The sequence below is a fragment of the Ranitomeya imitator genome, chromosome 3 (genome assembly GCF_032444005.1).
Source record: "Ranitomeya imitator isolate aRanImi1 chromosome 3, aRanImi1.pri, whole genome shotgun sequence".
NCBI lineage: Eukaryota > Metazoa > Chordata > Amphibia > Anura > Dendrobatidae > Ranitomeya > Ranitomeya imitator.
The window spans coordinates 643900191-644044369 of record NC_091284.1 but is presented as its reverse complement, the minus strand read 5'-3'; positions in this window follow the sequence as shown (position 1 = coordinate 644044369).

Sequence of the window (144179 nt, the reverse complement as noted above, 5' to 3'; positions counted from 1 at the left end):
AATCTTCACTAAACTGGATCTCAGAGGAGCTTACAACTTGATCCGAATTCGTTCGGGTGACGAATGGAAGACTGCGTTTAACACCAGAGACGGTCATTATGAGTATTTGGTGATGCCTTTCGGCTTATGTAATGCTCCTGCAGTTTTTCAAGAGTTTGTGAATGATGTTTTTCGGGACCTACTTTACACCTGTGTAGTGGTGTACTTGGATGACATCCTTGTGTTTTCACCGGATCTGCTTTCTCATAGGAGACATGTGCGGCAAGTTCTTCTCCGTCTGAGGGAGAATCGTCTATATGCTAAACTTGAGAAGTGTGCCTTCGAACAGTCATCCCTGCCATTCCTGGGCTTCATCATCTCTGATTCTGGTCTGTGTATGGATCCGGCTAAAGTTCTGCCATACTCAACTGGCCATGTCCACTTGGGGTTAAGGCGATTCAGCGCTTTCTAGGATTCGCAAATTACTATTGGCAATTTATTCCGCATTTCTCCTCCTTGTCGGCTTCCATCTCCTCTTTGATAAAGAAGGGTGCCAATCCTCGTCTTTGGCCAGCAGAGGCTGAAAAGGCTTTCCACTCTCTCAAAGAAGCATTCGACTCCGCTCCTTTACTCCATTGCCCTGAAGCTAATAAACCCTTCTTCCTAGAGGTTGACGCCTCTGCTGTCGGTGCCGGAGCTGTGCTTTCTCATAAGTCTTCTACTGGTCGTCTTGTGCCCTGTGGTTTCTTCTCCAAGAGTTTCTCTTCTTCTGAAAGAAATTATTCCACTGGCGACCGAGAACTTTTGGCCATCAAATTGGCCTTAGAGGAGTGGAGATATCTGTTGGAGGGAGCCTTACATCCCTTTGTCATCTTTACGGATCATAAGAATTTGGCATACATCCGTTCAGCGCACCGACTGAATCCATGACAGGCCAGGTGGGCCTTGTTCTTTGCCCGATTTGACTTTGAACTTCGCTTCCTGCCTGGAGAAAAGAACTTCAAAGCTGACGCTCTATCCAGGTCCTTCTTGTCAGTGGACACTGAAGAGGAATCCTCGCACATCATTGACCCCGCTGGAATCATCACACTTGCTCCAGTATTTATGACCTCTTTGCCTCCAGGTAAGTCTTTCATTTCTGAGAGGAACAGGAGACGTGTGTTACTCTGGGGACATGCTTCCAAGCTAGCGGGACATGTCAGTTTCAAAAAAACTCTTGACCTAATATCTCGTTACTACTGGTGGCCGACTCTTTCGAAGGATGTCCAAGCTTTTGTGGTCTCTTGCCCTTCCTGTGCCAAGAACAAAGTACCCAGGCGTCTTCCTTCCGGACTTCTTCTTCCTCTTCCAGTGCCTACTGCTCCGTGGCAACATATTGTGATAGATTTCTTAACTGATCTGCCTCGCTCCTGTGGTTGTACCGTCATCCTCGTGGTTGTGGACCGTTTCTCTAAAATGGCACATTTCATTGCTCTTCCTGGTCTGCCTTCGGCTCCTGAACTGGCGAAGATTTTTGTTCAACATATTTTTCGCATTCATGGTCTTCCACAGCACATTGTTTCTGACTGGGGAGCTCAGTTCACCACTCGTTTCTGGAGATCTCTCTGTAAGTCACTGAACATTTCGCTTGATTTTTCTTCGGCCTATCATCCACAGTCCAACGGCCAAGTGAAGCGTACCAATCAGATACTGGTTACTTATCTCCGGCATTTCTCCAACGCTCATCAAAATGATTGGTCTGACTTACTACCATGGGCTGAGTTTTCTTATAATAACCACACCAGCGAAGCTTCTACCAAATCTCCATTTTTTTGTTGTCTACGGACAACACCCTGGTCTTTCTCTACCAGTTCCTCCTGTCTCTACTGTGTCAGTGGCAGATCTTCTGTCTAGAGAATTCTCCAGGGTTTGGCAGGAGACCAAGTCTGCTCTCGAACTAGCTCAGCATAGGATGAAGAGGCATGCTGATAAAAGGCGTCTCGATTCTCCTGTATTCCATCGTGGGGATAAGGTCTGGCTTTCTTCTAGATTTATTCACCTGAAAATCCCTTCACATAAACTGGGTCCCCGTTGTATTGGTCCTTTCGAGGTTTTGGCACGTATCAACGTCTCTTACAAACTTAAGTTACCTGCCTCTCTTCGTATCCCTAATTCCTTTCATGTATCTCTCCTTAAGCCTGAAGTTTTCAATCGGTTTCACACCTCGACTCTTTCATCACCTTCGCCTGTTTCCGCAGACAATGTTTTTGAGGTTAAGGATATTTTGGCCATGAAAGAAATTAGAGGTAGAACTTTGTTTTTGGTCGACTGGAAGGGTTTCGGTCCTGAGGAGAGATCCTGGGAGCCTCGGGAGAATATTCAGGCTCCTCGAATTTTAGCTAAGTTTCTTTCTGGCCTAAAGAGGAAGGAGGGATGTAAAGACGGGGGTACTATCATACCGTTGCTGCCGCCTCCCCAGTCAGCGTCTCTTTCTCCGCGCTCGCTCCCGGCCTCTGCTTCTCGTTGCATGCGCGCATACCAGGTTCAGTGCTGCGCATGTGCACTTCTGATCTTCTGTCTCCTCTATGGTCCTGGAGGACTAATACCCTGAGGTCAGTTCTCCTTATTGTCCTCTCTATGGTACTGGAGGTCTGCTACCTGGAAGTGCTATCCTGCCTGTAGGTATTTAAACTGCTTCCTGCCGTCCCTCTGTGCCTGGTTATCATTTGTTCCTTCAGGTGTTCCTGGCCGCTCTTAGTCTCTGTGAAGTTCATTTTCCCTCTGACTTTGGGTTTATCCTGTCTTACTGCTGCAGTTTACTCATCAGTCCTGTGTCTCTGCAGTTCCTGTCTTTCCTGGATCCTGCTAGCCTCTGTGTTTCCTCAGTTCCTTCGCCAGTCCCTGTACTGGAGCAGTTTACCCATCAGTCCTGTGTCTCTGCAGTACTCTCTATAGGACTGCACTCGGGTGTCATCTGAGTGCAGCCTGATTCTATAGCATTACTCTGTGTTCCTACTATCCCCGCCTCATCTTGGTCTTCTCCCGTCCTGGTCCTCCAGCTTCCGTGGCGATAGTCCCTCACGGGCCTGCCCCTAACTCTCCCTGTATAGGGGGTGGTCTATCTGGTCAGCTCGTCCGTGAGGGGTTCGACGTCGCGGTCTAGAGGGTCCACTTCCCGTTTTACTCCTGTGAATCGTCACACTCACTATAGGACTGCACTCGGGTGACATCTGAGTGCAGACTGATTCTTACAGCATAATAATTGTCTAAGGGTCACTTCCGTCTTTCTGTCCTTCTGTCTGTCTGTCACGGATATTCATTGGTCGCGGCCTCTGTCTGTCAAGGAAATCCAAGTCGCTGATTGGTCGCGGAAAAAAGCCATGACCAATCAGCGACGGGCACAGTCTGAAAGAAAATGGCCGCTACTTACTACCCGCAGTCACTGCCCTGCACCCGCATACTCCCCTCCAGCCACCGCTAACACAGGGTTAATGCCAGTGGTAACGGACCGCGTTATGCCGCGGGTAATGCACTCCGTTACCGCCGCTATTAACCCTGTGTGTCCCCAACTTTTTACTATTGATGCTGCCTATGCGGCATCATTAGTAAAAAATCTAATGTTAAAAATAATAAAAAAACAAAAAACCTGCTATACTCACCCTCCGTTGTCCGCAGAGCCGGCCGCCATCTTCCGTTCCCGGCGATGCATTGCAAAATTACCCAGAAGACTTAGCGGCCTCGCGAGACCGCTAAGTCATCTGGGTAATTTCCCAATGCATCCTGGGAACGGAAGATGGCGGCGAAGGTGAGTATGTTTATTTTTTAACCTGTGACATGCATGGCTGGGCAATATACTGCGTGGCTGGGCAATATACTACGTGGCTCTGTGCTGTATACTACGTCGCTGTGCAATATACTACGTGACTGGGCAATATACTACGTGGCTGGGCAATATACTACATGGCTGAACAATATACTACGTGGCTGGGCAATATACTACGTGGCTCTGTGCTGTATACTACGTCGCTGTGCAATATACTACGTGACTGGGCAATATACTACGTGGCTGGACAATATACTACATGGCTGGACAATATACTACGTGGCTGGGCAATATACTACGTGGCTCTGTGCTGTATACTACGTCGCTGTGCAATATACTACGTCACTGGGCAATATACTACGTGGCTGGGCAATATACTACATGGCTGGACAATATACTACGTCGCTGGGCAATATACTACGTGACTGGGCAATATACTACGTGGCTGGGCAATATACTACGTGGCTGGGCAATATACTACATGGCTGGACAATATACTACGTCGCTGTGCAATATACTACGTGACTGGGCAATATACTACGTGGCTGGGCAATATACTACGTGGACATGCATATTTTAGAATACCCGATGCGCTAGAATCGGGCCACCATCTAGTCAACTGATAAACACAAAATCATATTTACCATGCAGTTAGCAGTTAATATTTCTCGATTACATGAAGCCTTAGCTATTTTGACTTCTTTTATTGGTTTGTGTTGTATTTTTATAAAATTGTCTGATTTTCTGCTAATTTGTTCTGTGCTCCTTTTTGATACACATGTTAGTCCTGACATGGCTAGATATCCATGAGGCTTCTGTTATAACCAGCAACCTCTTGTTTTTTTTACATTTTTCTGGCCGTGTTTTCACTACCGGTATTCCAATACATTTTAAAGCTGCAATTTTGTTTAGTTTTTAGTTCTTAATCTAGATATGATGAGCTAGCAAGATTTATTTGAGTTCTTATAATTTTTTTTTGTGATATTCTTAAAGGGAACCTGACAGCAGCACTGTGCTGAGCAACCTACAGATCCCATGTTGGATGAGGCAATCTTTTTTTTCTCTAGCAATATGGCACCGCCAGCATCTATGCAGTAGCATTTAAATGATCGCCAATAGCTGCTACTGCACAAGTGCGGCCGTCACCATTTTGAGACAGATTTTTTTTCAATGAATTCATTTTTATAAGCAAATTAAAGAATTAAATGCACATTATACATGCAATCATGCTGCAGCGCAGTGTTGTGAATTCCGCTCTTGGGCTCCCTCCGGTGGTTGTAAATGGCACTTTTGTGAGTTCTGCTCTTGGGCTCCCTCCGGTGGTTTTAAGTGGAATGGCTGCTCCTTGGATTTAGCAGTCAGCAGCTGCTTCCACTAATTGTCTATTCTGCTCGGCTATTTAGCCTGGCTCTTTCCTTCAGCTTGTGCCACTTGTCAATGGTTCCTGGTTGGATTCACATCTCTCTTGGATTTCCCTGATATCCTGACCAGTTCAGCAAAGATAAGTCCTTTCTTTGCTCTTTTCTGTCCACATGTTGTGGACTTATTTGTTCTGTGCATTCTATGTTTTGTCCAGCTTTTCAGTATGGATTAATTCAATTAAGCTGGAAGCTCTGGGAAGCAGATTTACCCTCCACACCTTTAAGGTACCTTCACACATAACGATATTGTTAACGATATCGTTGCTTTTTGTGACGTAGCAACGATATCGTTAATAAAATCGCTATGTGTGACAGCGACCAACGATCAGGCCCCTGCTGGGAGATCGTTGGTCGCTGAACAAAGTCCAGAACTTTATTTCGTCGCTGGATCTCCCGTGGACATCGCTGGATCAGCGTGTGTGACACCGATCCAGCGATGTCTTCACTGGTAACCAGGGTAAACATCGGGTAACTAAGCGCAGGGCCGCGCTTAGTAACCCGATGTTTACCCTGGTTACCATGCTAAAAGTAAAAAAAAACAAACACTACATACTTACCTACCGCTGTCTGTCCCCGGCGCTGTGCTCTGCACTCCTCCTGTACTGGCTGTGAGCCGGAAAGCAGAGCGGTGACGTCACCGCTCTGCTTTCCGGCTCCCAGACAGTACAGGAGGAGAGCAGAGAAGCAGAGCACAGCGCTGGAGGACAGACAGCGGTAGGTAAGTATGTAGTGTTTGTTTTTTTTTACTTTTAGCATGGTAACCAGGGTAAACATCGGGTTACTAAGCGCGGCCCTGCGCTTAGTTACCCGATGTTTACCCTGGTTACCGGCATCGTTGGTCGCTGGAGAGCGGTCTGTGTGACAGCTCTCCAGCGACCAAACAGCGACGCTGCAGCGATCCGGATCGTTGTCGGTATCGCTGCAGCGTCGCTAAATGTGAAGGGGCCTTTAGTCAGGTGTGGAGATTTTTGTAAACTCTGTGTGGATTTTTGTAGTTTTTAATACTGACCGCACAGTATTCTATCCTGTCCTATCTATCTAGCTAGACTGGCCTCCTGTGCTACATCCTGGTTTCATTCTACGTATGTCTTTGCCCTCTCCACTCACAGTCATTACTTGTGGGGGGCTATCTATCCTTTGGGGATTTTCTCTGAGGCAAGATAGTTTTCCTGTTTCTATCTTTAGGGGTAGTTAGTTCTCAGGCTGTGACGAGGTGCCTAGGGAGTGACAGGAGCATCCCACGGCTACTTCTAGTGTTGTGTTGAGCTTAGGGACTGCGGTCAGTACAGGTACCACCTCCTTCAGAGCTTGTCCCATATTGCTCCTAAACCACCAGTTCATAACAGCGCAGGTGCCTGTGGAGGTGATTTTTTTTTTCTCACTATATATAATATTCACTGTGCAATATAGGGGGCAGGTCACTGAGGGATCAGTGACCTGTCAGAAGCCATATAGATGAATAGCTAAGCAGAGCACCACATGAAGACCCCTCTACAGGCCCACCCTGAAGCACAAGATGGATTTAATCAACAAATGTATAATTTTAATCAGTATAAGGCTGCCGTCACACTAGCAGTATTTGGTCAGTATTTTACATCAGTATTTGTAAGCCAAAACCAGGAGAGGGTGATAAATGCAGAAGTTGTGCATATGTTTCTATTATACATTTCCTCTAATTGTTCCACTCCTGGTTTTGGCTTACAAATACTGATGTAAAATACTGACCAAATACTGCTAGTGTGACGGTAGCCTAACTGCACCAACCTGACACATTCTGTAGGTTACTCAGCTCAATAATGCTGACAGGATCATTTTAAACATTTATTCAATACTAGATGGCAGCCCGATTCTAAAGAATCGGGAGTCTAGAATCCATATATACTTGAAATTCGGCAGGAGCTTGAAGAGCAACGTCACTGGGCCCGCCTCCACGCAGTAGAAACTTGCTGTGAGGTAAAAATTCAAAAATCACACCAAAATAGCGGGCGGAGTGTGTCACAGTACGGCACGTTTCTGATTGGTCGCTCGCAGCAGGCGGCAACCAATCAGACACTGGACACTGTTGACGTCACTTATCTCCGGACATTAGCTCCGGACATTAGCTCCGGACATTAGCTCCGGACAAAGCCACGGAAGTTGGCACAAATTGCAGGAAGTAGTATTCTAGGCAATTATATATTAGATATTGATGACCAACAAGCTATCACTACATTATAAAAGTTTGAGAAGAGGTTAAAAATGTTATACAGTCATCTCTTCTTTATCCTCCCTGCACTGTCCCACTTCCACCTATTGTCCATTTGACTCCGCTGTCTACTGACTTTTATTGTTTCGTGACCACTTCCAGATGTCTTCCAATCACTATGTCCCTTGCAATGAACATCATTAATGTCAATGACGCTTCGCAATGCTGTGGGGCTTAGTGGACAGCAGACCCTGCCAGAAGTGGCCATTGTCCCAGAATGAAGATAGAGGACAAAGAAGAAGAGTTGTTTGGAATACTGCTCCTGGCATTGAATTGTGCATGCATTATTTGTTTCAACTAATTTTCAGCTGGCCCTTGATTATGTAATGTTAGCATATGATGAGATCAGGAACTGATTATAAATGACCTTGAAATCCACTTTACAATATAGTTAGACAATGATCATTAATCATAGCTGTACACCAATGAATCAAATCTAGGAGTAACCATTAAAAGCACAGTTTAAATAAGGTACTTAATTCTTAGGTTTCACTACTGCAATATTATTATTTTAAAATTAACTGCAAAGTTTGGTGAATTAAAAAAAACAAAACTACGAGCTGATTGATAACTCCAACCTTAAAAATTTGTTTGCATACATATCAGTGAAATTATTGAAAGTTTAGGGTCTGACTGCACCCTGCAAGATAAAGTGCAAAAAAAACACATATCAATGTATCAAGGGTCCTTACATTTTGCCAGTCCTAACGCTAAACATAGAATAAAAGCTCACCGACCCAAAACATTTGGTTGGAGGCTTCAGCAGATAAACATCTCTGCATTTTTCTCTGTGACTTTTTTCAATTTCTTGGAGGAATTTTAAGTCCTCTTTTTGTATCGGTGAGCCTTTATTCTATGTTTAGCATTAGGACTGGCAAAATGTAAGGACCCTTGATGCGGGTTGCCAGCTTACGTATTGAGGCCCCAATATAAACTAATACCTTACATACATTGATATGTGGGTTTTTTTGCACTTTGTCTTGCAGGGTGCAGTCGGACCAAGATGGCTCTGTAAACTGTTGGCCTCTGTTCACACAGCATGCATTTTGTAGCACTGGGCAGCCCGCCTGTATGTGCGTTACTAATAGGCTGCAAACCAGATGCTCTGCATTGCCTGTGTGAACAATGCCACTTACAGACTAGTATCTCTTATCTTTTTGTGCACTAATGCCAAACAGCCAACACTGGATTGAAAATGGTTGTTTCATCGGTATTTTTTGCACCTGTGTGTTTGCCATCATTAATCGGGTTCGCCGTACCCTGCCAGTGCATTTGGTTGGAGGCTTCAGCATGTAAACATCTCTGCATTTTTCTCTGCGACTTTTTTCAATTTTTTGGAGGATATTTAAGTCCTCTTTTTGTGTCATCGTGCTTTTAATCTCAGAGGGGCATATAACCTTATACATGTTCGCAATGGAGATTAGTGGAAAACTGCTTCAATACACCTGAGGGTCACTTTGAAATTTGGTGATGACATTCTGCTTGACAAATGCTCCAGCAGTGTTTCAGAAATGTATAAATCAGATTTTTTCTTCCTTAGTGGGTAGATTTGTAGTGATATGCTTAGATGACATGTTGATTTACTCAGCTTCTCATGAGGAGCAACAGTAGCATGTTCAACAGGTGCTTTAAGTTCTTCGTGGCAATCATTTATTTGCCAAGATAGAGAAGTGTCATTTTTTGCATCATTTCATTTCTGCTAAAGGTTGTCAGAGAGATACTAGTGATGGGCGAGCACTAAAATGTTTGGGTGCTCGTTGCTCGGGTCAAGCAAATTGGAATATTCGAGTACTCGACCCGAGCAACGAGCCCAATGTAAGTCTATGGGAAACTCGAGTATTTCTACTGCGATCCTTCCCGGGGGTCCTTTTAAGGTCTAAAAACAACTGAAAATGAGGGAAACACTGCTCAAATGACACAGGGAAATCATGGGGATTGCCACTGGAAGCCTTTCTGACTCATCGGTCATATCTGTAAGCAATATTGTCAGAGTTTCATGCCATTTTTACAGGTGCACCAAAAAACATACAAAAAAGAAACCAAAATGGATTTTGCTGGGAAATATTTTAAGATACATCTTTTCCAGGGTAATGACTTGTATATAAGGCAAAATAATCCCAGACCAAAATGTTCCTCCACCACTTGGGCTATGTTCACAAGCAGCATTTTTTATGTGTTTTTTCAAATTTAACATTGCTTTCAACTAATACAAATGCATTCACTGTGACATGTCATTGTAAGATTTACCAACCCTAGCTGACCATGTGGTGTGTAAAACGTAAGGAGAAACATCTTGTTTCATTTATGAAGGAGGGACTCTTAACCCCTTCCCGACCCATGACGCCACGTAGGCGTCATGAAAGTCGGTGCCATTCCGACCCATGACGCCTATGTGGCGTCATGGAAAGATCGCGTCCCTGCAGATCGGGTGAAAGGGTTAACTCCCATTTCACCCGATCTGCAGGGACAGGGGGAGTGGTAGTTTAGCCCAGGGGGGGTGGCTTCACCCCTTCGTGGCTACGATCGCTCTGATTGGCTGTTGAAAGTGAAACTGCCAATCAGAGCGATTTGTAATATTTCACCTATTATAACGGGTGAAATATTACAATCCAGCCATGGCCGATGCTGCAATATCATCGGCCATGGCTGGAAATACTAATGTGCCCCCACCTAACCCCACCCATCGCCCCCCCAGCCCCCTGATCTGGCCGGTACACTGCTCCGGCTCCCCTCCATCCAGTGCTCCGCTCCCCCCCGTGCTCTTGTCCGCTCCCCCCGTGCTCCAATCACCCCCCCGTGCTCCAATCACCCCCCCTGCACTCCGATCCACCCCCCCGTGCTCCGTTCCAGCCCCCCGTGCTCCGTTCCAGCCCCCCCGTGCTCCGTTACACGCCCCCCCGTGCTCCATTCCACGCCTGCCACACTCCGATTCCCCCCCGTGCTCCGATCCCCCCCCGTGGTCCCCCCCACCCTATCATACTTACCGATCCTGCCGGGGTCCCGTCCGTCTTCTCCCTGGGCGCCGCCATCTTCCAAAATGCCGGCCGGCAGATTCGTTCCAAAGTGCATTTTGATCACTGAGATTATATCTCAGTGATCAAAATAAAAAAAATAATATATGACCCCCCCCCCCTTTGTCACCCCCATAGGTAGGGACAATAAAAAAAATAAAGAAATTTTTTTTTTCCACTAATGTTAGAATAGGGTTAGGGGTAGGGTTAGGGGTAGGGTTAGGGTTAGGGGTAGGGTTAGGGGTAGGGGTAGGGTTAGGGTTAGGGCTAGGGTTAGGGTTTCGGTATGTGCACACGTATTCTGGTCCTCTGCGGATTTTTCCGCTGCGGATTTGATAAATCCGCAGTGCTAAACCGCTGCGGATTTATGGCGGATTTACCGCGTTTTTTTTCTGCGCATTTCACTGCGGTTTTACAATTGCGATTTTCTATTGGAGCAGTTGTAAAACCGCTGCGGAATCCGCAGAAAGAAGTGACATGCTGCGGAATGTAAACCGCTGCGTTTCCGTGCAGTTTTTCCGCAGCATGTGTACAGCGATTTTGTTTTCCCGTAGGTTTACATTGAACTGTAAACTCATGGGAAACGGCTGCGGATCCGCAGCGTGTGCACATTCCTTTAGAATTAGGCTATGTGCACACGGTGCAGATTTGGCTGCGGATTGGCCGCTGCGGATTCGCAGCAGTGTTCCATCAGGTTTACAGTACCATGTAAACATATGAAAAACCAAATCCGCTGTGCCCATGGTGCGGAAAATACCGCGCGGAAACGCTGCGTTGTATTTTCCGCAGCATGTCAATTCTTTGTGCGGATTCCGCAGCGTTTTACACCTGTTCCTCAATAGGAATCCGCAGGTGAAATCCGCACAAAAAACACTGGAAATCCGCGGAAAATCCGCAGGTAAAACACAGTGCCTTTTACCCGCGGATTTTTCAAAAATGGTGCGGAAATATCTCACACGAATCCGCAACGTGGGCACATAGCCTTAGGGCTAGGGTTGGAATTAGGGTTGTGGTTAGGGTTGTGATTAGGGCTAGGGTTGTGTTGTGATTAGGGTTATGGCTACAGTTGGGATTAGGGTTGGGGTGTGGGGGGGTTAGTGTTGGAGGTAGAATTGAGGGGTTACCACTTTTTAGGCACATCAGGGGTCTCCAAACGCAACATGGCACCACCATTGATTCCAGCCAATCTCGTATTCAAAAAGTCAAATGGTGCTCCCTCACTTCCGAGCCCCGACGTGTGCCCAAACAGTGGTTTACCCCCACATATGGGGTACCAGCATACTCAGGACAAACTGCACAACAATTTCTGGGGTCCAATTTCTCCTGTTACCCTTGTGAATCTAAAAAAATGCTTGCTAAAACATCATTTTTGAGGAAAGAAAAATGATTTTTTATTTTCATGGCTCTGCGTTGTAAACGTCTGTGAAGCACTTGGGGGTTCAAAGTGCTCACCACATATCTAGATAAGTTCCTTGTGGGGTCTAGTTTCTAAAATGGGGTTACTTGTGGGGAGTTTCTACTGTTTAGGCACACCAGGGGCTCTGCAAACGCAATGTGACGCCCGCAGACCATTCCATCAAAGTCTGCATTTCAAAAGTCACTACTTCCCTTCTGAGCCCCGACGTGTGCCCAAACAGTAGTTTACCCCAACACATGGGGTATCAGCGTACTCAGGAGAAACTGGACAACAACTTTTGGGGTCCAATTTCTCCTGTAACCCTTGGGAAAATAAAAAATTCTGGGCTAAATAATTATTTTTGTGGAAAGAAAACGTATTCATTATATTCACGGCTCTGCTTTATAAACTTCTGTGAAGCACTTGGGGGTTCAAAGTGCTCACCACACATCTAGATAAGTTCCTTTTGGGGTCTAGTTTCCAAAATGGTGTCACTTGTGGGGGGTTTCTACTGTTTAGGCACATCAGGGGCTCTGCAAACGCAACGTGACGCCCGCAGAGCATTCCATCAAAGTCTGCATTTCAAAACGTCACTACTTCAATTCCGAGCCCCGGCATGTGCCCAAACAGTAGTTTACCCCCACATATGGGGTATCACCGTACTCAGGAGAAACTGGACAACAAATATTGGGGTCAAATTTCTCCTGTTGCCCTTGGGAAAATAAAAAAATTCTGGGCTAAATAATTATTTTTGAGGAAAGAAAACGTATTCATTATATTCACGGCTCTGCTTTATAAACTTCTGTGAAGCACTTGGGGGTTCAAAGTGCTCACCACACATCTAGATAAGTTCCTTTTGGGGTCTAGTTTCCAAAATGGTGTCACTTGTGGGGGGTTTCTACTGTTTAGGCACATCAGGGGCTCTGCAAACGCAACGTGACGCCCGCAGAGCATTCCATCAAAGTCTGCATTTCAAAACGTCACTACTTCAATTCCGAGCCCCGGCATGTGCCCAAACAGTAGTTTACCCCCACATATGGGGTATCACCGTACTCAGGAGAAACTGGACAACAAATATTGGGGTCAAATTTCTCCTGTTGCCCTTGGGAAAATAAAAAAATTCTGGGCTAAATAATTATTTTTGAGGAAAGAAAACGTATTTATTATTTTCACGGCTCTGCATTATAAACTTCTATGAAGCACTTGGGGGTTCAAAGTGCTCACCACACATCTAGATGAGTTCCTTTGGGGGTCTAGTTTCCAAAATGGGGTCACTTGTGGGGGGTTTCTACTGTTAAGCCACATCAGGGGCTCTGCAAACGCAACGTGACGCCCACAGAGCATTCCATCAAAGTCTGCATTTCAAAACGTCACTACTTCACTTCCGAGCCCCGGCATGTGCCCAAACAGTGATTTATCCCCACATATGGGGTATCAGCGTACTCAGGAGAAACTGGACAACAACTTTTGGGGTCAAATTTCTCCTGTTACCCTTGGGAAAATTAAAAAATTCTGGGCTAAATAATTATTTTTGAGGAAAGAAAACGTATTTATTATTTTCACGGCTCTGCGTTATAAACTTCTGTGAAGCACTTGGGGGTTCAAAGTCCTTACCACACATCTAGATTAGTTCCTTTGGGGGTCTAGTTTCCAAAATGGGGTCATTTCTGTGGGATCTCCAATGTTTAGGCACACATGGGCTCTCCAAACGTGACATGGTGTCCGCTAATGATTGGAGCTAATTTTCCATTTAAAAAGCCAAATGGCGTGCCATCCCTTCCGAGCCCTGCCGTGCGCCCAAAGAGTGGTTTACCCCCACATATGGGGTATCAGCGTACTCAGGACAAACTGGACAACAATATTTGGGGTCCAATTTCTCCTATTATCCTTGGCAAAATAGGAAATTCCAGGCTAAAAAATCATTTTTGAGGAAAGAAAAATTATTTTTTATTTTAATGGCTCTGCGTTATAAACTTCTGTGAAGCACCTGGGGGTTTAAAGTGCTCAATATGCATCTAGATAAGTTCCTTGGGGGGTCTAGTTTCCAAAATGGGGTCACTTGTGGGGGAGCTCCAATGTTTAGGCACACAGGGGCTCTCCAAACGCGACATGGTGTCCGCTAACAATTGGAGCTAATTTTCCATTCAAAAAGTCAAATGGCGCGCCTTCCTGTTAGGGGTCGAGTTCCCGCTTCTGCACAGGGGGAATCTCGAGCCACTTCCGCTGCGGTCTCCCATTCTTGTCCAGCCGCAGTGGAGCCTGCTCAGCAAGGACGTCGGTCCCAGCGTCTTGCTCATTCTCACTCTGTTCTGAGAGTTAGTGCTGCTTCTCCAGTCTCTGCCTTTAAAGTCAGTGCTGGTCAGCAGCGAGCGGACTTCTCTGGGACTAAGTCCTTGTCTGCATGTACTGAGCATGCCCAGCGTAAGGTCTCCCGTTGGAGATCGAGGGTCATGTGCTTGGGCTCTGCAGCACATTCCATTGGTCCTCTTGGCAGGTCCTAGAAGGGCAAAAGTGCTGTGGCCACTTCCTGTGCTGCTGTTATATAAACTGCGCATGACCGCACGGCCATGCGCTAGTATTGTTTTACAATTGCTTATGTGTGTATGTTGTGAGTGCAAGTCGTCCTTGGAAACCCCTACCCTATTGAATGTCTGTTCGCGGAAGGTGTATGGCTGCTACCTAGCGCCCGACTTAGCCTACAGCACTAACACACATCACAGCGTCCTGTAGCTGTGCCTGCCAGTACGGCGCCGTGCGCCTGCCTTGCGCTTTCCATACCCGAGTCTGGGTGGTTAGTGGCGTCCGTTAGTGCGGCATCGCTCGCACTCTTGTGCACAGATTGCTTAAGGTTCTCTACACACCCAGTTGCGGTGTTACGCCAGCAAGGGTCTAATCGGGCTCCAATCCCTTCTGGGGTTAAGTCCGCTGACCACTTGCTCGCGCACTAGTGCGGTACTGCGGTCCTGTGAATTAACAGGATCGCTTTCTTCACGCTGGGTGAGGTTTAACCCACGCGTGTATACTTTAGTGTACCGCCATATTGTCTGCTAATTGCTAGCAGCAGGTTCTCACCTGCACGGTGGACCCCGGACTGCGAACGCACCTTTATCATCTGTCTTGGTGCGTTCCGCCAGTCCTAACAGAATACTAGCGCCAGGGTCTGGCTAGTAAAATGGCGGACGATCAGCGTTTACAGCGGTACATCCAGCAGCTGGAGGGAAGGTTGGCGGCTTTTGAGCGTTCAACCTCAGCTGTGGATGTTACTGCTGTCGCTGTTCAGGCTGCAAGTGTGGCTGCAGCTACCTTGTCCACTGCCGCTCCTGTACCGACGCTATCTCGCCTCCCGCTACCAGAGAAATTTTCTGGTGACAGTAAGTCCTGTAGGGGTTTCGTGAGTCAGTGCTCAATACATCTCGAGCTTCTGGCCTCTCGTTTCCCTACAGAGCGGGCTAAGGTGGGCTTTATAATTTCCTTATTGTCGGACAGGGCGTTGCAGTGGGCTACGCCGCTGTGGGAGCGTGGCGATCATGTGGTGCAGAGTGCTCCGTTATTCCTGAGCACTCTGAAACAGGTCTTTCTTGGACCTCGTGTCACCCATGACACGGCGCTCCAACTGTTGGCACTGACTCAGGGCTCGTCCTTGGTCAGCCTTTTTGCCGTCCATTTCCGCACTCTGGCATCTGAGCTGGAGTGGTCGGATAAAGCCCTTATCCCTATATTTTGGAGGGGGCTGGCTGACCACGTTAAGGACGCTCTGGCCACTAGGGAGATTCCCGCCACACTGGAGGAGTTAATAGCAGTATCTACTCGCATTGACCGCCGTTTTCACGAGCGGAGGTTAGAGCGAGCCCAGTGTAGGCAGAGGTTTCGGCTGGCTCCCACCTTCGCCAAACCTTTGGAATCTCCAGTTCAGGCTCCTGAGGTTCAGGAACCTAAGGTGGTGTCACGAGCGGGATCTAAGTCCCAGACTGCTCGTGCACTCCAGGGTTGCCAGGTTTGCCAACAGTCAGGACATCTTGCCACCAGATGTCATCAGCGGTCGAGGAAACGTCAGCGTCTAGTGGTAGTAGGTGGAGGTGCACTAGACACTGCGACGTTTGCCTCCAAATTGTCCTTTAAGGGGACAATTACCTTTGGCTCATCCTCCCACTCGGTAGACCTCTGCGTGGATTCTGGGGCGGAGGGCAATTTTATGTCTTCTGCCTTCGCCCAACGTCACGCAATACCCCTGGTTATGCTATCCCAACCAGTAACGGTACGAGTGGTGAATGGGTCGACACTCCCCGCACAGATAACACATCAGACCATCCCTGTTACTCTGTCCCTGTCGCCATCCCATCAGGAGATTATTTCTCTACTCGTCATTCCTGAGGGTATTGATGAGGTCCTGTTGGGGATACCTTGGCTACGGTACCACTCTCCTCACATCGAGTGGTCCTCAGGCAGAATTCTGGGATGGGGTGAATCATGTGGGGGTAGGTGTCACCGAGAGTGCGTTCAGGTTGCTACTACTGAGGTACCCGCAGATCTATCCTCTCTCCCCAAGCAATATTGGTCTTATGCAGACGTGTTCTCCAAGAAGGCGGCGGAGACCCTTCCGCCCCATCGCCCCTATGACTGTCCTATCGATCTCTTGCCTGGTGCTGAGCCTCCCCGGGGTCGAGTCTACCCATTATCTCTCCCGGAAACGGAGGCAATGTCTCAGTACATACAAGAGAATCTGGCAAGAGGGTTCATTAGGAAGTCAGTGTCACCTGCTGGGGCAGGGTTCTTCTTCGTGCAGAAGAAGAATGGAGAACTACGTCCATGCATAGACTACAGGGGTCTTAATGCTATCACAATTAAGAACAAGTACCCTTTGCCGTTGATATCTGAGCTTTTCGATAGGCTTCGGGGAGCTAGAGTGTTTACGAAACTAGATCTGCGGGGTGCTTACAACCTGATTCGCATCCGTGAGGGGGACGAGTGGAAAACGGCATTTAACACCAGAGATGGGCACTATGAGTATCTGGTGATGCCCTTCGGGCTCTGTAATGCACCTGCCGTTTTTCAAGACTTTGTCAACGACATCTTCCGGGATATGCTTTCCACCTCGGTTGTAGTCTATCTGGATGATATTCTCATCTTTTCTCCAGATATTGACTCCCACCGGAGAGATGTTGGCAGAGTCTTCGACCTCCTACGGGCAAACTCTCTTTACGCAAAGTTGGAGAAGTGTGTGTTTGAGCAGGAGTCCTTACCTTTCCTGGGCTATATCATCTCCGCCCAGGGATTGGCTATGGATCCTGCCAAACTACAGGCTGTGATGGACTGGCAAGAGCCCCATTCTCTTAAAGCGGTGCAGCGCTTTATGGGGTTCATAAACTATTACCGCCAGTTCATTCCCCACTTCTCAACTCTGGTGGCTCCCTTGGTAGCCCTCACCAAGAAGGGAGCGAATCCCAAATTGTGGTCGGAAGAGGTCTCCAAGGCCTTCACTTCTATTAAGTCCCACTTTGCTAGCGCTCCCATCTTACATCGTCCCGATGTGGATAAGCCATTCCTACTGGAGGTGGATGCCTCGTCCGTTGGTGCTGGAGCAGTCCTCTACCAAAAGGATGCTCAAGGTCGGAAGCATCCATGCTTCTTCTTCTCCAAGACCTTCACGCCAGCGGAGAGGAACTACTCCATCGGGGACAGGGAGTTGCTAGCAATGAAGTTGGCCTTTTCGGAGTGGAGACACCTTCTGGAAGGTGCGCGGTTTCCCTTCCAAGTTTACACGGACCACAAAAATTTGGTCTATTTGCAGACAGCCCAGCGGCTAAATTCTCGCCAGGCCAGATGGTCCCTGTTCTTCTCCCGGTTCCACTTTTCCCTGCATTATCTCGCCGGGGAGAAGAATATCCGTGCTGACGCTCTCTCTCGCTCCCTTATGTCAACTGAGGAGGAGGAAGAGGAGCCTCGGCTTATTGTCCCTTCCGAGAGCCTGAGAACCGTGGCGCCGGTATCGCTAGAGTCTGTGCCTCCGGGCAAGACTTTTGTGCCCATTAATTTGCGACCGGAGGTTCTCTCTTGGGCTCATTCGTCCAGGGTGGGTGGACACTTTGGGACAAAGAGGACATCTGAGCTACTGGCGAGGACGTACTGGTGGCCGCATATGGTCCGGGATGTCAGGGATTACGTTCTGGCGTGTGTCTCCTGCGCCAAAAATAAATCTCCGCGTCAAAGGCCAGCTGGTTTGCTCTATCCCTTGCCGGTGGCAGATAGGCCCTGGGAGATGGTCGGGATGGACTTTGTTGTGGGTTTGCCCAAGTCTCGCGGCTGTACCATCATTTGGGTCATCACCGATCATTTCTCAAAAATGGTGCATTTGGTGCCGCTGCCGCGGTTACCTTCTGCACGGGCCTTGGCAGCGTTGTTCATCAGACATATCTTCCGCCTACATGGTATGCCAGACAAAATTGTCAGTGACCGGGGTCCCCAGTTTGCGTCTCGGTTCTGGAGAGAGCTCTGTCGTCTTCTCAGTATTGAGTTGAATCTCTCTTCCGCTTATCATCCCGAGACGAATGGGTTGGTAGAGAGGGCCAACCAGACCTTGGTCACATACCTGCGACATTTTGTTTCAGCCAGGCAGGATGACTGGGCATCCTTGCTATCATGGGCAGAGTTTGCACTGAACAACGCCGTTGCCGACTCCACTGGACAAACCCCATTCCTCCTCAACTATGGTCAGCATCCACGGGTACCTGTGCCTATGCCCGTGTCTTCCGCCGACTCCAGGGTGGCAGACTGGGCTGTGGAGGCACGGGATATTTGGGACCGCACTCAGGATGCCATTCGGGCCTCTAAGGAGAGAATGAGGTCCTCCGCTGATGCTCATCGGCGCCCCGCCCCGACCTTTGCTCCTGGCGACTTGGTGTGGCTCTCCGCCCGTAACATCAGGCTGCGAGTTGAGTCCACTAAATTTGCTCCTCGCTACTTGGGTCCATTCAAGGTCCTCGAGCAGGTTAATCCTGTGGTCTATCGTTTGGCCCTTCCGCCACGCCTGGGTATCACCGACACCTTTCATGTGTCCCTCTTGAAACCCGTGTATATGTCCCGCTTTTCCGAGTCATCTGCTGGGACATCGGGTTCGTCTACGGACGATTATGAGGTGAACGCTATTTTGGGGTGCAAGGTGGTGCGTGGTAAAAAATTTTATTTGGTGGACTGGAAGGGTTATGGCCCCGAGGACAGGTCCTGGGAACCTGTTGAGCACATTCGGGCCCCGCAGCTCATTGCTGCCTTCGAACGTAGCGAGGCCCAAGGAGGGGGGGCCCTAGGAGGGGGGGTAATGTTAGGGGTCGAGTTCCCGCTTCTGCACAGGGGGAATCTCGAGCCACTTCTGCTGCGGTCTCCCATTCTTGTCCAGCCGCAGTGGAGCCTGCTCAGCAAGGACGTCGGTCCCAGCGTCTTGCTCATTCTCACTCTGTTCTGAGAGTTAGTGCTGCTTCTCCAGTCTCTGCCTTTAAAGTCAGTGCTGGTCAGCAGCGAGCGGACTTCTCTGGGACTAAGTCCTTGTCTGCATGTACTGAGCATGCCCAGCGTAAGGTCTCCCGTTGGAGATCGAGGGTCATGTGCTCGGGCTCTGCAGCACATTCCATTGGTCCTCTTGGCAGGTCCTAGAAGGGCAAAAGTGCTGTGGCCACTTCCTGTGCTGCTGTTATATAAACTGCGCATGACCGCACGGCCATGCGCTAGTATTGTTTTACAATTGCTTATGTGTGTATGTTGTGAGTGCAAGTCGTCCTTGGAAACCCCTACCCTATTGAATGTCTGTTCGCGGAAGGTGTATGGCTGCTACCTAGCGCCCGACTTAGCCTACAGCACTAACACACATCACAGCGTCCTGTAGCTGTGCCTGCCAGTACGGCGCCGTGCGCCTGCCTTGCGCTTTCCATACCCGAGTCTGGGTGGTTAGTGGCGTCCGTTAGTGCGGCATCGCTCGCACTCTTGTGCACAGATTGCTTAAGGTTCTCTACACACCCAGTTGCGGTGTTACGCCAGCAAGGGTCTAATCGGGCTCCAATCCCTTCTGGGGTTAAGTCCGCTGACCACTTGCTCGCGCACTAGTGCGGTACTGCGGTCCTGTGAATTAACAGGATCGCTTTCTTCACGCTGGGTGAGGTTTAACCCACGCGTGTATACTTTAGTGTACCGCCATATTGTCTGCTAATTGCTAGCAGCAGGTTCTCACCTGCACGGTGGACCCCGGACTGCGAACGCACCTTTATCATCTGTCTTGGTGCGTTCCGCCAGTCCTAACACTTCCCTTCCGAACCCTGCCGAGTGCCCAAACAGTGGTTGACCCCCACATATGAGGTATAGGCGTACTCGGGAGAAATTGCCCAACAAATTTTATGATCCATTTTATCCTACTGCCCATGTGAAAATGAAAAAATTGAGGCGAAAAGAATTTTTTGGTGAAAAAAAAGTACTTTTTCATTTTTACAGATCAATTTGTGAAGCACCTGAGGGTTTAAAGTGCTCACTAGGCATCTAAATAAGTTCCTTGGGGGGTCTAGTTTCCAAAATGGGGTCACTTGTGGGGGAGCGCCAATGTTTAGGCACACAGGAGCTATCCAAACGCGACATGGTGTCCGCTAACGATGGAAATAATTTTTCATTCAAAAAGTCAAATGGCGCTCCTTCCCTTCCGAGCCTTACCATGTGCCCAAACAGTGGTTTACCCCCACATGTGAGGTATTGGTGTACTCAGGAGAAATTGCCCAACACATTTTAGGATCCATTTTATCCTGTTGCCCATGTGAAAATGAAAAAATTGAGGCTAAAATAATTTTTTTGTGAAAAAAAAGTACTTTTTCATTTTTACGGATCAATTTGTGGAGCACCTGGGGGTTCAAAGTGCTCACTATGCATCTAGATAAGTTCCTTGGGGCGTCTAGTTTCCAAAATGGGGTCACTTGTGGGGGAGCTCCAATTTTTAGGCACACGGGGGCTCTCCAAACGTGACATGGTGTCCGCTAAAGCGTGGAGCCAATTTTTTATTCAAAAAGTCAAATGGCGCTCCTTCCCTTCCAAGCCCTGCCGTGCGCCCAAACAGTGGTTTACCCCCACATATGAGGTATCAGCGTACTCAGGACAAATTGGACAACAACTATCGTGGTTCAGTTTCTCCTTTTACCATTGGGAAAATAAAAAAATTGTTTCTAAAAGATAATTTTTGTGACTAAAAAGTTAAATGTTCATTTTTTCCTTCCATGTTGCTTCTGCTGCTGTGAAGCACCTGAAGGGTTAATATACTTCTTGAATGTGGTTTTGAGTACCTTGAGGGGTGCAGTTTTTAGAATGGTGTCACTTTTGGGTATTTTAAGCCATATAGACCCCTCAAACTGACTTCAAATGTGAGGTGGTCCCTAAAAAAAATGGTTTTGTAAATTTCGTTGTAAAAATGACAAATCGCTGGTCAAATTTTAACCCTTATAACTTCCTAACAAAAAAAAATTTTGTTTCCAAAATTGTGCTGATGTAAAGTAAACATGTGGGAAATGTTATTTATTAACTATTTTGTGTCACATATCTCTCTGGTTTAACAGAATAAAAATTCAAAATGTGAAAATTGCGAAATTTTCAAAATTTTCGCCAAATTTCCGTTTTTATCACAAATAAACGCAGAATTTATTGACCTAAATTTACCACTAACATGAAGCCCAATATGTCACGAAAAAACAATCTCAGAACCGCTAGGATCCGTTGAAGCGTTCCTGAGTTATTACCTCATAAAGGGACACTGGTCAGAATTGCAAAAAACGGCAAGGTCTTTAAGGTCAAAATAGGCTGGGTCATGAAGGGGTTAAAGTCACAAAGCCTATTTTTAGAGGGGCATCAGGCGGCATTAATTTTCTTAAAAGGCCGTTATTAAACAGTGGGTCTCCTATGCTGTTATTGCCTATGCAGTGAGTGGCTGGGCTGCCAAGAATTACAACGCACACAAATACCCCTTTTATGAGATTTACAGGAGGGCTTCCTGAAAAAATGTTGCATTGAAATCAAGGCCTGCCCTGCTATCAATTCATATGCACTCTAAGAATCCTTTGAACCCAGGTACTGGATGGCCACAGGAAAATACACTTCACATTAGCCATTTTGTAATCCCATACTGTTTTCTTATGTATTGACTGCAAGGCCTGCCATGCTACCAAGTCATATAGACCCCAATAAGATTTTGAACCCAGCGACTGGATGTCCATAGGAAAACCCACTTCACATTATTCAGTTGATCCTGCCATACTGTTTCCTTATGCACTGAATGCAAGGGCTGCCTTGACCCAAATTTGCACGCAGCATCATCCCCCCCCCTTGGAAGAAACATGGAGAAGGGCCTCATAAAAAAAACTGTCTCATTACAAAGGAGTGGCTCCTAAGAGCATGGGCTGAAAAACATTTCCCCATGGGGTACATTTTTAAAAAATATTTTATGGGGATCATAGACACCTTTGCCAAAAATTGAACTGGCTGTAGCAGCACGGAACACGTTAAGCCTGGTGATCTTGTGGGGGTGGATTATGAGACGTTGAGGAAGGCCTCAATAAAAATTAGGTCAAGTTTAAAGGAGCGGGTCTCGTAGACTTGTAATGCATGTAATACATTTCCCACTGTGGGAGTATGCCCAATTTAAAGGAGCGAGTCTTCTAGACTCGTAATGACCATACACTAAGTGCATGGGCTAACAAACATTTCCCCATGAGGGGTACATTTTAAAAAAAAATATTTTATGGGCATCATAGACATCCTTGCCCAAAAATTGACTGGCTGTAACAGCATGGAACATGTTAAACCTGGTGATATAGTGGTGGAGAATGATGAGAAGCTGATGAAGGCCTCAATAAAAATTAGGTCAAGTTTAAAGGAGCGGGTCTCGTAGACTTGTAATGCATGTAATACATTTCCCACTGTGGGAGTAAAATTTTTTTCGGTGTCAAATTAATACCGGGCATCATAAAAACACCCTTGCACAAAAATTGAGTGACTTTAGTATCACAAAAAATGTTCACCCTGATGTTCGTATGGTTGTGGATGATGAGGATGAGGATAAGGAGGAGGATATCATCAAACAGATCAAATCAGGAAGCATATACCCATGTGTGGTTGTGAAGAGGTGCATGAGAATACACCTCCACAAAAAAGACAATGTATTTGAGGTTATGTTTCGCTGTTTTCATTCGGTGGTGTACAGAAGTCTTGCCCAATCCAGGTCTTGTCTATTTTTACAAGAGTCAGCCTGTCAGCATTTTCAGTTGACCGGCGGATGCACTTATCTGTTATAATTCCACCAGCGGCACTAAAAACACACTCTGACAGAACGCTAGCAGCAGGGCAGGCCAGAAGCACCAAGGCATACAGATCCAGTTCATGCCTGGTGTCCAGCTTGGATACCCAATAATTAAAAGGCACAGAGGAATCACAGAGGACATTTGTATGACCAGCAAGGTACTCCCTCAGCATTTTCCCAAACATTGCACTTCTTGTGACAGCACCCCTTTCCTCTGTGCTGACACGATGGGAGGGTCTGAGAAAACTGTCCCAGAACTTTGGAATACTCTACCAGCTCATACCGTAACCCCAAATAAGAGTTATTTGGGGTTAAAGTATGAGCTGGTAGAGTATTATGGTGGGGTGTTTGTGTGGATGAAAATATGCCTCATCCCCAGACACAGTACCAGTGTTTAATGGTTCTAGTCTCACCTGAGGAAGCAGCATTACGGTGAGATTGTTCCTTTTTTTATACAATACAGTTCACTTGATTCTGGATACCGATGATGTTCGGAATGTGGACTCTGGATAACTTATGAAATCTTAAGTGTGGAGTATATTGAACTCTGGCTTGTAGGTGAAGCGAATTGATTCTTGAAGGGACATAGAAGCTATTTTCCATCCCTCCGATCTTTCTGTATATTTTAACATTCATTGGAATGTGACTTTTTGTGGGTCAAATGTCTATTTATTATTTTTTGAGCACTTTTTTAATATAATACATTAAATGTTATTTTTTAACTAAATAGTCACACCTTGCTTAATGCAATACCTCTATAATTGTGAGCAGAGAGGTTTCCAGAATGCAGAGAAGCAGGATGTTGACAATAATTATGGCATCATTGCCGCTCACTATCTTGGTGCAGTCCTCAAAGTTTTTAAGGATGCTACATATGTCTGACATCCATGTCCACTCTTGAGGTCTTTTGTGTGAAGTCAGACCTGAATATCGACATCCTTGTTGATGCTGGTAGTCAACAACTACCCTCTTTCGCTCACAAATCTTTCCAACATACAGTTAAGTCCATATACATTTGGACAGATACAACATTTTTCTAATTTTGGTTATAGACATTACCACAATGAATTTTAAACAAAACAGTTCAGATGCAGTTGAAGTTCAGACTTTCAGCTTTCATTTGAGGGTATCCACACTAAAATTGGATGAAGGATTTAGGAGTTTCAGCTCCTTAACATTTGCCACCCTGTTTTTAAAGGGACTTAACTGAATGCAGTGTTGAGTTCCAACGCGTGGGGACATCAGACACCGGTTGGTGAGCCGGAAGCTGCAAACGCTGCTGTAGCACTGAAGGGCGGCTGAAGCTGTAGCTGAATTTCTAAAATGGGCACACAGGCGAGGTACTTTGACTAGCAGATCTGGCAGCTCCAGGTAGCTTTTGAGAACACGTTTAATGACGAGGTTAAGCACATGTGCCAGGCTAGGTACGTGTGTGAGCTCACCTTGACTCAGAGCCGCCACCAGGTTCCGGCCATTGTCACACATGACAAGGCCTGGCTGTGGGTTCAGCGGTGTCATCCAAATATCTGACTGCTTTTTCAGCGCTGTCCACAACTCTTCAACATTGTTCGGTTTGTCATCTAAGCAGATTAGCTTCAGCACAGCCTGTTGCCACTTGGCTGAGGCAGTGCTGCAGTGCTTCCAGCTTCTGACTGATGTATTCATTTCAGAGATGGAGGCTGAAGAGGAGGAGGAGGTGCAGGAGCTGTAGACTGCGAGGGCAACACTTATTGATGTAGGGCCCGCAATCCTCGGCATGGAGAGCATGTCTTCCATCCCAAGGTTCATCTGGGTCCTGGCTTCCACTATGTTAACCCAGTGTACTGTCCCTGCCCACAAGCACTTGTCCACGTGTCCATGGCTAGGTGGACATTCTCAGCAACAGCATTGTTGAGTGCATGGGTAATGTCGTGGGACACGTGCTGGTGTAATGCCGGTACGGCACACAGGGAGAAATAGTGGTGACTGTTTCAATATGTGGCCTGTTTTTTTGTTTTAAATTTTTTTTACCACAAAATACTGGATAGACCAAGGCTAGCAGACAAAAAAGGCAATGTATGCCTGCAAAGCGAGGATTTTGACACCACAGATACAGCGGGCGTCTGATGGAGATAACAGACTGTTTCAATATGTGGCCTGTTTTTTGGTATTAAAATTATTTTAACAGAAAAAATCTGTATAGGCCAAGGCTAGCAGACAAAAAAATGCAATATATGCCTGAAAAGCAAGAATTTGGAGACCACAGACCAGGTGTCAGATGGAGATAACAAACTGCTCAAAATGTGGCAATGATTTTTTTTGGCCCACCAAAATTGTGTCAATAAGTAGACTATGACACTTAAAAAAATGGAGTACTAAAATTGTTAAATACTTAGCGCAATGATATGTGATGCGTGAGGCGTAAAATACACAGTGATAAGTATACGAACTGTAGCTAAATATTTTTGGGCCAGCTAAAGATTTTTTGGGGCAGCAAAATGGTGTCAAAAATTTTTGTAAAACACTCCAAAAAGTAATATAGTATCTCCCCAAAAAAGGCCAGATTTTTCTGCACACTCACATCTGATGCCTGGGACAAAAAAAGTGTTTAAATTGTTAGATTTTCACGCTCTTGTATTGCAATGACCTGGCTGTAGTCTGCAGTGTGGCCAAGCAAATAAATGTGGAAAAAAGGGGGCTATGTATTGCTTTCTAATAAAATTTGCAGGTATAAGGTGCAAAAAAAAAGTTGCCACGGATACCTGCAGCTACATATATATATATATATATATATATATATATATATATATATATATATATAAAATATGCAGCAGCAGACATGAATGCAGCTTTTGGAGGCATGAAATGAGATCTATACACTCACATACTGTGCCTGCATGCCTTGCACTGATGTGGATATGTGAACACACACTCCCCTGCCTACCTAACGCTGAAATCTATGTACCCCCGAATTAGCTTTAAAAAGGACTTTTGGTTTATCAGGATTTGTGGATTGAACACTAGTAGACCCACACTAACTAATAAATGTAAGAATCTGACCCTATCTGAGCTTTTACTGCTCTCAAGACAGCCTTTTCTAAAGCTTCTGTCATCTGTCATCCTGATGTTGATCAGCCTTCTGTTGTTGAGGTAGACGTCTCTTCTGGGTGCTGTATTTTTACACAAGAAGGACAGTTACTTTTGTGCTTGTGCTTTTTTGTCACAAAAATTCTCACTAGCAGATTCCAACTATGATATAGGAGATCAGGAAATCTAGGCTGTTAAAAGAGCTTTTGTGGAATTGAGGCATTGGTTGGAGGGGGCTAGACATAGAGTAACAGTCTTTTCTGGTCTAAGTGCGATTTGTTTTCTCTGCGACATACGTTTCTTGTGCTAAGACTGCCAAGACTTGATACATTATCACATCGTTTTGTTTATGAGTTGAGGGGTGAAAATCCAGTCAAAATTCTTAGAGAAGGGGTGGTGGTTAATGCTGGAGGGCTTTCCACCTCGCAAGTTTTTTGTGCCATTGTCGCTTTGCACTGATCTTCTTAATGAAGTGCATGCCTCTATGCTGGCCAGACATCCTTTTTCCTCTGACTTCGGGAAAGTAGAGATGGGCGAACTCTAATAAGTAAAATTCAGCATCTGTACCAAACACCTACAGTTCGGACATGGACATCAGACACAAATTCACCAGGTAATACGTGTTACTCTTTGGGAACAAACTTCTGAACACCGGGTGTTTCTTCTATTTCATGCGCTGTAATGCATATGAAAGAGTGGCAAACACTGCTTTTAATCTACGTAAAATTATTACCACCTGTCAGACAGCCGTGGTTCTTGCGCTGTCAATTTACAGTATGAGCTTGCAGCAATGATGAGATGTAAAAAGATTAACTCTGGTAACTGGCATCGGCTGATGGGACTACTACACCCATCAGCCTATGCCTGCTGCCGCTAACAATAGTGACTGCAGCCGAGGACTGATGGAAGCATTCATACGCCAGCGCTTGCGCTCTAAATAAATAATTAAGAAAAAAACTAAGTGGTTTACCCGGTATTTTTGATAGTTAGCCAGGCAAAGCTGATGGCTATGGGCTGCAACATTCAGCTGTCAGCTTCAGCAAAGCTGGTTATCTATAGCAGAGGGGTCCCCACCCAGTATTTTTTAAAATTTTTGAGCATTTGCATTAACAAAGTTGGTTATTAAGAATAGATATGGACAAACCTGAACAGTAAAATTCCATGTCTGCACCGAACAACTACTGTTCGGGTACGGACACCAAACACTGACTTCACCAGGACATCCTTGTTACTATTTGGGTTCTACCTCCTGAACCCAGGGTGTTTGTCATGCTGTTATGAGCATGACAGCACAGCAAACTCTGCTTCTGATCGGCAGTAAAGTTATCACTGCCAGTCCAACAGCCGTGGTTCCCACGCTGTCAAAAGACAGTGTGAGCCCAAAGCTATTATTGAAGGTATAAAATTTACCTCCTGTCATTGGTGACAGCTGATGGGGCTATTGCTCCCATCATCCCGATGCCTGCTGCCTCTAATACCAGCGAGAGCAGGAGCGACTACTGGGAGTATTCATCAACCCGCACCTGCTCTGTAAAAAAATAATTTAAGACAAATACCCGGTATTTTTGATAACCAGCAAGTCAAAACTCATAGCTCATGGAAAAGAAAGCGGATTGGCACATACCATCCTGTGCAACAAAATCCTTTATTGTGGCATCATCATGTCAAATCTGCCTGCTGGTGATATGATGATGCCACAATAAAGGATTTGGTTGCAAGGGATGTTATGTGCCAATCCACTTTTGTTTCTATGGACATGCAGATTCATTTTCTTTGGAAGTGGCACCCGTAATCCCTGGTGTGTGTGCAGCTTCATCAACCCGAGGTCATAGAGCTGTGCATTTGTCCTGCTTCTCTTCTATGGTATGTCAAAACTCTTAGCTGATGACTGCAATACTCAGCTGTCAGCTTCAGCAAGGCTGGTTATCAAGAATAGAGGGGTCCCCACGCTGTATTTTCTAATAATTTAAATAAATAATAAAAAATACATGGGGTCCCCTCATTTTTGAGATCCAGCCTTGCTAAAGCAGACAGACAGCAGACATCTGAGGAGAGTTCACTGCAGTTCAAATTCACCACAGTGAAATTTTCCCTGTGAACTGTGGTGAACTCACCTCCTCATTGTAACACTTTCTCATGGTGCTAGCATGGATCTCACTGAGGTCACCGCAGTTCAGCCTGGCTGAGAATGCAGCTCTCACACAACATGTTTGAAAGGCTAAGTGCAACACGAAAGGATAAGGGAAAGGAGTAGAGACCCCTAGTCAGATCTAACGTTACCCTGTCTGCCCTATCGTCTCTATATAGGTTCCACACCTATAGCCGAGGAGGATGCCTAATACCTGCCTTACCCTGGTGATAAGCCCTGCTCTGGGAAGGACAGGATAGGTGCTAGTCAATCCCCACTACCGCTAAAGACAGCTGGGATAGACAATCAATGGAAACACTTAGCTTGAATAGATTCAGAGAGAAACACAGACATCCTCCAAACACCAGAAAGGAAGATAAACGACTGCTATAGCTCCAAGCCACATCATGGAACTGGAAATAGAAATATTAACTGCAATTTACAGCAGCTAGCTCAGAGTTATATACATCCCGGTCCTAATGTGTCAACTAGAGCGGGGGAGGTTGCCACTTTGTCCTAAAGTCAGAAGGCCCAGGAAGAAGACTGCAATGCAAACTGCTGAGACATTCTGCAGTCAGATGCAGAGCGATTATTATTATCATATTTTCATTATCATTATTGCAAAAGAGCTTGGCTGAGTAGATTACACAAGAAGGATAACACACAGCACTTCAGCAGGATCTAGGAGCAACATGGCAGATGTGGCAACCTACATGGTGAGCTGCAGCATGTGCTACATGTTCACAGATCGACCAGAAGAAGAATCAAATTTCATCTGTCAGAAGTGTAGACTAGTGGCCCTTTTAGAAGAAAAGGTGCGGGGTCTGGAAGAAAGAATAGCAACTTTGAAACTCATCAAAGAGAATGAAGACTTTCTAGACAGAACAGAAGCATCTCTACTGATCACAGAAGGTGAAAAAAGTGTCAGAGAACCTCCAAAAGCAGATGAGTGGAAGCATGTGACCAAAAGAAGCAAGAAGACCATGGAGAAATCAACAACCACACAACTGAAGAACCAATATCAAATCTTCGTAGAGGATGAAGATGGCACACCTAAGGATGAAGCAATACCAGCAAGCAAAAAAGAAAAGGGCACACAGCAACAAGTGACAGCTAAAAGTACAGCCAAGAAGCAACGAAGAGTGGTGGTGGTGGGAGACTCACTACTGAGAGGCACAGAAGCAGCCATCTGCAGACCGGACATAACTGCAAGAGAAGTATGCTGCCTTCCAGGTGCGATGATCAAGGATGTGACCGATAGGATACCAAAGCTCTTTAGCTCCAATGACGTCCACCCATTTCTTCTGATACATGTTGGCACCAATGACACGGCAAGGAAGGACCTACCGACAATCTGCAAAGACTTTGAAGAGTTGGGGAAGAAAGTAAAGGAACTGGATGCACAGGTAGTTTTTTCTTCTATCCTTCCAGTAGACGGGCATGGCACCAGGAGATGGAACAGGATCCTTGATGCAAACAACTGGCTAAGACGATGGTGCAGACAACAAGGATTCGGATTCCTGGACCACGGTGTGAATTACTTGTACGATGGACTCCTCGCCAGAGACGGACTACACCTCAACAAACCTGGGAAACACACATTCGCCAGAAGACTCGCTACACTCATCAGGAGGGCGTTAAACTAGAAGAAGAGGGGACGGGAAGAAAAACATTAGACTTGAACAAAGAAGATCCAGGAAAACATACTCAGAAGGGAGGTAAGAACATTTCTAAAACAATCCACAGTGAGGAGATTGGAACAAAACAAAATCCTCTAAACTGCATGCTCGCAAACGCCAGAAGCCTGACAAACAAAATGGAAGAACTAGAAGCAGAAATATCTACAGGTAACTTTGACATAGTGGGAATAACCGAGACATGGTTAGATGAAAGCTATGACTGGGCAGTTAACTTACAGGGTTACAGTCTGTTTAGAAAGGATCGTAAAAATCGGAGAGGAGGAGGGGTTTGTCTCTATGTAAAGTCTTGTCTAAAGTCCACTTTAAGGGAGGATATTAGCGAAGGAAATGAGGATGTCGAGTCCATATGGGTCGAAATTCATGGAGGGAAAAATGGTAACAAAATTCTCATTGGGGTATGTTACAAACCCCCAAATATAACAGAAACCATGGAAAGTCTACTTCTAAAGCAGATAGATGAAGCTGCAACCCATAATGAGGTCCTGGTTATGGGGGACTTTAACTACCCGGATATTAACTGGGAAACAGAAACCTGTGAAACCCATAAAGGCAACAGGTTTCTGCTAATAACCAAGAAAAATTATCTTTCACAATTGGTGCAGAATCCAACCAGAGGAGCAGCACTTTTAGACCTAATACTATCTAATAGACCTGACAGAATAACAAATCTGCAGGTGGTCGGGCATCTAGGAAATAGCGACCACAATATTGTACAGTTTCACCTGTCTTTCACTAGGGGGACTTGTCAGGGAGTCACAAAAACACTGAACTTTAGGAAGGCAAAGTTTGACCAGCTTAGAGATGCCCTTAATCTGGTAGACTGGGACAATATCCTCAGAAATAAGAATACAGATAATAAATGGGAAATGTTTAAGAACATCCTAAATAGGCAGTGTAAGCGGTTTATACCTTGTGGGAATAAAAGGACTAGAAATAGAAAAAACCCAATGTGGCTAAACAAAGAAGTAAGACAGGCAATTAACAGTAAAAAGAAAGCATTTGCACTACTAAAGCAGGATGGCACCATTGAAGCTCTAAAAAGCTATAGGGAGAAAAATAATTTATCTAAAAAACTAATTAAAGCTGCCAAAAAGGAAACAGAGAAGCACATTGCTAAGGAGAGTAAAACTAATCCCAAACTGTTCTTCAACTATATCAATAGTAAAAGAATAAAAACTGAAAATGTAGGCCCCTTAAAAAATAGTGAGGAAAGAATGGTTGTAGATGACGAGGAAAAAGCTAACATATTAAACACCTTCTTCTCCACGGTATTCACGGTGGAAAATGAAATGCTAGGTGAAATCCCAAGAAACAATGAAAACCCTATATTAAGGGTCACCAATCTAACTCAAGAAGAGGTGCGAAACCGGCTAAATAAGATTAAAATAGATAAATCTCCGGGTCCGGATGGCATACACCCACGAGTACTAAGAGAACTAAGTAATGTAATAGATAAACCATTATTTCTTATTTTTAGGGACTCTACAGCGACAGGGTCTGTTCCGCAGGATTGGCGCATAGCAAATGTGGTGCCAATATTCAAAAAGGGCTCTAAAAGTGAACCTGGAAATTATAGGCCAGTAAGTCTCACCTTTATTGTTGGTAAAATATTTGAAGGGTTTCTGAGGGATGTTATTCTGGATTATCTCAATGAGAATAACTGTTTAACTCCATATCAGCATGGGTTTATGAGAAATCGCTCCTGTCAAACCAATCTAATCAGTTTTTATGAAGAGGTAAGCTATAGGCATTAAAAGAGGTCTGGATACACATGATGAGAGCATTATACTGCCAAGGCGAGTAAAGGAGAGCATTATACTGCCTCTGTACAAATCCCTAGTTAGACCGCACATGGAGTACTGTGTCCAGTTTTGGTCACCGGTGCTCAGGAAGGATATAATGGAACTAGAGAGAGTACAAAGGAGGGCAACAAAATTAATAAAGGGGATGGGAGAACTACAATACCCAGATAGATTAGCAGGATTATTTAGTCTAGAAAAAAGACGACTGAGGGGCGATCTAATAACCATGTATAAGTATATAAGGGGACAATACAAATATCTCGCTGAGGATCTGTTTATACCAAGGAAGGTGACGGGCACAAGGGGGCATTGGAGGAGAGAAGTTTTTTCCACCAACATAGAAGAGGATTCTTTACTGTTAGGGCAGTGAGAATCTGGAATTGCTTGCCTGAGGAGGTGGTGATGGCGAACTCAGTCGAGGGGTTCAAGAGAGGCCTGGATGTCTTCCTGGAGCAGAACAATATTGTATCATACAATTAGGTTCTGTAGAAGGACGTAGATCTGGGGATTTATTATGATGGAATATAGGCTGAACTGGATGGACAAATGTCTTTTTTCGGCCTTACTAACTATGTTACTATGTTACTATGTTTAACCTCTGACACACCCTTGACAGCAGTTTCAGTGACCGGCAGTAACCTTGATTACATCACTGCTAGTCACTGATGCTATGCTCCCATTAGCTCATTGTCCCAATGGTTATCAGCCTGGATGATAGCTTCTGGGCACTGTCCTGGTTTAAAACTATTTATACCCAGACATGGATTATGACGTGGGACAGAAACACAGACAGGTGAGTGATATTGTTGTTTTTTATTTTTGTTTTATTACAGGAGACGAGGGATAGAGTGAAATTAGTCGTTAGGTGAGTATAATTGTGTTTGTTATTTTTAAGTAAAAAAAGAAAAGTGTTGTGTTTTATATCAAATAAAAGACTTTATTCTGGCTGTGTCTTTACAATACAACTATAGCATTAGTAATGGATGGGTGTCTTATAGATGCCTCTTCACTAGTAATCAGTGAGCTTGATATCACCTGACAATACAAATGTTACATCAACCTCACGAATATTAACCCCACTTGCCACCGCTACAGTGCAACTGTGAGGAGCTGGGCAAAGTGCCAGAATTGGTGGATCTAATAGATGCATCTTTTTGGGGCTGCTGAGGGCTGCTATTTTTAGGCTGAGGGGCTAATATCCATGGCCCATTACCAACCTGAGAATACTAGCCCCCAGCTATCTGCTTTAGCTTGGTTGGTTGTCAAAAATAGGAGGGACCCCACACCGATATTTTAATTAATTTATTTAAATAATTAAAAAAATATGGTGTGGGGACCCTCAGTTCCTGATAACCAGCCTTGTTGAAGCTGACATCAGAGAGTTGCAGAACCCAGCTGTGAGTTTTGCCTAGCTGGTTATCAAAAATACAAGGGAACTCACAACATTTTTTTTATTCTTTACAGCGCAGGCGCCGGCTGATGAATACTCTCATCAGCCACTCCCTCTTTCACTGTTATCAGTGGCAGCAGGCGTCGGCTGATGGAAGCAGTAGTCCCATCAGTTGACACAGTGACAGAAGGTAATCTTTTTACCTACGATCACAGCTGCATGCACATACTGTCTTTTGACAGCGTTGGAAATGCGGTTGTCTGACCGGTAGTGATGTCTTCACTGCTGATTAGAAGCGGTGTTTGTCACATTGTAATGCACATGTGGCAACTTGCTTTAATCTTTTTGGGTTAACAGGTGTTTTGATTTATTCATTCATTCATCTGCTCAATCACATTTCGGGTGTAGCTATATATACTTTCCCCTTGTGGGTATTTCCTGCTGGTGACATTCTCATTTGGGTGCCCAGCCATTCTGCCATGGTTTGTACCAGTCAATAAAAGTCCTATCTTCTTGTTTAGGAAGTAGGCGACAAACTCTCTAGCAGTACATACCTTATATTCCTATTTTGTGGTTTATATTAACTCACTTTGGGATCTCTTTCTATGTCAGCACTCCTTCCATTGTGTATGTAAATCGCACTCTGATTTCCCTCCGGTTCCTTAGGAGAAAAGTGAAGCGCTTGACAGCCTTTCAAGCAGCACATCTGTTAGGGCTATTCCAGCCCATGAAGGAATGACTAGGGACTGCAGGGTCAGAATTTTTAGTCGGTATAGGAAACGGTTGAGTCAGTTGCAGTTTCTAGTGTTTTGCCTATTTTACGATGTGTGTAGTTACGCAATCATAGCACATGAATCTGAGAACTACCTATTGGGTGAACATAGTTCAATGTCAGCCTACTGTGATAGATGAGTGAAAGAGTAAGTCTAAATCGGAGTGCCCTTAAGAGTGGAATCCGAGGCACCTGTGTTGCGAGCGAGTGGTGCTCATGATAAATTTGTGGTAGTGATGTTCATGATTCTAAGGTACAACAATAGTTTTCCCTATGCCCTGTCCTGACCCTGTGCAGGGTTTACTAAAAATGAACAATAAGATAAAACTGATAATAAAATTGGAATCATTGACACAAAAAAAAGGTTTTAAAAATACCTTTTGTCCTTTTTACCCATATCTGCACATTGTTCCAATCTTCCACAGATTTCTAACATATATCTTCACATGACCCAAAAATATCAATAAATATTCATACAAAAATTTAGAATTTCATTAAGGGAAATTGCATTAAGACAATGCCGATAATTTTTTTGCTTGCTAATATAAAAAAAATGCTAGCCCTCTGAGCTTTCCCTTTGCAAGATCCCAATCCTGTGAAGGATTCTATTTAAATATTTACAAAAAATAAGGGGATATTAAGTTCTAGAAAAAAGCTTTATTGGAACATCAAAAATATTTGTGTGCTAAATTAAGAATAATGTTTGTCCTTTGAACCTTTCCCTGTGCAGCGCGCAATCCTGTGCAGATTTCACCTGGGCAACTTCATTCTACCCAAAAAAGCATTAATTATTTATACAAAAAAGTGCTAGTTTTGATAAAGTAATTTAAAAAAATAGAAAATGAGCAATTTTTGCTCAACCCTGTTTAGGTGATCAATCTTGCATAATGCCTTACTTGGAGAATTCACTCCAGATGCTGCCATCCAAAGAATTAATTTCAGAAACAAGTAGTTAAACTATGAATCCTAGCAAAAATTTGAGTCACATAAAATTAAGACTTTTGCTTTGAAAAAAATTGTTGCCAATTCTGTCCATCCGTGCTGTCCAGTGTCACACCTTGTAAGTTCTCAAGGTGTTTGCCCATAAAAATAGATTACAGTAAAAAAGATGTAGCATGTTGAGGCATAAAGAAAATTTGAGCAATGGAAGTCAAGCAATTTAGTACCCTCTTTTAGAAAGCAACACAGGTAGCAGATTTTAAAGTAATACATGCCCAAATTTGTATACTGTAAAATGTTACCTTTCAACCCACTGCCCAATTTTGCTCATACATACATTGCAATATTTGCATTGGCAAATTCCAATATATTTTAATGTTGCTAATCAGTCAGTGGCTCAGTCATACCGCTGTATCAAGGCCCATGTGTTTTTGGTTTTATAATTGTTCTCTTGTTTCTACAAGACTGGGGAGTTCACCACTCCTCTGTGGGTCATTTGCATTGCGGCTGTTCCATCTCGCATGTTCAACGTGGATATTTTCTCTCTGAGCCCTGTTCATACAGGTACTATACAGATGATCAGGTTTTTAAATACATCAGATAGGGATTATATACATTAGACAGGTCTGCTCTATTATGGGTATACCTTGGTGATTGGTGGAGCAGCTTAACATGCTTTTTTTGCAAAAAAATGTATTAACTAAATACCCTGTATTTTTTCATTTTTTGACTAGCACTTGCTTATTTATTGTGACTTTTTTTTACAACAGAGTATTTTTGACCTCTCTGTGCGCTTTTGTGTTTTCAAGTTCTTTGGTGGTGTGAACAGGTTCCTACAGACTTGTTCCCTATGCAGGTGGCCCATGTGTTTTTGGTTTTATAATTGTTCTCTTGTTTCTACAAGACTGGGGAGTTCACCACTCCTCTGTGGGTCATTTGCATTGTAGCTGTTCCATCTTGCATGTTCAACGTGGATATTTTCTCTCTTAGCCCTGTTCATACAGGTACTATACAGATGATCTGGTTTTTAAATACATAGTAACATAGTAACATAGTTAGTAAGGCCGAAAAAAGACATTTGTCCATCTAGTTCAGCCTATATTCCATCATAATAAATCCCCAGATCTACGTCCTTCTACAGAACCTAATTGTATGATACAATATTGTTCTGCTCCAGGAAGACATCAAGGCCTCTCTTGAACCCCTCGACTGAGTTCGCCATCACCACCTCCTCAGGCAAGCAATTCCAGATTCTCACTGCCCTAACAGTAAAGAATCCTCTTCTATGTTGGTGGAAAAACCTTCTCTCCTCCAGACGCAAAGAATGCCCCCTTGTGCCCGTCACCTTCCTTGGTATAAACAGATCCTCCGCGAGATATTTGTATTGTCCCCTTATATACTTATACATGGTTATTAGATCGCCCCTCAGTCATCTTTTTTCTAGACTAAATAATCCTAATTTCGCTAATCTATCTGGGTATTGTAGTTCTCCCATCCCCTTTATTAATTTTGTTGCCCTCCTTTGTACTCTCTCTAGTTCCATTATATCCTTCCTGAGCACCGGTGCCCAAAACTGGACACAGTACTCCATGTGCGGTCTAACTAGGGATTTGTACAGAGGCAGTATAATGCTCTCATCATGTGTATCCAGACCTCTTTTAATGCACCCCATGATCCTGTTTGCCTTGGCAGCTGCTGCCTGGCACTGGCTGCTCCAGGTAAGTTTATCATTAACTAGGATCCCCAAGTCCTTCTCCCTGTCAGATTTACACAGTGGTTTCCCATTCAGTGTGTAATGGTGACATTGATTCCTTCTTCCCATGTGTATAACCTTACATTTATCATTGTTAAACCTCATCTGCCACCTTTCAGCCCAAGTTTCCAACTTATCCAGATCCATCTGTAGCAGAATACTATCTTCTCTTGTATTAACTGCTTTACATAGTTTTGTATCATCTGCAAATATCGATATTTTACTGTGTAAACCTTCTACCAGATCATTAATGAATATGTTGAAGAGAACAGGTCCCAATACTGACCCCTGCGGTACCCCACTGGTCACAGCGACCCAGTTAGAGACTATACCATTTATAACCACCCTCTGCTTTCTATCACTAAGCCAGTTACTAACCCATTTACACACATTTTCCCCCAGACCAAGCATTCTCATTTTGTGTACCAACCTCTTGTGCGGCACGGTATCAAACGCTTTGGAAAAATCGAGATATACCACGTCCAATGACTCACCGTGGTCCAGCCTATAGCTTACCTCTTCATAAAAACTGATTAGATTGGTTTGACAGGAGCGATTTCTCATAAACCCATGCTGATATGGAGTTAAACAGTTATTCTCATTGAGATAATCCAGAATAACATCCCTCAGAAACCCTTCAAATATTTTACCAACAATAGAGGTTAGACTTACTGGCCTATAATTTCCAGGTTCACTTTTAGAGCCCTTTTTGAATATTGGCACCACATTTGCTATGCGCCAATCCTGCGGAACAGACCCTGTCGCTATAGAGTCCCTAAAAATAAGAAATAATGGTTTATCTATTACATTACTTAGTTCTCTTAGTACTCGTGGGTGTATGCCATCCGGACCCAGAGATTTATCTATTTTAATCTTATTTAGCCGGTTTCGCACCTCTTCTTGGGTTAGATTGGTAACCCTTAATATAGGGTTTTCATTGTTTCTTGGGATTTCACCTAGCATTTCATTTTCCACCGTGAATACCGTGGAGAAGAAGGTGTTTAATATATTAGCTTTTTCCTCGTCATCTACAACCATTCTTTCCTCACTATTTTTTAAGGGGCCTACATTTTCAGTTTTTATTTTTTTACTATTGATATAGTTGAAGAACAGTTTGGGATTAGTTTTACTCTCCTTAGCAATGTGCTTCTCTGTTTCCTTTTTGGCAGCTTTAATTAGTTTTTTAGATAAAGTATTTTTCTCCCTATAGTTTTTTAGAGCTTCAATGGTGCCATCCTGCTTTAGTAGTGCAAATGCTTTCTTTTTACTGTTAATTGCCTGTCTCACTTCTTTGTTTAGCCACATTGGGTTTTTCCTATTTCTAGTCCTTTTATTCCCACAAGGTATAAACCGCTTACACTGCCTATTTAGGATGTTCTTAAACATTTCCCAATTATTATCTGTATTCTTATTTCTGAGGATATTGTCCCAGTCTACCAGATTAAGGGCATCTCTAAGCTGGTCAAACTTTGCCTTCCTCAAGTTCAGTGTTTTTGTGACTCCCTGACAAGTCCCGCTAGTGAAAGACAGGTGAAACTGTACAATATTGTGGTCGCTATTTCCTAGATGCCCGACCACCTGCAGATTTGTTATTCTGTCAGGTCTATTAGATAGTATTAGGTCTAAAAGTGCTGCTCCTCTGGTTGTATTCTGCACCAATTGTGAAAGATAATTTTTCTTGGTTATTAGCAGAAACCTGTTGCCTTTATGGGTTTCACAGGTTTCTGTTTCCCAGTTAATATCCGGGTAGTTAAAGTCCCCCATAACCAGGACCTCATTATGGGTTGCAGCTTCATCTATCTGCTTTAGAAGTAGACTTTCCATGGTTTCTGTTATATTTGGGGGTTTGTAACAGACCCCAATGAGAATTTTGTTACCATTTTTCCCTCCATGAATTTCGACCCATATGGACTCGACATCCTCATTTCCTTCGCTAATATCCTCCCTTAAAGTGGACTTTAGACAAGACTTTACATAGAGACAAACCCCTCCTCCTCTCCGATTTTTACGATCCTTTCTAAACAGACTGTAACCCTGTAAGTTAACTGCCCAGTCATAGCTTTCATCTAACCATGTCTCGGTTATTCCCACTATGTCAAAGTTACCTGTAGATATTTCTGCTTCTAGTTCTTCCATTTTGTTTGTCAGGCTTCTGGCGTTTGCGAGCATGCAGTTTAGAGGATTTTGTTTTGTTCCAATCTCCTCACTGTGGATTGTTTTAGAAATGTTCTTACCTCCCTTCTGAGTATGTTTTCCTGGATCTTCTTTGTTCAAGTCTAATGTTTTTTTTCCCGTCCCCTCTTCTTCTAGTTTAACGCCCTCCTGATGAGTGTAGCGAGTCTTCTGGCGAATGTGTGTTTCCCAGGTTTGTTGAGGTGTAGTCCGTCTCTGGCGAGGAGTCCATCGTACAAGTAATTCACACCGTGGTCCAGGAATCCGAATCCTTGTTGTCTGCACCATCGTCTTAGCCAGTTGTTTGCATCAAGGATCCTGTTCCATCTCCTAGTGCCATGCCCGTCTACTGGAAGGATAGAAGAAAAAACTACCTGTGCATCCAGTTCCTTTACTTTCTTCCCCAACTCTTCAAAGTCTTTGCAGATTGTCGGTAGGTCCTTCCTTGCCGTGTCATTGGTGCCAACATGTATCAGAAGAAATGGGTGGACGTCCTTGGAGCTGAAGAGCTTTGGTATCCTATCGGTCACATCCTTGATCATCGCACCTGGAAGGCAGCATACTTCTCTTGCAGTTATGTCCGGTCTGCAGATGGCTGCTTCTGTGCCTCTCAGTAGTGAGTCTCCCACCACCACCACTCTTCGTTGCTTCTTGGCTGTACTTTTTGCTGTCACTTGTTGCTGTGTGCACTTTTCTTTTTTGCTTGCTGGTATTGCTTCATCCTTAGGTGTGCCATCTTCATCCTCTACGAAGATTTGATATCGGTTCTTCAGTTGTGTGGTTGTTGATTTCTCCATGGTCTTCTTGCTTCTTTTGGTCACATGCTTCCACTCATCTGCTTTTGGAGGTTCTCTGACACTTTTTTCACCTTCTGTGACCAGTAGAGATGCTTCTGTTCTGTCTAGAAAGTCTTCATTCTCTTTGATGAGTTTCAAAGTTGCTATTCTTTCTTCCAGACCCCGCACCTTTTCTTCTAAAAGGGCCACTAGTCTACACTTCTGACAGGTGAAATTTGATTCTTCTTCTGGTCGATCTGTGAACATGTAGCACATGCTGCAGCTCACCATGTAGGTTGCCACATCTGCCATGTTGCTCCTAGATCCTGCTGAAGTGCTGTGTGTTATCCTTCTTGTGTAATCTACTCAGCCAAGCTCTCTTGCAATAATGACCTACAGGCAAAAATCCGCGCGACTCTTCGCTCTTCCCAGAAGGCACCTGGAATATGCAAATTAGCCTCCTCAAGCTTGAATCCCTGGTTTGGTGATGCTTTCCAAGCAGCTGGTCCCGGCTGTACCCAACGATCTTCTAGCTTAGGGAGACTCTTCGCTCTTCCCAGAAGGCACCTGGAATATGCAAATTAGCCTCCTCAAGCTTGAATCAGATAGGGATTATATACAGACAGGACTGCTCTATTATGGGTATACCTTGGCGATTGGTGGAGCAGCTTAACATACTTGTTTTGCAAAAAAACCTATTAACTAAATACCCTGTATTTTTTCATTTTTTGACTAGCACTTGCTTACTTATTGTGACTTTTTTACAACAGAGTATTTTTTGACCTCTCTGTGCGCTTTTGTGTTTTCAAGTTCTTTGGTGGTGTGAACAGGTTCCTACAGACTTGTTCGCTATGCAGGTGGCCCATGTGTTTTTGGTTTTATAATTGTTCTCTTGTTTCTACAAGACTGGGGAGTTCACCACTCCTCTGTGGGTCATTTGCATTGTAGCTGTTCCATCTCGCATGTTCAACGTGTATATTTTTTCTCTGAGCCCTGTTCATACAGGTACTATACAGATGATCTGGTTTTTAAATACATCAGATAGGGATTATATACATTAGACAGGACTGCTCTATTATGGGTATACCTTGGCGATTGGTGGAGCAGCTTAACATACTTTTTTTGCAAAAAAACGTATTAACTAGTGTTGAGCATTCCGATACCGCAAGTATCGGGTATCGGCCGATACTTGCGGTATCGGAATTCCGATACCGAGATCCGATACTTTTGTGGTATCGGGTATCGGTATCGGATCAATAGGGATGTGTAAAATAAAGAATTAAAATAAAAAATATTGATATGCTCACCTCTCCGGCGGCCCCTGGACATCACGCTGGTAACCGGCCGGCTTCCTTGTTTAAAATGAGCGCCTTCAGGACCTGCGAATGACGTCGCGGCTTCTGATTGGTCGCGTGCCGCCCATGTGACCGGCACGCGACCAATCAGAAGCCGCGACGTCATTCTCATTCACAAAACTCCTAATTCTAGGAATTAAGGACCTGCGAATGATGTCGCGGCTTCTGATTGGTCGCGTGCCGGTCACATGGGCGGCACGCGACCAATCAGAAGCCGCGACGTCATTCGCAGGTCCTGAATGCGCTCATTTTAACAAAGAAGCCGGCCGGTTACCAGCGTGAAGTCCAGGGGCCGCCGGAGAGGTGAGCATATCAATATTTTTTATTTTAATTCTTTATTTTACACATCCTATGGATCCCAGGGCCTGAAGGAGAGTTTCCTCTCCTTCAGACCCTGGGAACCATGAGAATACCTTCCGATACTTGATGTCCCATTGACTTGTATTGGTATCGGATATCGGTATCGGCGATATCCGATATTTTTTGGGTATCGGCCGATACTATCCGATACCGATACTTTCAAGTATCGGACGGTATCGCTCAACACTAGTATTAACTAAATACCCTGTATTTTTTCATTTTTTGACTAGCACTTGCTTACTTATTGTGACTTTTTTACAACAGAGTATTTTTTGACCTCTCTGTGCGCTTTTGTGTTTTCAAGTTCTTTGGTGGTGTGAACAGGTTCCTGCAGACTTGTTCGCTATGCAGGTGACCCATGTGTTTTTGGTTTTATAATTGTTCTCTTGTTTTTACAAGACTGGGGAGTTCACCACTCCTCTGTGGGTCATTTGCATTGTAGCTGTTCCATCTCGCATGTTCAACGTGGATATTTTCTCTCTGAGCCCTGTTCATACATGTACTATACAGATGATCAGGTTTTTTAAATACATCAGATAGGGATTATATACATTAGACAGGACTGCTCTATTATGGGTATACCTTGGCGATAGGTGGAGCAGCTTAAGATACTTTTTTTGCAAAAGAACGTATTAACTAAATACCCTGTATTTTTTCATTTTTTGACTAGCACTTGCTTATTTATTGTGACTTTTTTACAACAGAGCATTTTTTGACCTCTCTGTGTGCTTTAGTGTTTTCATATGTATGTTTCAGTATTTATCATTCTATGTCCTCTGTAGTACATGCCTGCGCAAGGCAAGATTGCCTTGCGCAGGCGTGTATTACGGAGGACATAGAATGAACTTCAATCCAATATTGCGGCCAGCATGCAACCAGCGGGTAAGGAAAGGGTGAATCAAATACCCCAAAACTCCGCCCATATGACCGAAAACCGGTCCTGCCAAATTAAGGTGACAGGTTCCCTTTAACCCCTTAGTGACAGAGCCAATTTGGTACTTAATGACCGAGCCAATTTTTACAATTCTGACCACTGTCAATTTATGAGGTTGTAACTCTGGAAAGCTTTAACAGATCCCGCTGATTCAGAGACTGTTTTTTCGTGACATATTGTACTTCATGCTGGTGGTAACATTTCTTCGATAATACTTGCGATTATTTCTGAAAAAAATAGAAATATGGCGAAAATTTTTAAAATTTTGCAATTTTTAAACTTTGTATTTTTATGCCCTTAAATCAGAGAGATGTGCAGCGCCCCAGAGACCTGGTCGTTGCAGTAATGTCGCTCTGCCTCTAATGGGAGTGATCGTACGTCTGATGGCACTAAAGGAGTTCACCTGACCAGGTATCACAGTCACACACTACATTTCACACTCCGGCCACCAGGGGGAGCAAAAGGTTCTATCTATTAGGCCACTCCTCACACTTTGGTAAAACTGGGGGTTGGATAGGAAGTTAGTCAGAAGCTTACTGGGTTTTGTCCAGGCAACATTCCGTGGTAGGGGGTGTTGCGGGGAAGATTCAGAGGAGTCCCTGTCAGGCGTGGGAACCTGGCAGTGACTTAGCGACAAGGACAGATCGTTACAGAGCCGCGCCTGCACTACCTTGCGGCGGCATCTAAAGAAAGGACACGAAGCGAAGTACAGGTCCTTCTCAAAAGATTAGCATATAGTGTTAAATTTCATTATTTACCATAATGTAATGATTACAATTAAACTTTCATATATTATAGATTCATTATCCACCAACTGAAATTTGTCAGGTCTTTTATTGTTTTAATACTGATGATTTTGGCATACAACTCCTGATAACCCAAAAACCTGTCTCAATAAATTAGCATATCAAGAAAAGGTTCTCTAAACAACCTATTACCCTAATCTTCTGAATCAACTAATTAACTCTAAACACATGCAAAAGATACCTGAGGCTTTTATAAACTCCCTGCCTGGTTCATTACTCAAAACCCCCATCATGGGTAAGACTAGCGACCTGACAGATGTCAAGAAGGCCATCATTGACACCCTCGAGCAAGAGGGTAAGACCCAGAAAGAAATTTCTCAACAAATAGGCTGTTCCCAGTGTGCTGTATCAAGGCACCTCAATGGTAAGTCTGTTGGAAGGAAACAATGTGGCAGAAAACGCTGTACAACGAGAAGAGGAGACCGGACCCTGAGGAAGATTGTGGAGAAGGACCGATTCCAGACCTTGGGGAACCTGAGGAAGCAGTGGACTGAGTCTGGTGTGGAAACATCCAGAGCCACCGTGCACAGGCGTGTGCAGGAAATGGGCTACAGGTGCCGCATTCCCCAGGTAAAGCCACTTTTGAACCATAAACAGCGGCAGAGGCGCCTGACCTGGGCTACAGAGAAGCAGCACTGGACTGTTGCTAAGTGGTCCCAAGTACTTTTTTCTGATGAAAGCAAATTTTGCATGTCATTCGGAAATCAAGGTGCCAGAGTCTGGAGGAAGACTGGGGAGAAGGAAATGCCAAAATGCCTGAAGTCCAGTGTCAAGTACCCACAGTCAGTGATGGTGTGGGGTGCCATGTCAGCTGCTGGTGTTGGTCCACTGTGTTTCATCAAGGGCAGGGTCAATGCAGCTAGCTATCAGGAGATTTTGGAGCACTTCATGCTTCCATCGGCTGAAATGCTTTATGGAGATGAAGATTTCATTTTTCAGCACGACCTGGCACCTGCTCACAGTGCCAAAACCACTGGTAAATGGTTTACTGACCATGGTATTACTGTGCTCAATTGGCCTGCCAACTCTCCTGACCTGAACCCCATAGAGAATCTGTGGGATATTGTGAAGAGAAAGTTGAGAGACGCAAGACCCAACACTCTGGATGAGCTTAAGGCCGCTATTGAAGCATCCTGGGCCTCCATAACATCTCAGCAGTGTCACAGGCTGATTGCCTCCATGCCACGCCGCATTGAAGCAGTCATTTCTGCCAAAGGATTCCTGACCAAGTATTGAGTGCATAACTGAACATTATTATTTGTTGGTTTTTTTGTTTGTTATTAAAAAACACTTTTATTTGATTGGATGGGTGAAATATGCTAATTTATTGAGACAGGTTTTTTGGGTTATCAGGAGTTGTATGCCAAAATCATCAGTATTAAAACAATAAAAGACCTGACAAATGTCAGTTGGTGGATAATGAATCTATAATATATGAAAGTTTAATTGTAATCATTACATTATGGTAAATAATGAAATTTAACACTATATGCTAATTTTTTGAGAAGGACCTGTATATTGTGGAGAAGTGAGAAATGAGATCAAAGCACAAAAGAGAGCCAGTAGGAGTCGTGCCCCGAGATCAGCAACATCCTACTGAGGCACGTAGCCGGTGGCCAGAATGCCGAGGAAGTAACTGACTCCAAGCATTACTTCAGAGGCAGGACAGTTGATTATAGGTTGGCTGTCTAACATGCACCACTGAGAAGCCCTGGGGATTCACTTCACCTGTGGGAAGGTATATCATCTAGCTGCCATCACATCACCCCAGCGGACCCCAAGCAGCGTTGGTCACCCTGATCGAACACCACAGGTGGCGTCACAAACACCTAACAGCTTTCACCACCCTTTCATTGGACGCCTCTTAGCAGGGTCACGGACCGGGTCCAGCCACCGTGACAACCCTAGAGCTGAGACAGAGAGGACCGGTACCGAGTAAACCGCGGCCCTGCGTCTGGGGGTGCTCCAGATATGTCACAAAAATAGTTAATAAATAACATTTACCACATGTCTACTTTACACCAGCACAATTTTGGAACCAAAATATTTTTTGTTAGGGAGTTATAAGGGTTAAACGTTGACCAGCAATTTCTCATTTTTACAACACCATTTTTCTTTAGGGACCACATCACATTTGAAGTCATTTTGAGGGGTCTATGTGATAAGAAATAACCAAGTGTGACACCATTCTAAAAACTGCACCCCTCAAGGTGCTCAAAACCACATTCAAGAAGTTTAATAACTCTTTACGTGCTTCACAGGAACTAAAACAATGTGGAAGGAAAAACTGAATATTTAACTTTTTTTGCAAACATTTTATTTCAGAACCATTTTTTTTTATTTCTACAAGTGTGAAAACACAAATTTAACCATAATTGTTGTTTTGCAATTTCTCCTGAATACGCCAATACCCCATATGTGGGGGTAAACCACTGTTTGGGCGCACCGCAGAGCTTGGAAGAGAAGGAGTGCCATTTTACTTTTTCAATGCAGAATTGGCTGGAATTGAGATCGGATGCCATGCCACGTTTAGAGAGCCCCTGATGTGCCTAAACAGTAGAAGCCCCCCACAAGTGACCCCATTTTGGAAACTAGACTTTTTAAGGAACTTATCTAGATGTGTGGTGAGCATTTTAAACCCCCAAGTGCTTCACAGAAATTTATAAAGTAGAGCCGTGAAAATAAAAAAATCCTTTTTTTTCCTCAAAAATTATTTTTTTAGCCTGCAAGTTTTTATTTTCTCAAGGGTAACAGGAGACATTGGACCACAAAATCTGTTGACCAGTTTGTCCTGAGTATGCTGATACCCCATGTGTGAGGGGGGGCACTGTTTGGGCACTCATCGGGGCTCGGAAGGGAAGGAGCGCCGCTTGGAATGCAGACTTTGATGGGATGGTCTGCGGGTGTCATGTTGCATTTGCAGAGCTCCTGATGTACCTAAACATTAGAAACCCCCCATACATGACCCTATTTTGGAAACTAGACTCCCTAAGGAGCATATCTAGATGTGTGGTGAGCACTATGAACCCCCAACTGCTTCACAGATGTTTATAATGTAGAGCCATGAAAATAAAAAAATCATATTTTTTCCACAAAAATGATCTTTTCACCCCCAAATTTTTACTCTCACAAGGGTAACAGGAGAAATTGGACCTCAAAAGTTGTTGTACAATTTGTCCTGAGTATGCTGGTACCCCATGTGTGTGGGGGGACCACTGTTTGAGCGCACGGCAGAGCTCGGAAGGGAAGGAGCGCCGTTTTGGAAGGCAGACTTTGATACAATGGTCTGCGGGCGTTATGTTGCATTTGCAGATTCCCTGATGTACCTAAACAGTAGTATCCCCCTCAATTGACCCCATTTTGGAAACTAGACCCACCAAAGAACTTATCTAGATGTGTGTTGAGAACTTTGAATGCCCAAGTGCTTCACAGAAGTCTATAATGCCGAGTCATGAAAATAAAAAAAATAAAAATTTTCCACAAAAAATAATTTTTAGCCCCCAAGTTTTTATTTTTACATGGGTAACAGGAGAAATTGGACACAAAAGTTGTTGTCCAATTTATCCCAAGTACGCTGATGCCCCATATGTGGGGGTATACCACTGTTTGGGCACACGGCAGAGCTCAGATGGGAGGGAGCACAATTTGACTTTTTGAGCGCAAAATTGGCTGTCGTTTTTGGAGACCCCCTGATGTACCTAAACAGTAGAAACCCCCAATTCTAACTCCAACCCTAACTTCAACACACCCCTAACCCTAATCCCAACCAGATCCATAATCCTAATCACAACCCTAACGATAATCACAGCCCTAACCCAAAACAACCCTAATCTCAACCATAACACTAATCAAAACCCTAAATCCAACAAACCCATAATCCTAATCTAAACCCTAACCTCAAACCTTACCCTAATCCCAATACACCCCTAACCCTAATCCCAACCCTAACCTTAACCCTAAAGCCAAACCTAACCCTATTCCCAAGCGTAACCCTAATGCCAACCCTAACCCTAATACCAACCCTAATCCAATCCCTAACCCTAATCCCAACTCTAACCCTAACTTTAGCCCCAACCCTAACCATAACTTTAGCCCCATCCCTAACCCTAGCCCTAACCCTAGCCCTAAGGCGACTTTCACACTTGCGTCATGTGCCATCCGCAGCAATCCGTCGTTTTGGACAAAAAATGGATCCTGCAAATATGCCCTCAGGATGCCACGCGACGGATGGCCACACGTTGCGTCCATCGTGCACTGGATACGTTGTGTTTTGGCGGACCATCGTCACAAAAAAACGTTCAATGTAACTTTTTTTGTACGTCACGTCCACCATTTCCAACTGCGCATGCGTGGCCGTAACTCCGCCCCCTCCTCCCCAGGACATAGACTGGGCAGTGGATGCGTTGAAAAAGTGCATCCGCTGCCCACGTTGTGCACAATTTTCACAACGTGCGTGGGATTGTCGGGCTGATGCATTGCGAAGGCCCTGTACCGCAAGTGTGAAAGAAGCCTATCCCTAGCCCTAAATTTAGCCCCAACCCTACCCCTATATTTAGCCCCAACCCTAACCCTAAATTTAGCCCCAACCCTAACCCTAATTTTAGCCCCAACTCCTCCAGCTGCCAGCCGGCAGATCATGGCAGGCGCAGTGCACATGCGCCCGCCATTTTCTTACTGGATGAACAAGCTGGCGGGCAGGAGGGGACACAGGAGGACCCAGGGACACCGGTAAGAATGACAAGGTCCCCAAATCCTCCTATTTCTCTGTCCTGTGATGTGCGATCACATCAGAGGACAGAGAATGACAGATCGCTTTTTTTTTTTTGCGGCCGCCGGTAAACAGTTAGTTACCGGCGATTGCAAAACAGGGGTCAGTAAAAACCGACCCCGATCATGTTCTTTGGGGTCTCGGCTACCCCTGGCAGCCGAGACCCCAAAGAATCTCAGGGTGCTGGCCGGCAGGTGCACTGCGCATGCGCCCGCCATTTTTTGGCCGAAACAAGATGGCGGCGCCCATCGGGAGCCACCAGGAGCACCGGGGGAGACAAGTGAATATCGGGGGGCTCTTGGGGACCCCATTTCTCTGTTCTCCGATGTGCTATCACATCGGAGGACAGAGAAATTAAATGGGAAATCGCGTTTTTGATTTTTTTTTGTGACCACCAGTAAATGGTTAATTACTGGTGATCGCAACCCGGGGTCGGTAAAAAACACCCGAATCATGTTCTCTGGAGAAAATCCAACTCTGGGGGGTGCTATTCACTTTTTCCACAGCGCCATTAATAAACGGCGCTGTGGTTTAAGTACCCTTAACTGCCGCCATTAAAAGGCGTATCGGTGGTCGTTAAGGGGTTAAGGCTATATGCACACAGTGCGGATTCGTGTGTGCATTTTCTGCACTGTTTTTGCTAAATCTGCAGGTAAAACGCACTGCGGATTACCTGGTGATTTACCGCGAATTTCCTACGGTTTTTGTGTGGATTCTACCTGCGGTTTAAGGCTATGTGCACACGTTGCGGATTAGGAATTTCTGGTGCGGATTCTGTCTCTCCTGGCAGAAAATGCACCTGCAGATTTGTCACTTTTTTTGTGCGGTTCCGCAGCGTTTTTGTGTGTTTTTGCTGCGGTTTTCTTGCGGATTTGCTGCGTTTTTTACCCCTGTGGTTTTCTGTAATGGAATGGGGACAAAAACGCTGCAGATTCACAAAAAAGAAGTGACATGCTACTTCTTTTAAACCGCAGCATTTCCACAGCGGATTTTCCGCAAAGTGTGCACAGCATTTTTTTTTTCTCATTGATTTACATTGTACTGTAAATCAATTGTGGATCTGCAGCGTTTCTGCACTGCAAAAAAAACGCTGCGGATCCGCAGAGAATCCGCAACGTGTGCACATACCCTAACACCTGCAGACATGGAAAACAGCTGCAAATCCGCAGAGGTCAATCTGTTTTGGATCCGCAGCCAAATCCGCACAGTGTGCACATAGCCTGAGTTGTGGAACTGCTGAATATCACGGATCAAAGAAACTAGTCACAGACTCTGCAGGTCCAGCATTTCCCTTTCATTTAATCCCTTCGTGACCGGAACTTTTTTTGATTTTGGGTTTTCATTTTTCGCTCCCCTCTTTCCCAGAGCCATAACTTTTTACTTTTTCATCAATATGGCCATTTTTTGCAGGATGAGTTGTACTTTTGAAGGACACCATTGTTTTTCCCACCTCGTATACTAGAAAACTGGAAAAATATTCCAAGTGCTGTGAAATTGCAAAAAAAGTGCAATCCCACATTATTTTTTGTTTGGCTTTTTTGCTAGGTTCACTAAATGCTAAGGCCGGCCTCACACTAGCGAGTTTTACGGACGTAAGAGAGGTGCTGAAAATACGGATTGCATACGGTACAATGATTCTGTATGCCCCAGCTCCTATCAGCCGTATTTTACTGATCCATATTATACGGTGTTCTATGGCCGTAGAAAATCGCAACATGCTGCGTTTGTCACCGTATTGCGCAAAAAATACACCAATGAAAGTCTATGGGGGCCAGAAAAATACAGATTACACACGGACCAGCAGTGTGACTTGCGAGAAATACGCAGCGGTGTTCTATAGAAAAGTGCGGTGTACAGTAAAATCACACTGACAGGTTACAATACAATAGCTAAAATAAATGTCTACACATAGTATAGGGGTATATATATATATATATATATATATATATATATATATATATATGTCAGTGAGACACATATATGTATATATATTAATATTTCATACAGCGCCAGATAGCTTAAAAGCCGTTAATTCAATAGCCGGCTTTTGCTATCTCCTTCCCAAACCCGACATGATATGAGACATGGTTTACATACAGTAAACCATCTCATATCCCTTTTTTTTTTTTTGCATATTCCACACTACTAATGTTAGTAGGAAAAAGTAGCGGACAATAATAGATCAAATGAGCAAAATAAAACCAATAATAATAGAGACTAAAAATTATATATGTGTCCGAGTGAGACACGTGAGAAAGAGACCACTACTTAGTAGATGAATGGCAGACCATTCGGTAAATTAATGGAAAACAATACCTATATACAAAGATGGAAAGGAGAAAAATTGGATGAGGAAAAAAAAAAAAAAAAAAATATATATATATATATCTATAATATAACGGTGGGAGCGTCACTCTGTCCGAAGCCTTTATAGACTGCGCAAGCGCGACGCACCGCACCTGCGCAGTCTGGACCAGAGTGACGCAGCCGAACTTAATTATCCCCCCCATAGTATACCAGCCGTGGGGGCTCCACCCCCCTCCCACCCCCTGTGCGCACCCCCTCCCACCTCCGGTGCGCCCCCCCCCGTGAGCACCCCCCCCCCGCTGTGATTAAAATACTCACCTAGCTTTCGGATCCCTTGCCGCAGCGTCCTCTTCTGGCCGCAGCCTCTCCTGTATGCGGTCACGTGGGGCCGCCGATTACAGTACTGAATATGCGGCTCCGCCCCTTTGGGAGGCGGAGCCGCATATTCATGATTTTAATCGGCGGCCCCACGTGACCGCATACAGGAGAGGCTGCGGCCAGAAGAGGACGCTGCGGCGAGGGATCCGGAAGCTAGGTGAGTATTTTAATCACAGCGAGGGGGGCGCACCGGGGGTGGGGGCGGGACCTGCATCTGCATTTTAAACACTAATATTCATATGAATCGCGGCTTCAGCACCAGTGGGGGGGACAGCGCTTAATGTAGCGCTGTCTCCTGCACGGCACACGGACTGCACACGGACAATGTCCATGTGCGGTACGTGTTTCACACGTCCAGCACAGCCGCCCCAGCACAGCCACGCACAGCCACCCCAGCACAGCGACGCACAGCCGCCCCCAGCACAGCCGCCCCCAGCACAGGCAAGCACAGCCGCCACAGCACAGCCACGCACAGCCACCCCAGCACAGCCACAGCCACACACAGCCGCCCCCAGCACAGCCGCCCCCAGCACAGGCACGCACAGCCGCCCCAGCACAGCCACGCACAGCCACCCCAGCACAGCCACAGCCACGCACAGTCGCCCCCAGCACAGCCGCCCCAGCACAGCCGCCCCCAGCACAGCCACAGCCACGCACAGCCGCCCCCAGCAAAGCCGCCCCCAGCACAGCCACGCACAGCCGCCCCCAGCACAGCCATGCACAGCCGCCCTAGCACAGACACGCACAGCCACCCCAGAACAGCCACGCACAGCCGCCCCCAGCACAGCCACAGCTACGCACAGCCGCCCCCAGCACAGCCGCCCCCAGCACAGCCACAGCCACGCACAGCTGCCCCAGCACAGCCACCCCAGCCCAGCCACGCACAGCCGCCTTCAGCACAGCCGCCCCAGCACAGCCACAGCCACACACAGCCGCCCCAGCCCAGCCACGCACAGCCGCCTTCAGCACAGCCACAGCCACGCACAGCCGCCCCCAGCACAGCCGCCCCCAGCACAGTCACAGCCTCCCCCAGCACAGCCGCCCCAGCACAGCCACAGCTACAGCCACGCACAGCCGCCCCCAGCACAGCCACGCACAGCCGCCCCCAGCACAGCCACGCACAGCCACCCCAGCACAGCCACGCACAGCCGCCCCCAGCACAGCCACGCACAGCTGCCCCAGCACAGCCGCCCCCAGCACAGCCGCCTCCAGCACAGCCACAGCCACGCACAGCCGCTCCAGCACAGCCACAGCCACGCACACCTGCCCCCAGCACAGCCACGCACAGCCGCCCCCAGCACAGCCGCCTCCAGCACAGCCACAGCCGCCCCAGCACAGCTGCCTCCAGCACAGCCACAGCCGCCCCCAGCACAGCCACAGCCACGCACAGCCGCCCCCAGCACAGCCACAGCCATGCACAGCCGCCCCCAGCACAGCCACGCACAGCCACGCACAGCCGCCCCAGCACAGCCACGCACAGCCGCCCCCAGCACAGCCACGCACAGCCGCCCCCCAGCACAGCCACAGTCACGCACAGCCGCCCCAGCACAGCCACGCACAGCCGCCCCCAGCACAGCCACGCACAGCCGCCCCCAGCACAGCCACGCACAGCCGCCTCCAGCACAGCCACGCACAGCCGCCCCAGCACAGCCACGCACAGCCGCCCCCAGCACAGCCACAGCCACGCACAGCCGCCTCCAGCACAGCCACGCACAGCCGCCCCAGGACAGCCACGTACAGCCGCCCCCAGTACAGCCACGCACAGCTACCCCCGCCACGCACAGCCGCCCCCAGCACAGCAACGCACAGCCGCCCCCAGCACAGCCGCCCCCAGCCCCCAGAACAGCCGCCCCCAGCACAGCCACGCACAGCCGCCCCCAGCACAGCCGCCCCCAGCACAGCCACGCACAGCCGCCCCCAGCACAGCCATGCACAGCCGCACCCAGCACAGCCAAGCACAGCCGCCCCCAACACAGCCACGCACAGCCGCCCCCAGCATAGCCATGCACAGCCGCTCCCAGCACAGCCGCCCCCAGCATAGCCACGCACAGCAGCCCCCAGCACAGCCACGCACAGCCGCCCCATGCACAGCCACGCACAGCACAGCCACGCACAGCAGCCCCCAGCACAGCCACGCACAGCCGCCCCCAGCAAAGCCGCCCCCAGCACAGCCACGCACAGCCGCCCCCAGCACAGCCACGCACAGCCGCCTTAGCACAGCCACGCACAGCCACCCCAGCACAGCCACGCACAGCCGCCCCCAGCACAGCCACAGCTACGCACAGCCGCCCCTAGCACAGCCGCCCCCAGCACAGCCACAGCCACGCACAGCCGCCCCAGCACAGCCACGCACAGCCACCCCAGCACAGCCACGCACAGCCGCCTCCAGCACAGCCGCCCCAGCACAGCCACAGCCACGCACAGCCGCCCCAGCACAGCCACGCACAGCCACAGCCACGCACAGCCGCCCCCAGCACAGTCACAGCCACGCACAGCCGCCCCCAGCACAGCCGCCCCAGCACAGCCACAGCTACAGCCACGCACAGCCGCCCCAGCACAGCCACGCACAGCCGCCCCAGCACAGCCACGCAGAGCCACCCCAGCACAGCCACGCACAGCCGCCCCCAGCACAGCCACAGCCACGCACAGCCGCCCCCAGCACAGCCGCCCCCAGCACAGCCACAGCCACGCACAGCCGCCCCAGCACAGCCACGCACAGCCGCCCTAGCACAGCCACGCACAGCCACCCCAGCACAGCCACGCACTGCCGCCCCCAGCACAGCCACGCACAGCCGCCCCAGCACAGCCGCCCCCAGCACAGCCGCCTCCAGCACAGCCACGCACAGCCGCCCCCAGCACAGCCACAGCCACGCACAGCCGCCCCCAGCACAGCCACGCACAGCCGCCCCCAGCACAGCCGCCTCCAGCACAGCCACAGCCGCCCCCAGCACAGCTGCCTCCAGCACAGCCACAGCCGCCCCCAGCACAGCCACAGCCACGCACAGCCGCCCCCAGCACAGCCACAGCCATGCACAGCCGCCCCCAGCACAGACAGCCATGCACAGCCGCCCCCAGCACAGCCACACACAGCCACAGCCAAGCACAGCCGCCCCAGCACAGCCACGCACAGCCGCCCCTAGCACAGCCACGCACAGCCGCCCCCGGCACAGCCACAGCCACGCACAGCCGCCCCAGCACAGCCACAGCCACACATAGCCGCCCCCAGCACAGCCACGCACAGCCGCCCCCAGCACAGCCACAGCCGCCCCCAGCACAGCCACACACAGCCACCCCCAGCACAGCCAGAGCCACGTACAGCTGCCCTCAGCATAGCCACGCACAGCTGCCCCAGCACAGCCACGCACAGCTGCCCCCAGCACAGCCACGCACAGCCGCCCCCAGCACAGCCACGCACAGCCGCCCCCAGCACAGCCACAGCCATACACAGCCGCCCCCAGCACAGCAACGCACAGCCGTCCCAGCACAGCTGCCCACAGCACAGCCACGCACAGCTGCCCCCAGCATAGCCACGCACAGCCGCCCCCAGCACAGCCACGCACAGCCACCCCCCAGCACAGCCACGCACAGCCGCCCGCAGCACAGCCACGCACAGCCGCCCCCAGTACAGCCACGCACAGCCGTCCCAGCACAGCTGCCCCCAGCACAGCCACAGCCATGCACAGCCGCCCCCAGCACAGCCACGCACAGCCGTCCCAGCACAGCTGCCCACAGCACAGCCACGCACAGCTGCCCCCAGCATAGCCACGCACAGCCGCCCCCAGCACAGCCACGCACAGCCACCCCCCAGCACAGCCACGCACAGCCGCCCCCAGCACAGCCACGCACAGCCGCCCCCAGTACAGCCACGCACAGCCGCCTCCAGCACAGCCACCCACAGCCGCCCCAGCACAGCCGCCCCCAGCACAGCCGCCCCCAGCCCCCAGAACAGCCGCCCCCAGCACAGCCACGCACAGCCGCCCCCAGCACAGCCACGCACAGCCGCCCCCAGCACAGCCACGCACAGCCGCACCCAGCACAGCCAAGCACAGCTGCCCCAACACAGCCACGCACAGCCGCCCCCAGCATAGCCACGCACAGCCGCCCCCAGAACAGCCGCCCCCAGCACAGCCACGCACAGCAGCCCCCAGCACAGCCACGCACAGCTGCCCCAGCACAGCCACGCACAGCCACCCCAGCACAGCCACGCACAGCCGCCCCCAGCACAGCCACAGCCACACACAGCCGCCCCCAGCACAGCCGCCCCCAGCACAGCCACAGCCACGCACAGCCCCCAGCACAGCCACAGCTACGCACAGCCGCCCCTAGCACAGCCGCCCCCAGCACAGTCACAGCCACGCACAGCCGCCCCCAGCACAGCCGCCCCAGCACAGCCACAGCTACAGCCACGCACAGCCGCCCCAGCACAGCCACGCACAGCCGCCCCAGCACAGCCACGCACAGCCACCCCAGTACAGCCACGCACAGCCGCCCCCAGCACAGCCACAGCCGCCCCCAGCACAGCCACGCACAGCCACCCCAGCACAGCCACGCACTGCCGCCCCCAGCACAGCCACGCACAGCCGCCCCCAGCACAGCCGCCTCCAGCACAGCCACGCACAGCCGCCCCCAGCACAGCCACAGCCACGCACAGCCGCCCCCAGCACAGCCACGCACAGCCGCCCCCAGCACAGCCGCCTCCAGCACAGCCACAGCCGCCCCCAGCACAGCTGCCTCCAGCACAGCCACAGCCGCCCCCAGCACAGCCACAGCCACGCACAGCCGCCCCAGCACAGCCACGCACAGCCACCCCAGCACAGCCACGCACAGCCGCCCCCAGCACAGCCACAGCCACGCACAGCCGCCCCCAGCACAGCCGCCCCCAGCACAGCCACAGCCACGCACAGCCGCCCCAGCACAGCCACGCACAGCCACCCCAGCACAGCCACGCACTGCCGCCCCCAGCACAGCCACGCACAGCCGCCCCAGCACAGCCGCCCCCAGCACAGTCGCCTCCAGCACAGTCACACACAGCCGCCCCCAGCACAGCCACAGTCACGCACAGCCGCCCCCAGCACAGCCACGCACAGCCGCCCCCAGCACAGCCGCCTCCAGCACAGCCACAGCCGCCCCCAGCACAGCTGCCTCCAGCACAGCCACAGCCGCCCCCAGCACAGCCACAGCCACGCACAGCCGCCCCCAGCACAGCCACAGCCATGCACAGCCGCCCCCAGCACAGACAGCCATGCACAGCCGCCCCCAGCACAGCCACACACAGCCACGCACAGCCGCCCCAGCACAGCCACGCACAGCCGCCCCCGGCACAGCCACAGCCACGCACAGCCGCCCCCAGCACAGCCACAGCCACGCATAGCCGCCCCCAGCACAGCCACGCACAGCCGCCCCCAGCACAGCCACAGCCGCCCCCAGCACAGCCACACACAGCCGCCCCCAGCACAGCCAGAGCCACGCACAGCTGCCCTCAGCATAGCCACGCACAGCCGCCCCAGCACAGCCACGCACAGCCGCCCCCAGCACAGCCACGCACAGCCGCCCCCAGCACAGCCACGCACAGCCGCCCCCAGCACAGCCACAGCCATGCACAGCCGCCCCCAGCACAGCCACGCACAGCCGTCCCAGCACAGCCACGCACAGCTGCCCCCAGCATAGCCACGCACAGCCGCCCCCAGCACAGCCACGCACAGCCCCCCCCAGCACAGCCACGCACAGCCGCCCCCAGCACAGCCACGCACAGCCGCCCCCAGCACAGCCACGCACAGCCGCCTCCAGCACAGCCACGCACAGCCGCCCCCAGCACAGCCACGCACAGCCGCCCCCAGCACAGCCACGCACAGCCGCCTCCAGCACAGCCACGCACAGCCGCCCCAGCACAGCCACGCACAGCCGCCCCAGCACAGCCACGCACAGCCGCCCCCAGTACAGCCACGCACAGCCGCCCCCGCCACGCAGAGCCGCCCCCAGCACAGCCACGCACAGCCTCCCCCAGCACAGCCACGCACAGCCGCCCCAGCACTGCCACGCACAGCCGCCCCCAGTACAGCCACGCACAGCCGCCCCCGCCACGCACAGCCGCCCCAGCACAGCCGCCCCCAGCCCCCAGAACAGCCGCCCCCAGCACAGCCACGCACAGCCGCCCCCAGCACAGCCGCCCCCAGCACAGCCACGCACAGCCGCCCCCAGCACAGCCACGCACAGCCGCACCCAGCACAGCCAAGCACAGCTGCCCCAACACAGCCACGCACAGCCGCCCCCAGCATAGCCACGCACAGCCGCCCCCAGCACAGCCGCCCCCAGCACAGCCACGCACAGCAGCCCCCAGCACAGCCACGCACAGCCGCCCCATGCACAGCCACGCACAGCCGCCCCATGCACAGCCACGCACAGCCTCCCCAGCACAGCCACACACAGCGCCCCCAACACAGCTACGCACAGCCGCCCCCAGCACAGCCACACACAGCGCCCCCAGCACAGCTGCCCCCAGCACAGCCACGCACAGCCGCCCCCAGCCCCCAGAACAGCCGCCCCCAGCACAGCCACGCACAGCCGCCCCCAGCACAGCCGCCCCCAGCACAGCCACGCACAGCCGCCCCAGCACAGCCACGCACAGCCGCACCCAGCACAGCCAAGCACAGCTGCCCCAACACAGCCACGCACAGCCGCCCCCAGCATAGCCACGCACAGCCGCCCCAGCACAGCCGCCCCCAGCACAGCCACGCACAGCAGCCCCCAGCACAGCCACGCACAGCCGCCCCATGCACAGCCACGCACAGCCGCCCCATGCACAGCCACGCACAGCCTCCCCAGCACAGCCACACACAGCGCCCCCAACACAGCTACGCACAGCCGCCCCCAGCACAGCCACACACAGCGCCCCCAGCACAGCTGCCCCCAGCACAGCCACGCACAGCCGCCCCCAGCACAGCCACGCACAGCCGCCCCCAGCACAGCCACCCGCACTCGGGCAGTAGAGCCGGAGAGAGAAAGATGGGAGAAACATATGGCAGAATGGAAACAGGAACAGGCAGAATGGGTGCAGCACATTACAACAGAATGGGGGCACAGGATGGCAACTGCACATGACAGAATGGTTGCGCACCATGGGAGCAGCACATGACAGAATGGGGGTGCACGATGGGAGCAGCATATGACAGAATGGGGGCGCACACATGACATGATGGGGGTGCAGGATGGGAGCACATGACAGGATGGGGGTGCAGGATGGGAGCACATGACAGGATGGGGGTGCAGGATGGGAGCACATGACAGGATGGGGATGCAGGATGGGAGCACATGACAGGATGGGGACGCAGGATGGAAGCATATGACAGGATGGGGACGCAGGATGGAGCAGCACATGACAGGATGGGGGTGCAGAATGGGAGCAGCCCATGACAGAATGGGGGCGCAGGATCGGAGCAGCACATGACAGGATGGGGGTGCAGGATGGGAACAGCCCATAACAGAATGGGGGCGCAGGATGGGAGCAGCACATGACAGAATGGGGGTGCAGGATGGGAACAGCACATGACAGGATGGGGACGCAGGATGGAGCAGCACATGACAGGATGGGGACACAGGATGGGAGCAGCACATGTCAGGATGGGGACGCAGGATGGTGCAGCATATACTAATATAAATGCTCGCCACCCTGGCGTAGAACGGGTTCAATAGCTAGTATATATATATATATATATACGAATGATAATAACAAATTTTAAAAAATATATATATGAAGACAAAAGGTATAATATAATAAAATGCCTTTATTAATATATATATATATATATATATATATATATATTGCTATTTTTTGCTTCTATTTTGTATATTTATTCCTCCAGCTGCAGGCACATTCTGCTGTTACCATTTATTGCCCATTATATATATATATATATATTTTAATAAAGGCATTTTATTATATTATACCTTTTGTCTTCATATATATTTTTTAAAATTTGTTATTATCATTCGTATATATATATATATATATATATATGTATATATATTTTTTTTCCCTCATCCAATTTTTCTCCTTTCCATCTTTGTACTACTAATGTTAGTAGTGTGTATGTGCAAAATTTGGGCACTGTAGTTATTAATTTAAAGGGTTAAATCGCGGACAAAATTGGCGTGAGCTCCCGCACAATTTTCTCCGCCAGAATGGTAAAGCCAGTGACTGAGGGTAGATATTAATAGCCTAGAGAGGGTCCATGGTTATTGGCCCCCCTGGCTAAAAACATCTGCCCCCAGCCACCCCAGAATAGGCACATCTGGAAGATGCGCCTATTCTGGCACTTGGCCATTCTCTTCCCATTCCCGTGCAGCAGTGGGATATGGGGTAAAGAAGGGTTAATGTCACCTTGCTATTGTAAGATGACATTAAACCAGATTAATAATGGAGAGGCGTCAATTATGACACCTATCCATTATTAATCCAATTGTCTGAAATGGTTAAAAAACACACACACAATATTACAAAGTCTTTTAATGAAATAAAAACACAGGTTGTTGGAATAGTTTTTAGACTGGTAAAATCCACCTGAAGACCCTCGCTCTGTAAAAAAGGTAAAATAAGAAAACAACAGTATCCCATACTTTCCGATGATCAGTCTCGTCCCACGCTGTAAATCCATTTGAAGGGGTTAACTAATTTTACAAGCAGGAGCTCTGCTAATGCAGCTGTGCTCATGCCAGTAAATCCCCAGCGAATGAATGGAAAGTAGGTCAATGACCTGTAGTAGTTACCTTCAGTTGCGGTGAGGCGCCCTCTGCTGGATGTCCTCATATGAACTCGAGCCTGGAAACTTTTCTGAATATTTTCTCATATGAGGACATCAAGCAGAGGGTGCATCACTGATGTATGTATATATATATATATATATATATATATATATATATATATAGACAGTATTTATGTTTTTACGATTTTTTGAAAACATGGATCCATTGTATGTCCGTATGTCGGTTTTGCAAGCCTGCAAGAAAATCTCGCAGTACGGATGCCATACGGATTACATACGGAGGATGCCATGCGCAAAATACGCTGACACACCCTGCCTACGGATGAGATACGGACCACTATTTTGGGGACTTTTCTGCGTATTACGGCCGTAAATTACGTACCGTATTTTTATACGCTGAGTGTGACGCCGGCCTAAAACTGACCTGCAGTTATGATTCTCAATGTCATTATGAGTTCAGAGACACCAAACATGTCTAGGTTCTTTTTATCTAAGTTGTGAAAAAAAATCCAAACTTTGCTAAAAAAAAACCCAGTTTGTATAATTTTCCAATACCTGTAGCATCTCTATTTTTTGTGATCTCAGGTTGGTTGAGGACTTATTATTTGTGTGCCGAGCTGACATTTTTAGTGATACCATTTTAGTGGGGATACAATCTTTTCATCACCAATTATTGCATTTTAAAGCAATGTCGTGGCGACCAAAAAAAAAGTAATTTTGGCTTTTTGACTTTTTTTCTCACTACGCCATTTATCGATCAGTTTAATTTTTTTATTGGTATCAGGTGATAATCAGGTGATTCTGAAATCGGTGATAACATATATGTGTGTTTGATTTTATTTTTATTGTTTTATTTTGAAAGGGGCAAAAGAGGCATGATTTAAATTTTTTTATTTATTTATATTTTTAACCCCTTCATGACTCAGCGTATTTTGACCTTAATGACCTGGCAGCTTTTTGCAATTCTGACCAGTGTCCCTTTATGAGGTAATAACTCAGGAACGCTTCAACGGATCCTAGAGGTTCTGAAATTGTTTTTTCGTGACATATTGGGCTTCATGTTAGTGGTAAGTTTAGGTCGATAATTTTTGCACTTATTTGTGAAAAAAATGGAAATTTGGCTAAAATTTTGAAAATTTTGCAATTTTCTAATTTTGAATTTTTATTCTGTTAAACGAGAGTTATGTGAAACAAAATAGTTAATAAATAACATTACCAACATGTATACTTTACATCAGCACAATTTTGGAAACAAAATGCTTTTTTTGCTAGGAAGTGATAAGGGTTAAAATTTGACCAGCGATTTCTCATTTTTGCAATGAACAACAAAACAACAACAAAAACATTTTTTTTAGGGACCACCTCACATTTCAAGTCAATTTGAAGGGTCTATATGGCTGAAAATACCCAAAAGTGACACCAATCTAAAAACTGCACCCCTCAAGGTACTCAAAACCACGTTCAAGAAGTTTATTAACTCTTCAGGTGCTTCACAGCAGCAGAAGCAACATGGAAGGAAATATGAACATTTCACTTTTTAGTCACAAAAATGATGTTTTAGCAACAATTTTTTTATTTTCACAAGGGTAAAAAGAGAAACTGTGGACCCCAAAAGTTATTGTACAATTTGTCCTGAGTACGCCGATACCCCATATGTGGGGAGGAACCACTGTTTGGGCTCAGAAGGGAAGGAGCGCCATTTGACTTTTTCAAAGAAATCTTTAGCGGACACCATGTTGCGTTTGGAGAGCCCCTGTGTGCCTAAACATTGGAACTCCCCAACAATTGACCCCATTTTGGAAACTAGACCCCCCAATGAGCTTACCTAGTTGCATAGTGAGCATTTTGAACCCCCAGTTGCTTCAAAAATTGATCCGTAAAAATGAAAAAGTTCTTTTTTTTCGCAAAACATTTATTTTAGCCTCAATTTTTTTCATTTTCTCATGGGCAACAGGATAAAATGGATCCTAAAATATGTTGGGCAGTTTCTCCTGAGTAATCCCATACCTCATATGTGGTCACAAACCACTGTTTGTGCACAAGGCAAGGCTCGGAAGGGAAGGAGCGCCATTTGACTTTTTGAATGAAAAATTTGCTCCAATCGTTAGCGGACACCATGTTGCGTTTGGAGAGTCCCTGTGTGCCTAAACATTGGAGCTCCGCCACATGTGACCCTTTTTTGGAAACTAGACCTACCATGGAACTAATCTAGATGTGTGATGACTAGTGTTGAGCGATACCGTCCGATACTTGAAAGTATCGGTATCGGATAGTATCGGCCGATACCCGAAAAATATCGGATATCGCCGATACCGATATCCGATACCAATACAAGTCAATGGGACATCAAGTATCGGAATGTATCCTCATGGATCCCAGGGTCTGAAGGAGAGGAAACTCTCCTTCAGGCCCTGGGATCCATATTAAAGTGTAAAATAAAGAATTAAAATAAAAAATATTGTTATATTCACCTCTCCGGCGGCCCCTGGACATCAGCGGGAGGATCCGGCGTCCGGCACGGCTTCTTTCTTCAAAATGCGCGCCTTTAGGACCTGTGGAATGACGTCCCGGCTTCTGATTGGTCGCGTGCCGCCCATGTGACCGCCACGCGACCAATCAGAAGCCGCGACGTCATTCCTCAGGTCCTAGAAGGCGCTCATTCTAGGACTTTAGCTGAGGAATGACGTCGCGGCTTCTGATTGGTCGCGTGGCGGTCACATGGGCGGCACGCGACCAATCAGAAGCCGGGACGTCATTCCACAGGTCCTAAAGGCGCGCATTTTGAAGAAAGAAGCCGTGCCGGACGCCGGATCCTCCCGCTGATGTCCAGGGGCCGCCGGAGAGGTGAATATAACAATATTTTTTATTTTAATTCTTTATTTTACACTTCCGATACCGATACCCGATATCACAAAAATATCGGATCTCGGTATCGGAATTCCGATACCGCAAGTATCGGCCGATACCCGATACTTGCGGTATCGGAATGCTCAACACTAGTGATGACCACTTTAAACCCCCAAGTGCTTCACAGAAGTTTATAACGCAGAGCCGTGAAAATAAAAAATAATTTTTCTTTCCTTAAAAATTATTTTTTAGCCCGCAATTTTTTATTTTCACAAGAGTAACAGGAGAAACTGTACCTCAAATGTTGTTGTACAGTTTGTCCTGAGTACGCTGATACCCCATATGTGGGGGAACCACTGTTTGGGCAGACGTCGGGGCTCGGAACGGAAGTAATGACTTTTGAAATGCAGACTTTGATGGAATGGTCTGCGGGCGTCACGTTGCATTTGCAGAGCCCCTGATGTACATAAACAGTAGAACCCCCCAATTGACCCCATTTTGGAAACTAGACCCCCAAGGAACTTATCTACTTTTGTGGTGAGCACTTTGAACCCCCAGGTGCTTCACAGAAGTTTACAACGCAAAGCCGTGAAAATAAAAAATCATTTTTCTCTCCTCAAAAATTATGTTTTAGCAAGCATTTTTTATTTTCACAAGGGTAACAGGAGAAATTGGACCCCAATAGTTGTTGCCCAGTTTGTCTTGAGTAAATAGATACCCCATATGTGGAGGTATACCACTGTTTGGGCACACGTCGGGGCTCGGAAGGAAGGGAGCACCATTTGACTTTGCAAAATGCAAGATTGCAAGATGCAAGATTGGCTGGAATCAATGGCAGTGCCATGTTGCGTTTGGAGACCCCTGATGTCTCCAAACACACCACAACACACCCCTAACCCTAACCCTAAACCTAACCCTAATCCCAACCCTAACCAAAACCCTAACCCCAACACACCCCTAACCCTAACCATAACCCTAACCGCAGCCTAATCTTAACCCTATTTCCAACCATAACCCTAAGGCTATGTGCCCACGTTGCGGAATCGTGTAAGATTTTTCCGCACCATTTTTGAAAAATCCACATGTAAAAAGCACTGTCTTTTACCTGCAGATTTACCGCGGATTTCCAGTGTTTTTTGTGTGGATTTCATCTGCGGATTCCTATTGAGGAACAGGTGTAAAACACTGTGGAATCTGCACAAAGAATTGACATACTGCGGAAAATACAACACAGCGTTTCCGCCCTGTATTTTCCGCACCATAAGCACAGCGGATTTGGTTTTCCATAGGTTTACATGGTACTGTAAACGTGATGGAGAACTGCTACGAATCCGCAGCAGCCAATCTGCTGCGGATCCGCAGCCAAATCCGCACCGTGTGCACATTGCCTAATTCTAACCCTAAACCTAGTTCTAACCCTAACCCTAACTCTAACCCTAGTCCTAGCCCTAGTGGAAAAAAAAAATATATTTTCTTTATTTTATTATTGTCCCTACCAGTGGGGGTGATAAACGGGGGTTTATTTATTATTTTTTTCATTTTGATCGCTGTTATAGAACCTAACACAGCGAACAAAATGTACCTGTAATGAATCTGCCTTCAGATTCAGCGGGCGCACTGCGCCTGGGCCCGCCATTTTGGAAGATGGCGGCGCCCATGGAGAAGACGGACGGACACCGGGAGAGACACCGGAGCTCGGTAAGTATGTGGGGGTGGGATCGGACAGCGGGGGGGAGCGAACACGAGGATGGAGGGGAGTGGAGGACAGCAGATAACGGACGGAGGATGGAGGGGAGGAGATCTGTGGCGGGGGCAGATCGCGGTCTCCAGCCATGGCTGATGCTATTGCAGCATAGGCTATGGCTGGATTGTAATATTTCACCAATTTTCATTGGTGAAATATTACTATCGCTCTGATTGAAAGTGAAACATCACTTTCAACAGCCAATTAGAGCGATTGTAGCCACGGGGGGGTGAAGACCCCCACGGGCTCAAGTACCCCTTCCCCTGTCCCTGCAGGTCAGTGAAATTACAGTTAACCCTTTCACCCGACCTGCAGGAGCGCGAACCGACCATGACGCATATGCTGCGTCACAGGTAGGATTAGCACAGGTTTTCTTGATGCATACACTACGCCAAAGGTCGGGAAGGGGTTAAACACTTTTTTTAAACTTTTGCCATGCTTCAATAGCCTCCATAGGAGACTAGAAGCTGTCACAACTCGATCGGCCCTGCTACATAGAGCCAATGGTCAGATCGCCTTTATGTAGTAGAATTGCTGAGTTGCTTTGAGCGCCGACTACTGGGTGGCACTCACAGCAATCCGGCACTGACAAACATAGAGGTCTCAAAGAGACCTCTGTTTTTCATGCCGACAAACCGATGACCCCCAGAAGCAGAATTTAAATGCTGCTGTCAGAGTTTCACAGTGGCATTTAACTAGTTAATAGCAACAGGTGGATTGCAATTCCACCTGTAGCTATTGCAGGCACATGTCAACTGTTCAAAACAGCTGACATTTCCCCGGAAGGATGTGGGATCACATCAAAGATACTGACATCAGCGTACAATTATGCCCGATGTCAATAAGGGGTTAAATCTGTTTTTTTTAATTCCATATCCCTAAAATACTAACAAGGTCACTACTTACACAACTCTCATCTAGTGCCTGTGATAGTCCACATGATAGTATAAATGATAGCGATAGTAAAAATAGTCAGTCAATGGAAATGGGAAAAAAAATATATAATGTACATTAATATTATTGCTATCACAAGTCATGCTCTAGATATTTTTGTTCCTATCTTTCTATTATAAAACAAGTAAGAAACTTAAATATAATGATTCACTAATATATCCCTCAAGATGCATTCCATCTCATCCAAGTTTCTAACTGAATTCAAGTAACTAGAAATTAGTGTTGAGCCATTTCCCTAGTGTTCGGGTTCGGCTCGGTTCATCGAACAGGGACGTGTTCGACGAACACCGACGAACCCCATTGAAACCAGTGGCAGGCAAACACAAACACATACAAGCACATAGAAAACATATAGAAAACACCTTAAAAGGTGTCCAAAAGCTGACAAACTACTCAGAAGACACAACAAACACATGGAAAAATCACAACTACATATAGTCATGTGAAAAGAAAAGAGGTGGAGGAGTAAAAGGAGGAGGAGACACAGATATACGCATGTCATGCCCTTCTAAAATCAAGAAAGGCTGGAGTAAAAATCTAAAATCGCTCTACCAACACCCAGACGTCTTGACAAAAAAAATTAAAAAGGGAAATATCTTTAGGTAGAATGGCGGCGGGTCCATTTAGAACACTTTCCTTAGAAGACGAAGTGGTAACCCCATTGGGAGTTGTGCAAAAAATTAACCCAATACATTCAGAATAATCCACCATTTGTCATATCTAAGGGGCAGGTCAGTAAACGACAACATTGTCGTGGAACCAAGTACAGTACTATGTACTGTACCTCCTTTGACGAGGCAATCAGTCGGGTCAAGAAGTTGGTTAGGGGGCACCCTAATGGCCAAAACAGACATTGAGGGGGCGTTCCGGTTACTACCTGTGCCTCCGAATAGTGTCCTCCCATTGGGCTGCTTCTGTGAAGGAGCATACTACATAGATCACTGTTTGCCCATGGGGTGCTCCATATGCTGCTCACTATTTGAGGCATTTAGTTGCTTTCTCGAATGTGTCATCATGGACGTTTGTAAGGTGGCACATATTATCCATTACCTCGACGACTTCTTATGCCTGGGCCCAAAAGATTCGCCACAGAGGGAAAGCACGCGGTAGTCCACCTGTGAGAAGGAGACAGCTGGAGGGAGAGTGGACACCCCAGAGCCGAGGGTTTAGATTGAAAAAGGAAGAAGGCGGTGTAGCTTGCTTCATGGGTGGGGTACTCTGCTGAGTAGCAGAAATTGCTACTAGGCCCAAAAGGATTTCGTGGGCCAGATGCCGTTAAAAAATAGTACTTAGGTAAACAGGCAGTGTAGCTTGCTTCATGGGTGAAGTACGCTGCTGAGTGGCACCAAATTCTAGTAGGTCCAAAAGGATTTCCTGGGCTAGATGCCGTTAAAAAATAGTACTTAGGTAAATAGGCAGTGTAGCTTGCTTCATGGGTGGGGTATGCTGCTGATTAGCACTAAATTCTACTAGGCTCAAAAGGATTTCCTGGGATAGATGCCGTTACAAAATAGTACTTAGGTAAACAGGCGGTGTAGCTTGCTTCATGGGTGGGGTACACTGCTGAGTAGCACTAAATTCTACTAGGCCCAAAAGGATTTCCTGGGCCAGATGCCGATAAAAATAGTACTTAGGTAAACAGGCAGTGGGTGGCTGGGCTACTCTGCTGACTAGCAGACACCGAAGCTTTGGAGAAGACCTCTTAATTCCAGGCCATAGTATGAGTAAACAACTCTGCAGACGACCCCACCCACCTGGAATTGATGATGGCAACGTCATGTAAAACTCAGCAAGGGGACTAAATAAAGAGTCTCAATTTTTTCCAAATATTCGGCCACAGATACCACTTAAGTAGCATCAATTTCGTCAGAGTTTTTTAAAACAGTTGGAGAGGTGATTTTCAAAAATCATCAAGCTTTTAGTCTCCCCATGATAACACAGGGGTAGAAAAGTCCTTGCGGATCCAGGATTTGTTCATCTTGATGAACGTTAGTCTGTCTACATTGTCACTGGACAGCCGCGTGCGCTTATCTGTCAGCACACCACCAGCAGCGCTGAACACATGTTCATAGAGAACGCTGGCTGCAGGGCACAACAAGATCTATAAGGCATAAGTGGAGAGCTCAGGCCGTTTTTCAAGATTGGAAGCCCAAAATGAGCAAGGGTCCAGTTCCACAACCATGGCATCTATGTTAACTTGGAGATACTCTTGTATCATCCAATCTAGGCGTTGGCTGTGCGTCAGACTTCTTGTCTCCTGTGGCCTTGCAAAGGATGGTCTAAAAAAATCTTGAAACGATTGGAAAAAATTGCCGTTACCACCAGACACGATGTTACTGTTACGGTTTGAGTGATGACTCGATAGTCCCACGTTTGGCAAGTTAGAACTCAGAAATTCACTATGTGCACCACTGGTGTTTTGTGGAAAAGCAGATGTTAGATTCTGTAACGGTCTCTGCTGATACTCCTGCATGGGTGAATCCCTTTCTATGGCAGGAATTATTTTGCCAAATTTATTTTTGTACCGGGGATCTAAGAGTGTGGCAACCCAGTAGTCGGCATTACTTTGGATTCTGACAATCCGAGAGTCATGTTGCAGGTAGTGCAGCAAGAAGGCAGTCATGTGTCTTGCGCATCCAGGAGGACCAAGTCCTTGTTGTCTTGGTGGTGGCGAGGTGAGAATCATGCTTCTTTCGTCTGCCCTCTCCCCCCAACCTCGCACAACAGAAATTTGATCAAGGTCTCCCTTATCTGATGAGTCTTCCATGCCCAGCGCCAGTTCGTCCTCCACTTCTTCCTCGCCTCCTGCACCTTCCTCAACAGTTTGGCTGCTACCATGTGCCCTCGGTAGTGTTGAGCGATACCGTCCGATACTTGAAAGTATCGGTATCGGATAGTATCGGCCGATACCCGAAAAATATCGGATATCGCCGATACCGATATCCGATACCAATACAAGTCAATGGGACATCAAGTATCGGAAGGTATCCTGATGGTTCCCAGGGTCTGAAGGAGAGGAAACTCTCCTTCAGGCCCTGGGATCCATAGGGATGTGTAAAATAAAGAATTAAAATAAAAAATATTGATATGCTCACCTCTCCGGCGGCCCCTGGACTTCACGCTGGTAACCGGCCGGCTTCTTTGTTTAAAATGAGCGCCTTCAGGACCTGCGAATGACGTCACGGCTTCTGATTGGTCACGTGCCGCCCATGTGACCGGCACACGACCAATCAGAAGCCGCGACGTCATTCGCAGGTCCTTAATTCCTAGAATTAGGAGTTTTGTGAATGAGAATGACGTTGCGGCTTCTGATTGGTCGCGTGCCGGTCACATGGGCGGCATGCGACCAATCAGAAGCCGCGACGTCATTCGCAGGTCCTGAAGGCGCTCATTTTAAACAAAGAAGCCGGACGGTTACCAGCGTGATGTCCAGGGGCCGCCGGAGAGGTGAGCATATCAATATTTTTTATTTTAATTCTTTATTTTACACATCCCTATTGATCCGATACCGATACCCGATACCACAAAAGTATCGGATCTCGGTATCGGAATTCCGATACCGCAAGTATCGGCCGATACCCGATACTTGCGGTATTGGAATGCTCAACACTAGCCCTCGGTAATCCCTCTCCCCCAGCCTCCAATGCCAGCCGCCTTGGTGCTGCCAACCTTCTTGACCTTGGAGATATTATCCCTTCCGCATACGACTCCTCCTGTTCTTCCTCCTCCTCCTCTTGTTCCACCACCTGACTCCGAACACTGTTTAAGGTGTGCTCCAACATGTAAATCACCGTAATGGTCATGCTGATTATGGCATCGTCAGCACTAAACATCTTCATTGCTATTTCAAAACTGTGCAGAAGGGTGAATAGGTCCCTGATCTGAGAACACTCCTGCAGCATGATTTGCCCCACCTCTTGATCTCGTTGGCCCAGGCTATATGTCATAACATATTGCAGCTGGGCTCGTCAGTGCTGCCACAGTCGCTGCAACATGTGCAGAGTTGAATTCCACCATGTGGGCACATCGCATTTCAGTCGGTGAACTGACAGGCCCAACGACTTCTGTAGAGATGTAAGTCGATGAGCTGCAGGATGCGAACGGCGGAAGTGAGCACACAGCGACCGTGTCCTCTGCAGAAGCCCATCTAGTCCGGGATAGTGAGATAAAAATTGCTGGACAACCAGGTTCAAAATGTGAGCCATACAAGACATGTGTGTGACATTGCCCCGGCGAAGGGCCGCACCCAGGTTTGCAGCATTGTTGCACACAGCCTTCCCTGGCTGCAGGTTAAGTGGAGACAACCATTGATGGAACTCGGTCTCCAGAGCTGACCACAACTCCTCAGCTGTGTGACTCACATTTCCAAGACATTTCAATGTAAACACTGCCTGATGTCGTTGAGCCCTGGTGACAGCATAGTGAGGAGGTGAGCAGGATTCCTTCTGCGCAGTTGCAGCGCGGGTGGCATTACCAGACATGCTTTGGGTGCAGGCAGAGGACCGAGAGGAGGTTGAGGAGGCAGAAGCAGTGGAGGAACTTCTAGATACAGAGGATAGACATGCAACTCGTGGGGACGGCAAGACTTGGATAGCAGCCCCTTCTCCTGATGTCACCGTAGTTACCCAGTGCCCAGTCACCAACATCTAATGTCCCTGTCCATGTCTACTCGTCCAAGTGTCTGTGGTGAAATGCACCCTGTCACACACAGAGTTTCTCAAGGAAGCGGTGATGTTGTGTGCGACATGCTGGTGTAGCGCAGGCACAGCTTTCTTTGAGAAGTAGTGGCGACTGGGCATCTGGTACTGGGGCTCTGTGATGGACATAAGGTCTCGAAAATCCTCTGTGTCCACCAGTCGGAAAGGCAGCATTTCTGTAGCCAACTGCTTGCAGATGGAGAAATTCAACCTCTTAGCTTTGTCATGGCTAGGAGGAAATGGTCTTTTACTTGTCCACATCTGAGGGACTGAGGGCTGGCTGCTGTGCTTAGACGGAGTTGAGTAGGGTATCCAGAAAAATTTGGTCAGGCCGCACCCTAAAATAACATAGTCTCTATGGACACCAGGGCACACGTCCTCACCAGGGGGTCCATCCCAGAAAGATGATCCAAATGCACATGAAGAGAAGGACAGCACCACACCAGGAAGTGAAAAAGCAGCTCACATTTCATTCTGCCTCCTGCGGCAATGTTTTGGTCCGAGGACCTTTGTCAAGCACAGTACAAAACATTTTAACCACCATTATATATCCTTAAGCCCACCTCATTAATTAACTAACAACCAATAGGGATACCATAATATAATAGAAAAAACACACAACGATATAACATACATGTACATGAATAAAAACGGTACTCTGAGGAACAGTCTATACATATCATCCTCTAATACAGTACAATCACCCCTGATCGCTTCCCTCTATACAAAAAAGCCCATAAACGCAATATAAAATTACCAGCTTACAAAATGTAAACAAACTCCATCCTCCTATCAGGGCAATGCACCCGTGGTTGTCATGGTACCGCAGGCGTGTTCATGAGACGCGCAGCACAATCAGGAAACAGTGTCGACCCCATGTGACCGCACCATAACCAACATGCAGCGCTCATCACTACACAGGCCCACAGGTCCTTCTCCAACCGCGCATGTTCCAGGGCAAGGCCCGCCCACACCCATCAAAGTCCAGCCTTTCAGTGCTCATCACCATAACCTATCAATCCCTGAAGGATGTATGACGCAGCGCTTGTCATTGCGCAAGTCCAAAGTTTCTTTTGTAACCGCGCATGTCCCAAATAAGGATCTGCCCATCCAAGTCCAGGCTCAGCGCTTCAATACGGATGTCTGCAACATCACGATCTCCAGGGGCTCCAGTGCGCATGCCAGAGTCACAGTATTTGATAGTTTCTATGCACATGTCATGAGACGTCCATACTAACACAGCTGATCATTAGTGCGCATGTCATAGGAGAACTACCAAAGCGTTCCTTCATTCTAAGTCCACAATACACGGTATATTGATACGCTCATCCAGATGATATTACTGAGTATATTGCACATCTTTCACAATATTTATAATTATAATGGGACAAAGATTCCAGAATTTCCATCAAATATTACATATGCAAAAAGATTCCTTTTGGACACCGTTCAGAACCTGTAATGAGATGTCAGAACACATTCCGATCACCCAATATAAACAGTATTATCATCATAACAAAATCCATTCATATATTGTAATATAACATCAAGACAGAAAAAAACGTTCATCATATAACTCAATGTTACTGTATGCATGGTATATCAATGGTTATTAAGAGTCATTTATTTACTTCTGGCATATCATTGGAAACATGGGGCAAACCAATACAAATTGGTAAGAATAGGGGATATACCTTACATAAATACATATCCCAAACGACAGGGCTTTTACTATCGTATGTATCATTATCAATAGAGTAGACAACACTGAGACTAACTCTAGTGATGGGGGTAATCATAAAAATGACCTATAAATGACATGATGAACATGTCACCAATACAATCCCCATCCTAACAACCATAATGTACTACACGAAAGATGTAGGGGAACCAGATCATACAAGGTGTTTTGTCTAGCTACTCATATTACAATTATAAAACAAAAAAAGAAAAAGACAAAAAGAAACTCTATAATGTAGTTAAAAACAATATACCGACGAGGAATCGCAATAGACCCACAGAACGCTAGAGGAGACAACTCTGCTGGTATTCAATATTACGGGTAAGTCCCTTAGGGAAGAGCGCATCAAGCTCAAATATCCATTTTAGCTCTTTTTTCTTCAGAAGAGAGACCCGATCTCCACATCGCCTCAACACAGGAACATCATCTATAACTCTATATCTTAACTGATTGACCGAATGTCCTAATTCATGAAAGTGCCTTGTTACCGGAAGCTCAATAAGTTTAGTTCTGATAGTGCTTTTATGTTTGCTGATCCTTGCTTTGACCTCCATCGTGGTCTCCCCTACATAGTGGAGGCCACATGGGCAGCTAAGGGCATAGACTACAAAACTACTCTTACAAGTATAACGTTTCCGTATCTCATATTTTTTTCCGGTGTGAGGATGGTAAAAGGATGCCCCCTTTACCATATTATTACAACACGCACAACTGAGACAAGGGAAATTACCCAAGCTCGGACGGCTCAGAGTACAGTCATGGCCAAAATTTTTGAGAATGACACCAAAATTATATTTTCACATGATCTGCTGCCCTCTGGTTTTTATTAGTATTTGTCTGATGTTTATATCACATACAGAAATATAATTGCAATCATATTATGAGTACCAATAGGTTATATTGACAGTTTGAATGAGTTAATGCAGCAAGTCAATATTTGCAGTGTTGACCCTTCTTCTTCAAGACCTCTGCAATTCTCCCTGGCATGCTCTCAATCAACTTCTGGACCAAATCCTGACTGATAGCAGTCCATTCTTGCATAATGAATGCTTGCATTTTGCCAGAATTTGTTGGTTTTTGTTTGTCCACCCGTCTCTTGATGATTGACCACAATTTCTCAATAGGATTAAGATCTGGGGAGTTTCCAGGCCATGGACCCAAAAAATATGTTTTGTTCCATGAGCCATTTAGTTATCACCTTTGCTTTATGGCAAGGTGCTCCATCATGCTGGAAAAGGCTGGGCGCCAAACTGCTCTTGGACGGTTGGGAGAAGTTGCTCTTGGAGGGCATTCTGGTACCATTCTTTATTCATGGCTGTGTTTTTAGGCAAGACTGTGAGTGAGCCAATTCCCTTGGCTGAGAAGCAACCCCACACATGAATGGTTTCAGGATGCTTTACAGTTGGCATGAGACAAGACAGGTGGTAGCGCTCACCTCTTCTTCTCCGAATAAGCTGTTTTCCAGATGTCCCAAACAATCTAAAAGGGGATTCATCAGAGAAAATGAATTTGCCCCAGTCCTCAGCAGTCCACTCCGTGTACCTTTTGCAGAATATCAGTGGGTCCCTGATGTTTTTTCTGGAGAGAAGTGGCTTCTTTGCTGCCCTCCTTGAAACCAGGCCTTGTTCAAAGAGTCTCCACCTCACAGTGCGTGCAGAAGCACTCACACCAGCCTGCTGCCATTCCTGAGCAAGCTCGGCACTGCTGGTAGTCCGATCCCACAGCTGAAACAGTTTTAAGATACGGTCCTGGCGCTTGATGGTCTTTCTTGGGCGCCCTGGAGCCTTTTTGACAACAATGGAAGCTCTCTCCTTGAAGTTCTTGATGATGCAATAGATTGTTGACTGAGGTGCAATCTTTGTAGCTGCTATACTCTTCCCTGTTAGGCCATTTTTGTGCAGTGCAATGATGGCTGCTAGGGTTGAGCGAAACGGGTCGTTCATTTTCAAAAGTCGCCGACTTTTGGCAAAGTCGGGTTTCATGAAACCCGATCCGACCCCTGTGCGGGGTCGGCCATGCGGTACGCGACTTTCGCGCCAAAGTCGCATTTCAATGACGCGAAAAGCGCCATTTCTCAGCCAATGAAGGTAAACGCAGAGTGTGGGCAGCGTGATGACATAGGTCCTGGTCCCCACCATCTTAGAGAAGGGCATTGCAGTGATTGGCTTGCTGTCTGCGGCATCACAGGGGCTATAAAGGGGCGTTCCCGCCGACCGCCATGTTACTGCTGCTGATCTGAGCTTAGGGAGAGGTTGCTGCCGCTTCGTCAGAAGCAGGGATAGCGTTAGGCAGGGTCCATTAACCACCAAACCGCTTGTGCTGTAGCGATTTGCACTGTCCAACACCACCTTCGGTGTGCAGGGACAGTGGAAGCTAATTTTTTTTTTTTTTTCCTCAGCGCTGTAGCTCATTGGGCTGCCCTAGAAGGCTCCCTGATAGCTGCATTGCTGTGTGTACGCCGCTGTGCAAACCAACTGCTTTTTTCAAAGCACAAATCCTCTTGTTCCTTCCTTTCTGCACAGCTATCTTGTTTGTTTGTCCACACTTTTTATTTAATTTGTGCATCAGTCCACTCCTTATTGCTGCCTGCCATACCTGGCTGAGATTACTGCAGGGAGATAGTAATTGAAGGACAGTTCCTTTTTTTTTTTTTGTGGGAGATTAAGATTGGCATTTCTGCTAGAGTGCCAAACCTGTCTGTGCCATCTCTCACTCAGTGGGCCATAGAAAGCCTATTTATTTTTTTGCTTGATTTGGGTTCTAAAATCTACCTGAAAAAATCACTACATCAATTAGTGGGAGAAAAATATTGGCCTCAGGGCTTGTGTGCCACTCCTGACTCCTGTGTGCATCATCACTCACTCGGTGGGCCATAGAAAGCCTATTTTTTTTTTGCTTTATTTGGGTTCTAAATTCTACCTGAAAAAATCAATAAATCAATCAGTGGGAGATTAATATTGGCCTTTGGGCTTGTGTGCCAGTCCTAAGCGTGCCATCACTCTCTCTCAGATAGTGGGCCATAGAAAGCCTATTTATTATTTTTTTATTGGGTTTATAAATTTTCCCTGAAAAAAAAAAAAAAAAAAAGTGGGAGATTAATATTGGCCTCTGGGCTTGTGTGCCAGTCTTGAGCGTGCCATCTCTCTCACAAATAGTGGGCCATAGAAAGCCTATTTTTTTTTTTTTTTTGGTTTTATAAATTCTCCCTGAAAAAAAAAGGGAGATTAATATTGGCCTTTGGGCCTGTGTGCCAGTCCTAAGCGTGCCATCTCTCTCTCTCAGATAGTGGGCCATAGAAAGCCTATTTATTATTTTTTTAATTGGGTTTATAAATTTTCCCTGAAAAAAAAAAAAAAAAAGTGGGAGATTAATATTGGCCTCTGGGCTTGTGTGCCAGTCCTGAGCGTGCCATCTCTCTCACAAATAGTGGGCCATAGAAAGCCTATTTATTTTTTTGGTTGATTTGGGTTCTAAATTCTACCTGAAAAAATCACTAAATCAATCAGTGGGAGATAAATATTGGCCTCTGGGCTTGTGTGCCACTCCTGACTCCTGTGTGCGTCATCTCTCACTCAGTGGGCCATAGAAAGCCTATTTTCTGTTTTATTTGTTTTCTTAATTCTCCCTGAAAAAATCATTTTATTTTATTTGGTTTCTAAATTCTTCCTGAAAAAAATCATTTTTTTTTATTATTTTTTTTTTTAAAGTCTCCCTGAAAAATAAATAAATAAATAAAATCAGTGGGAGATTAATATTGCCCTTTCTGCTTGTGTGCCAGTCTTGACTCCTGCGTGTGCCATCTCTCTCTCTCTCTCTCTCTCTCTCCAATTGTGGGCCATAGAAAGCCTATTATTTTTTTAGCTTGATTTGGGTTCCAAAATCTACCTGAAAAAATCACTACATCAATCATTGGGAGAACAATATTGGCCTCTGGGCTTGTGTGCCACTCCTGACTCCTGTGTGCGTCATCTCTCACTCAGTGGGCCATAGAAAGCCTATTTTTGGTTTTATTTGTTTTCTAAATTCTCCCTGAAGAAATCATTTTATTTTATTTGGTTTCTAAATTCTTCCTTAAAAAATCATTTTATTCTATTTTTTTTTTTCTAAAGTCTCCCTAAAAAAAAAAAAATAAAAAAAAAAATCAAATCAGTGGGAGATTAATATTTACATTTGTGCTTCAGTGACAGTCCTGCGTGTGTGGCATCTCTCTCATTTGTTGCCACCAAAAACAGAGTGTGTAACATTGTGCCTGATTTTCCTTGCGGTCTCACCCACCTGTAAAGGGGTAGCTAAATCATACTGAAGTTATAGCTCACCGTGTAAGTTGTGTGACAGCAACAAATACCGTTAGTTTGGTTACATTTTTAAAACAATGAGGAAGTCTGGTGGAAGAGGTCGTGGCCGGGGGGCGTTAATTGTCAGCTGGTAATGAGGGTAGTGGTAGTGGTGGAGCATCAGGTGGTCGTGGGAAAAAAAATATTGCACCTAAGTCTGGAGCTGTGGAGCCAGGTTCGTCGTCTGGCTACACAAGGCCTCGAACGCTCCCTTTTCTGGGAGTAGGAAAACCGCTTTTAAAGCCGGAGCAGCAAGAGCAAGTTTTGGCTTATCTTGCTGACTCAGCCTCTAGCTCTTTTGCCTCCTCTCGTGAAACTGGTAAATGTAAAAGCAGCGCGTCGTTAGTGGATGTTCACGGTCAGGGACAAGTCGCTTCCTTGTCCTCTTCAGCAAAAGCAACAACAGAGAAGAATGCAGCAGGCGACACAACGGGTTACTCCATGGAGCTCTTTACACATACCGTCCCTGGCTTAGAAAGTGAAGCAGTTAACAGTCCATGCCCATTACAAGTTGAATCTGACATGGAGTGCACTGATGCACAGCCCCAGCCAGACTACTATGCTGGTTCTTTGACTCAGACCACAACATTGCCCTCGCAGGGTAATGATCAAGAATCAGACCCTGATGAGACTATGTTGCCCCATCACGAACGCTATACCACCGACCGACACGGTGACACAGTCGAAGTTGCACACGAGCTACAAGAAGAGGTAATAGATGACCCAGTTCTTGACCCCGATTGGCAGCCATTGGGGGAACAGTGTGCAGGCGGCAGCAGTTCTGAAGCGGAGGAGGAGGGGCCGCAGCAGGCATCAACATCGCAACAGGTTCCATCTGCCGGGCCCGTATCTTGCCCAAAACGCATGGCAAAGCCAAAACCTGTTGGAGGACAGCGTGGCCATCCGGTTAAAGCTCAGTCTGCAATGCCTGAAAAGGTATCCGATGCTAATAAGAGTGCAGTCTGGCATTTTTTTAAACAACATCCAATTGATCAGCGCAAAGTCATCTGTCAAAAATGTTCAACTACCTTAAGCAGAGGGCAGAATCTGAAAAGTCTCAATACAAGTTGCATGCATAGACATTTAACCACCATGCATTTGCAAGCTTGGACTAACTACCAAACGTCCCTTAAGGTTGTAGCTAGTCATCAACGCAACATCCCTTCCGGCAGTGTAGGGCCACCATTTTCCGCACCACCTGCAGTATCTGTGCAGGTTTCTTTGCCAGGCCAAAGCAGTCAGGGTCAGGGAATCACCAGTTTCGTAGTAGGAAACACTGCATCTAGGGAATCGGCGGCAACAATACCATCTCCCACCGTCTCTCAGTCTGCCATGTCCACCGGCACCCCCGCTAGTTCCACGATCTCCAGCTCTCCAGTCCAGCTCACCCTACATGAGTGAATAAATCCTTGAAATTCAAAACCAAGTTGTTTTCTTCTTTTGAGTGCCAGAGGTTATATATAAAACTTAATACCATTGTATTGACATTTTTGTTATGTTAGGCCTTCGAAGCCTGTCTGCGGTCCCTCCTTCCACTAGGCCTCCACTGACCATTGTACTGCTGCCCGTGTACCCCTGGAACCAATTTTAAATTGCCAACAGCCCTATTTTTTTATGTTAGGCCTTCGAAGCCTGTCTGCGGTCCCTCCTTCCACTAGCCCTCCACTGACCATTGTACTGCTGCCCTTGTACCACTGGAACCAATTTTAAATTGCCAACAGCCCTATTTTTTATGTTAGGCCTTCGAAGCCTGTCTGCGGTCCCTCCTTCCACTAGGCCTCCACTGACCACACCACTGCTGCCCGTGTACCCCTGGAACCAATTTAAAATTGCCTACAGCCAGCCCAATTTTTTTATTTTAGGCCTTCGATGCCTGTCTGCAGTCCGTTCTTTCTACTACTAATACACTGACCAGGCCACTGCTGCCCGTGTTCCCCTGGAACCAATTTAAAATTGCCAACAGCCATGTGTTATTATGTTAGGCCTTCGATGCCTGTCTGCGGTCACTCCTTCCACTAGGCCTCCACTGACCACACCACTGCTGCCCGAGTACCCCTGGATCCAATTTAAAATTGCCTACAGCCAGCCCAATTTTTTTATTTTAGGCATTCGATGCCTGTCTGTGGTCCGTTCTTTCTACTACACTGACCAGGCCACTGCTGCCGGTGTTCCCCTGGAACCAAATTAAAATTGCCCACAGCCATGTGTTATTATGTTAGGCCTTCGATGCCTGTCTGCGGTCACTCCTTCCACTAGGCTTCCACTGACCACACCACTGCTGCCCATGTACCCCTGGAAGCAATTTAAAATTGCCTACAGCCATCTGTTATTATGTTAGGCCTTCGATGCCTGTCTGCGGTCCCTCCTTCCACTAGGCCTCCACTGACCACACCACTGCTGCCCGTGTACCCCTGGAACCAATTTAAAATTGCCTACAGCCAGCCCAATTTTTTTATTTTAGGCCTTCGATGCCTGTCTGCGGGCCGTTCTTTCTACTACTACTACACTGACCAGGCCACTGCTGCCCGTGTTCCCCTGGAACCAATTTAAAATTGCCAACAGCCATGTGTTATTATGTTAGGCCTTCGATGCCTGTCTGCGGTCACTCCTTCCACTAGGCCTCCACTGACCACACCACTGCTGCCCATGTACCCCTGGAAGCAATTTAAAATTGCCTACAGCCATCTGTTATTATGTTAGGCCTTCGATGCCTGTCTGCGGTCCCTCCTTCCACTAGGCCTCCACTGACCACATCACTGCTGCCCATGTACCCCTGGAAGCAATTTAAAATTGCCAACAGCCATGTGTTATTATGTTAGGCCTTCGATGCCTGTTTGCGGTCACTCCTTCCACTAGGCCTCCACTGACCACACCACTGCTGCCCGTGTACCCACGGAACCAATTTTAAATTGCCTACAGCCATGTGTTATTATGTTAGGCCTTCGATGCCTGTCTGCGGTCACTCCTTCCACTAGGCCTCCACTGACCACACCACTGCTGCCCGTGTACCCCTGGAACCAATTTAAAATTGCCTACAGCCAGCCCAATTTTTTTATTTTAGGCCTTCGATGCCTGTCTGCGGTCCGTTCTTTCTACTACTACTACACTGACCAGGCCACTGCTGCCCGTGTTCCCCTGGAACCAATTTAAAATTGCCAACAGCCATGTGTTATTATGTTAGGCCTTTGATGCCTGTCTGCGGTCACTCCTTCCACTAGGCCTCCACTGACCACACCACTGCTGCCCGTGTACCCCTGGAACCAATTTAAAATTGCCTACAGCCATCTGTTATTATGTTAGGCCTTTGATGCCTGTCTGCGGTCCTTCCTTCCAATAGTTCTCCACTGACCAGACCAATGCTGGCCGTGTACCCCTGGAACCCAGCTGAAAGTGCATGTAGCCTCCTTTTTTTCTTTGTTTTATATTTAGAAAGCCCAGATGAACTACGCTGTGCAACGGTTCAAGCTACCCAGTCGACAATTCTTTTGCGAGAAAAGCCATCCCAGCCCTCCACCGGCATGAAAAAGTCTGCATTGTCATAGCACTCAGGCAATCAAACAGTAGAAAGGTGCACCTGACAAGAGACGCATGGACCAGTAGGCATGTCCACAAAAAGTTACGTGTCCATTACGGCGCACTGGGTTAATGTGTTGGATGCATGGTCCACAGGGGACAGCCTACAAAGTCTGTCTGCAGTCCCTAATTCCAATTTTCCTCCGCTGACCACACCACTGCTGCCCGTGTACCCCTGGAACCAATTTTACAGTGTCTACAGCCTAATTTTGTTATGTTAGGCCTACTACGCCTGTCTGCGGTCCCTCCTTCCAATACTCGTCCACTGACCACACCACTGCTGCCCGTGGACCCCTGGAACCTATTTTTCATTGCATAGAGCATCCTTTTTTTAATAGTAGGCGTGCAAAGTCTGTCTGCGGTCCACTATTGAAATTGTCCTCCACTGCCCAGAGCACTGCTGCTTGTGTACCCCTGTAACTTTTTTAAGCTGCAGTGAGCCACATTTTTGGTTTAAGTCCTACTACCTGTGTCTGTCTGCGCCACTCAATTCAGCTGTGTTCCTTTGAAAAAAGCTAAGCGTCAATAGTCTTGTTTTCAGCCTCTAGGAATTTTAAAACTGCATTGGGGGTACAACTTTGGTAGGGCCTACTAACGGTGTCTGCCTCCCCAAGGTGTGCCCCAGGTTTCCTCGCCATTGCTTCGATCTTAATGCTCTCGTTTAGTAGTTGTTGGAAACTACACTGAATTAGGCCTACAAATTGGGTATGGGGTGTAGAGAGATGGTGTGTTCCACTCCAAGGTGTTCCCCAGGTTTCCTCTCCATTGCTTCGATCTTCATGCTCTCGTTTAGTAGTTGTTGGAAACTACACTGCATTAGGCCTACAAATTGGGTATGGGGTGTAGAGAGATGGTGTGTTCCACTCCAAGGTGTTCTCCAGGTTGCCTTTCCTGAGCTTCGATCTTCCGGCTCTCGTTTAGTAGTTGTTGGAAACTACACTGCATTAGGCCTACAAATTGGGTATGGGGTGTAGAGAGATGGTGTGTTCCACTCCAAGGTGTTCCCCAGGTTTCCTCGCCATTGCTGCGATCTTAATGCTCTCGTTTAGTAGTTGTTGGAAACTACACTGCATTAGGCCTACAAATTGGGTATGGGGTGTAGAGAGACGGTGTGTTCCACTCCAAGGTGTTCCCCAGGTTTCCTCTCCATTGCTTCGATCTTCATGCTCTCGTTTAGTAGTTGTTGGAAACTACACTGCATTAAGCCTACAAATTGGGTATGGGGTGTAGAGAGATGGTGTGTTCCACTCCAAGGTGTTCCCCAGGTTTCCTCTCCATTGCTTCGATCTTCATGCTCTCGTTTAGTAGTTGTTGGAAACTACACTGCATTAGGCCTACAAATTGGGTATGGGGTGTAGAGAGATGGTGTGTTCCACTCCAAGGTGTTCTCCAGGTTGCCTTTCCTGAGCTTCGATCTTCCGGCTCTCGTTTAGTAGTTGTTGGAAACTACACTGCATTAGGCCTACAAATTGGGTATGGGGTGTAGAGAGATGGTGTGTTCCACTCCAAGGTGTTCCCCAGGTTTCCTCGCCATTGCTGCGATCTTAATGCTCTCGTTTAGTAGTTGTTGGAAACTACACTGCATTAGGCCTACAAATTGGGTATGGGGTGTAGAGAGACGGTGTGTTACACTCCAAGGTGTTCCCCAGGTTTCCTCTCCATTGCTTCGATCTTCTGGCTCTCGTTTAGTAGTTGTTGGAAACTACACTGCATTAGGCCTACAAATTGGGTGTGGGGTGTAGAGAGATGGTGTGTTCCACTCCAAGGTGTTCTCCAGGTTGCCTTTCCTGAGCTTCGATCTTCCGGCTCTCGTTTAGTAGTTGTTGGAAACTACACTGCATTAGGCCTACAAATTGGGTATGGGGTGTAGAGAGATGGTGCATTCCACTCCAAGGTGTTCCCCAGGTTTCCTCTCCATTGCTTCGATCTTCTGGCTCTCGTTTAGTAGTTGTTAGTGTTGAGCGATACCGTCCGATACTTGAAAGTATCGGTATCGGATAGTATCGGCCGATACCCGAAAAATATCGGATATCGCCGATACCGATATCCGATACCAATACAAGTCAATGGGACATCAAGTATCGGAATGTATCCTCATGGATCCCAGGGTCTGAAGGAGAGGAAACTCTCCTTCAGGCCCTGGGATCCATATTAAAGTGTAAAATAAAGAATTAAAATAAAAAATATTGTTATATTCACCTCTCCGGCGGCCCCTGGACATCAGCGGGAGGATCCGGCGTCCGGCACGGCTTCTTTCTTCAAAATGCGCGCCTTCAGGACCTGTGGAATGACGTCCCGGCTTCTGATTGGTCGCGTGCCGCCCATGTGACCGCCACGCGACCAATCAGAAGCCGCGACGTCATTCCTCAGGTCCTAAAAGGCGCTCATTCTAGGACTTTAGCTGAGGAATGACGTCGCGGCTTCTGATTGGTCGCGTGGCGGTCACATGGGCGGCACGCGACCAATCAGAAGCCGGGACGTCATACCACAGGTCCTGAAGGCGCGCATTTTGAAGAAAGAAGCCGTGCCGGACGCCGGATCCTCCCGCTGATGTCCAGGGGCCGCCGGAGAGGTGAATATAACAATATTTTTTATTTTAATTCTTTATTTTACACTTCCGATACCGATACCCGATATCACAAAAATATCGGATCTCGGTATCGGAATTCCGATACCGCAAGTATCGTCCGATACCCGATACTTGCGGTATCGGAATGCTCAACACTAGTAGTTGTTGGAAACTACGCTGCATTAGGCCTACAAATTGGGTATGGGGTGTAGAGAGATGGTGTGTTCCACTCCAAGGTGTTCTCCACTTTGCCTTTCCTGAGCTTCGATCTTCTGGCTCTCGTTTAGTAGTTGTTGGAAACTACGCTGCATTAGGCCTACAAATTGGGTATGGGGTGTAGAGAGATGGTGTGTTCCACTCCAAGGTGTTCCCCAGGTTTCCTGTCCATTGCTTCGATCTTCATGCTCTTGTTTAGTAGTTGTTGGAAACTACACTGCATTAGGCCTACAAATTGGGTATGGGGTGTAGAGAGATGGTGTGTTCCACTCCAAGGTGTTCCCCAGGTTTCGTCCACATTGCTTCGGTCTTCCGACTCTCGTTTAGTAGTTGTTGAAAACTACACTGCATTAGGCCTACAAATTGGGTATGGGGTGTAGAGAGATGGTGTGTTACACTCCAAGGTGTTCTCCAGGTTGCCTTTTCCTGAACTTCTATCTTCAGGCTCTCATTAAATTGTGGTTAAATGGAACAACTGCATTTGGCGTACTAGTTGGTTTGGGGCCTACTATCGGTGTCTGCCACTCCTTGCTGTTCTCCTGGTTTCCTGTCCTGAAATTCAATTTTCAGGCTCTTGTTAAGTAGTTGTTAATGTTAGACTGCATTTGGCCTACTAGTTGGGTTGGGGTCTACTATCGGTGTCTGCCGCTCCTTGCTGTTCTCCTCCACTGAACAAAGCTGTGCCGCCTGTTTACTACGGTTGCCAATTTTGAACTGCATTTCGACTACTTACTGATTTGGGCCTACTCTCTGTGTCAGCCTCTCATTCCAGTTGTCCTCCACTGCAATGCCCCCTGGTTAGTCCTGTGTTACCAATTTTGAACTGCATTTAGCCAACTTTATTCTTTGGGCCTATATCTGTGTTTCCTCCTCATCCTGCCCATTGCCCAGCCAGTGATAGATGAGTCTGCTGGTACATTGACCCATAACGCAAAATTCCCCGTGCACGCTACACAGCAAGATTGTGACCCTGCTGAAAGTCAGGTTCCTCTTCACGCATACCATACCACCTTACACGGGGACAAAGAGGAAGGTGCAGATGAAAGTGCAGGTTCCTTCATCAGGTGGGGGGAGGAATACTAGTTGGCGACGTCACTGGCACAGGGCCTCTCATAGTACGCAAAAGTGTTGCTGCCGGTGGGAGGCGCCCCCGCCGTGCAAACACACCGCTGTACTTTGAGGGGCCCTGTGCCAGTGCCAATGCCAACGAGTGGGCCCCCCCTGCTTGCTCAGGATAACAGCACTTGCAAAGTTGAAATACTTACCTCTCCCTGCTCCACTGCCGTGACGTGGTCCAGATTTACTGGGCCCACTAATTACTTGAACCAGCCCTACCCACCACAACTTTAGCCAAATGACCCCCAATTTAAAATGCCTTCCAATTATTATAAGCTAAATTACGATTGACAAGCTTCTGTAACAAGAATGGATGTTTTTGCCATTAAAATGGGCAGTGTAGGTTTTTTCCTGGCCTCCACTCACTGCCGACTATGCTCCCCCATTGACTTGCATTGGGTTTCGTGTTTCGGGCGATACCCGACTTTTCGCCATAATCGGCCGATTCCACTCGACTCGACTTCTAAGATAGTCGGGTTTCGCGAAACACGACTCGACTCTAAAAAGGTCAAGGTCGCTCAACCCTAATGGCTGCACATGTTTCTTTAGAGATAACCATGGTTAACTGAAGAGAAACAATGATACCAAGCACCAGCCACCTTTTAAAGTGTCCAGTGATGTCATTCTTACTTAATCATGACTGATTGATCGCCAGCCCTGTCCTCATCAACACTCACACCTGTGTTAATGGATCAATCACTAAAATGATGTTAGCTGCTCCTTTAAAGGCAGGACTGCAATGATGTTGAAATGTGTTTTGGGGGTTAAAGTTCATTTTCTGGGCAAATATTGACTTTTTCAAGTACAGTAATTGCTGTTAAGCTGATCACTCTGACATTCCGGAGTATATGCAAATTGCCATTAGAAAAAATGAAGCAGTAGACTTTGGAAAAATTAATATTTGTCTCATTCTCAAAATTTTTGTCCATGACTGTAGTTTGTGGGTCCCTCTTTGAGCTGCCAACATCTGATACCAGTAACTCATCCCTTAAATTTCTATTCCTCCTATAGGAGAACAAAGGGGGCAGTTGAAACTCATTCACGTTGGCATGACCTCTACTAAGTAGTGGCCAATGCCTCCATATAACTTCCGAGATCCGATTACTCAGACCATTGTACGCTGTTACAAACGGAATCCTTTTATTTGATTCAACAGCCACTCTAGGGGTGAGCAGCTCATCATGTTCTTTAGATAAAGCTTTTATTTTAAACCCATCCAAATCAGCCTTGGGGTAGCCTCTTGCAAGAAATTTCTGGCACATTTCATTAAGTCTCTCATCAATGAGAGTATCGCTGGAGACAATTCTTCTGACTCTCAGCAATTGGCTCCATGGCAGAGAATCCACCATTCGGCGTGGGTGTTCACTAGAAAAATGCAACAAGTTGTTTCTGTCTGTATGTTTAATGAACAAGTCAGTATGTAAAGAACCATTGCATTCTAGTCTGAGAGCAGTCCTGTTATGAACTGGTGATTCAGAACCACAATGGACCTAGTGGTTAAGAGCACACAAGGTGACCTGATAGTTACTAATAACATAGGACGAGCTCTGAGACGTGGGAACTCTGCTGACCGCAATCCCTAATCCTATCATACCACACCAGAGGTAGCCGTGGAGCGCTCCTGACCAGACCTAGGCGCCTTGGGCACAGCCTGAGAAACTAGCTAGCCCTGGAGATAGAAAGATAAGCCTACCTTGCCTCAGAGAAATTCCCCAAAGGAAAAGGCAGCCCCCCACATATAATGACTGTGAGTAAAGATGAAAATACAAACACAGAGATGAAATAGATTTTAGCAAAGTGAGGCCCGACTTACTGAATAGACCGAGGATAGGAAAGATAGCTTTGCAGTCAGCACAAAAACCTACAAACAACCACGCAGAGGGCGCAAAAAGACCCTCCGCACCGACTAACGGTACGGAGGTGCTCCCTCTGCGTCTCAGAGCTTCCAGCAAGCAAGAAAAACCAATATAGCAAGCTGGACAGAAAAAATAGCAAACAAAAGTAACACCAGCAAAACTTAGCTTATGCAGGGTAGACAGGCCACAAGAACGATCCAGGAGAGAACAAGACCAACACTGGAACATTGACTGGAGGCCAGGAACAAAGAACTAGGTGGAGTTAAATAGAGCAGCACCTAACGACTTAACCTTGTCACCTGAGGAAGGAAACTCAGAAGCCGCAGCCCCACTCACATCCACCAAAGGAAGCTCATAGGCAGAACCAGCCGAAGTACCACTCATGACCACAGGAGGGAGCTTGACCACAGAATTCACAACAGTATCCCCCCCCTTGAGGAGGGGTCACCGAACCCTCACCAGAGCCCCCAGGCCGACCAGGATGAGCCATATGAAAGGCACGAACCAGATCGGCAGCATGGACATCAGAGGCAAAGACCCAGGAATTATCTTCCTGACCATAACCCTTCCACTTAACCAGATACTGGAGTTTCCGTCTCGAAACACGAGAATCCAAAATCTTCTCCACTATATACTCCAACTCCCCCTCAACCAAAACCGGGGCAGGAGGATCAACAGATGGAACCACAGGTGCCACGTATCTCCGCAACAATGACCTATGGAATACGTTATGGATGAAAAAAGAAGCTGGAAGGGTCAAACGAAAAGACAGGATTAAGAACCTCAGAAATCCTATACGGACCAATGAAACGAGGCATAAACTTAGGAGAGGAAACTTTCATAGGAATATAACGAGATGACAACCAAACCAAATCCCCAACACGAAGTCGGGGACCCACACAGCGCCTGCGGTTAGCGAAACGTTGAGCCTTCTCCTGGGACAATGTCAAATTGTCCACTACATGAGTCCAAATCTGCTGCAACCTATCCACCACCGTATCCACACCAGGACAGTCTGAAGACTCAACCTGCCCTGAAGAGAAACGAGGATGGAAACCAGAATTGCAGAAAAACGGCGAAACCAAAGTAGCCGAGCTGGCCCGATTATTAAGGGCGAACTCAGCCAAAGGCAAAAAGGACACCCAATCATCCTGATCAGCAGAAACAAAACATCTCAGATATGTTTCCAAGGTCTGATTGGTTCGTTCAGTCTGGCCATTTGTCTGAGGATGGAAAGCCGAGGAAAAAGACAAATCAATGCCCATCCTAGCACAAAAGGCTCGCCAAAACCTCGAAACAAACTGGGAACCTCTGTCAGAAACGATGTTCTCCGGAATGCCATGTAAACAAACCACATGCTGGAAGAACAATGACACCAAATCAGAGGAGGAAGGCAATATAGACAAGGGTACCAAATGGACCATCTTAGAGAAGCGATCACAAACCACCCAAATGACCGACATTTTTTGAGAGACGGGGAGATCCGAAATAAAATCCATAGAGATATGTGTCCAAGGCCTCTTCGGGACCAGCAAGGGCAAAAGCAACCCACTGGCACGAGGACAGCAGGGCTTAGCCCGAGCACAAATCCCACAGGACTGCACAAAAGAATGCACATCCCGCGACAGAGACGGCCACCAAAAGGATCTAGCCACCAAATTTCTGGTACCAAAGATTCCAGGATGACCAGCCAACACTGAACAATGAACCTCAGAGATAACTCTACTCGTCCATTTATCAGGGACAAACAGTTTCTCCGCTGGGCAACGGTCAGGTCTATTAGCCTGAAACTTTTGCAGCACCCGCCGCAAATCAGGGGAGATGGCAGACAAAATTACCCCCTCTTGAGAATACCCGCCGGCTCAGGCAAACCTGGAGAGTCGGGCACAAAACTCCTAGACAGGGCATCCGCCTTCACATTTTTAGAGCCCGGAAGGTGCGAAACCACAAAGTCAAAACGGGAGAAAAACAGCGTCCAACGAGCCTGTCTAGGATTCAACCGTTTGGCAGACTCGAGATAAGTCAAGTTCTTGTGATCAGTCAAGACCACCACGCGATGCTTAGCTCCTTCAAGCCAATGACGCCACTCCTCGAATGCCCACTTCATGGCCAGCAACTCTCGATTGCCAACATCATAATTACGCTCAGCAGGCGAAAACTTCCTGGAAAAGAAGGCGCATGGTTTCATCACCGAGCCATCAGAACTTCTTTGCGACAAAACAGCCCCTGCTCCAATCTTAGAAGCATCAACCTCGACCTGGAACGGGAGCGAAACATCTGGTTGGCACAACACAGGGGCAGAAGAAAAACGATGCTTCAACTCTTGAAAAGCTTCCACAGCAGCAGAAGACCAATTGACCACATCAGCACCCTTCTTGGTTAAATCAGTCAACGGTTTAGCAATACTAGAAAAATTATTGATGAAGCGACGATAAAAATTAGCAAAGCCCAGGAACTTTTGCAGACTCTTCAGAGATGTCGGCTGAGTCCAATCATAAATGGCCTGAACTTTAACAGGGTCCATCTCGATAGTAGAAGGGGAAAAAATGAAACCCAAAAATGAAACCTTCTGAACACCAAAGAGACACTTTGACCCCTTCACAAACAAAGAATTCGCACGCAGGACCTGGAACACCATTCTGACCTGCTTCACGTGAGACTCCCAATCATCCGAGAAGACCAAAATGTCATCCAAGTATACAATCAGGAATTTATCCAGGTACTCTCGGAAGATGTCATGCATAAAGGACTGAAACACTGATGGAGCATTAGAAAGCCCGAATGGCATAACCAGGTACTCAAAATGGCCCTCGGGCGTATTAAATGCTGTTTTCCATTCATCGCCCTGTTTAATACGCACAAGATTATACGCACCACGAAGATCTATCTTGGTGAACCAACTAGCCCCCTTAATCCGAGCAAACAAATCAGACAGCAGCGGCAAGGGGTACTGAAATTTGACCGTGATTTTATTTAGAAGGCGGTAATCAATACAAGGTCTCAGCGAACCATCCTTCTTGGCCACAAAAAAGAACCCTGCTCCCAATGGCGATGACGACGGGCGAATATGACCCTTCTCCAAGGATTCCCTTACGTAACTCCGCATAGCGGCGTGCTCAGGCACAGACAAATTAAACAGTCGACCTTTAGGAAACTTACTACCAGGAATCAAATCGATAGCACAATCGCAATCCCTATGCGGAGGTAGGGCATTTGACTTGGGCTCATCGAATACATCCCGGTAATCTGACAAGAACTCTGGGACCTCAGAAGGAGTGGATGATGAAATAGACAGAAATGGAATATCACCATGTACCCCCTGACAACCCCAGCTGGACACAGACATTGATTTCCAATCCAATACTGGGTTATGGACCTGTAGCCATGGCAACCGCAACACGACCACATCATGCAGATTATGCAACACCAAAAAGCGAATATCCTCCTGATGCGCAGGAGCCATGCACATGGTCAGCTGGGTCCAGTACTGAGGCTTATTCTTGGCCAAAGGCGTAGCATCAATTCCTCTCAATGGAATAGGACACTGCAAGGGCTCCAAGAAAAACCCACAGCGCCTAGCATACTCCAAGTCCATCAAATTCAGGGCAGCGTCTGAATCCACAAATGCCATGACAGAATAGGATGACAAAGAGCAGATCAAAGTAACGGACAAAAGAAATTTCGACTGTACCGTACCAATGGTGGCAGACCTAGCGAACCGCTTAGTGCGCTTAGGACAATCGGAGATAGCATGAGTGGAATCACCACAGTAGAAACACAGCCCATTCTGACGTCTGTGTTCTTGCCGTTGAGCTCTGGTCAAAGTCCTATCGCACTGCATAGGCTCAGGCTTATGCTCAGATAATACCGCCAAATGGTGCATAGTTTTACGCTCACGCAAGCGTCGACCGATCTGAATGGCCAAAGACATAGACTCATTCAGACCAGCAGGCATAGGAAAACCCACCATGACATCCTTAAGGGCTTCAGAGAGACCCTTTTTGAAAATTGCTGCCAGCGCACATTCATTCCATTGAGTGAGCACAGACCACTTCCTAAACTTCTGACAATATATCTCTACCTCATCCTGACCCTGACACAGAGCCAGCAAATTTCTCTCTGCCTGATCCACTGAATTAGGTTCATCATAAAGCAATCCGAGCGCCAGAAAAAACGCATCAATATTACATAATGCAGGATCTCCTGGCGCAAGGGAAAATGCCCAGTCTTGAGGGTCGCCACGTAATAAAGAAATAATGATCTTAACTTCTTGAACTGGGTCGCCAGAGGAGCGGGGTTTCAAAGCCAGAAACAGTTTACAATTATTTTTAAAACTCAGAAACTTAGCTCTATCTCCAGAAAACAAATCAGGAATAGGAATTCTTGGTTCTAACATAGAATTCGAACCACAAAGTCTTGAATATTTTGTACTCTTGCAGTGAGATGATCCACACAAGAAGACAGACCTTTAATGTCCATCACTACACCTGTGTCCTGTACCACCCAAATGTCTAGGGGAAAAGAAAGACAAAACACAGTGCAAAGAAAAAAAAATGGTCTCAGAACTTCTCTTTTCCCTCTATTGAGAAGCATTAGTACTTTGTGCCTCCAGTACTGTTATGAACTGGTGATTCAGAACCACAATGGACCTAGTGGTTAAGAGCACACAAGGTGACCTGATAGTTACTAATAACATAGGACGAGCTCTGAGACGTGGGAACTCTGCTGACCGCAATCCCTAATCCTATCATACCAGACTAGAGGTAGCCGTGGAGCGCTCCTGACCAGACCTAGGCGCCTCGGGCACAGCCTGAGAAACTAGCTAGCCCTGGAGATAGAAAGATAAGCCTACTTTGCCTCAGAGACATTCCCCAAAGGAAAAGGCAGCCCCCCACATATAATGACTGTGAGTAAAGATGAAAATACAAACACAGAGATGAAATAGATTTTAGCAAAGTGAGGCCCGACTTACTGAATAGACCGAGGATAGGAAAGATAGCTTTGCAGTCAGCACAAAAACCTACAAACAACCACGCAGAGGGCGCAAAAAGACCCTCCGCACCGACTAACGGTACGGAGATGCTCCCTCTGCATCTCAGAGCTTCCAGCAAGCAAGAAAAACCAATATAGCAAGCTGGACAGAAAAAATAGCAAACAAAAGTAACACCAGCAAAACTTAGCTTATGCAGGGTAGACAGGCCAAAAGAACGATCCAGGAGAGAACAAGACCAACACTGGAACATTGACTGGAGGCCAGGAACAAAGAACTAGGTGGAGTTAAATAGAGTAGCACCTAACGACTTAACCTCGTCACCTGAGGAAGGAAACTCAGAAGCCGCAGCCCCACTCACATCCACAAAAAGAAGGTCATAGACAGAACCAGCCGAAATACCACTCATGACCACAGGAGGGAGCTTGACCACAGAATTCACAACACAGTCCATGGTGAACCCCAACCCAGGGTGGATACTATTTAGGTACAGATGGAATGACTCAAGCTCATTCCAATCTCCATCCCATATCAGGAAGACGTCATCAATGTATCACCGCCAGCCCCTGACATGGCCCCAAAATCGCAAACTGTACACATGTTCACCCTCCAGGACAGCCATATAGATGTTAGCATAAGTGGGGGCCACATTGGACCCCATGGCTGTTTCGCGGCGCTGCAGATAGAACTCATCCCCAAAGAGGAAAAAATTCCTCCCAAGGATGAACTCCAGCAGTGCCAGGGCAAACCGTGCACAGTCTGGAGCCATATCGGAGTCGGCGAGCGCCACACCGATGGCAGACAACCCCCTGGCATGTTCGATGGATGTATACAATGACGTAACATCGAAAGAAACCAACCATGTGGATTCCTCAACCTGTACACCCTCCAGAGACTTGATAAAATCACTCGTATCCCTCACATAAGAGGGTGCAGATATAGCAATTTTCCTCAGCAGATGATCAAGAAAGACTGCCACTTTGTTACACAGAAAACCCCTGCCCGACACAATCGGGTGACCAGAGGGCCTCCGTACATCCTTATGCATCTTTGGAAGGGTGTACAGGACAGGAACCACTGGATGTTCAACTTTAAGATATTTGGCCAATTTTGTGTCAAGAAGACCGTCATTCAATGCCTTATCAATCATTCCATCCAATTCCAATTTGTACTCCTCGGTTGGGTTCACCCGCAACCTCTCATAAACACCTGTGTCTGAGAGCTGTGACCTTATTTCACCAACATATTGGACAGTATCCATCACCACCAAGGCCCCGCCCTTCTTGACTGGCTGTATGGTGATGGATTTGTTTCTTTTCAGTATTCCAATTTCCTTACGTTCAGCAGAAGTTAGATTAGAACGACCCAGTCTACTCCCATTTTGTTTCAATCTGGCTACATCAGCCTTCACAAATTTACAAAAAGTATCTACAACAGGATCCTGTACCGTAGGCACAAAATCACTTTTGTTATAGAGACCAAACATATCAAGAGAAAGATGTGTTGGTGAAGCTAGGGTCACAGCCCTCTCTTTATCTGAAAAAAACAAAGCCAATTTCAAACGATGGAAAAAGGAAAATAAATCGTTGTCAACATTAAACCAATTGGTGCTACCTGTAGGGCAAAAAGATAGCCCTTTTGAGAGCACCTTGGTTTGTCAATCTGGAAGAGTAAGTGAGGATATATTTACCACCAAAGAAGATGTTTCGTTCACCTCCTCTTCGATTTGGACCTAGACGTCAGACCTTGATTCTCCTTTCCTGTGTTTCCTGCCACCCCTGTGGCCCTTCCGTCTCCTTGGGATACACCGTCCATCCCTTTGGCTAAAAAATCGAGTTGTATCCATATTCATCGTGCCACCCTCATCGGTGGAGTCAGATTCACCACCTGTAAACCCAAAGGATGTATGTGCAGCTACACGTTTTTGAGTCTTCCTCGTTCTCCTTGGGGCACCTCTCGACCGTCCTGATCCTGGTGTGGATTTATTTTGCAATGTATTCCTAAATTGCCATCCATATATTCTGCCATTATTGTAATCGTCCAGATCTCTGAACCATTTGGATCTTTTAGTGTCCTCCAATCCAGTCCTGAATTTAAGGAGGTTCTCCTCAATCCTGATGTTTATATTGCCAAGATCATTAGCTGAAGTGGCAGACGAAAGGGCATTTTTGGTCTCATCACATTTAAGCTTAAGAGATTCAATCTCTTTCTTCAAAAATTCTATATTTAATAGCATAATATCAAAAGCATATTTATTGCTAATAGCCTCAAACTTAGCACTAAACTGTACATTATTTGGCATTAAGGTTGGTCTTAGATTAGGCCTCAACCCCTTAGGGATCCTCTTGGCCTTAAAATACTCCACCAGTGCCCCAGCATGCAATTCCAGTGAGATGAGTTTCCTCCTCTCCGTCTCCCATCTCATTTTTAACATTTCACTGGATGGCTGACTCAAAAACGAGTTGTCAACCCCAGCGTCGTCCGATATAATCCTTGCAGCATCCTCGTCTGTATAGTAAAAACAGGAGTTTTTTTACATTTTGTAAGCTGGTAATTTTATATTGCGTTTTTGGGCTTTATTGTATAGAGGGAAGCGATCAGGGGTGATTGTACTGTATTAGAGGATAATATGTATACACTGCTACTCATAGAGTATTGTTTTTATTCATGTACATATATGTTTTATCGTTGTGTGTTTTTTCTATTATATTATGGTATCCCTATTGGTTGTTAGTTAATTAATAGGGTGGGCTTAAGAATATATAATGGTGGTTGGAATGTTTTGTACTGTGCTTGACAAAGGTCCTCGGACCGAAACGTTGCCCCAAGAGGCAGAATAAAATGTGAGCTGCTTTTTCACTTCCTGGTGTGGTGCTGTCCTTCTCTTCATGTGCATTTGGAGTTGAGTAGAGTGTCCAAGGCAAACTGCTGGTCTGTGAGGAAGGTGCAGGCGGAGCTGTTATGTTGCCTTGATCAAAATGTGGTGTCGATGTCGGAGAGCGCTCTGCAACAGCAGGTGTTTCCACTTGCAAATGTCCTAACAACCTGCCAATCACCCTGGCTGTTGTGGGTAAAAAGGTGTAAGGTCTGCATCCAAAACCATGTGCGACTGCTGTCCCCAAAGTCACAGAGGATGAAGAGGATGCGGATGCACTTGATGGGGCAGATGGTGGTTGAGCCGGCCCACTAGGCCGCATTGTAGCACAGTGAGCTTCGCACTGCAACTTATGCCTCATATCCATGTGACGGTTCATGCATGAAGTACTCAAGCTAGTCATTTTTTGCCCTCTACTGAGATTTTCCTGACAAATCTTACAGACAACATGAGTTGGGTCATCCTTTGCAATGTCAATAAATGTCCAGGCTATGCAAGGCTTAGAGCCCGTGCGACCTGAAGACCCACCACGACTTCTTGTCTGAGGCACAGTTGGGGTTGAGGATGCAGTTGTTGATGTGCTTCCAGTACTCCGTCTCTGTCCAGGAAGGCGCACCATTACCTCGTTGTCAGACTCGTCACTAGCATCCTCCTCCACCTCCTCTGCTGACCTCATGGACTGGCAGACTATGGGTTGACAGTAAGTGGGGTCTACAACCTTGTCCTCAGAAACAACCTCTTCCTGCCCGAAAAGTCAAGTTTTTGTTCCAATCAGGTATCTCAGTCTCATCATCATCTTCCTCATTGCCTCCACCAACAGGAGTTACAGTTTGGGAACGAGGGTCTACATTATGCTCAGAACCTTCTTCATCTGGGTCTGGATCTGACTCACAAAGATTCTGGGCATCAGTGCAGATCATTTCCTCATCTGGATTCACAGAAGCTCTGGAGCAGACCTCTGATTCCCAGGCTATAGTATGAGTAAACAGCTCTACAGACTCAACCATGTCTGTTACCCCATGCTCAGACGGGCGGCTGGAGACTTGGGAGCTGTGAGGAAGCAAGTGCGATTGGGGTGACAACTGCAGTAGTTGTGATGTTGAAATTGACATGGAGGAGAGCCCACTTGAATGAGCACTTGATATCCATTTAAGCACCTGCTGTTTTTGTGCCTCATCTGGAATTTTTTGTTATGCTTGTAGCGATAGTCGTAAGAAAGGGATCATATCAGATTGTCCACGAAAAGAAGTAGACATCTTACTTTGGCTGGAAGATCGTCTTTCTTCTGCAGATGTTACTGTTGCTTTACCACCTACCCCACGGACACAACCTTTTTTTCCCTTTCCAACATGCCTATTCCCCTTTCCACCAGCAACAGGCCTTTTGCCACTCATTTTAGTGCTTAACTAATTGCTGACGTGCAGACACTGCTCCTAGGCCCAAAACTTTTAACTGGATTAGATGCAGTAAAAATTTAGATACACAGGCGTTATAGTTAGTTTTACAGGTGGGCTACACTGCTGACGTGCAGACACTGCTCCTAGGCCGAAAACTATTAACTGGATTAGACGTAGTAAAAATTTAGATACACAGGCGGTATCGTTAGTTTCACAGGCGGGCTACTCTGCTGATGTGCAGACACTGCTCCTTGACCCCAAACTATTAACTGGATCAGATGCAGTAAAAATAGAGATACAGAGGCGGTATAGTTAGTTTCACAGGCGGGCTACTCTGCTGTCATGCAGACACTGCTCCTAGGCCCAAAACTATTAACTGGATTAGATGCAGTAAAAATTTAGATACACAGGTGGTATAGTTAGTTTCACAGTTGGGCTACACTGCTGACGTGCAGACACTGCTCCTAGGCCGAAAACTATTAACTGGATTAGACGCAGTAACAATTTAGATACACAGGCGGTATAGTTAGTTTCACAGGCGGGCTACTCTGCTTATGTGCAGACACTGCTCCTAGACCCCAAACTATTAACTGGATTAAATGCAGTACAAAATTGAGATACACAGGCGGTGTAGTTAGTTTCACAGGCGGGCTACTCTGCTGAGGTGCAGACACTGCTCCTAGGCCCAAAACTAATAACTGGGTTAGATACAGTAAAAATTGAGATTCACAGGCGGTGTAGCTAGCTTCACTGGCGGGCTACTCAGATGACTATCAGACAATGCTACTAGCCCAAGAGGATTGGTTGAGCTCGATTACACCAAATGTTGTGACAAGCACTTGCACAGCACTGGCACAGACCTGCCTGGAAAACAGTGCTATGAACTGCTGTAACCTACCCTGAAAAGGGCTGATATTACAACTAATCCCGACTCCCTAAACCTATCTCTCTGAAAATTCACTCCAAAAAAACACTTAGACTGTATAGCGCCCACAGCAGCAGCGGTGCCGTCTAACACTAAGCTGCAGCAGTAAGGAAATGGTGGCGACGGGGCAAATGGCTGGTTCTTATAGGGCAAGGACATGTGACATACACAGCCAATGACACATGCCCTTGCTTGTGTGCATCACATGCACATGGCTGTGTGTGTGTGCACTGCTGATAGGCTGAGAGATTGCACCGCCCCACTGTAAATGCAGGAAAGAAAAAAAAAATGGAGATCGGCGTTATTTCAGCACAGATCTATCCCCCGCCCACTATACACTGAAACAGTCTATTAACAATGATAAACAGTTTTAATGTGCAAATCAAGTTAGGCTTTTGGTGAGCGAACAGTTATCGAACAGAAACTCGAACTGCCGAATTTTAAGCAAATTGTTTTAGTTCATCGAACGACTTGAACACCGCCCAAAACAGCTCGAATTTGAAATTGGCGAACAGTTCGACTCGAACACCGCTCATCTCTACTAGAAATCCAATATTTGTAATAAGAATGATCTATATGGATGTTGCTCCAACACACATTTTTTCTCCTTTACTAAAAGTGTGTGTACTATTTAGCACTTAAAAATGACTAAAACGATAACATCCTTATACTTTTGCCTTTTAAAACAAACTGAAGTTAAAAATAAATAAGACTATTAACGTGTAACTCATCAAAAATTGCTTTGTTGGTGCAATGTATTGAATAAGCATCCACTAGATCTTGTTTGACCAAAATATTGCTTAGGTCATGACCTTCCTAAATCCAATTACTTCAACCTAGTGAAGAATGAAAGAGAATGATGCATCTTTGACCTCTGCTCCACCTTCCTATACATTATTGTGAAAGGAATGGTCATTACTTCCTGAAAAAAAGAATATATATAGAAAAACAGCTCTGGCAAAAATTAAGAGACCACTGCAGAATGTTCAGTTTGTCTGATTTTTCTCTTTATACGTATATTTTTTAGTAAAATGTAAATTGTTCTTTCATTCTATAAGCTTCTGACAACATGTCTCCAAATTTCCAAGCAATACATTTTTTATTTTTTTCTGAAAAGGAGAAATGGTCAAAATTAAAAAAAACAGTGCTTTCAGACCTCAAATAATACACAGAAAAGAAGTTCATAATAATTTAAAAACAACAATACTAATGTTTTAACTCAGGAAGAGTTCAGAAATCAATATTTGTGGAATAACCATGATTTTTATTCACAGCTTTCATTCGTCTTGTCATGCTTTCCACCAGTCTTTCACACTGCTTCTGGAGCAAAAATTTAAGCAGTTCTTCTTTGTTTGATGGCTTGTGACTATCCATCATCCTCTTGATTACATTCCAGAGGTTTTAAATGGGGTTCAGATCTGGAGATTGGGCTGCCCATGACAGGGTTTTGATGTGGTTGTTTCTTAATTTTTGCCAGAGCTGTATATATACACATACAGTGGGTAAAATAAGTACTTGATACACTGTCACTTTTGCAAGTTTTCCCACCTACAAAGAATGGAGAGGTCTGACATTTTTATCGTAGACACACCTCAACTGTGAGAGACAGAATCTTAAAAAAAAATCCAGAAAATCACAATGAACAATTTTTACATAATTAATTTGCATTTTATTGCATGAAATAAGTATTTGATACAATAGAAAACAGAACTTAATATTTGCTACAAAAATCTATATTTGCAGTTACAGAGAGTCCTGTAGTTCTTGATCAAGTTTGCACACACAGCAGCAGGAATTTTGTACTACTCCTCCATACAGATCTTCTCGAGATCTTTCAGGTTTCAGGGCTGTAGCTGGGCAACATTGAGTTTCAGCTCCCTTCAAATATTTTCTATTGGGTTCAAGTCTGGAGACTGTGTAGGCCACTCTTAGACCTTGAAATGCTTCTTACGGAGCCACTCCTTAGTTGCCTTGGCTGTGTGTTTATTGTGTCATCGTCTTGCTGGATATTAGTTGGTGAAGTTCACATGGGCCTGGACATGTACTGGCTTTAGCAGAGGGACCTTGCGTGCCCTGGAGGATTTTAATCCATGCTGGCGTACTATGTTACTAAGCGCAATGTTTGAGACTGTGATCCCAGCTCTCTTTAGATTATTGACCAGGTCCTCCTATGTAGCATTGGGTTGATTCTCAGAATCATTTTTACCCCATGAGGTGAGATTTTGCATGGAGCCCCTGAACAAGGAAGAATAACAGTTATTTTGTTTTCCTTCCACTTTCTAATAATTGTGCCAACTGTTGTTGTCTTCTCAAAAAGCTGCTTGCCTATTGTCCTGTAGTCCATCCTAGCCTTGTGCAATTTTCTACAATTTTCTACAATTTTGTACCTGATGTCCTTAGACAGCTCTTTGGTCTTGGCCATGGTGGAGAGGATGGAGTGTGATTGATTGAGTGTGTGGACAGGTGTCTTTTTAAACAGGCAACAAGTTCAAACAAGTGATATTATTACAGGCAATGAATGCAGAGTAGGAGGTCTTCTTAAAAAAAAAAAAAAGAAAAACTTACAGATCTCTGAGAGCCAGAATGCTTGTTGGTTGGTAGGTGATCAAATACTTATTTAATGCATTATAATGTATTTTCATTATTTAAAAATCATACAATGTGATTTTCTGTTTTTTTTATTTTTAGATTTTCTGTCTCACAGTTTAAGTGCACCTATGATAAAAATTACAGACCTCTCCATAATTTGAACATGGGAAAACTTGCAAAATCGTCCGGGTTGTCAAATACTTTTTTTCTCCACTGTAAATACAGTGGTTACGGAAAATATTCACTTCCCTTTAAATTTTTCACTCTTTGTTTCATTGCAGCCATTTGGTAAATTCAATGTACACTCTGCACCTCATCTTGACTGAAAAAAAAGAAATGTAGACATTTTTGCAAATGTAATAAAAAAGAAAAACTGAAATATCACATGGTGATAAGTATTCAGACCCTTTGCTCAGACACTCATATTTAAGTCACAGGTAGTGATGATGAGCGAATATACTCGTTACTCAAGATTTCTCGAGCATGCTCGGGGGTCCTCCGAGTATTTTTTTAGTGCTCGGAGATTTAGTTTTGTTGCCGCAGCAGAATGATTTACATCTGTTAGCCAGCATAAGTACATGTGGGGATTCCCTAGCAACCAGACAACCCCCACATGTACTTATGCTGGCTTTCAGATGTAAATCATTCAGCTGCGGCAAGAAAAACTAAATCTCCGAGCACTAAACAATACTCGGAGGACCCCCGAGTATGCTCGAGAAATCTCGAGTAACGAGTATATTCGCTCATCACTAGTCACATGCTGTCCATTTCCTTGTTATCCTCCTTGAGATAGTTTTACTCCTTCATTGGAGTCCAGCTGTGTTTAAATAAGCTGATAGGACTTGATTTGTAAAAGCACATACTTGTCTATATAAGATCTCATGGCTCACAGTGCAAGTCAGACCAAATGAGAATCATGAGGTCAAAGGAGCTGGCCAAGGAGCTCATAGACAGAATTGTAGTGAGGCACAGATCTGGCCAAGGTTACAACAGAATTTCTGCAGTATTCAAGGTTCCTAAGAACACAGTGGCCTCCATAATCCATAAATGGAAGAAGTTTGGGACCACCAGAAGTCTTCCTAAACCTGGCTGTCCAGCCAAACTGAGCAATTGTGGAAGAAGAGCCTTCTTGAGAGAGGTAAAGAAGAACCCCAAGAGCACTGTGGCTGAGCTCCAGAAACCAGAAATGCAGTAGAGAGATGGGGGAAAGTTCCACAAAGTCAACTATTACTGCAGTTCTCCACCAGTCGGACTTTTATGGCAGAGTGACCCGACGGAAGCCTATCTTCAGTGCAAGACATATGAAAGCCTGCATAAAGATGGCTAAAAAATACACGAAGAGTCCTATAAAAAAATAAGATTCTCTGGTCTCATAAGATGAAATAGACCTTTCTGGTGATAATTCTAAGCAGTATGTGTTGAGAAAACCAGGCTCTGCTCCTCACCTGACCAATACAATGCCAACAACGAAATATGGTGGTTAAAAGCATGCACCGGATATGGATCAAGCCGGAAAAGAAAAACGGATGTCAGGGAGTATTCAGAATAAATCACTTTTATTAATGTGTAACGGACAGTAACCAAAAAAATATTATGTATATTAAAATGATGTATATGTATACTCATAAAATATGCTTTTTTACGTGCACATGTCAGAGGAGATATATATATAAAAACATAATAAATCACACTAGGCAGGTCAAAAAATATATATTATTTCATAGAATATACTGGATACCCCAATAAAATAAATAAGCATGGAAGTAGGGATCATATGTGAGAGTAATAATACGGATCATATGTGAAATTCCCAAAAATATATAAAAATATATAATTTTGAATGAATGGAGAAAAATATATATTATTTATATAAAAATTGAACAAATATATATATATATATATAAATCCATATATCTAAAAACCTATAAAATATAATGAAGAGCACAAAAACGCAAGTGTAAAAAGGTATGTGTGTAAAAAATATATGTGTAAAAAAATATATGAATAAAGGGAGAGATAAAAATTTTTTTATATGTATCTCAAATTATTAGGGGTATATATTACCTCACAAGTGACGTGATATAATTCATAAAAGGAAATACTTGGTAAATATATAATCCAATACTACTTACTATCAGATAGGGGACATATATCCAGGACCGGCAATATCGGACTGTGTGCACCCCGATGCGCGTTTCGGACCCAAAAAGTTCCTCCGTTCTCCTGACGAAGGAACTTTTTACCAAGTATTTCCTTTTTCTCTGATGGAGACCATGCATGGTACATATTACAAAACATACTTGATATAAAACGGCACATTGCACTTTCTGGTTTATATCTTGCATACCCTACATATATAATATCTCTATAGCACCTTATTATTTGCACGCAGCACTTTTTGAAAATATCACAGTATATGAATTATATCATGTCACTTGTGAGGTAATATATACCCCTAATAATTTGAGATACATATAAAAAAAAAATATCTCTCCCTTTATTCATATATTTTTTTACAAATATATTTTTTACACACATACCTTTTTACACTTGCGTTTTTGTGCTCTCCAGTGCTCTGTGCCTTTCTGTGGCATTCTCGGCCAACCACCCCCGAGCACAGGCTCTGAATGCAGGAATTGCCAAACTGTTGTCCCTGGAAATGCTCTCGATCAGGCTGGTGGAGACTGACAGCTTCCGTGACTTGATGGCATTGGCACTCTGCAGCACATGGTGGATTTCAAGCTGCAGTGCCTGAGAAACGACCGCCGCATCGACCACATTCTCAACATGTCTGATTATTGGGTGTTCACCCTCCTCGATCCTCGCTACCGGGACAACGTCCAAAACCTCATCCCTGCGTTGACCCGGGAGCGTAAATTGCGGGAGTACCACGACACAATGGTGAATTCCATCATCTTCTCCTGTCCAACTGAGAGGAGTGCTGCTAGTGCTTTACAAAGCAGCTCAGTGCGTCGAGGCAGTGGGGGAGGCTCTGCCCAAAGAGGGAGCAGAAGCAGTGCCTCTGCCCAAGGCAAGCCCAGTATGGCACAACTCTGGCACACTTTTGTGTGCCCGCCCCAAATGTCTACACCATCACCGGCGGCTCCAGTCAGCAGGAGGCAACGGTTCCATCAGATGGTGACAGACTACATGGCTTGCCCTCTTACTGTACTCCCAGACGGCTCTTCCCCGTTCAAGTTTTGGGTCTCTAAGCTGGATACATGGCCAGAGCTAAGCCAGTATGCATTGGAGGTGCTGGCTTGCCCTGCGGCTAGTGTCTTATCGGAACGTGTCTTTAGTCCCGCAGGTGGTGTACTAACAGACCGTCGCATGCGACTATCCTCCGATAACGTTGACCGGCTTACTTTCCTGAAAATGAACCAGGCCTGGATCTCGCAGGAATTTGCCACTCCTCTGCCTGATTAAGTAATTGGGTGTCATCCAGGTCTCCTGCTGTGTTCATCTTTCTACCACCTGAACTGCTATTCCTGGGCTCCAACACCGCCAGTTGCGGCTCAGAAGTGCAGGCTGCACAGTAAAAACATACGACCCAGTGTTATTGGGTTTCAGTAACGTCAGCTGATCCCCAGCTGTGTAGCCGGCAATGTGTCCTGCGACAGCCACGCTGGCACAACAACCTAAATGTAAGGGAACCTGTCCCCCCCCTTCCCCGTCGTTTGTTACTGAAAGAGCCATCTTGTGCAGCAGTAATGCTGCACAAGGAAAAGGTAGCTCTTTTTTTTAGCTCCTTGCACACGCAGAACTTAACACTTATAAAATGTGTTCACTGATACCGTTATACTGTCCCGGAGCTGGGACTTTCCTTCGCAATGTGACGCAGCACAGCCGTCATTCCTACCCCCTTGGTGCCATGCGCTGCCTCCTCAGCATTGTTTTAAGCTGTCACGGAGGCTGCGCTGTTCTGTTATCCCTTGGGCATGCCCTATTTGCGCTGCCTGTCTTCTGACATAATTTGGTGTCAGGCTGGCTGCGCCTGTGCGGCCGCGCTGCCCGAGATCCCGCCTCGCTGTGTCTTCTGATTGAGTCACACTGCGGGCCTGGGATCCATGGGCATGCGCAGTGCATATCTTCCCCTCGGGCTCTCGCTCATTTCCCTCCGCCTTCTTTAGACTGTGCGCCGTCAGCTGATCCCTAATAGCATGCCACGGCCGTGACACCGCACAGTCTGAAGAAGAGGGAAAGAGGGGAGTGAGAGTCGAGGATATGCACTGTGCATGTCCATGGTTCCAAGGCCCGCAGTGGGATTACTGTTGTGAATTCTGTGGCTGAATTCACTCCTGTGGTCACAAGTGGTACTGCAGCTTCTGAGCTTCCTCCCTCAGGTGTTCTGGTGAGCTCGTTAGCTGCTTCATTACTTAACTCCGCCTGATGCTGCTATCCTTGCTCCTTGTCAATGTTTCAGTGTTGGATCTGAGCTTCTCCTGATTGTTCCTGTGACCTGCTGCTCTGTATAGCTAAGTGCTTTTTGTTTTTTTTGTTGCTTTTTTTCTGTCCAGCTTGTCTTTTGTTTTGCTGGAAGCTCTGAGACGCAAAGGGTGTACCGCCGTGCCGTTAGTTCGGCACGGTGGGTTTTTTTTTTTGCCCCCTTTGCGTGGTTTTGCTTTAGGGTTTTTTGTAGACTGCAAAGTTCGCTTTACTGTCCTCGCTCTGTCCTAGAATATCGGGCCCCACTTTGCTGAATCTATTTCATCCCTACGTTTTGTCTTTTCATCTTACTCACAGTCATTATATGTGGGGGGCTGCCTTTTCCTTTGGGGAATTTCTCTGGGGCAAGTCAGGCCTATTTTTCTATCTTCAGGCTAGCTAGTTTCTTAGGCTGTGCCGAGTTGCCTAGGTAGTTGTTAGGCGCAATCCACAGCCGCTTTTAGTTGTGTTTAGGATAGGATCAGGTGTGCAGTCTACAGAGTTTCCACGTCTCAGAGCTCGTTCTTGTATTTTTGGGCATTTGTCAGATCACTGTGTGCGCTCTGATCGCTAAGCACACTGTGTTTCTGGATTGCCTTCATAACACCTGTCATTAGCAAACATAACAGTACAAGGAGCCCAACTAATGATTCTCAATAGAGGGAAAGAAAAAGTTCTGACATCATTTTTTTTTTTTTTTTCTGCTCTGTGTTCACTTTTTTTTTTTCCCCTAGACATTTGGGTGATTCTGGACACAGGTGTGGACATGGATATTCAGGGTCTGTGCTCTTCAATGGATAATCTCGTTATAAATGTACAAAAAATTCAAGATACTATTGATCAGAAATCTATGTTAGAACCAAGAATTCCTATTCCTGATTTGTTTTTTGGAGATAGAACTAAGTTTCTAAGTTTCAAAAATAATTGTAAGCTATTTCTGGCCTTGAAACCTCATTCTTCTGGTAATCCTATTCAACAGGTTTTGATTATTATTTCTTTTTTGCGCGGCGACCCTCAAGACTGGGCATTTTCTCTTGCGCCAGGAGACCCTGCATTGAGTAGTGTCGATGCATTTTTCCTGGCGCTCGGATTGCTGTACGATGAGCCTAATTCAGTGGATCAGGCTGAGAAAAATTTGCTGGCTTTGTGCCAGGGTCAGGATGATATAGAAGTATATTGTCAGAAATTTAGGAAATGGTCAGTACTCACTCAGTGGAATGAATCTGCGCTGGCAGCTTGGTTCAGAAAGGGTCTCTCTGAGGCTCTTAAGGATGTCATGGTGGGATTTCCTATGCCTGCTGGTTTGAATGAGTCTTTGTCTTTGGCCATTCAGATCGGTCGACGCTTGCGCGAGCGTAAATCTGTGCACCATTTGGCGGTACTGCCTGAGGTTAAACCTGAGCCTATGCAGTGCGATAGGACTATGACTAGAGTTGAACGGCAGGAATACAGACGTCTGAATGGTCTGTGTTTCTACTGTGGTGATTCCACTCATGCTATTTCTGATTGTCCTAAGCGCACTAAGCGGTCCGCTAGGTCTGCCGTCATTGGTACTGTACAGTCCAAATTCCTTCTGTCCATTACCTTGATATGCTCTTTGTCGTTGTGTTTGTTTGAATCTGATGGATTTTGATTATGCTAAACGTTGTGGGTTTTTCTTGGAGCCTTTGCGGTGTCCTATTCCATTGAGAGGAATTGATGCTACACCTTTGGCCAAGAATAAACCTCAATACTGGGCCCAGCTGACCATGTGCATGGCTCCTGCACATCAGGATGTTATTCGCTTTCTGGTGTTGCATAATCTGCATGATGTGGTCGTGTTGGGGTTGCCATGGCTACAAACCCATAATCCAGTATTGGATTGGAATTCCATGTCGGTATCCAGCTGGGGTTGTCAGGGGGTACATGGTGATGTTCCATTTTTGTCGATTTTGTCATCCACCCCATCTGAGGTCCCAGAGTTCTTGTCTGATTATCAGGATGTATTTGAAGAGCCCAAGTCCGATGCTCTACCTCCGCATAGGGATTGTGATTGTGCTATCAATTTGATTCCTGGTAGTAAATTCCCTAAAGGTCGATTATTTAATTTATCCATGCCCGAACACGCCGCTATGCGCAGTTATGTGAAGGAATCCCTGGAGAAGGGACATATTCGCCCATCGTCATCACCACTGGGAGCAGGGTTCTTCTTTGTAGCCAAGAAGGATGGTTCGCTGAGACCGTGTATTGATTACCGCCTTCTTAATAAGATCACTGTTAAATTTCAGTATCCCTTGCCATTGTTATCTGACTTGTTTGCTCGGATTAAGGGGGCTAGTTGGTTCACTAAGATAGATCTTCGTGGTGCGTATAATCTGGTGAGAATCAGGCAAGGAGATGAATGGAAAACTGCATTCAATACGCCCGAGGGTCATTTTGAGTATCTAGTGATGCCGTTCGGACTTGCCAATGCTCCATCTGTGTTTCAGTCTTTTATGCATGACATCTTCCGTGAGTATCTGGATAAATTCCTGATTGTTTACTTGGATAACATTTTGATCTTCTCAGATGATTGGGAGTCTCATGTGAAGCAGGTCAGAATGGTTTTTCAGGTCCTGCGTGCTAACTCTTTGTTTGTGAAGGGATCAAAGTGTCTCTTCGGTGTGCAGAAAATTTCAGTTTTGGGGTTCATCTTTACCCCTTCTACTATCGAGATGGATCCAGTTAAGGTCCAAGCCATCCAGGATTGGATTCAGCCGACATCTCTGAAAAGTCTGCAAAAGTTCCTGGGCTTTGCTAATTTTTATCGTCGCTTCATCTGTAATTTTTCTAGCATTGCCAAACCATTGACCGATTTGACCAAGGAGGGTGCTGATTTGGTTAATTGGTCTTCTGCTGCTGTGGAAGCTTTTCAGGAGTTGAAGCGTCGTTTTTGTTCTGCCCCTGTGTTGTGTCAGCCAGATGTTTCTCTTCCGTTCCAGGTCGAGGTTGATGCTTCTGAGATTGGAGCAGGGGCGGTTTTGTCACAGAGAGGTTCTGATTGCTCAGTGATGAAGCCATGTGCTTTCTTTTCCAGGAAGTTTTCGCCCGCTGAGCGTAATTATGATGTGGGCAATCGAGAGTTGCTGGCCATGAAGTGGGCATTTGAGGAGTGGCGTCATTGGCTTGAAGGAGCTAAGCATCGCGTGGTGGTATTGACTGATCATAAGAACTTGACTTATCTCGAGTCTGCCAAGCGCTTGAATCCTAGACAGGCCCGTTGGTCGTTATTTTTTGCCCGCTTCGACTTTGTGATTTCGTACCTTCCGGGCTCTAAAAATGTGAAGGCGGATGCTCTGTCTAGGAGTTTTGTGCCCGACTCTCCGGGTTTATCTGAGCCAGCGGGTATCCTCAAGGAAGGAGTCATTGTGTCTGCCATCTCCCCTGATTTGCGGCGGGTGCTCCAAAAATTTCAGGCGAATAAACCTGATCGTTGTCCAGCAGAGAAACTGTTCGTCCCTGATAGGTGGACTAATAAACTTATCTCTGAACTTCATTGTTCGGTGTTGGCTGGTCATCCTGGAATCTTTGGTACCAGAGAGTTAGTGGCTAGATCCTTCTGGTGGCCATCTCTGTCATGGGATGTACGTACTTTTGTGCAGTCCTGTGGGATTTGTGCTAGGGCTAAGCCCTGCTGCTCTCGTGCCAGTGGGTTGCTTTTGCCCTTGCCGGTCCCAAAGAGGCCTTGGACACATATTTCGATGGATTTCATTTCTGACCTTCCCGTTTCTCAAAAGATGTCAGTCATTTGGGTGGTCTGTGATCGCTTTTCTAAAATGGTCCATCTGGTGCCCTTGGCTAAATTGCCCTCCTCCTCTGATTTGGTACCTTTGTTCTTTCAGCATGTGGTTCGGTTGCATGGCATTCCTGAGAATATTGTTTCTGACAGAGGTTCCCAGTTTGTTTCAAGGTTTTGGCGAGCCTTTTGTGGTAGGATGGGCATTGACCTATCCTTTTCCTCGGCTTTCCATCCTCAGACTAATGGCCAGACCGAACGAACCAATCAGACCTTGGAAACATATCTGAGATGTTTTGTTTCTGCAGACCAGGATGATTGGGTGTCCTTTTTGCCGTTGGCTGAGTTCGCCCTTAATAATCGGGCCAGCTCAGCTACCTTGGTTTCTCCATTTTTTTGCAATTCTGGGTTCCATCCTCGTTTCTCTTCAGGACAGGTTGAGTCTTCGGACTGTCCTGGTGTGGATTCTGTGGTGGATAGGTTGCAGCAGATCTGGACTCAGGTAGTGGACAATTTGATCTTGTCCCAGGAGAAAGCTCAACTTTTCGCTAATCGCAGACGCCGTGTGGGTCCCCGACTTCGTGTTGGGGATCTGGTTTGGTTATCTTCTCGTCATATTCCTATGAAGGTTTCCTCTCCTAAATTTAAACCTCGTTTTATTGGTCCGTATAGGATTTCTGAGGTTCTCAATCCTGTGTCTTTTCGTTTGACCCTCCCAGACTCCTTTTCCATACATAATGTATTCCATAGGTCGTTGTTGCGGAGATACGTGGCACCTATGGTTCCATCTGTTGAGCCTCCTGCCCCGGTTTTGGTGGAGGGGGAATTAGAGTATATTGTGGAGAAGATTTTGGATTCTCGTGTTTCTAGACGGAAACTCCAGTATCTGGTTAAATGGAAGGGTTATGCTCAGGAAGATAATTCCTGGGTTTTTGCCTCTGATGTTCATGCTTCCGATCTTGTTCGTGCCTTTCATGCGGCTCATCGTGGTCGGCCTGGGGGCTCTGGTGAGGGTTCGGTGACCCCTCCTGTTGTGAATTCTGTGGCTGAATTCACTCCTGTGGTCACAAGTGGTACTGCAGCTTCTGAGCTTCCTCCCTCAGGTGTTCTGGTGAGCTCGTTAACTGCTTCATTACTTAACTCCGCCTGATGCTGCTATCCTTGCTCCTTGTCAATGTTTCAGTGTTGGATCTGAGCTTCTCCTGATTGTTCCTGTGACCTGCTGCTCTGTATAGCTAAGTGCTTTTTGCTTTTTTGTTGCTTTTTTTCTGTCCAGCTTGTCTTTTGTTTTGCTGGAAGCTCTGAGACGCAAAGGGTGTACCGCCGTGCCGTTAGTTCGGCACGGTGGTTTTTTTTTGCCCCCTTTGCGTGGTTTTGCTTTAGGGTTTTTTGTAGACTGCAAAGTTTGCTTTACTGTCCTCGCTCTGTCCTAGAATATCGGGCCCCACTTTGCTGAATCTATTTCATCCCTACGTTTTGTCTTTTCATCTTACTCACAGTCATTATATGTGGGGGGCTGCCTTTTCCTTTGGGGAATTTCTCTGGGGCAAGTCAGGCCTATTTTTCTATCTTCAGGCTAGCTAGTTTCTTAGGCTGTGCCGAGTTGCCTAGGTAGTTGTTAGGCGCAATCCACAGCCGCTTTTAGTTGTGTTTAGGATAGGATCAGGTGTGCAGTCTACAGAGTTTCCACGTCTCAGAGCTCGTTCTTGTATTTTTGGGTATTTGTCAGATCACTGTGTGCGCTCTGATCGCTAAGCACACTGTGTTTCTGGATTGCCTTCATAACACCTGTCATTAGCAAACATAACAGTACAAGGAGCCAAAGTAATGATTCTCAATAGAGGGAAAGAAAAAGTTCTGACATCATTTTTTTTTTTCCTGCTCTGTGTTCACTTTTTTTTTTTTCCCCTAGACATTTGGGTGATTCTGGACACAGGTGTGGACATGGATATTCAGGGTCTGTGCTCTTCAATGGATAATCTCGTTATAAATGTACAAAAAATTCAAGATACTATTGATCAGAAATCTATGTTAGAACCAAGAATTCCTATTCCTGATTTGTTTTTTGGAGATAGAACTAAGTTTCTAAGTTTCAAAAATAATTGTAAGCTATTTCTGGCCTTGAAACCTCATTCTTCTGGTAATCCTATTCAACAGGTTTTGATTATTATTTCTATTTTGCGCGGCGACCCTCAAGACTGGGCATTTTCTCTTGCGCCAGGAGACCCTGCATTGAGTAGTGTCGATGCGTTTTTCCTGGCGCTCGGATTGCTGTACGATGAGCCTAATTCAGTGGATCAGGCTGAGAAAAATTTGCTGGCTTTGTGCCAGGGTCAGGATGATATAGAAGTATATTGTCAGAAATTTAGGAAATGGTCAGTACTCACTCAGTGGAATGAATCTGCGCTGGCAGCTTTGTTCAGAAAGGGTCTCTCTGAGGCTCTTAAGGATGTCATGGTGGGATTTCCTATGCCTGCTGGTTTGAATGAGTCTTTGTCTTTGGCCATTCAGATCGGTCGACGCTTGCGCGAGCGTAAATCTGTGCACCATTTGGCGGTACTGCCTGAGGTTAAACCTGAGCCTATGCAGTGCGATAGGACTATGACTAGAGTTGAACGGCAGGAATACAGACGTCTGAATGGTCTGTGTTTCTACTGTGGTAACATAGTAACATAGTAACATAGTTAGTAAGGCCGAAAAAAGACATTTGTCCATCCAGTTCAGCCTATATTCCATCATAATAAATCCCCAGATCTACGTCCTTCTACAGAACCTAATAATTGTATGATACAATATTGTTCTGCTCCAGGAAGACATCCAGGCCTCTCTTGAACCCCTCGACTGAGTTCGCCATCACCACCTCCTCAGGCAAGCAATTCCAGATTCTCACTGCCCTAACAGTAAAGAATCCTCTTCTATGTTGGTGGAAAAACCTTCTCTCCTCCAGACGCAAAGAATGCCCCCTTGTGCCCGTCACCTTCCTTGGTATAAATAGATCCTCAGCGAGATATTTGTATTGTCCCCTTATATACTTATACATGGTTATTAGATCGCCCCTCAGTCGTCTTTTTTCTAGACTAAATAATCCTAATTTCGCTAATCTATCTGGGTATTGTAGTTCTCCCATCCCCTTTATTAATTTTGTTGCCCTCCTTTGTACTCTCTCTAGTTCCATTATATCCTTCCTGAGCACCGGTGCCCAAAACTGGACACAGTACTCCATGTGCGGTCTAACTAGGGATTTGTACAGAGGCAGTATAATGCTCTCATCATGTGTATCCAGACCTCTTTTAATGCCCCCCATGATCCTGTTTGCCTTGGCAGCTGCTGCCTGGCACTGGCTGCTCCAGGTAAGTTTATCATTAACTAGGATCCCCAAGTCCTTCTCCCTGTCAGATTTACCCAGTGGTTTCCCGTTCAGTGTGTAATGGTGATATTGATTCCCTCTTCCCATGTGTATAACCTTACATTTATCATTGTTAAACCTCATCTGCCACCTTTCAGCCCAAGTTTCCAACTTATCCAGATCCATCTGTAGCAGAATACTATCTTCTCTTGTATTAACTGCTTTACATAGTTTTGTATCATCTGCAAATATCGATATTTTACTGTGTAAACCTTCTACCAGATCATTAATGAATATGTTGAAGAGAACAGGTCCCAATACTGACCCCTGCGGTACCCCACTGGTCACAGCGACCCAGTTAGAGACTATACCATTTATAACCACCCTCTGCTTTCTATCACTAAGCCAGTTACTAACCCATTTACACACATTTTCCCCCAGACCAAGCATTCTCATTTTGTGTACCAACCTCTTGTGCGGCACGGTATCAAACGCTTTGGAAAAATCGAGATATACCACGTCCAATGACTCACCGTGGTCCAGTCTATAGCTTACCTCTTCATAAAAACTGATTAGATTGGTTTGACAGGAGCGATTTCTCATAAACCCATGCTGATATGGAGTTAAACAGTTATTCTCATTGAGATAATCCAGAATAACATCCCTCAGAAACCCTTCAAATATTTTACCAACAATAGAGGTTAGACTTACTGGCCTATAATTTCCAGGTTCACTTTTAGAGCCCTTTTTGAATATTGGCACCACATTTGCTATGCGCCAGTCCTGCGGAACAGACCCTGTCGCTATAGAGTCACTAAAAATAAGAAATAATGGTTTATCTATTACATTACTTAGTTCTCTTAGTACTCGTGGGTGTATGCCATCCGGACCCGGAGATTTTTCTATTTTAATCTTATTGGTGATTCCACTCATGCTATTTCTGATTGTCCTAAGCGCACTAAGCGGTCCGCTAGGTCTGCCGTCATTGGTACTGTACAGTCCAAATTCCTTCTGTCCATTACCTTGATATGCTCTTTGTCGTCGTTTTCTGTCATGGCGTTTGTGGATTCGGGCGCTGCCCTGAATCTGATGGATTTGGATTATGCTAAGCGTTGCGGGTTTTTCTTGGAGCCTTTGCGGTGTCCTATTCCATTGAGAGGAATTGATGCTACACCTTTGGCCAAGAATAAACCTCAATACTGGGCCCAGCTGACCATGTGCATGGCTCCTGCACATCAGGAAGTTATTCGCTTTCTGGTGTTGCATAATCTGCATGATGTGGTCGTGTTGGGGTTGCCATGGCTACAAACCCATTATCCAGTATTGGATTGGAATTCCATGTCGGTATCCAGCTGGGGTTGTCAGGGGGTACATGGTGATGTTCCATTTTTGTCGATTTCGTCATCCACCCCTTCTGAGGTCCCAGAGTTCTTGTCTGATTATCAGGATGTATTTGAAGAGCCCAAGTCCGATGCTCTACCTCCGCATAGGGATTGTGATTGTGCTATCAATTTGATTCCTGGTAGTAAATTCCCTAAAGGTCGATTATTTAATTCATCCGTGCCCGAACACGCCGCTATGCGCAGTTATGTGAAGGAATCCCTGGAGAAGGGACATATTCGCCCATCGTCATCACCACTGGGAGCAGGGTTCTTCTTTGTAGCCAAGAAGGATGGTTCGCTGAGACCGTGTATTGATTACCGCCTTCTTAATAAGATCACTGTTAAATTTCAGTATTCCTTGCCACTGTTATCTGACTTGTTTGCTCGGATTAAGGGGGCTAGTTGGTTCACTAAGATAGATCTTCGTGGTGCGTATAATCTGGTGAGAATCAGGCAAGGAGATGAATGGAAAACTGCATTCAATACGCCCGAGGGTCATTTTGAGTATCTAGTGATGCCGTTCGGACTTGCCAATGCTCCATCTGTGTTTCAGTCTTTTATGCATGACATCTTCCGTGAGTATCTGGATAAATTCCTGATTGTTTACTTGGATGACATTTTGATCTTCTCAGATGATTGGGAGTCTCATGTGAAGCAGGTCAGAATGGTTTTTCAGGTCCTGCGTGCTAACTCTTTGTTTGTGAAGGGATCAAAGTGTCTCTTCGGTGTGCAGAAAGTTTCATTTTTGGGGTTCATCTTTACCCCTTCTACTGTCGAGATGGATCCAGTTAAGGTCCAAGCCATCCAGGATTGGATTCAGCCGACATCTCTGAAAAGTCTGCAAAAGTTCCTGGGCTTTGCTAATTTTTATCGTCGCTTCATCTGTAATTTTTCTAGCATTGCCAAACCATTGACCGATTTGACCAAGAAGGGTGCTGATTTGGTTAATTGGTCTTCTGCTGCTGTGGAAGCTTTTCAGGAGTTGAAGCGTCGTTTTTGTTCTGCCCCTGTGTTGTGTCAGCCAGATGTTTCTCTTCCGTTCCAGGTCGAGGTTGATGCTTCTGAGATTGGAGCAGGGGCGGTTTTGTCACAGAGAGGTTCTGATTGCTCAGTAATGAAACCATGTGCTTTCTTTTCCAGGAAGTTTTCGCCCGCTGAGCGTAATTATGATGTGGGCAATCGAGAGTTGCTGGCCATGAAGTGGGCATTCGAGGAGTGGCGTCATTGGCTTGAAGGAGCTAAGCATCGCGTGGTGGTATTGACTGATCATAAGAACTTGACTTATCTCGAGTCTGCCAAGCGCTTGAATCCTAGACAGGCCCGTTGGTCGTTATTTTTTGCCCGCTTCGACTTTGTGATTTCGTACCTTCCGGGCTCTAAAAATGTGAAGGCGGATGCTCTGTCTAGGAGTTTTGTGCCCGACTCTCCGGGTTTATCTGAGCCAGCGGGTATCCTCAAGGAAGGAGTCATTGTGTCTGCCATCTCCCCTGATTTGCGGCGGGTGCTGCAAAAATTTCAGGCGAATAAACCTGATCGTTGTCCAGCAGAGAAACTGTTCGTCCCTGATAGGTGGACTAATAAACTTATCTCTGAACTTCATTGTTCGGTGTTGGCTGGTCATCCTGGAATCTTTGGTACCAGAGAGTTAGTGGCTAGATCCTTCTGGTGGCCATCTCTGTCACGGGATGTACGTACTTTTGTGCAGTCCTCTGGGATTTGTGCTAGGGCTAAGCCCAGCTGTTCTCGTGCCAGTGGGTTGCTTTTGCCCTTGCCGGTCCCAAAGAGGCCTTGGACACATATTTCGATGGATTTCATTTCTGACCTTCCCGTTTCTCAAAAGATGTCAGTCATTTGGGTGGTCTGTGATCGCTTTTCTAAAATGGTCCATCTGGTGCCCTTGGCTAAATTGCCCTCCTCCTCTGATTTGGTACCTTTGTTCTTTCAGCATGTGGTTCGGTTGCATGGCATTCCTGAGAATATTGTTTCTGACAAAGGTTCCCAGTTTGTTTCAAGGTTTTGGCGAGCCTTTTGTGGTAGGATGGGCATTGACCTATCCTTTTCCTCGGCTTTCCATCCTCAGACTAATGGCCAGACCGAACGAACCAATCAGACCTTGGAAACATATCTGAGATGTTTTGTTTCTGCAGACCAGGATGATTGGGTGTCCTTTTTGCCGTTGGCTGAGTTCGCCCTTAATAATCGGGCCAGCTCGGCTACCTTGGTTTCTCCATTTTTTTGCAATTCTGGGTTCCATCCTCGTTTCTCTTCAGGACAGGTTGAGTCTTCGGACTGTCCTGGTGTGGATTCTGTGGTGGATAGGTTGCAGCAGATCTGGACTCAGGTAGTGGACAATTTGATCTTGTCCCAGGAGAAAGCTCAACTTTTCGCTAATCGCAGATGCCGTGTGGGTCCCCGACTTCGTGTTGGGGATCTGGTTTGGTTATCTTCTCGTCATATTCCTATGAAGGTTTCCTCTCCTAAATTTAAACCTCGTTTTATTGGTCCGTATAGGATTTCTGAGGTTCTCAATCCTGTGTCTTTTCGTTTGACCCTCCCAGACTCCTTTTCCATACATAATGTATTCCATAGGTCGTTGTTGCGGAGATACGTGGCACCTATGGTTCCATCTGTTGAGCCTCCTGCCCCGGTTTTGGTGGAGGGGGAATTGGAGTATATTGTGGAGAAGATTTTGGATTCTCGTGTTTCTAGACGGAAACTCCAGTATCTGGTTAAATGGTCAGGAAGATAATTCCTGGGTTTTTGCCTCTGATGTTCATGCTTCCGATCTTGTTCGTGCCTTTCATGCGGCTCATCCTGGTCGGCCTGGGGGCTCTGGTGAGGGTTCGGTGACCCCTCCTCAAGGGGGGGGTACTGTTGTGAATTCTGTGGCTGAATTCACTCCTGTGGTCACAAGTGGTACTGCAGCTTCTGAGCTTCCTCCCTCAGGTGTTCTGGTGAGCTCGTTAACTGCTTCATTACTTAACTCCGCCTGATGCTGCTATCCTTGCTCCTTGTCAATGTTTCAATGTTGGATCTGAGCTTCTCCTGATTGTTCCTGTGACCTGCTGCTCTGTATAGCTAAGTGCTTTTTGTTTTTTTTGTTGCTTTTTTTCTGTCCAGCTTGTCTTTTGTTTTGCTGGAAGCTCTGAGACGCAAAGGGTGTACCGCCATGCCGTTAGTTCGGCACGGTGGGTTTTTTTTTTGCCCCCTTTGCGTGGTTTTGCTTTAGGGTTTTTTGTAGACTGCAAAGTTCGCTTTACTGTCCTCGCTCTGTCCTAGAATATCGGGCCCCACTTTGCTGAATCTATTTCATCCCTACGTTTTGTCTTTTCATCTTACTCACAGTCATTATATGTGGGGGGCTGCCTTTTCCTTTGGGGAATTTCTCTGGGGCAAGTCAGGCCTATTTTTCTATCTTCAGGCTAGCTAGTTTCTTAGGCTGTGCCGAGTTGCCTAGGTAGTTGTTAGGCGCAATCCACAGCGGCTTTTAGTTGTGTTTAGGATAGGATCAGGTGTGCAGTCTACAGAGTTTCCACGTCTCAGAGCTCGTTCTTGTATTTTTGGGTATTTGTCAGATCACTGTGTGCGCTCTAATCGCTAAGCACACTGTGTTTCTGGATTGCCTTCATAACACCTGTCATTAGCAAACATAACACCCTCCTCAAGGGGGGGGTACTGTTGTGAATTCTGTGGCTGAATTCACTCCTGTGGTCACAAGTGGTACTGCAGCTTCTGAGCTTCCTCCCTCAGGTGTTCTGGTGAGCTCGTTAGCTGCTTCATTACTTAACTCCGCCTGATGCTGCTATCCTTGCTCCTTGTCAATGTTTCAGTGTTGGATCTGAGCTTCTCCTGATTGTTCCTGTGACCTGCTGCTCTGTATAGCTAAGTGCTTTTTGTTTTTTTTGTTGCTTTTTTTCTGTCCAGCTTGTCTTTTGTTTTGCTGGAAGCTCTGAGACGCAAAGGGTGTACCGCCGTGCCGTTAGTTCGGCACGGTGGGTTTTTTTTTGCCCCCTTTGCGTGGTTTTGCTTTAGGGTTTTTTGTAGACTGCAAAGTTCGCTTTACTGTCCTCGCTCTGTCCTAGAATATCGGGCCCCACTTTGCTGAATCTATTTCATCCCTACGTTTTGTCTTTTCATCTTACTCACAGTCATTATATGTGGGGGGCTGCCTTTTCCTTTGGGGAATTTCTCTGGGGCAAGTCAGGCCTATTTTTCTATCTTCAGGCTAGCTAGTTTCTTAGGCTGTGCCGAGTTGCCTAGGTAGTTGTTAGGCGCAATCCACAGCCGCTTTTAGTTGTGTTTAGGATAGGATCAGGTGTGCAGTCTACAGAGTTTCCACGTCTCAGAGCTCGTTCTTGTATTTTTGGGTATTTGTCAGATCACTGTGTGCGCTCTGATCGCTAAGCACACTGTGTTTCTGGATTGCCTTCATAACACCTGTCATTAGCAAACATAACAGATTACGTTGGACGAGACTGCGAGGTGGGATCTGGAGCAGCGTGGACGCACAGGCAGTGACAGCCTGACACCAAATTATGTCAGAAGACAGGCAGCGCTAATTGGGCATGGCCAAGGGCTAACAGCACAGTGCAGGCTCCGTGACAGCTTAAAACAACGCTGAGGAGGCAGCGCACGGCACCAAGGGGATAGGAATGATAGCTGTGCTGTGTCCCATTACGAAGGAAATTCGCACCTCCGGGACGGTTTAACGGTATAAGGGGACACATTTTTAGTGTTTACTTCGGTGTTTGCAAGGAGCATAATTAAAAGAACCACCTTTTCCTTTTGCATCGTTAGTGCTGCACAAGATGGCTCTTTCAGCTACAAACATCTTGGGGGGGGGGTTAAAGGTTCCCTTTCAACTTGCTCCAATCAGGCTTCGGCCTACACTCTGTTCCTCTGCTCCTCCTGCTGTCCCTGGGCTCTAACACCGCCAGTTGGTGCCTGGAAGTGCTGTGTGCACAGTCAACAGTCGCTCCTCTGTTATTGGGGTTCAGTAACGTCAGCTGATCCCCAGCTGTGTGTGCGGCAATACCTCCAATCTGCTCCTCCTGCTGTCCCTGGGCTCTAACACCGCCAGTTGGTGCCTGGAAGTGCTGTGTGCACAGTCAACAGTCGCTCCTCTGTTATTGGGGTTCAGTAACGTCAGCTGATCCCCAGCTGTGTGTGCGGCAATACCTCCAATCTGCTCCTCCTGCTGTCCCTGGGCTCTAACACCGCCAGTTGGTGCCTGGAAGTGCTGTGTGCACAGTCAACAGTCGCTCCTCTGTTATTGGGGTTCAGTAACGTCAGCTGATCCCCAGCTGTGTGTGCGGCAATACCTCCAATCTGCTCCTCCTGCTGTCCCTGGGCTCTAACACCGCCAGTTGGTGCCTGGAAGTGCTGTGTGCACAGTCAACAGTCGCTCCTCTGTTATTGGGGTTCAGTAACGTCAGCTGATCCCCAGCTGTGTGTGCGGCAATACCTCCAATCTAATCCTCCTGCTGTCCCTGGGCTCTAACACCGCCAGTTGGTGCCTGGAAGTGCTGTGTGCACAGTCAACAGTCGCTCCTCTGTTATTGGGGTTCAGTAACGTCAGCTGATCCCCAGCTGTGTATCCGGCAACGTGTCATGCGACCGCCACGCTGGCACAACTAAAATGTAAGGGGACCTGTCCCCCCCCCTAGGAGTTTGTTACTGAAAGAGCCACCATGTGCAGCACTAATACTGCACAAGGGAAAGGTCGCTCTTGAAATTATGCTCCTTGCAAACGCTGAACTACACACTCATGTAATGTGTCCCCTCACACCGTCCAACCGTCCCGGAGGTGGGACTTTCCTTTGTAATGTGACGCAGCACAGCCGTCATTGCTACCCCCTTGGCACCGTGCGCTGCCTCCTTAGCGTTGTTTGATTCCGTCATGGACCCTGCGCTGTTATGTTATCCCTTGGCCATGCACAGTTTGCGCTGCCCGTCCTCTGACATCATTTGTTGTCGTCCTGGCTGCGCCTGTGCGTCCACGCTGCCCGAAATCACACCTCGCAGTGTCGTCTAATGTGATCCCACAGTGGGCCTGGTATCCATGGCCATGCGCAGTGCATATACTAGCCTCTCACTCCCCTTCTTCACGCTTCTTCAGACTAGGCGGCGTCAGCTGATCCCTAATAGCATGCCACGGCCGTGACGCTGCACAGTCTGAAGAAGGAGGAAGGAGGTGAGTGAGAGGCGATGATATGCACTGCGCATGCCCATGGATCCCTGGCCCGCAGTGGGACTACATTAGATGACACTGCAAGGTTGGATCTCGGGCAGCTTGGACGCACAGGCACTGCCAGCCTGACACCTACATGATGTCAGAAGACGGGCACCGCTAACTGTGCAAGGCCAAGGGATAACATTACAGCGCGGGCTCCGTGACAGAACCAAACAACGTTGAGGAGGTGGCGCCCGGCACCAAGGGGGTTGGAATGACGGCTGTGCTGTGTCACATTACAAAGGAAAGTCCCACTTCCGGGATGGTTTGACGGTGTGAGGGGACACATTATATGAGTGTGTACTTCAGCGTTTATAAGGAGCATAATTTTCGGAGCCACCATTTTCCATGTGCAGTATTACTGCTGTACAAGATGGCTCTTTCAGCAACAAATGCCTGGGGGGGGTTAAAGGTTCCCTTTCAACTTGCTCCACTGCAGGCTTCGGCCTACACTCTGCTCCTCTTTGATTCCCTGGGTTTCAACACTGTCAGTTGCCACCTGGAAGTGTTGTCTACACAGAAAAAACACTAGGTGATGTGTCAGTGGGGTTCAGCACCGCCAGCTGTTCCCCTGCTGTGTAGTCGGCAACGTGACCAGCACAAGCCACGCTGGCACAACAGAACAAAAGCTGCCACTAGTGCAGGCTTCGGCCTACACTCTGCTCCTCTCCTCCTCCTGCTGACCCTGGGCTCAAACACCGCTAGTTTTTGCCCGGAAGTGCTAGCTGCACAGAGAAAAACACCAGCCAATGTGTTAGTGGGGTTCAGCACCACCAGCTGTTCCCCTGCTGTGTAGCCGGCAACGTGACCTGCAAACGCCACGCAGGCACATGAACTGAAATTAAAGGGAACCTGGCCCCACCCCCCCAGGTGTTTCTATGTATAATAGCCACCTAGTACAGCAGTACTGCTGCATTTGTACAAGGTGGCTGACTTTTTCTCCTTGCCCACGTGGAACTCAACACGTACAAAATGTGTCTCATTGAGACCATTCCACTGTCCCTGAGGTGTGACTTTCCTTTCTAATGATACGCAGCACCCCCCTTGGTAGCGTTTCCCGTCTTTTGTCATCATGGTTAGCTGGCTGCGCCTGTGCATCCGCCCTGCTAGAAACAATGCCCCTCGTTGTCATATTTATTTTGTCAGCGAGGGTGTGGTTTATGGGCACGAGCAGTGCATATGTTCGCCTGTCTTAACTCATCTCCTTCCGCCTTCTTCAGACTGTGCGGCCTCCTGGCCGTGGTAGGCGATAAGGGATCAGCAGAGGCCGCCCAGTCTGAAGCAGGTGTAAGGACATGTGTGAGCGGCAAACCTATTTACTGCACAAGGCCACGAATCCCAGCCACGCAGTGTGATTTTTTGAAAACACACTGTGGGTCTGGGATTCATGTCCATCGCTAACCGCAACGGCCGACATGAAATGAGGTCAGAAGACAGGAAGCGCTCACAGCGCATGGCCAAGGGATCACAATAGCGCAGACTCCTGTACAGCAAATAACAACGCTCAGGAATCTGCGCCCAGTACCTAGGTGCAAATTTTGACACCTGTGCTGCGTCTCTAAAAAGACAAGTGACGCCTCCACAACTGTTTGACAGTATAATGGGCTAAATAGTGTACGTGTTTTATTCAGCGTGTGCAAGGAGCAAACTAAATAGTGCAACCTTTTACTTGTGCAGCATTAATGCTGCACAAGGTGTGGCTCTTGTACCTTGCAACACCTGAGGGGGGGTTAAAGGTAACCTTTGAAATTGGTTCAACTAGGCTTCGGCCTACACTCTGCTCCTCTCCTGCTGACCCTGGGCTCAAACACCGCTAGTTTTTGCCCGGACATGCTAGCTGCACAGAGAAAAACACCAGTCAATGTGTTAGTGGGGTTCAGCACCGCCAGCTGTTCCCCTGCTGTGTAGTCGGCATCGTGTCCAGCACAAGCCACGCTGGCACAACCGACCAAAAGCTGCCACCAGTGCAGGCTTCGGCCTACACATTGCTCCTCTCCTCCTCCTGCTGACCCTGGGTTCTAACACCGCCAATTTTTGCCCGGACATGCGAGCTGCACAGAGAAAAACACCAGTCAATGTGTCAGTGGGGTTCAGCAATGCCAGCTGTTCCCCTGCTGTGTAGCTTGCATCGTGTCCAGCACAAGCCACGCTGGCACAACCGACCAAATGCTGCCACCAGTGCAGGCTTCGGCCTACACATTGCTCCTCTCCTCCTCCTGCTGACCCTGGGCTCTAACACCGCCAGTTTTTGCCCGGACATGCGAGCTGCACAGAGAAAAACACCAGTCAATGTGTCAGTGGGGTTCAGCAACGCCAGCTGTTCCCCTGCTGTGTAGCTTGCAACGTGACCTGCAAACGCCACGCAGGCACATGAACTGAAATTGAAGGGAGCCTGCCCCCCACCCCCAGGTGTTTCTATGTATAACAGCCACCTTGTACAGCAGTACTGCTGCATTTGTACAAGGTGGCTGACTTTTTCTCCTTGCCCAAGTGGAACTCAACACGTACAAAATGTGTCTCATTGAGACCATTCCACTGTCCCTGAGGTGTGACTTTCCTTTCTAATGATACGCAGCACCACCCTTTTTAGCGCTGCCCGTCTTTTGACATCATTGGTTAGCTGGCTGCGCCTGTGCGTCTGCCCTGCTCGAAACAACGCCCCTCGGTGTCTTATTTTTTTGGACAGCGAGGGTGTGATTGATGGGCATGTGCAGTGCATATGTTTGCCTGTGTTCACTCATCTCCTTCCGCCTTCTTCAGACTGGGTGTCCTCATGGCCGCGGCAGGCGATAAGGGATCAGATGAGGCCGCCCAGTCTGAAGCTGGTGTAAGGACATGTGTGAGTGTCAAACATATTTACTGCACAAGGCCACGAATCCCAGCCACGCAGTGTGATTTTTTGAAAACACACTGTGGGTCTGGGATTCATGTCCATCGCTAACCGCAACGGCCGACATGAAATGAGGTCAGAAAACAGGAAGCGCTCACAGCGCATGACCAAGGGATCACAATAGCGCAGACTCCTGTACAGCAAATAACAATGCTCAGGAATCTGCGCCCAGCAGCTAGGTGTAAATTTGTACACCTGTGCTGCATCTCCTTAAAAAGACAAGTCACGCCTCCACTACTGTTTGACAGTATAGTGGGCTAAGTAGTGTACGTGTTTTATTCAGCGTGTGCAAGGAGCAAATTAAATAGAGCAACCTTTTACTTGTGCAGCATTAATGCTGCACAAGGTGTGGCTCTTGTACCTTGCAACACCTGAGGGGGGGTTAAAGGTAACCTTTGAAATTGGTTCAACTAGGCTTCGGCCTACACTCTGCTCCTCTCCTGCTGACCCTGGGCTCAAACACTGCCAGTTTCTGCCCGGACATGCTAGCTGCACAGAGAAAAACACCAGTCAATGTGTTAGTGGGGTTCAGCACCGCCAGCTGTTCCCCTGCTGTGTAGTCGGCATCGTGTCCAGCACAAGCCACGCTGGCACAACTGACCAAAAGCTGCCACCAGTGCAGGCTTCGGCCTACACTCTGCTCCTCTCCTCCTCCTGCTGACCCTGGGCTCAAACACCTCCAGTTTCTGCCCGGAAGTGCTAGCTGCACAGAGAAAAACACCAGCCAATGTGTTAGTGGGGTTCAGCACCGCCAGCTGTTCCCCTGCTGTGTAGCTTGCAACGTGACCTGCAAATGCCACGCAGGCACATGAACTGAAATTAAAGGGAACCTGGCCCCACCCCCCCAGGTGTTTCTATGTATAACAGCCACCTTGTACAGCAGTACTGCTGCATTTGTACAAGGTGGCTGACTTTTTCTCCTTGCCCACGTGGAACTCAACACGTACAAAATGTGTCTCATTAGAGACCATTCCACTGTCCCTGAGGTGTGACTTTCCTTTCTAATGACACGCAGCACCCCCATTGTTAGCGCTGCCCGTCTTCTGACATCATTGGTTGGCTGGCTGTGCCTGTGCGTCCGCCCTGCCCGACACAACGCCCCTCGTTGTCTCATATATTTTGACTGCGAGGGTGTGATTGATGGGCACGAGCAGTGCATATGTTCCCCTGTCTTCACTCCCCTCCTTCCGCCTTCTTCTGACTGTGCGGCCTCATGGCCGCGGCATGCGATAAGGGATCAGCTGAGGCCGCCCAGTCTGAAGCAGGTGTAAGGACATGTGTGAGCGGCGAACATATTTACTGCACAAGGCCACGAATCCCAGCACCGCAGTGTGACTTTAGGAAAAGGCACTGTGGGTCTGGGATTTATGGCCATCGTTAACCGCACCGGCCAACATGAAATGAGGTCATGAGACGGCCTGCACTAACAGGGTATTGCCAAGGGATAACACAAGAGCGCAGTTTCCTGTACTGCAAATAACAACGGTAAGGAATCTGCGCCCAGCACCTAGGTGTAAATTTGTACACCTGTGCTGCGTCTCCTTAAAAAGACAAGTCACGCCTCCACTACTGTTTGACAGTATAATGGGCTAAATAGTGTACGTGTTTTATTCAGCGTGTGCAAGGAGCAAAATTAAGAGAGCAACCTTTGACTTGTGCATCATTAACGCAGTTCAAGGTGTGGCTCTTGTACCTTGCAACATCTGAGGGGGGTTAAAGATTACCTTTGAAATTGGTTCAACTAGGCTTCGGCCTACACTCTTGCTCCTCTCCTCCTCCTGCTGACCCTGGGCTATAACACCGCAAGTTGTAGCCTGGAAGTGCTAGCTGCACAGAGAAAAACACCAGCCAATGTGTTAGTGGGGTTCAGCACCGCCAGCTGTTCCCCTGCTGTCTAGCCGGCATCGTGTCCAGCACAAGCCTCGCTGGCACAACCGACCAAAAGCTGCCACCAGTGCAGGCTTCGGCCTACACTCTGCTCCTCTCCTCCTCCTGCTGACCCTGGGCTCAAACACCGCCAGTTTCTGCCCGGATATGCTAGCTGCACAGAGAAAAACACCCACCATTGTGTCAGTGGGGTTCAGCACCGCCAGCTGTTCCCCCGCTGTGTAGCCGGCATCGTGTCCAGCACAAGCCACGCTGGCACAACTGACCAAAAGCTGCCACCAGTGCAGGCTTCGGCCTACACTCTGCTACTCTCCTCCTCCTGCTGACCCTGGGCTCAAACACCTCCAGTTTCTGCCCGGAAGTGCTAGCTGCACAGAGAAAAACACCAGCCAATGTGTTAGTGGGGTTCAGCACCGCCAGCTGTTCCCCTGCTGTGTAGCCGGCAACGTGACCTGCAAATGCAACGCTGACACAAAGCTGCCTCTTGTACTTTGTAACACCTGAGGGGGGGTTAAAGGTTTCCTTTGAAATTGGTTCAACTAGGCTTCGGCCTACACTCTGCTCCCCCTGCTTACCCTTTGCTCCAGCACCGCTAGTTGGGGCTCTAGGAAGACAATCTTTAATAGGCAACGCATCTGGGTTCCAGCACCGCCAGCTGGTTCTCGGCAGTGTTTTTGTCACTGGTACTCCCTCGTGCCAAACCTGGTTCCAGCACCGTCAGCTGTTTCCGGGTAGTGTCAAGCTCACTGAGACGCCTATGCTTGCCCCGTCGTGGTGCGGTCGGGTTAGCCAACTCCAGGGTGCCTCCAGTTTAGGAGTTTCCTATGTGGGCTGCGTGAACTGGTAGTCAAGGCTGGTTCTGTAGTGCCAGTAGGCCCAGCTCCCCCTGTAGGACTGTTGGGGTTCGGTAACTGCGGCTGCTCGCGGCCTAGCTGTTCTCTCCTCTCCTGTGGGCCTTGGGGTCCACCACCTGGTTCCAGCACCGTCAGCTGGTTCCGGGCCGAGCCTTTGGCTTAGGTGCCTCCTCCTGGGTATCCGAGTTCCGCCAACGTCAGGCGGTCCTTGGTAGTGCTTTTAAGCGCGGGCACCTACAGCTTAGTAACCGGGTTCCAGCACCGTCAGCTGGTCCTCGGTCGTGCCATTGGCTCTTGCACACTGGGGCAACGCATCTGGGTTCCAGCACCGCCAGCTGGTTCTCGGCAGTGTTTTTGTCACAGGTACTCCCTCGTGCCAAACCTGGTTTCAGCACCGTCAGCTGTTTCCGGGTTGTGTCAAACTCGCTGAGACGCCTATGCTTGCCCCGTCGTGGTGCGGTCGGGTTAGCCAACTCCAGGGTGCCTCCAGTTTAGGAGCTTCCTATGTGGGCTGCGTGAATTGGTAGTCAAGGCTAGTTCTGTAGTGCCAGTAGGCCCAGCTCCCCCTGTAGGACTGTTGGGGTTCGGTAACTGCGGCTGCCTCGCGGCCTAGCTGTTCTCTCCTCTCCTGTGGGCCTTCGGGTCCACCACCTGGTTCCAGCACCGTCAGCTGGTTCCAGGCCGAGCCTTTGGCTTAGTTGCCTCCTCCTGGGTATCCGAGTTCCGCCAACGTCAGGCGGTCCTTGGTAGTGCTTTTAAGCGCGGGCACCTACAGCTTAGTAACCGGGTTCCAGCACCGCCAGCTGGTCCTCGGTCGTGCCATTGGCTCTTGCACACTGGGGCAACGCATCTGGGTTCCAGCACCGCCAGCTGGTTCTCGGCAGTGTTCTTGACACAGGTACTCCCTCGTGCCAAGCCTGGTTTCAGCACCGTCAGCTGTTTCCGGGTTGTGTCAAGCTCACTGAGACGCCTATGCTTGCCCCGTCGTGGTGCGGTCGGGTTAGCCAACTCCAGGGTGCCTCCAGTTTAGGAGCTTCCTATGTGGGCTGCGTGAACTGGTAGTCAAGGCTGGTTCTGTAGTGCCAGTAGGCCCAGCTCCCCCTGTAGGACTGTTGGGGTTCGGTAACTGCGGCTGCCTCGCGGCCTAGCTGTTCTCTCCTCTCCTGTGGGCCTTCGGGTCCACCACCTGGTTCCAGCACCGTCAGCTGGTTCCAGGCCGAGCCTTTGGCTTAGTTGCCTCCTCCTGGGTATCCGAGTTCCGCCAACGTCAGGCGGTCCTTGGTAGTGCTTTTAAGCGCGGGCACCTACAGCTTAGTAACCGGGTTCCAGCACCGCCAGCTGGTCCTCGGTCGTGCCATTGGCTCTTGCACACTGGGGCAACGCATCTGGGTTCCAGCACCGCCAGCTGGTTCTCGGCAGTGTTCTTGACACAGGTACTCCCTCGTGCCAAGCCTGGTTTCAGCACCGTCAGCTGTTTCCGGGTTGTGTCAAGCTCACTGAGACGCCTATGCTTGCCCCGTCGTGGTGCGGTCGGGTTAGCCAACTCCAGGGTGCCTCCAGTTTAGGAGCTTCCTATGTGGGCTGCGTGAACTGGTAGTCAAGGCTGGTTCTGTAGTGCCAGTAGGCCCAGCTCCCCCTGTAGGACTGTTGGGGTTCAGTAACTGCGGCTGCCTCGCGGCCTAGCTGTTCTCTCCTCTCCTGTGGGCCTTGGGGTCCACCACCTGGTTCCAGCACCGTCAGCTGGTTCCAGGCCGAGCCTTTGGCTTAGGTGCCTCCTCCTGGGTATCCGAGTTCCGCCAACGTCAGGCGGTCCTTGGTAGTGCTTTTAAGTGCGGGCACCTACAGCTTAGTAACCGGGTTCCAGCACCGCCAGCTGGTCCTCGGTCGTGCCATTGGCTCTTGCACACTGGGGCAACGCATCTGGGTTCCAGCACCGCCAGCTGGTTCTCGGCAGTGTTCTTGACACAGGTACTCCCTCGTGCCAAGCCTGGTTTCAGCACCGTCAGCTGTTTCCGGGTTGTGTCAAGCTCACTGAGACGCCTATGCTTGCCCCGTCGTGGTGCGGTCGGGTTAGCCAACTCCAGGGTGCCTCCAGTTTAGGAGCTTCCTATGTGGGCTGCGTGAACTGGTAGTCAAGGCTGGTTCTGTAGTGCCAGTAGGCCCAGCTCCCCCTGTAGGACTGTTGGGGTTCGGTAACTGCGGCTGCCTCGCGGCCTAGCTGTTCTCTCCTCTCCTGTGGGCCTTGGGGTCCACCACCTGGTTCCAGCACCGTCAGCTGGTTCCGGGCCGAGCCTTTGGCTTAGGTGCCTCCTCCTGGGTATCCGAGTTCCGCCAACGTCAGGCGGTCCTTGGTAGTGCTTTTAAGCGCGGGCACCTACAGCTTAGTAACTGTGTTCCAACACAGTCAGCTGGTCCTCGGTCGTGCCATTGGCTCTTGCACACTGGGGCAACGCATCTGGGTTCCAGCACCGCCAGCTGGTTCTCGGCAGTGTTTTTGTCACAGGTACTCCCTCGTGCCAAGCCTGGTTTCAGCACCGTCAGCTGTTTCCGGGTTGTGTCAAACTCGCTGAGACGCCTATGCTTGCCCCGTCGTGTTGCGGTCGGGTTAGCCAACTCCAGGGTGCCTCCAGTTTAGGAGCTTCCTATGTGGGCTGCGTGAACTGGTAGTCAAGGCTGGTTCTGTAGTGCCAGTAGGCCCAGCTCCCCCTGTAAGACTGTTGGGGTTCGGTAACTGCGGCTGCCTCGCGGCCTAGCTTTTCTCTCCTCTCCTGTGGACCTTCAGGTCCACCACCTGGTTCCAGCACCGTCAGCTGGTTCTCGGCAGTGTCTTTTGCTCTTGTACCTTCTGCTCCCCATCCTGGTTCCAGTACCGTCAGCTGGTTCCGGGCAGAGCCTTTGGCTTAGGTGCCTCCTTCTGGGTATCCAAGTTCCACCAACGTCAGGTGGTCCTTGGTAGTGCTTTCGGGCACGGGTACCTCCTGCTTAGTAACCGGGTTCCAGTAATGTCAGCTGGTCCTCGGTAGTTCCATTGGCTCTTGGACCTTCGGCTACCCATCCGGGTTCCAGTACCGTCAGCTGGTTCTCGGCAGTGTCTTTTGCTCTTGTACCTTCTGCTCCCCATCCTGGTTCCAGTACCGTCAGCTGGTTCCGGGCAGAGCCTTTGGCTTAGGTGCCTCCTTCTGGGTATCCGAGTTCCGCCAATGTCAGGCGGTCCTTGGTAGTGCTTTTTAGCACGGGTACCTCCTGCTTAGTAACCGGGTTCCAGTAACGTCAGCTGGTCCTCGGTAGTTCCATAGGCTCTTGAACCTTCGGGTAGCCATCCGAGTTCCAGTTCCATCAGCTGGTTCTTGGCATTTTCTCAGCCTTCTTGTACCTTCTGCTACATTTCCAAGTTGAAGACCCTAAAGTCGACGACCCGGAAGACCACCCCGATGACGACGACGACGACGACCCGGAAGACCACCCCGATGATGACGGCGGAGACGACGACGGCGGAGACGACGATGGCTGAGACGACGACGGCGGAGATGACGACACTGGAGACGACGACCCTGGAGACGACGACATGGAAGACCGAGAAGCAGAAGAACAAGAGGCTGCAGAACAAAGAGCAGAAGAACATTAAGCATAAGACTTAATATCAGAGCAAAAGATATTATCTAAATTATATGCAGAAGAAGACTAAGCAGTGTATAGGGGTGAGTCCGTTCCTCCTCGTGGTGCCCCTGGATAAAGCCTGATGCTGCAGGCCAAACTGAACGCGGACAAATGTAACTTTTGTGACTGGCAGAACGGAAGGTGTAATCTTCCAACTTTTATAGATAACAACTACGGGAATGCCTGTCACAAATGAGAATATGATGAAGAAGTAGAATAGGAAGAATAATAACAGTGGAATAAAAAGAATATGTAGAATAGGAAGAATAATAATAGTTGAATAAAATGAATATGAAGAATGTAATCAAAAAAAAAAAAAGGTAAAGGATGAAGAAGAAGATGAATAAGGTGAAGAAGAAGTTGATGTCAAAGATGCTGATGATAATAAAGATGAAAGTGTGGGAAAAGAAAAAAAAAAAAAGAAAAAAAAGAAGGGGAAGGGCGTGGAATAGTGAAACATCAATATCTGACAAAATAAAAAAAAAATTTACATAGTCAATATCTTTGTCACTCCGAACGTCTTAAAAAAAAACAAAAAACATGCTATTCTATTTGATTGGGATAAACCTCTATGACTTTAATGTCTCCGCCACCTCCCCAAATACATCCGGCATTATTCTTAGTTGTTTTCCTTCATGTAGAATGAACCTACAAGGCAAGAAAGGGTTTATTTTAATTCCGATATTTTGGTCCCATTGACTTGCATTGGGATCGGGTATCGGTATCGGCGATATCCGATATTTTTTGAATATCGGCCGATCCTATCCGATACCGATACTTTCCGATATCGGAAGGTATCGCTCAACACTATTAATTATGTTTTTATATATATATATATATCTCCTCTGACATGTGCATGTAAAAAAGCATATTTTATGAGTATACATATACATCATTTTAATATATATAATATTTTTTGGGTTACTGTCTGTTACACATAAATAAAAGTGATTTATTCTGAATACTCCCTGACATCCGTTTTTCTTTTCCGGCTTGATCCATATCCGGTGCATGCTTTTCTCCATTCTTGTAGTGGTGTCACTACCCCCTTTTGACACAAGTGGTGGATTGGTTTACTATCTGGTGCTTTATTTGAGAGTAGATTATTGAGATATTGGTTATTCTGTATTGGTAATACCTAATCTTACTCTTGTGTCTACTTTGAGAAATATGGTGGTGACAGCATCATGCTATGGGGGTGTTTTTCAGCTGCAGGGACAGAACGACTTTTTGTCATTGAAGGAAACATGAATGCGGTCAAGTATAGAGATATTCTTGATGAAAACCTCTTCCAGAGTGCTCTGGACCTCAGACTTGGCAGAAGGTTCCCCTTCCAACAAGACTATGACCATAAGCACACAGCTAAAATAACAAAGGAGTGGCTTCAGAACAACTCTGTGACCATTCTTGACTGGCCCAGTCAGAGCCCTGACCTAAGCCCAAGTGATCATGACCATGTGATATTTCAGTTTTTCTTTTTTAATAAATTTGGAAAAATTACTACATTTCTGTTTTTTTTAGTCAGGATGGAGTGCAGAGTGTACATTAATGAGAAAAAATGAACTTTTTTGAATTTACAAAATGGCTGCAATGAAACAAAGAGTGAAAAATTTAAAGGGATATGAATAATTTCCGTACCCACTGTACATTCCCATCTACAAGGAATGGAGTGGTATGTAATTTGATAAATATACACAGGGTATTTTTTGGACTATAAGACAGATTGCAGTGTACCCATGCTTACAGGCAGAAACGAATGCTCAGGATATGCAGCACATGCTGCAGCAGTGTGTGGCACCAGACCATAAGATGCACTTTGGTTTTAGCAGAAGAAAATAGAAAAAAATTTCAAGCAAAAAATGTGGTCATGAAGCATTGTTAAGGGAAGGGGTATCTACGAGAAGAAAAAGTTTAGTTCCAGCTCCTTAAAATAATTTGTTTATTTAATCCAAACATAAAATCCAAATGTCCAAGGTGAACAGACTCCCGTCGGTAGGTGCCCGGATAACAGAGACTGAATGGCAACGCGTTTCGATCAGATTGATCTTTATCAAAGCCAAAGGGGTATCTGCTCCTCACCTCTTATAGGGATAATGTCCCCAAATTCTGTACTAATACCCCCCATCATGACACATGTCTCCATTCAAGTATATATCCCCCCTACCAGACATACAGTACAGAGCAAAAGTTTGGACACATCATCTCATTTAAAGATTTTTCTGTATTTTCATGACTATGAAAATTGTAAATTCACACTGAAGGCATCAAAACTATGAATTAACACATGTGGAATTATATACTTAACAAAAAAGTGTGAAAAAACTGAAAATGTCTTATATTCTAGGTTCTTCAAAGTAGCCACCTTTTGCTTTGATGACTGCTTTGCACACACTTGGCATTCTCTTGATGAGCTTCAAGAGGTAGTCACCGGGAATGGTCTTCCAACAATCTTGAAGGAGTTCCCAGAGAAGCTTAGCACTTCTTGACCCTTTTGCCTTCAATCTTCGGTCCAGCTCACCCCAAACCATCTTGATTGGGTTCAGGTCTGGTGACTGTGGAGGCCAGGTCATCTGGCGTAGCACCCCATCACTCTCCTTCTTGGTCAGATAGCCCTTACACAGCCTGGAGGTGTGTTTGGGGTCACAGTCCTGTTGAAAAATAAATGATGGTCCAACTAAACGCAAACCAGATGGAATAGCATGCCGCTACAAGATGCTGTGGTAGCCAGACCAAAGCACAGGTTTCCACTGGTCTAATGTTCATTCCTTGTGGTCTTTAGCCCAAACAAGTCTCTTCTGCTTGTTGCCTGTCCTTAGCAGTGGTTTCCTAGCAGCTATTTTACCATGAAGGCTTGCTGCACAAAGTCTCCTCTTAACAGTTGTAGAGATGTGTCTGCTGCTAGAACTCTGTGTGGCATTGACCTGGTTTCTAATCTGAGCTACTGTTAACCTGCGATTTCTGAAGCTGGTGACTCGGATAAACTTATCCTCAGAAGAAGAGGCGACTCTTGATCTTCCTTTCCTGGGGTCGTCCTCCTGTGAGCCAGTTTCTTTGTAGCTCTTGATGGCTTTTGCCACTGCACTTGGGGACACTTTCAAAGTTTTCTCAACTTTTCAGACTGACTGACCTTCATTTCTTAAAGTAATAATGGCCACTCGTTTTTTCTTTACTTAGCTGCTTTTTTCCTTATTTCTTGCCATAATACAAATTCTAACAGTCTATTCAGTAGGACTATCAGCTGTGTATCCACCAGACTTCTGCACAACACAACTGATGGTCCCAACCCCATCTATAAGGCAAGAAATCCTACTCATTAAACCTGACAGGGCACACCTGTGAAGTTAAAACCATTCCCGGTGACTACCTCTTGAAGCTCATCAAGAGAATGCCAAGAGTGTGCAAAGCAGTCATCAAAGCAAAAGGTGGCTACTTTGAAGAACCTAAAATATAAGACAATTTCAGTTGTTTCACACTTTTTTGTTAAGTATATAATTCCACATGTGTTAATTCATAGTTTTGATGCCTTTAGTGTGGCTTTACAATTTTCATAGTCATGAAAATACAGAAAAATCTTTAAATGAGAAGGTGTGTCCAAACTTTTGCTCTGTACTTTATATGTTCCCAATCCAGGTATACATACAGTGGGGAAAAAAGTATTTAGTCATCCCCCAATTGTGCAAGTTCTCCCACTTAAAAAGATGAGAGAGTCCTGTAATAGACCTCATAGGACGGGGTCATATACAGGGTGACCTGTGAGTGTAATATGACCTATGTGGGCAAAGCCATTAAAGAATTCAGGAGGAGGTTGAGCAAACATCTGGGGGACATTTGAAACAAAAGAAAGACACTGCTGGCTAAACACGTCAATGAACACCACGGGCGCAATGAAAGGGTGGTTAGGTTCATGGGTACTGATAAGGTTAAGGCACCAATAAGAGGAGGCAATTTTGATAAAATGATTTTACAAAGAGAGGCGAGGTAGATATTTCGATTGGACACCTGCCACCCTCTGGGTCTGAATGAACAATTAAACTATGGGTGCTGTCTCTGAAACCTGTCCCTTATACATATTGGAGCCCCCTCAATACTTCCTAAAACAAGAACATCAGGATACAAAGCAATCTAAGTCCCACCCCATCCCCTCTTACATCCCCCTTTCCCCCCTCCTCTCTGCCTCTGAGGGATTGACCTCCCATCCCATGTTTCCGTTTTTCCTGAAGGGAGGTTACTCTCTATTGAATGAACCACTACTTCCTCTCCCTACTCCTCCCCTGATTCCTCCTTCCTCCTTTTATCATTGGAACAAAAACAGTAAATGGGCTCTTTCTTAATAATGAGCCTATTGCTAATTTACTATGTTCTCTGGGTTTCTATCTGCTCCAGAGGGCCTCCTGTAAAAACAGGTTTATTGTCTATTATGACATATAGTACCACGAGGAATGGATATGCCAACCATTCCTTAACCATTTAATCCTGGGTATTTTTTGTTCTGGAATCTTAGCCTACCATTGTGGAAGGGGTCTTTGATTATGGGATACCAGGGATTTATGTGACTATTCTGGACCTGCTCCCTATATGTTAGAAGTATATTTTGGCAACTATGGATTAGCATATTAAGATTGCCCTTGGTGTACATAATACAATAAAGAGAATGAAAAAGAAAGGGTCTATTGACCCTAAATGATGATTGATAGCTACCTTTGTTACTATGAGGTAGTAACAGCGGAGTGAACTTACATGGATGCGGTAGCAGCATTTTAGCGAACAGAAACTCTGCTTATTTTTGCTATGTAGATGTAGTGCTTGAATAGTCACTGACTTTTACTTAAAAAGAGATGCTATGATGTTGTAATTAGCTATATCTATTTGGCAATATGGCCTTTTTTGCACCCTAACTATATTTTTATATTTTCTTTTTTGACAATGTAGTTTTAAATAATTTTATGGGGGTTTTGACTATACTATGGCCCGTGTCCATGTTTTTATGTCCGTGATATAACATAATGTTTTTGGTGCACCCTTATCTGTACTGAGATAGCTCTGGTATGAATTGTGTCTTATGTGATTTACTGTTTTTCATTATTTATTGTTGTTATTAGACTTCTAACTTTTAAGTATTACCTGACTGTTTGGTGGTTGATATGCTCTATATTTTTCTGTGTTTTGATGCTATTTAGGAGCTCCATTGGGTACATACCATTATTAATCCTGGTTGAGGAATCCAGAATTACATTGTCCTTATATTATGGTATCTGTATCTTAGATTCTGTATTTTATAATCCCATGACCTATGTGGGGAAAGTACTTCACATTCAGTCTCAGAAAAAAACATCCTCAAAATCTTGAATCAAATTTGGAAGAAGAGAACTTATAGATGCTAGCGTTTTAGATAAACATCTGGGAAAAATTCCCCCCAAGACTTAACATTGCGAGGCTTCCATTTGATGGTAGGATTGTGTTTCATCAATCCAGGCATACTCAACATAACTGTAACTCGTAAGGAACGAAACACCATGAATGAAAATGATTCTGCATTCAACCCTCCAACTCTCCTGCACACTTTCTCAATCTTAGAAGTAACATGATTTTGGATGAGGGAAGAATTATCAACTGCAGATAATTGAATAGGTTGTCGAGCATTGAAACTGTTTACCCACATTTTATAGCAAAATCAAAGTCAATCAGATCTAAGGCAGAACATGAATCAACAAATGCAGGCGTAACTATAACTCCAGGTTTGGTAACCAGACTTGTAAAAACAACCAGTAGCATGCATGAGAGAACTTCAAAACATTAGAACCAGTGTCCTTACTTTTTAATGATTTATTTTTCTTTCTCTTTTCCTTTAAGAAATTTATTTTTGTATCTGAAACACTGAATGATTACATACAGGTATTACAAGTTTGATTCCCTCCTTTGCATACTGCTTGAGAGAGTGCCGCCTACTTCCTAAACAAAAAACAGATAGGTGCAAGGTGAAAATCATAATCCGAAGAGAAAACCTTAACTGATATAAACCACGGCAGGATGGCTGGACATTCAAATGAGAATATCATCACCAGGACATACCCTCATGGGGAAAGTATATAAAGCTTTACCCAAAAGGTGATAGGGCAGGCAAGAGAATAAATGAAAATACCTGTTAACCTAAAAAGACTAAAGCACGGATAGCAGACAATAGACACCTGAAGAAAAGGTGTAAGTGCTGTGGCTGAGCAGATAGAGAAGCCGACAACAAAGTACAGGCTTAAGGACCCAGATGCATGATACCATGCCACACTTTTTGAAGTTACAACTCGCCATGTTGATAGGCGAATGTGATGCCTACTCTAGGGCAGGGGTGTCAAACTGCATTCCTCGAGGGCTGCAAACAGGTCATGTTTTCAGGATTTCCTTGTACTGCACAGGTGATAATTTAATCACCAACTCATTATTTGTGCAAGGAAATCCTGAAAGCATGACCTGTTTGCAGCCATCGAGGAATGCAGTTAGACACTCTAGGGCATACACAGGCAAAAATGCAACTCGGCTCTCCTGATCTGAATGGTTTACTACATGCACTCTGGCTGAGATAGAATACCACCAAGCTCTTTTCTCTCCTCAAGATTGTGGGTACTTTAGAATAACGAGGGAAAAACTTATTACATTTTAGATTTCATATACAAAAAGTATAGTGCTTAAAAATGTTAAAAAGATGATATAACAAAAAGGCTTACATTAAAAAGTGAAAGACAAAAAGGTTAAAATACAGATGTGTTTCACGAATTGAATCTGTGTGAGCTTCTGATGTCGGAGAACGCTGCATGAAATATGAATACAGGGTAGGCCATTTTTATGGATACACCTAAATAAAATGGAAATGGCTGGTGATATCAACTTCCTGTTTGTGGCACATTAGTATATGGGAGGGCGAAAATTTTTCAAGATGGGTGGTGACTTGTGTTGAGCATTCCGATACCGCAAGTATCGGGTATCGGCCGATACTTGCGGTATCGGAATTCCGATACCGAGATCCGATATTTTTGTGGTATCGGGTATCGGTATCGGAGGTGTAAAATAAAGAATTGAAATAAAAAATATTGTTATATTCACCTCTCCGGCGGCCCCTGGAACATCACCGCGAGTCACCGGCGTCCGGCAGGCTTCTTTGTTCAAAATGAGCGCCTTTAGGACCTGCGGAATGACGGCGTGGCTTCTGATTGGTCGCGTGCCGCCCATGTGACCGCCACGCGACTAATCAGAAGCCGCGACGTCATTCCTCAGATAAATTCCTAGAATGAGCGCCTTTAGGACCTGTGGAATGACGTCGCGGCTTCTGAGTGGTCGCGTGGCGGTCACATGGGCGGCACGCGACCAATCAGAAGCCGCGACGTCATTCCGCAGGTCCTAAAGGCGCTCATTTTGAACAAAGAAGCCTGCCGGACACCGGTTCCTCGCGGTGATGTTCCAGGGGCCGCCGGAGAGGTGAATATAACAATATTTTTTATTTTAATTCTTTATTTTACACCTCACTATGGATCCCAGGGCCTGAAGGAGAGTTTCCTCTCCTTCAGACCCTGAGATCCATCAGGATACCTTCCGATACTTGGTGTCCCATTGACTTGTATTGGTATCGGATATCGGTATCGGCGATATCCGATACTTTTCGGGTATCGGCCGATACTATCCGATACCGATACTTTCAAGTATCGGACGGTATTGCTCAACACTAGTGGTGACCATGGCGGCCATTTTGAAGTCGGCCATTTTGGATCCAACTTTATTTTTTTCAATGGGAAGAGGGTCATGTGACATATCAAACTTATTGAGAATTTCACAAGAAAAACAATGGTGTGCTTGATTTTTACATAACTTTATTCTTTCATGAGTTATTTACGAGTTATTTACAAGTTTCTCTTTGTTTACAGCCATTGACATGTTGCAGAGGTTAACACATGAGGAGCTGATAGAAATTGTGTTGAAGTCTGGTGAAGGCAGTGCCAGGTCATTACAGCAGATTTCAATGCAAGACACCATACGAGACCACCCATCTCCCATGCTACAGTTAGCAAGCTGCTTGCCAAATTTCATGCAACAGGTTCAGTGTTGGATTTGCCAAAATGTGGACGCAAGAATGCTGTCACTAATGAAAACATGTCAGTGGCTGAAGATGCACTGAAGATGGCACATTCCCTGAAGATGGCATGTTCCCTGAGTTTTTCCAGCAAGATGGTGCACCACCACATTATGGGTGTCGGGTCCGAGCATTCCTACATGAACAGTTTCCTGGAAAGTGGATTGGTCATCGTGGGCCAGTTGAATGGCCACCAAGGTCTCCTGATCTGACCACCTTAGACTTTTATCTTAAGGGTCATCTGAAGGCAATTGTCTATGGTGTGAATATACGAGATGTACAGCATCTGAAACAAAGGATTTTGGAAGCCTGTGCTAGCATTTCTTCTGTGGTGTTTCTTTCAGTGTGTCAATATTGGGTGAACAGGGTTGAATTGACAATCCAAAACAATGGGCAGCACTTTGAACACATTTTATAAGTGGTCATAAACTTGTAAAACCAGAATTATCATTTAAAAAACCTTAAAGTATTGTTTTTCCTTGTTCTGTTTAGCATTTAATACTTACTTGTCAGTGGGGGCAAACAGGTACACATCAACTGGCCCAAATCATTATCAAACATTGACAGCTACCAGTTAATTACTCTATGTACATACTCCTTGCCTATTTTTCATCAAATAGCCTACTTCAGTTACCTGTTCACAGTGGAGGGTGCTGGCAGTGATCCAATGACTCCAGTCTTTGATCTCTATAAAGGTACCGTCACACTCAGCAACTTTGCAAAGAGAACGACAACAATCCGTGACATTGCAGCGTCCTGGATAGCGATCTTGTTGTGTTTGACATGCAGCAGCGATCTGGATCCCGCTGTGCCATCGCTGGTTGGAGCTAGAAGTCCAGAACTTTATTTCGTCGCCAGGTCGGCGTGTATCATCATGTTTGACATCAAAAGCAACGACGCCAGCAACGAGCATAGAGCCCCTAGATATGTGTCGGATCGGTACACTCCGGCTGTTTGACATGGAGCTAACAACCAGCGAGAATAAGAAGTGAGTCGCCGTTACGTCACTGGATCGCTCCTGCATCGTTCTGGATTTGCTGTGTTTGATGTCTCTACAGCGACCTAAACAGCGACGCTCCAGCGATCTAGTTTAGGTCGGCTCGCTGTCTATATCGTTGCAGCGTCGCTGAGTGTGACGGTACCTTAACATTATAAATCCAATTGCAACACTTAGCATACAAAATTCTACTAACACAGTCTTTTCATTAACAAAATTCTTAATTTTTAAATGCTGCATATACTCGAGTATAAGCCAAGATTTTCAGCCCATTTACTTAGGCTAAAAGTGCACCTCTAGGCTTATACTCAAGTCATTGTCCCAGGGGGGTCCCAGGGGGTCGGCAGGGGAGGGGGAGCCGCAGGAGTGGTGGCTCACATCATACTCACCTGCTCCTGGCATGGTCTCTGCACTTCCCTTCTTTTCTGATGGTCTCTGTTGCCCGCAGCTCATTAAAGTAATGAATATGGACGCGACTCCAATCCCATAGGCGTGGAGCGCATATTCATTACTTTATTCTTGCCTTGCGCAGTTGTGTACTATGGAGGACAGAGAATGAACTTCAATCCAATATTGCAGCCAGCATGCAGCCAGCGGGTAAGGAAAGGGTGAATCAAACACCCGAAAACCCTGCCCCTATGGCTGAAAATTGTTCCCTCCAAATTCAGGTGACAGAGTCCCTTTAAGTTCCTATTTGCTATTCATGGCGCTATGTGTATATACATAAGTACTATGTTGTGGTGAAGCTTAGCCTTCCTATGTATGCACTGTAGGTGCATAGTAATGGTGGTGTTTGTATTAGTAACCTGCATACATATACAGTTAGGTCCATATATATTTGGACAGACAACATTTTTCTAATTTTGGTTATAGACATTACCACAATGAATTTTAAACACAACAATTCAGATGCAGTTGAAGTTCAGACTTTCAGCTTTCATTTGAGGGTATCCACATTAAAATTGGATGAAGGGTTTAGGAGTTTCAGCTCCTTAACATGTGCCACCCTCTTTTTAAAGGGACCAATTGTAATTGGACAGATTCAATAATTTTAAATAAAATGTTCATTTTTAGTACTTGGTTGAAAATCCTTTGTTGGCAATGACTGCCTGAAGTCTTGAACTCATGGCCATCACCAGATGCTGTGTTTCCTCCTTTTAGATGCTCTGCCAGGCCTTCACTGTGGTGATTGTCAGTTACTGTTTTTTTGTGGGCCTTTCTGTCTGAAGTTTAGTCTTTAACAAGTGAAATGCATGCTCAATTGGGTTGAGATCAGGTGACTGCCTTGGCCATTTAAGAATATTCTACTTCTTTGCTTTAATAAACTCCTGGGTTGCTTTAGCTTTATGTTTTGGGTCATTGTCCATCTGTAGTATGAAACGACGACCAATCAGTTTTGCTGCATTTGGCTGGATCTGAGCACACAGTATGTCTCTGAATACCTCAGAATTCATTCAACTGCTTCTGTCCTGTGTCACATCATCAATAACCACTAGTGACCCAGTGCCACTGGCAGCCATGCATGCCCAAGCCATCACACTGTCTCTGCTGCGTTTTACAGATGATGTGGTATGCTTTGGATCATGAGCTATACCACGCCTTGGCCATATTTTTCTCTTTCCATCATTCTGATAGAGGTTGATCTTGGTTTCATCTGTCCAAAGAATGTTCTTCTAGAACTGTGCTGGCTTTTTTAGATTTTTTTTAGCAAAGTCCAGTCTAGCCTTTTTATTCTTGATGCTTATGAGTGGCTTGCACCGTGCAGTGAACCCTCTGTATTTACTTTCATGCAGTCTTCTCTTTATGGTAGATTTGGGTATTGATACACCTACCTCCTGGAGAGTGTTGTTCACTTGGTTGGCTATTGTGAAGGGGTTTCTCTTCACCATAGAGATTATTCTGCCATCATCCACCACTGTTGTCTTCCGTGGGCGCCCAGGTCTTTTTGCATTGATGAGTTCACCAGTGCTTTCTTTCTTTCTCAGGATGTACCAAACTGTAGATTTTGCCCCTCCTAATATTGTAGCAATTTCTAGGATGGGTTTTTTTCTGTTTTCGCAGCTTAAGGATGGCTTGTTTCACCTGCATGGAGAGCTCCTTTGACCGCATGTTTACTTCACATCAAAACCTTCCAAATGCAAGCACCACACCTCAAATCAACTCCAGGCCTTTTATCTGCTTAATTGAGACTGACATAATGAAGGGATTGCCAACACCTGTCCATGAAATAGCCTTGGAGTCAATTGTCCAATTACTTTTGGTCCCTTTAAAAACAGGGTGGCACATGTTAAGGAGCTGAAACTCCTCAACCATTCATCCATTTTTAATGTGGATACCCTCAAATGAAACCTGAAAGTCTGAACTTCAACTGCATCTGAATTGTTTTGTTTAAAATTTATTGTGGTAATGTCTATAACCCAAATCAGAAAAATGTTGTCTCTGTCCAAATATATATGGACCTAACTGTATACACGCTAAGGGTATGTTTCCACGTTCAGGAAACACTGCGTTTTTGATGCAGCATTGAGCCGCAGCGTCAAAAACGCAGCGTCCAGATGTTACAGCATAGTGGAGGGGATTTCATGAAATCCTGTCTCCACTATGCATTAAAAGACGCATGCGGCACACCCGCGAAAACGCACATGCGGCGCATCTTTTAAGAACGCAGCATGTCCTTACATTGCAGAAACAACGCAAGGACAACGCAGGTGACCTGCCAGAGAACTCAGGTGCAGATTTGGTCAGGATTTTACCTGCATAAAATCCTGACCAAATCCTGATGCAATCCTGAATGTGGACACATACCCTAAAGGTACCGTCACACATAACGATATCATTAACGATATCGTTGCTTTTTGTGACATAGCAACGATATCGTTAATGAAATCGTTGTGTGTGACAGCGACCAACGATCAGGCCCCTGCTGGGAGATCGTTGGTCGCTGGGGAAAGTCCAGCACTTTATTTTGTCGCTGGATCTCCCGCTGATATCGCTGGATCGGCGTGTGTGACGCCGATCCAGCGATGTCTTCACTGGTAACCAGGGTAAACATCGGGTTACTAAGCGCACTGACTGGTGAGCGCCGGCCAGCCGTAAAGTACAGCACAGCGGTGACGTCACCGCTGTACTTTACGGCCGGCGCTCAGTCAGTGCAGGAAGCTGAAGGCGAGGGACATGACCAGACACCGGGAATGTAATTATGTAGTGTTTGTTTTTTTACATTTACAACGGTAACCAGGGTAAACATTGTGTTACTAAGCGCGGCCCTGCGCTTAGTAACCCGATGTTTACCCTGGTCACCCGGGGACTTCGGGATCGTTGGTCGCTGGAGAGCTGTCTGTGTGACAGCTCTCCAGCGACCAAACAGCTATGCTGCAGCGATCAACATCGTTGTCGGTATCGCTGCAGCATCGCTTAGTGTGACGGTACCTTAAGAGTGCAAGATATAACAGTGAAAATAATAGATAAAGCAGATATGTCTCTTCTTCTATATCATATCCTGTGCAAGTAAATATATGATTATACTTAAAAATAATGTGTTATATTAAGAGGATAGGCTATATGTTAAATCCTTATAAATACAGGCAGAACTGTTAAGCCTGCACAAAATGTCAATGCATGCAGTGAGTGTGCTATTTGGATATTTATCTAACACTAAGGTGAAGTGACCAAGTTACAGAAATAATTAAATTTACCATGATCCCAAAACAGAAGGTCAATAATTATAGACAGGGAGTTTGAATTGCAGAGTAAAGGTACCTTCACATTAAGCGAGGTCGCTAGCGAGATCGCTGCTGAGTCACAAGTTTTGTCACGCAACAGCAACCTCAGTAGCGATCTCGCTATGTTTGACACGTAGCAGCGACCAGGCCCCTGCTGTGAGATCGCTGGTCGTGTCGGAATGGCCTGGACCTTTTTTTGATCGTTGAGGTCCCGCTGGGTAGCACACATCGCTGTGTTTGACACCTTACCAACGACCTCGTTGACGACTCAGACACCGACACATAGGCGTGCATTTGCGTTGCCTTTTCCGCACCCCTCCGTTCTGATTGGTGGTTGCTACTGCGTTCTGATTGGTGGTCATGCCTTCAACAGAAGGCGACATAGTAGCGCTTCCATCCTAGGTGTCAGAAGAACCATTGAAGAATAGATAAATCGAAGAGGAGTCACAGGCCGGAGAACTCTACAAAGATCTGCAAACCACCACGCGGTCAGGAACAAAGGACAGAAGGGCTATTGTGTTGCCTCATAAGGCAAGGCCGCCACCAATCAGAACGCAATAGCGACCACCAATCAGAACTGAATGGGCGCGGAAAAGGCAACGCAAATGCACGCCTGTGTGACTACAACGTCACACAGGACGTCCCTCATCGAGGTCTGAATCGTCATTATAGCTGCCATGTGACAGGGTCACAACGACCAACGACATCATTGTACAGGTCGCTACAGGTCGCCGCATCACTGCTGCGTCGTTGGGAAGATCTCACTGTTTGACATCTCACCAGCGACCACATAGCAACGCAGCAACGATCCCTGACAGGTCGTATCGTTGTCGGGATCGCTTTAGCGTCGCTAAGTGTGACGGGGCCTTAAGTGTTGTGTGGAAGGAAAAAAAAATAAGACTGTGAGTCTGAATAGAGTGAATTACATAGGTGAAGAATTTTGTAAAAAAAAACTTTTATTTCTTTAAGAATAAAAAATATTTTTTGTTATATATAAAAAAAAACTAAGGCTGTGTGCACACGATGCAGATTTGGTGCAGAACTTTCTGCACAAAATCTGCATCTTCTGGCAGAAAACACAGCTGACAATTCCTGTGGTTTTTGTGCGGTTTTCATGCGTTTTTAGTGCGGATTTTTCAGTGCAGTTTTGGTGTGGTTTTTATGCGTTTTTTTCCTGCGGTTTTTATGCATTTTTTATGCATTTTTTCATGCCGATTCAGCGGTTTTGTTAAGCTAAATAAAGAGACAAAGTTTATATATATATATATATATATATATATATATATATATATATATATATATATACAGTGGGGCAAAAAAGTACTTAGTCAGTCAGCAATAGTGCAAGTTCCACCACTTAATAAGATGAGAGGCGTCTGTAATTTACATCATAGGTAGACCTCAACTATGGGAGACAAACTGAGAAAAAAAAATCCAGAAAATCACATTGTCTGTTTTTTTAACATTTTATTTGCATATTATGGTGGAAAATAAGTATTTGGTCAGAAACAAAATTTAATCTCAATACTTTGTAATATATCCTTTGTTGGCAATGACAGAGGTCAAACGTTTTCTGTAAGTCTTCACAAGGTTGCCACACACTGTTGTTGGTATGTTGGCCCATTCCTCCATGCAGATCTCCTCTAGAGCAGTGATGTTTTTGGATTTTCGCTTGGCAACACGGACTTTCAAGTCCCTCCAAAGGTTTTCTACAGGGTTGACTAGTGTTGAGCATTCCGATACCGCAAGTATCGGGTATCGGCCGATACTTGCGGTATCGGAATTCCGATACCGAGATCCGATACTTTTGTGATATCGGGTATCGGTATCGGATCAATAGGGATGTGTAAAATAAAGAATTAAAATAAAAAATATTGATATGCTCACCTCTCCGGCGGCCCCTGGACATCACGCTGCTAACCGGGAGGCTTCTTTGTTTAAAATGCGCGCCTTTAGGACCTGCGAATGACGTCACGGCTTCTGATTGGTCGCGTGCCGCCCATGTGACCGGCACGCGACCAATCAGAAGCCGTGACGTCATTCGCAGGTCCTCAATTCCTAGAATTAGGAGTTTAGTGAATTCCGATACCGCAAGTATCGGCCGATACTCGATACTTGCGGTATCGGAATGCTCAACACTAGTCATAAGTCCTCTTTGACACGTCAATGTCTCTGGTACGTGTGGTTAAAGTTTTCCCATGTCCTGGAGACACTGACAGATGACCATTTAAAGGGAACCTGTCCCCCCAAAATCGACGCTGAGCTAAGGCCACCGGCATCAAGGGCTTATCTACATCATTCTTGAATGATGTACCTGCTACCTCACCCTCGATTTTGGTGGGGACAAGTTCCGTTTGAAGGCTGGGATCACACATATGCGATATACGTCCGAGTCTCGCCGGTGCAATCCCACCTCTGGCGCTGGCACTCATGAGCGGTTCGTGCAGCTCCATGTGTTGCTATGCGGGTGCACGCTCCGGAGTCCAGATGCAAGAGTAATGAGTTCACCTGTGAGACTCAGCCGTATCTCGCATATGTGTGATCCCGGTCCAATGTTTGGGTGTGCGCACAGGTCAGCTAGGTGTTATGTAATTTTTTTTTTTTTTTTTTTACATTTTCCTGGCGCATGGTACACAAACACATACACACATGGCTGGCCATCACGAAAGAAAAGTGCTGTTCACCAGCGGAAAGTGATGAAGAGGATCGCGTTATTCTCCCCGACTCCGCACACAAACTATCACATGCTGCTGGTGACCAGCGCTTTCTTCTTCCATGGTGGCCATCCATGTGTTACTAATGTCTGACACAGTTAAACACCTGTACACAGATATCACTGGTCAATTAGTCCTTACCGTTAGTATTGTGACATATGAAACAAACCTGTGAGTAGTTTTTGCCGCTATAGAACATGTTGAAAACCAACCTATCCACTGCAATGTTACCTTGACTGGGGAAGTTTGACTGGGGAGTTATTGGCAGCATTTGAAGATGTTCTTGAAAAAACAGAAAGGCGGTGACATAGCGGCCCTAACTGCTGACAGGTTTCCTTTAACTTGAGGGTGACATTACTAATAATCTTTTCTTTTCCTTGCAGATTTCTGGCCACAGGAGAGAGCCCTGCACCTCCATTTTAGAGTTGGTAAATCTAGCATCTCTCAAATTGTGAGGTGCACATGTACTGTCATCTGGCAGAAGTTGCAGCCCATCGTGATGCCTTCCCCAGCCGAGGAAACTTGGCTGCAGGTTGCAGCAGGCTTTCAGTCTGTGGCAAATTTCCCAAACTGCATAGTTGCAGTTGATGGTAAACATGTAAGGGTTCAGCAGCCACCACAATCAGTATTTTTCAGTGGTCCTGATGGCGGTGGCTGATGCCCATTACAAATTTTTTGCCATTGACGTTGGTGCTTATGGTAGTGTCATGGATTCTCGGGTGTTGCGAACTTCACAGATTGGGATGCAAATTCTTCAAGATGGCGGAACGCTCCCAGCCCCAAGACCTTTGCAGGGTTCCACACATCCAGTACCCTTTGTGATGGTATCGGATGAGGCCTTTGCTTTAACGACCAACCTGCTGCACCCATTATCACGAAGTGGACTGGATGCCCGACGGAGGATTTTTAATTATCGGCTGAGTCGTGCATGAAGATATGTGGAATGCACCTTTGGGATCCTGAGCAGTTAGTGGAGGATCTTTCTTTCACACCCATCCAGCTGGATACTGACACTGTTGACACTGTGATTAAGGCTTGCTGTGTGCTCCACAACGATGCTCGTGACTACAGCACTGACATAGATGTGGAGCACCAGCAGTCTGTATTTAATCCAGTGGTCAACGTGAGTCTGGGAAGACCATCCAGCTCCAGTGTGTGTGTGAGAGAAACCTTCACTGACTACTTTGAGTCCAGAAGGTGCCGTGCACTGGCAATACTCCTGTGTCGGTGATGTGCAGCCGGACCAGCAGTGGATGGACAAAAATTTAACCGAAGCCTGAAAAATACTATGAAGACCAAGAAAAATTATTACCCTTTTTTTGGAAAAAAATTTCTGTTATCTTTTCACTTATTAACCCCTTCATGACCCAGCCTATATTGACCTTAAAGGGACACTGTCACCTGAATTTGGAGGGAACAATCTTCAGCCATGGAGGCGGGGTTTTGGGGTTTTTGATTCACCCTTTCCTTACCCGCTGGCTGCATGCTGGCTGCAATATTGGATTGAAGTTCATTCTCTGTCCTCCGTAGTACACGCCTGCACAATACAATCTTGCCTTGTGCAGGCGTGTACTATGGAGGACAGAGAATGAACTTCAATCCAATATTGCAGCCAGCATGCAGCCAGTGGGTAAGGAAAGGGTGAATCAAAAACCCCAAAACCCCGCCTCCACGGCTGAAGATTGTTCCCTCCAAATTCAGGTGACAGTGTCCCTTTAATGACCTGGCCGTTTTTTGCAATTCTGACCAGTGTCCCTTTATGAGGTAATAACTCAGGAACGCTTCAACGGATCCTAGCGGTTCTGAGATTGTTTTTTCATGACATATTGGGCTTCATGTTAGTGGTAAATTTAGGTCAATAAATTATGCATTTATTTGTGATAAAAACGGAAATTTGGCGAAAATTTTGAAAATTTCACAATTTTCACAATTTGAATTTTTATTCTGTTAAACCAGAGAGTTATGTGACACAAAATAGTTAATGAATAACATTTCCCACATTTATACTTTACATCAGCACAATTTTGGAAACAAAATTTTTTTTTGCTAGGAAGTTATAAGGGTTAAAATTTGACGAGCGATTTCTCATTTTTACAACGAAATTTACAAAACCATTTTTTTTAGGGACCACCTCACATTTGAAGTCAGTTTACGGGGTCTATATGGCTGAAAATACCGAAAAGTGACACCATTCTAAAAACTGCACCCCTCAAGGTGCACAAAACCACATTCAGGAAGTTTATTAACCCTTCAGGTGCTTCACAGCAGCAGAAGCAACATGGGAGGAAAAAAAGAAAATTTAACTTTAGTCACAAAAATTATCTTTTAGCAACAATTTCTTTGATTTCACAATGGTAAAAGGAGAAACTGAACCACGAAAGTTGTTGTCCAATTTGTCCTGAGTACGCTGATACCTCATATGTGGGGGTAAACTACTGTTTGGGCGCAGGGCA